This window comes from Schistocerca cancellata, chromosome 7, assembly GCF_023864275.1.
Source record: "Schistocerca cancellata isolate TAMUIC-IGC-003103 chromosome 7, iqSchCanc2.1, whole genome shotgun sequence".
Lineage (NCBI taxonomy): Eukaryota > Metazoa > Arthropoda > Insecta > Orthoptera > Acrididae > Schistocerca > Schistocerca cancellata.
Window position 1 is genome coordinate 278,482,069 of NC_064632.1, and position 106,296 is coordinate 278,588,364.

Here is a 106,296-nt window from a genome sequence, read left to right on the forward strand (position 1 = left end):
GAAGTACATATCTGTTTTCAGCTCACTTCTAAATGGTCTGTTAGCAACGTTACCGTAGCACACACCGGCAGTCACTTTTACGCCACTTAACGCTTGTTCTGCCTCAGAGCTACGCCAACTTCCTTCTACCGCCAATATTACGCACCAAGCTGTACACTGTTCTCATTCTCGGGGATTCCCCCCACACCTAAACATTATTTTACATTACGCCAAGTTCTCTATTTACAATTAAACATACCATAGCATTACAATATTCAATTACAGTCGTTTTCGTATATTGAAGTAATATTATATTTATATTTTTACTACACGTAACAATATTATTTAGTTTAATTCTTTTGTTATTTCACTGTCAGAGTGCAGCACAAGCCAGACACTGTTTCCCGCATAGCGTTCTTTAATTTAGCTGCCACCAGGCGGAAGCACTTCCACTTTGCCTTCGATTCTGGCCCACAGATGGCATAAGTGTCCACTTTCTCTACCGTTGCACCTTGACTATGCCTGGCCTTCACTAAATGGCACGTTGTCACATTACAATGTCTGCCATTTTTTCCTAGGCAGTTTAAACACAGAAATTTGTTTGGGTCAATGAAGACAGCCACAAGACCATGGAATTGCTCTTTGATATCAGTCTTTATTTTTTAAATATATTTGTCACTCACTGACCTTTTTTTCATGATGCTGCTGAGTATGAGCCTTGATCCCACACAGAAACTTCTTGCTGTGGAAATCATGTTTATCATTTTGTTTGTGAATTCTTTTTCACTGCTGTGTCTTAATAAGTTTGTTCAAACACGTCAAAAACATTTTTATAATTCTGTTTTGGTTCAGGATCTGATTCTGTAGACATTTGTTTTGAATTTACCATATTTTTGAAATGCTGCTGAATTTTCGTGTTCTAACTTCAAGTCGCATGTCAATTTTGCAGTTGCAAACAGAACATTTTCAACAGAGAGCCGCCAATTATTAGGAATTCATTTTCATCAAAGGAGGTGCCACATGGAGCTACCAACTGCTCAGACTACCTAGGAGGGCCTCAGAATAGTAACCTAGAAGGGTGACAATGAAACATCAAGACATGCCAATATCATTTATGTAAAATGTAAACTTTCACAGCCAGAATTGTCACAATTAATAAAATATTCTGGGCTATTATGCCATAGTCAAAGGGATTTCACTTTAAAAACCCAACATTTCATCCCCATCTGCGGAAGACATTTTCAAGGGGGATCATAGCTCTGGCGAGTATCATTTATGTTAAACCTCTTGTAAAAAGTCTTTAGTTTTATGTTAGTGACAAATTAGTATCAACTCACAACAGGTCTCTTTATCTGAATCTATAATAAAAGTTAATCTTCACCTAATGTTGTTGAAAATTATTCTGAAGAAAATATTAATACAAGAAAATTACCGATTAATTTCAATTTGATGAAGAAACCCACACCAAAAATTTCGCAGTTTTTCTACCCAGAATCTCCTCATGTTCCATGAACTACAAAGAGATGATAATCCTAGCCAGGTGCCCAGACATTAGGACAATGTTGTGAGAGTCGATCGAGGTTTAACTAATGGAGCATTTAATCATTCAGACAAGAGCTCTCAGCTGAGTAAAGCTTTGGATTCTGCACTGGATCTATAAAAACACAATGAATGCAGAACTCATCAGCACAGGAACATCAGGCACACTGTAAGGTTGACAGACTGGCACCAGAACATCCCAGGACAACCAAAATGGAAATGGACCACAAACAGTGCCTGTGGGAACAGACCACAGGCAGAGTGGGAAGACAGAGGGTATAAATTATGGACAAACTCCATCCAATGATCACACTAATGTAGCACCTAATGAGGGTGACAGGTCACGTAAACACAACATCAGACAAAGAAGATAACATCTGGCAGTACACCCGACAACTCAAGAAAGTCCCATCATATGCAACTGAAACAGGCAATTAAAAAATGAGGATGTAGGTAGAAAGGATGCAATAGGGATACTGCACTGCAAGGTACATGTTTATTTAATGATTTACGGTACATGAAGCTGTTTGAGTCTATTAATATGGATAACAATTTGCATCGTCAACAGATGCTACACAACACTTGACGACTGGATTCAGAAGTAGTTTCTATATAAAACTAATTTTTATTTATATGTTCTTTTCATATTTCCTCATTTGAAGAGTTTACTGAAGAATCAATAACATTAACTGCTGCTCTTTTGTGTACAGTCTTGCTGACTTATCTCATGTGGAACTTCATCTTACGCCTTTTTAAGTTCTCTATCATCTTCATTCTCACTTTCCATGCAAACATTACTCTCTCTCTCTCTCTCTCTCTCACACACACACACACACACACACACACACACACACATTCTCTCTCTCATTCCAAGGAGATTTGTGTTTATAATATCTGCATATTATTCAGCAAATAATATTGTTTATTTAAAATACACCGTTCTTATAATATTAAATTAGATTTCCCATTTCTTGTTCCTCTACTGATTCCCAAGTTCCATTTTCAAAGGAACTCTCCATACTGTTGTGGATCCTCTAACATTTCCAATGGCAACCATGTAAGTACTGGAAAATTCAAACATATATGTTTTACAATCATTTTATAACACTAAATGATTGAATACTTAATACTCATAACATCAAACTGCTAGAAATATAAAGAAAAATGATTCATGTGTTTAACATTATCTGTTTGTTTGTGTATGATAATAACTGCTATATTTTATTAGTAGTAACTGGTGATAGTATTCAGTTACGTAAAATGTACTTCACATACTACATCAATGTGTTTCAAGAGACAATGCCCTCCCAGGTTGTCAACCTGGTATAGTTGCATGTATAATGAAATTCACAAAGACATAAGTGGATATAATTTTAATGTAAGACAGGACCCATAATCTAATATGTTTTATTGCTTGTGAGAGAATTCTCTCTTGAAACATTTTCTATAATGTGTCATACATTTAAAATGAAACAACGGAAATTCCTGGATTGAATAACTACAATACAGAAAGGATAGACTGTTACTCACCACACAGAGGAGGCACTGAGTCTTAGACAGGTACAATGAAAACGACTGTTGAAATATTAGGCTTTTAGGCAAGTCCTTCTTTCGAAATGGAAAACACGCAAACTTAACTTACACACACATGGCCTCTGTCTCCAGGCACCGGAATGTGTGGGTGTGTTTTCTATTTTAAAAGAAGGATTTTGTCCAAAAGCTTAATATTTTAGCAGTCTTTTTCATTGTGTCAATGCCTTCTCTATGTGGCGAGTACGGATATATCCTTTCCGTGCATTTAAAGTTGTTGAATGCTATGAATTGTTATGGGTTACTGTTTAGCCAGTTCTAGTTTTAAATAGTGTACTGCAGATGGCTTGCAACTTGCATTACAATAAAATACATGTGACATGTTCAGCTTCAACTGTAAGCCCTGTCTTTGTCCTTAATGTCTGTTCATTTCATACGTTCCCCATAAAAAAAATTTTGTGTGATTCTTTGGTGTACATCGTAACTCTGATGATTCATCTGGATGCACATAATTAAACTATAGTTGTCTTTATTGGATGAAATAAACTTCAGTCACTGGTAGAATTCATGCAACATCTTATCTCTGGCATGTAATTCATGAAATAAACCTTATGTGCTTCATGTTACAAATTTTTACATGTATACTAATCTGACAGTACACAAAATCGCTTTTTATTCCAAAAGTACCTTTGATGGTACTATACTTCCAAGTCTTGTCTCCTACTACTAATATCCCTCATTTTCTAACTGTTCCACTCTAGAGGGGGTTCTCGACCTCTGCATCCAGTGCTTTGTATCTATGTTCTTAGTCCTGTTACACATCTTATTAATTTTCCCAAGATTCCTTCCATCCCCTGCCTGTAGGTTACACATACACAGTTTCAGTATAAATTTTTATAAAAGATGTCTCATTTCTCATTAACAAGCCAACAATATTGCTAAATAAGGCTGCAGCAGTATGTTTCTCGTTTTATCAGCTGCCTATCCTTCATTTGAAGCAACAGTGTCATCAGTTCTCCATTTATATTTACTTTCTCTGTAAAGACAAAGACAAAGGATAGATTGCACTCACCAAATAGTGGAAATGTTGAGTCAGACAGTCACAACAAAATGACTGCTAAACAAGTTATTTCTTTTTGTTGTGCCTTTCCACTATATGATGAGTAGCAATCAATCCTTTTCACAATACTGTCATTATTCCATCCTGGATTTTCCACTGTTTCATTTTCCTGTAAGAATGTTACCAAGCCCCATGTTTGTATTTTTAAGACACGGCACTAATAAATTCTTGTAATTTTCATTCAGATTTCCTCAGTGGAATATTTTTTGTTTGTCTAATGTCATCCTTCCTTCAAACACTGCACATGAAAGGAGAGACATCTTCTTGGACCGACTGCGGAGTGAAGATACAAGATAACAACTAGATATAAAAACTGCAATGACAGAAGAGATTTTTTAAAAAAAGAAGAAGAAGAATGGTATGACCACATCAACAGGATGCCACCTTTAGCACTTGCTATGGCAAGCGTTATATTTCAACCAAACTGGAAAATGGGATATAGGATGGCCAACGAGGAGAAGGTGACTACTGACTACAGTTTTGTGTAATTCCTTGAAGTGGAAGAAGAAGAAGAAGAAGAAGAAGAAGAAGCATCCGAGTAAATGATTTTCTGACCCTGACAATAAGGAAAAAGGAAGTCACTACTCACTTCAAATACAAACACATTTTTTTACTTATGCGACATCACACATGTAGCATGAAACTGAAAGGAAAATGGGTGGGATACATACAGCCAGTTATACATAATAAACACATATTTTCTATCAATAACATTATTAACTTTATGCCTCTCTCAGTTTTTAACTTTCTGATTTCCTCTCTTAAAAGAGAAATAATCAGTTCTACATTAACATACTGAATACTTTACCTTTGGGGATGCGAGCTGACACAAGAGATGGGATACAACTCATTTAGCTTTGGAGCAGCTATTTTATCGCAGTTGAGCACGTTGATGATTTCAAGTGAGGTTCCCCAAACTGCAATCAAATTGTCTTCAGGAGGCCACCAAGTCAATGACACTCCAATGCCTCTAGTATGTACACACTGCATTGGAGCATTCTGAAAGAAGATTCACATTCATAATGTAGAAGAAGTATCATAATGGCAATTCTAGATTAAACAGATTTATTTAGTCTGTTCCATGAATCAGTGAAATACTTCTATGACAGAGTAGTCACAAAAATACGTTTTGAGATTTGTGTATTGTTCCATGTCTATAAGACAGCTGAAAGATGAATGGTAACCAAATACCATCTTCTGGAATATCTTTAACCCCACCCCTCCTCCACCTCAAAAGATTGAAATTCAAGAAAGCAAAAATGATGCAGCTTTCTCAAAGCATCAATCATTAGATGATATCCATCTCTTAATGAATGGAGTTGAAAGAGGCAGCAGGATTAACATAATTACAGCACTGCCACCACTGTCTATTATACATGGGCAATGGTGAAAAGGATGTCGCATCCTGCAATGATCTTCAGATCCAGAGTCTGATTGCCATGCCAAAGTGTGGCGAGTGAATTTGGATATTTTTAGTGGTGCCTTGATTTTCTAACAATGTTGAACAGGAAAAGTATTATAGACAGTGAACAATTACTTTCATTATAAATTGCTGTAATTAATGAAGAGAACAGCATTACCCAGAACAATGTTGATATGGATTTTGTCAATGAAATGGAGTTAATTAGCAGAATTCAAAATGTAGATGCAGTAAGAAAATGCAAATTTACATTTAAATGTAGATGTTGAAACATGTGAAGCAGGAATACATAATAATAGTGTTGAGGCTGCAGGAAGGACGGATGCACTACTGCAGTTTGTACAATAAATTATTTTCCATGTACGATTACAATCAGCATGAGTAGTAAATGTGTAACTTTTGTCAGAAACAATGGGAACATAATAGTTATCTTGACAACCCTGTTAGCAATGATGATTTGATCATAATTTTGATAAAGTTTCTACCATGTAAAGTAACAAAACAATTAGCATCACAAACATTTGATGATTATGATGAGTTATTAAGAGTTATAGATCATTTGGAAGAGATTGACAACAAAGGAACATCAGTGGGATTGGAGCAAAATTTGACTCATTGTAATAAACATATACAGCATCATGATGCACTGCAGCATGATAATTTTGGATGTCCAACATGGAATCAATAGAATAATAATCAACAGTAGTATATGATGAAATGCAAAGAGATGAATGTTCATGAAACTGTGTATCAATGATGATCAGTTTCGAAATGGTGAGAGGAGGGAAAATGAGTTTGGCTGACGGAATCAATGGGTAGTATTTGATGAAAGATTTTAGGATCATTCGCTACTCCAAGATATGGATGACAGAAACTGATAACATGTGCAATCATTGTTAAACTAAAATTAGTTTCAGATGAGGCTCGCTCTGGAACGTATGGACAGCTTAATGGGACAGATGGGACAATACAAATTATAAAATACAAAAATGAAGATATTAGGACTGACATACTGAGAGAAGATGTGCAAGTTGTTAATGAGGTGTTGAATTCATTGATTGAATTTGGTGTAAACGGCCAGAAAATTACAGCACTTTTAGGTTTAATTGTGACAACGGGGCACAGAGTTCATGCTGTCATTAACTGTAAATTAGGTGTAAGACTTTAGATAGATACTTTGACATGTTGTATTGATTCTTGATTCTTTGGTTGTCGATTGGGTGTTTGGTAATGACTGGCTAGCAGAAATAAGATGTAATATTGACTATGGAAGAGGCTGTTTAAGTACCTGTGACAGGAGTGAAGAATTGGAGGTTAATTTCATCAGGTTCGTCGGAGAAAAGGTAGAAGTGTCTGCTGTGTTAGGAATTAGAATTACTGAGAAGACAGTAGATGATGGAACTGAAGTACCAGTATATAAAAAAGATGATGGGTTTGTAACGGTTCCACCTGCTTTATTTATGTTGTCCTCAGTGTCGATGTACTGCGTTGCTACACTGGCTGAAAGATGGGGTTTGTAATTTGGAAACTGACACGATAAATAATGTAGCCGACAATGCACAGTTGCGTTTCACTATCTTTGACTTTATGATCACAACCTTCCCATAATACACAGTTATATATGGCGAGTGCACTATTATTTAACTGTCGATAAGCCTCATTAATAGTTTGCAGGCGAAACTTCACATACTGCTGCAATAGTTTACTATTGAACATCTACGAGCAGTAAAAACATAACCGCATAATTCACAGTTCTTGAAGAATAAACAGGTATGTATGGAGCAGACACTGTCATTGTTTTTACACACAGTCTAATTGTTTAACACTTATTCCACAGTTAAGTTGAAGCATTGTTGTTGTTCTAACCAGCACAGGTTACTCGTCTGAAACTCGGCTGTGGATTGACTGTCTTGTGTCCAAAATTGGGCTCTTATATATATTTGCAATAATAGGTACTGAAACTACACACTGTTCGAAGTTTAATTTACATAAATTACAATTAAAACTTATTAAATTAACTGAATACATTGAAAAACTGGTTCTTTTTAATAGTTTCTTCTACTATGAGGCTTAAGCCAAATTATATGTTTAAATCATGAAATTAACAAATATAAGTATGCAAACAATACTTTGGACAAACTGTTAATTACTTTGGAAATGATTAAGGACTTGCTTTGCTAACATGTTTTCAAATAGACCTAAACAGATTCTTTAAGATTACTAGTATTTTGTCTTCCAAATGCTTACAATTAGTACAGAATTTATATTTGTTTATACGTCAACAATAGAATTTAAGTTACATAACAATTACTGATTTCGCTCTATAACAAAAGGAATAGTCAAAATAAATTAGAAAATCAATTACATACATAAAACAAAGCATGAAATTAGATCTGGTGTTATATTCTTTAAAACTGAGGGCCAACCTTTCTCTTTTATGAAAATACAGATTATATTCATGTATGCTAATGTTAAATTGTTAAAAAGTAACAAATGAATTTTAAGGAAGCAGATGGCAAAACAAGGGGAATTAAAAGTATCCCAGCTTGCTTCATCACAGGTCCACGGAAAAAATGAGAGGAGATTCAGGATGTCACATGAAAAATTCAAGAGAAAACAGATGATTTGAGTAACTGGCTCTTTTCCTGCAGAGAAGAATTGCGAGAAGTTTTACTTATGCATGCTGAAGACTCTTCAAGTAAACCAAGACTGGTGAAGGAATGTTAATGTCAGATTAAAGTATGTCTGAATGAACCATTTAAAATCAAATCATATTCAGTGCTATTAGCTAGAAGAGAAGCTCCAGAAGAGGAGATTAAATGCATGATAAATTGTGACATAATTGAGAGGTCATACAGCGAATATTGCAATCCGATATTTCCACTAATTAAGAAGGATGGGTTGGTTAGACTTGCTCTGGATTCTTAAACTATTAATTGCATTATTGTACCCCAGCAGGATAGCCTGAGAATATTGAAGAGATTTTTCAGAAGTTTGATAGTACTTGTTACCTTAGTATCCTGGACATGACAAGTAACTCTTGGCAGCTGGAACTGGAGGGGGGAAGCCAAAATTCACTACGCTCTTCTATAATAGACTGTGTTATCACTTCAAAAAGATGTCATTCAGTTTAAATATTTTGCCAGCAGCATTTGTTAGAGCTTTGGATGAGATTCTTGGAAAACACTTTTAGGATGTGACGATGTTTTGACTACATGTCAATCGTGGGAAGAGCACATACACACACTAAGTAAAGTTCTGTATACATTTGAATCAGCTGGAGCCATACTCATTTTGCAAAAGTTGGAGTTCATGCAGAAGAAGATACAAATTTTGCGAAAAGTTATCTCGTTAGCAGGGATTGAAACAGATTTACAGCAATTAGAAGCAGTTCAAAATTTTTAATTGCCAGCTTGTAAGAAGCAACTTCAATCTTTTCTTGGTTTTTGTGGATATTACTACTGATATATGAAAGATCATTGTCTATTATCACCTACATTGGTGGTGTTAATAAAGAAGAATTGAGTTTGGACATGGGGGACCTAGCTAGAAGAAGCATTTGATGAGGTACTGAAACAACTTTCGGAAGTTCCACTATTACACCTATCAGACCTTAATGAACCATTTTATCTAGGGCTGGATGCTACCGAATTTGGATTTGGTGTTCATCCGTATCAAATAGTTAATGAAGAAGGTGAAACGGTATCATACAGCTGCATTCGCAAGTCATGTTTTGATAATGTGGGACAATAAAAATGCAGTGACTGAGCAAGAAGCACTTATGATAATTTGGAGCTTTGAAAGGCTTCGCTATTTTCTGTTTGATTGCCACACCATTGTAAGGACAGACAATAGGGCATTATTTTTCCTTCTTCACAGTAAATTATTGCATAACCATCTTGTCAGATGGGCCTTCGCTCTTTAGGAGTACAGTTTTGAGACATAATACATACCAGGTGAAAGAAATGTGGTATCTGAGGCTTTGTCATGTCTTCCAGAAAATTTGAAACATGTTTGCATTGAGACATCATGTGTAAAATGATATCAAAATTAATTTCATGAGAGGAGTGGGAAATCCAAAATTGGCTGGTGTTTATATAACATAAAAACAGAGCAAGAGGCAGATGAGATATTAAAAATGGTAAAGGCAATGTATTCAGATGAAACAGAGATTAAAATTTGACACTATTACTTAATTCATAACAATATCTCGTACCAAAGAACAGATATGAATTCAGACTCATGGACCTTTGTATATCACAGCAAATGATTGATGTTCTGATGACATATATATACTACAGTTTTGCACATTTTGATCTGAAGGAATGTTTACAGCAACTTCAAAAACAAGTGATTTTCAACAATAAGTCTCAGTTAGTGCGACTGATTATTAAAGAATGTGACTTACGCCAGTGTACCAAAGTGTCTACAATGCAGCATAAAGAATTCAAGCACAATATTCTGCCAAAAAAAGTAGGTGAGATCACTTGTTTACATCTTTTTGGACCTCTTTGCAAGTCTTGTGGGGATTTCATGCAAATCTTGGTAGTTGTGGAATAATTTTCAAAATTTAACAATACACGGAAAGGTTAGATTGCTACTCACTGTAAAGGTGACATGCTGTGCTGCAGACAGGCACAATGAAAAGACTTTAGCTTTCAGCCAATGCCTTTTTCAGAAAAGGAAACACACACATTCATTCACACAAATACGCACACCTCAGGCACACATGACTGCAATCTTCGGTAGCTCTATTAAGTGTGCGTGAGGTGTGCTTGTGTAAATGAATGTGTGTGGGTTTCCTTTTCTGAATAAGGCTTTCGCTAAAATCTAATGTTGAAGTGTCTTTCTGTTGTGCCTGATTGCAACTCATTGTGTTATCTATATAGTGAGTAGCAAGCTATCTTTTCCTTATACTGATTTATTCCAACCTGGTGTTTCCACTGTTTTATTTTCAAGATTTGTTCGCTTCCTTCCACTGTGAAAAGCTAATAGTAACATTAAAGAAAGGAAATCCAGGCTGGAATCTAACAATAGTATAAAAAGGATAGTTGCTACTCTCACCATATAGTGGAGATGCCGAATTGCAGACAGACACAACAAAAAGATTGTCACAAAATGAGCTTCCAGCCAATAAAGCCCTTGGTCAAAATACACACACACACACACACACACACACACACACACACACACACACAATGCAGCTCACAACACACAACCATAGTCTCTGGCAGCTGGAGCCAGACTAAGAAAAACGGTGTATGATAGGAGAGGCAACAGGGCGGGAGAAAGGAAGAGACTAGGACGAGGAGGGGGAGGAATAACAGGGTAAGGGTGCAGGGTGAGGTGGAAAGAGGGTAGGGCAGCTAGGTGCAGTTGGGAGGCTAGACAGTGTGCAGGGGAGAGAGGGTGGGGACAGGGGTTAGCGGAAAAGGAGAAAAGTAAAAGAACTGTGTGTGTTGGTGGAATAGAGGGCTGTGTAGTGCTGGAAAGGGAACAGGGAAGGGGCTATATGGGTATGGACAATGACTAATGAATGTTGGGCCAGGGGGATTACGGGAATGAAATGAAGAACGTCGTGTTGGATGGTGTACTCATCAAGAGGGTGCTCCATTTGTTCTCAACTACAGTTTATCGGTGGCCATCCATGTGGACAGACAACTTGTTGGTTGTTATGCCCACGTAGAATGCAGTGCAGTGGTTGCAGCTTAGCTCGTAGATCACACAACTGGTTTCACAGGTAGCCTTGCCTTTGATGGGATTTGTGGCTTGTGACCAGACTGGAGCAGGTGGTGATGGGAGGATGTATGGGACAGGTCTTGTGCCTAGGTCTATTACAGGAATATGAGCCAAAAGGCAAGGTTTGGGAGCAGGCGTTGTGTAGGAATGGACAAGGATATTGTATAGGTTTGGTGGTTGGCAGAATACCATTGTGTGTTTGGGAGGGAGGAGGGGGGGCAGTTGGAAGGATAGTGGGTAAGATATTTCTCATTTCAGGGCATGATGAGAGGTATTCAAAAGCCTGGTGGAGAATGTAATTCTGTTCTCCAGTCCAGGGTGATACTGAGTCACTAGGGGAATGCTCCTCTGTGGCCAGAGAGTGGGACTTGGGAGGTGGTGGGTGACAGAAAGATAAGGCATGGGAGATCTGTTTTTGTACAAGGTTGGGGGCTAATTACAGTCTATAAAGGCCTCAGTGAGACCCTCAGTGTATTTTGAAAAGGACCCACAGTACAAAAAAGAATATATATATATATATATATATATATATATATATATATATATATATATATATATATATATATATTTTAAAAAAGAAAGATGATGAGACTTACCAAACAAAAGCGCTGGCAGGTCGACAGACACACAAACAAACACAAACATACGCACAAAACTCTAGCTTTCGCAACCAACGGTTGCCTCGTCAGGAAAGAGGCAACCGTTGGTTGCGAAAGCTAGAATTTTGTGCGTATGTTTGTGTTTGTTTGTGTGTCTATCGACCTGCCAGCGCTTTTGTTTGGTAAGTCTCATCATCTTTCTTTTTAAATATATTTTTCCCACGTGGAATGTTTCCCTCCATTATATATATATATATATATATATATATATATATATATATATATATATATATATATATATATATATATATATATATATATGATATATGATATGCTTATAATAGAATAATAGAAGGAAACATTCCACGTAGGAAAAATATACCTAAAAACAAAGATGATGTGACTTACCAAATGAAAGTGCTGGCAGGTCGACAGACACACAAACATACACACAAAATTCAAGCTTTCGCAACAAACTGTTGCCTCATCAGGAAAGAGGGAAGGAGAGGGAAAGACGAAAGGTCGTGTGTCTGTCGACCTGCCAGCACTTTCATTTGGTAAGTCACATCATCTTTGTTTTTGTATATATTTATAATAGAAGGAAACATTCCACGAGGGAAAAATATACCTAAAAACAAAGATGATGTGACTTACCAAATGAAAGTGCTGGCAGGTCGACAGACACACATACGAACACAAACATACACACAAAATTCAAGCTTTCGCAACAAACTGTTGCCTCATCAGGAAAGAGGGAAGGAGAGGGAAAGACGAAAGGATGTGGGTTTTAAGGGAGAGGGTAAGGAGTCATTCCAGTCAGGGAGCGGAAAGACTTACCTTAGGGGGAAAAAAGCATGGGTACACACTCGCACACACACACATATCCATCCACACATATACAGACACAAGCAGACATATTTAAAGACAAAGAGTTTGGGCAGAGATGTCAGTCGAGGCAGAAGTGCAGAGGCAAAGACGTTGTTGAATGACAGGTGAGGTATGAGTGGCGGCAACTTGAAATTAGCGGAGATTGAGGCCTGGTGGATAACGGGAAGAGAGGATATATTGAAGAGCAAGTTCCCATCTCCGGAGTTCGGATAGGTTGGTGTTAGTAGGAAGTATCCAGATAACCCGGACGGTGTAACACTGCGCCAAGATGTGCTGGTCGTGCACCAAGGCATGTTTAGCCACAGGGTGATCCTCATTACCAACAAACACTGTCTGCCTGTGTCCATTCATGCGAATGGACAGTTTGTTGCTGGTCATTCCCACATAGAACGCATCACAGTGTAGGCAGGTCAGTTGGTAGATCACGTGGGTGCTTTCACACGTGGCTCTGCCTTTGATCGTGTACACCTTCCGGGTTACAGGACTGGAATAGGTGGTGGTGGGAGGGTGCATGGGACAGGTTTTACACCGGGGGCAGTTACAAGGGTAGGAGCCAGAGGGTAGAGAAGGTGGTTTGGGGATTTCATAGGGATGAACTAAGAGGTTACGAAGGTTAGGTGGACGGCGGAAAGACACTCTTGGTGGAGTGGGGAGGATTTCATGAAGGATGGATCTCATTTCAGGGCAGGATTTGAGGAAGTCGTATCCCTGCTGGAGAGCCACATTCAGAATCTGATCCAGTCCCGGAAAGTATCCTGTCACAAGTGGGGCACTTTTGTGGTTCTTCTGTGGGAGGTTCTGGGTTTGAGAGGATGAGGAAGTGGCTCTGGTTATTTGCTTCTGTACCAGGTCGGGAGGGTAGTTGCGGGATGCGAAAGCTGTTGTCAGGTTGTTGGTGTAATGCTTCAGGGATTCCGGACTGGAGCAGATTCGTTTGCAACGAAGACCTAGGCTGTAGGGAAGGGACCATTTGATGTGGAATGGGTGGCAGCTGTCGTAATGGAGGTTGGTTGCGAAAGCTAGATTTTGTGTGTATGTTTGTGTTTGTTTGTGTGTCTATCGACCTGCCAGCGCTTTTGTTTGGTAAGTCTCATCATCTTGCTGATGAGACTTACCAAACAAAAGCGCTGGCAGGTCGATAGACACACAAACAAACACAAACATACACACAAAATCTAGCTTTCGCAACCAATAATTGCCTCGTCAGGAAAGAGGGATGGAGAGGGAAAGTTCCAATCCCGGGAGCGGAAAGACTTAACCTTAGGGAGAAAAAAGGACAGGTATACAATCGCGCACACACACACACATATCCATCCGCATATACACAGACACAAGCAGACATTTGTAAAGGCAAAGAGTTTGGGCAGAGATGTCAGTCGGGGCAGAAGTACAGAGGCAAAGATGATGTTGAAAGACAGTTGAGGTATGAGCGGTGGCAATTTGAAATTAGAAATTAGCGGAGATTGAGGCCTGGCGGATAGCGAAAAGAGAGGATATGCTGAAGGGAAAGTTCCCATCTCCGGAGTTCTGACAGGTTGGTGTTAGTGGGAAGTATCCAGATAACCCGGACGGTGTAACACTGTGCCAAGATGTGGTGGCCGTGCACCAAGGCATGTTTAGCCACAGGGTGATCCTCATTACCAACAAACACTGTCTGCCTGTGTCCATTCATGCGAATGGACAGTTTGTTGCTGGTCATTCCCACATAGAACGCTTCACAGTGTAGGCAGGTCAGTTGGTAAATCACATGGGTGCTTTCACATGTGGCTCTGCCTTTGATCGTGTACACCTTCCGGGTTACAGGACTGGAATAGGTGGTGGTGGGAGGGTGCATGGGACAGGTTTTACACCGGGGGCGGTTACAGGGGTAGGAGCCAGAGGGTAGGGAAGGTGGTTTGGGGATTTCATAGGGATGAACTAAGAGGTTACGAAGGTTAGGTGGACGGCGGAAAGACACTCTTGGTGGAGTGGGGAGGATTTCATGAAGGATGGATCTCATTTCAGGGCAGGATTTGAGGAAGTCGTATCCCTGCTGGAGAGACACATTCAGAATCTGATCCAGTCCCGGAAAGTATCCTGTCACAAGTGGGGCACTTTTGGGGTTCTTCTGTGGAAGGTTCCGGGTTTCAGAAGATGAGGAAGTGGCTCTGGTTATTTGCTTCTGTACCAGGTCGGGAGGGTAGTTACGGGATGCAAAAGCTGTTTTCAGGTTGTTGGTGTAATGGTTCAAGGATTCCGGACTGGAGCAGATTCGTTTGCCACGAAGACCTAGGCTGTAGGGAAGGGACCGTTTGATGTGGAATGGGTGGCAGCTGTCATAATGGAGGTACTGTTGCTTGTTGGTGGGTTTGATGTGGACGGACGTGTGAAGCTGGCCATTGGACAGGTGGAGGTCTACGTCAAGGAAAGTGGCATGGGATTTAGAGTAGGACCAGGTGAATCTGATAGAACCAAAGGAGTTAAGGTTGGAGAGAAAATTCTGGAGTTCTTCTTCACTGTGAGTCCAGATCATGAAAATGTCATCAATAAATCTGTACCAAACTTTGGGTTGGCAGGCCTGGGTAACCAAGAAGGCTTCCTCTAAGCGACCCATGAATAGGTTGGCGTACGAGGGGGCCATCCTGGTACCCATGGCTGTTCCCTTTAATTGTTGGTATGTCTGGCCTTCAAAAGTGAAGAAGTTGTGGGTCAGGATGAAGCTGGCTAAGGTAATGAGGAAAGAGGTTTTAGGTAGGGCAGCAGGTGATCGGCGTGAAAGGAAGTGCTCCATCGCAGCGAGGCCTTGGACATGCGGAATATTTGTGTATAAGGAAGTGGCATCAATGGTTACAAGGATGGTTTCCGGGGGTAACAGACTGGGTAGGGATTCCAGGCGTTCAAGAAAGTGGTTGGTGTCTTTGATGAAGGATGGGAGACTGCATGTAATGGGTTGAAGGTGTTGATCTACGTAGGCAGAGATGCGTTCTGTGGGGGCTTGGTAACCAGCTACAATAGGACGGCCGGGATGATTGGGTTTGTGAATTTTGGGAAGAAGGTAGAAGGTAGGGGTGCGGGGTGTTGGTGGGGTCAGGAGGTTGATGGAGTCAGGTGAAAGGTTTTGTAGGGGGCCTAAGGTTCTGAGGATTCCTTGAAGCTCCGCCTGAACATCAGGAATGGGATTACCTTGGCAAACTTTGTAAGTAGTGTTGTCTGAAAGCTGACGCAGTCCCTCAGCCACATACTCCCGACGATCAAGTACCACAGTCGTGGAACCCTTGTCCGCCAGAAGAATGACGATGGATTGGTCAGCCTTAAGATCACGGATAGCCTGGGCTTCAGCAGTGGTGATGTTGGGAGTAGGATTAAGGTTGTTTTTAAGAAGGATTGAGAGGCAAGGCTGGAAGTCAGAAATTCCTGGAAGGTTATGAGAGGGTGATTTTTAGGAAGAGGAGGTGGGTCCCGCTGTGACGGAGGACGGAACTGTTCCAGGCACGGTTCAATTTGGATAGTGTCTTGGGGAGTTGGATCATTAGGAGTAGGATTAGGATTAGGATCATTTTTCTTCGTGGCAAAGTGATGTTTCCAGCAGAGAGTACGGGTGTAGGACAGTAAATCTTTGACAAGGGCTGTTTGGTTAAATCTGGGAGTGGGGCTGAAGGTGAGGCCTTTGGATAGGACAGAGGTTTCGGATTGGGAGAGAGGTTTGGAGGAAAGGTTAACTACTGAATTGGGGTGTTGTGGTTCCAGATTGTGTTGATTGGAATTTTGAGGTTTTGGAGGGAGTGGAGCTGGAAGTGGGAGATTGAGTAGATGGGAGAGACTGGGTTTGTGTGCAATGAGAGGAGGTTGAGGTTTGCTGGAAAGGTTGTGAAGGGTGAGTGAGTTGCCTTTCCGGAGGTGGGAAACCAGGAGATTGGATAGTTTTTTAAGGTGGAGGGTGGCATGCTGTTCTAATTTGCGGTTGGCCTGTAGGAGGATGCTCTGAACAACCGGTGTGGATGTGGGAGAGGAAAGATTGAGGACTTTTATTAAGGATAGGAGTTGATGGGTGTGTTGATTGGCTGAGTGGATGTGTAGGTGAAGGATTAGGTGGGTGAGGGCAATGGATTGTTCGGTTTGGAACTGGTATAGGGACTGATGGAAAGAAGGGTTGCAGCCAGAGATGGGAACTTTAAGTGTGAGGCCTTTGGGGGTGATGCCAAATGTCAGACAAGCCTGAGAAAATAAAATATGGGAGTGTAATCTGGATAGGGCGAAGGCATGTTTGCGGAGGGAATGTAAATAAAACTTAATGGGGTCATTGTGGGGGTGTTGTGAGGGTGACATGGTACTAGAAGGTGGAAAGTGGAACACGAGGCTGAAATGAAAATGAAAATAAATGTAAAAATTATACGGGGAGAGATAAAGGTAAAACTAGAAAGCAAATGGAGATCTGGTGTGAAAAAAGGCGAAAAAGGGTTGGTTAGAGCTGGGCTATGTTGATCCTGTGGTGAACTTGTGTAGGTAGATAATGATGTGCATAAAGGTTAGGTGGTTGTGTTGCCGCCAAAACACGTTAAAGCGTGGAGAAATTCGGGAAAATTTCGAAAGAACTACGTGAGGATGTATTAAAAGGAGTGGTATGGTGGTGGCAGATTCCCATTCCACATGGGAAAAATATATTAAAAACAAAGATTCCATGACTTACCAAACGGGAAAGCGCTGGTAGATAGGCACAATATAAAAACACACAAACACACACACAAAATTTCGAGCTTTCGCAACCCACGGTTGCTTCGTCAGGAAAGAGGGAAGGAGAGGGAAAGATGAAAGGATGTGGGTTTTAAGGGAGAGGGTAAGGAGTCATTCCAATCCCGGGAGCGGAAAGACCCACCTTAGGGGGAAAAAAGGACAGGTATACACTCGCGCGCGCGCACACACACACACACACACACACACACACACACACACACACACACACACACATATCCATCCGCACATACACAAACACAAGCAGACATTGAAAATGTGTATATATTTTTGTGTGTGTGTTTGTGTTTGTTCGTGTGTCTATCGACCTGCCAGCGCTTTTGTTTGGTAAGTCACATCATCTTTGTTTTTCGATATATTTTTCCCACGTGGAATGCGCTGGTAGATAGGCACAATAAAAAAACAGACAAACACACACACAAAATTTCGAGCTTTCACAACCCACGGTTGCTTCATCAGGAAGAGGGAAGGGGAGGGAAAGATGAAAGGATGTGGGTTTTAAGGGAGAGGGTAAGGAGTCATTCCAATCCCGGGAGCGGAAAGACTTACCTTAGTCTGTACATGTGTGTGTGCGTGCGAGTGCACACCTGTCCCTTCCTCCCCCAAGGCAAGTCCTTCCGCTCCCGGGACTGGAACGACTCCCCACCCTCTCCCTCAAAACCCACATCCCCCCGTCCCTCCCCCTCCCTCCCTCCCGATGAAGCAACCATTGGCCGCGAAAGCCCGAATTTCGTGTGCGTGCTTGTGCCCGTCAGCATCTCCATCAACATACCAACGCTTCTGCCTGGTAGGCCACATCATCTTTGTTATATATATATATATATATATATAACAAAGATGATGCGACCCACCACACGAAAGTGCTGGCACGTCGATAGACACACAAACAAACACAAAAACACACACAAAATTCAAGCCCTTGCAACCAACGGCCGCCCCATCAGGAAAGAGGGAAGGAGAGGGAAAGACGAAAGGATGTGGGTTTCAAGGGAGAGGGCAAGGAGCCACCCCAATCCCGGGAGTGGAAAGACCCACCTTAGGGGGAAAAAAGGACAGGCGCGCGCGCACACACACACACACACACACACACACACACACACACACACACACACACACACACACATCCATCCGCACATACACAGACACAAGCAGACATTTGTAAAGGCAAAGAGTTTGGGCAGAGATGCTTCATCAGGAGGGAGGGAGGGAGGGGGAGGGACGGGGGGGATGTGGGTTTTGAGGGAGAGGGTGGGGAGTCGATCTAGTCCCGGGAGCGGAAGAACTTGCCTTGGGGGGAGGAAGGGACAGGTGTGCACTCGCACGCACACACACACACATATCCATCCGCACATGTACAGACTAAGTTAAGTCTTTCTGCTCCTGGGATTGGAATGACTCCTTATCCTCTTCCTTAAAACTCACATCCTTTCGTCTTGACCTCTCCTTCCCTCTTTCCTGATGAAGCAACTGTTGGTTGCTAAAGCTTGAATTTTGTTTGTATGTTTGTGAGTCTATCAACATGCCAGCGCTTTCGTTTGGTAAGTCACATCATCTTTGTTTTTATATATTTTCTCTCTTTGATCTCTTTGTGACTTCGTGCCAATTTCAGTTGGTTTTCACCTTTCACTATCGACATACTCCCTCAGATTTCATCTTGTTTCCCCTTATTTTATTCGTTTCATGACTTTTCTCATGTGTTTGGGTGTTTTTTTTTCCATTTTTTTCGGGTGTCATTCTAAGTTAGTTACGTATTTTTACATTTTTTTCCACCACCATGATGATGAAGATTGGTTTGTAGGGCACTCAACTGCGTGGTCATCAGTGCCCATACGAATTCACAATTTTACACAGTCCAGTTTTTTACTCAGTCCAATCTAGCCTCTGTCACAAATGATGATGATGAAATGATGAGGACAACACAAACACCCTGTCCCCAGGCACAGAAAATCTCCAACCTGGCTGGGAATCGAGCCTGGGACCCCGTTATCCAAAGAGAGCAACACTAGTCACTAGACCACGAGCTGTAGATTTTTCCACCACCATGGATCCTTGCTCCTTCCCTCTGCATCAATACAGAAAAGTTTCCTTTTCCCTAGCCAGAACCCAGTCCCACATACTACTCCTGCATTGTTGCTTCGCTCAGGGAATCCCCTCCAATGGCATTACCATCTAATTACCCAACTCTGGCTGTCACCCTTCCTTCCACAATGACCTGCCTCTGTTCAGATTCTGCCAATCCTTAGCAATCACCAACATAGTCCTGCAAAACCATATCAATCAAACCCAAACCTCCTTGCAATAACCTCCCCTAACACCCACTGAAACATGTGCCTTCCAGAAACAAGAGCAACAAGCACTACACCACCTCAAAAAACTCTCCTCCCTGCTCACTTCCTATTCCCACCTTGGACTACCACTGTCCACCACCTCTACAACAACCTTCAAACCTCCTCCACATCCCCTCACAGCTGACAAACCCTGTCTCGCAGACCTACTACATTTACCCCACCCTCCAAAACGCATTCCCACCACCAGACACAATCCAGAACGTAAACAGACCCAAAACACAGTTGTGAATCTTTCCTCAGAAGGCCTTAGCCCTGCAGGAATATCAGTTCTTTCCAAAGGCCTCACTTTTTGCCCCACTCCCAAATTCAACCATGCATGACTTGTTAGACCTTCTCTTTCTCCCAGTCCCCACAGTGGAAACACATTTTTGCCAACAATCCTACCAATCAGAATCAACCAAAAACCAATGTTGAACCCTACCTGATACACAGTTCACTCCTCCATCCCACCGTGACCCCCCCCCCCCCCCCCCAAATTGCCCTTGAATCACCCCCTGTTAACTTTCCAGAATTTCCTAACCTCACACCTTGCCTTGCCATCATTCCCCATATTCCTCAGAATGCTAACAAGCATTACATCTGGAAAAAGAAACGAAATCCACCAACTAAAAACTGATCCAGAATTCTACCTGCTGAAAAAGGCTCCACCACTGTTGTATTGAACCACAAGAATTACCTGGCAGGGACTCCACCAGCTGTCAGATTTCTCCACCTACAAACTCTGCCACAGTGACCCTGTTCCAGAACTCCAGCAGGATCTCAAATCTCTCCTCAAATCCTTAGACCCATCCCAGAACCTCACCCCCGATTCCATCTCTCTCCTCACCCCTACCACTCCCCGCACTCCTACCTTCTAAATGATTCCTAAAAACCATAAACCCAACCATCCAGGATGCCCCATTGTGGCTGGTTACTGTGGCCCCACAGAGAAACTCTCTGCTTCAGCCTTTTACCCGCAACGTACCCTCCAATATAAAAGACACCAATCATTTCCTCCACAGTTCCTCTTCCTTTACCACACAGTGTGCTACTTGTCACTATTGATTCCACTTCCATTTACACTAACATTCCTACTGCCCATGGCCTTAGTGCTACTGAACACTACATTTTCCAATACCCAATGGATTCCAAACCAACAACCTCTTTACTAGTCACGACTGACTATATCCTCAACCACAACTAGTTCTCCTTTGAAGGCGTTACCTAAAAACAAACCCGGGGTACAGCTATGGGCACCCAATGGCACCATTCTATACTAACCTATTCACGAGCCATCTAGAGGAATCCTTCCTAAACACCCAGAATCCCAAATACCTCCCCTGGTTCACATTCACTACTGACATCTTCACGACCTGAATTGACGGTGAGGACAATTTATTCACATTCCTCCAGAACCTCAACAGCATCTCCCCCATTTCCTTCACCTGGCCTTACTCAACCCAACTAGCCACCTTCCTCGATTTTAACCTCCACCTCAAAGATGGCTACATAAGTATTTCTTTCCATATCAAACCTACCAACCACCAGTAACACCTTCACTTCAACAGCTGCCACCCATTGCGCACCAAGAAGACCCTTCCATACAGCCTAGCCACCCGTGACTGTCACATCTGTAGTGACGAGCAGTCCCTCTTGAAATACACTGAGGGTCTCACTGAGGCCTTCACAGACTAATTTTACCCTCCCAAAACGGATCTCCTGTGCCTTAACTCTCCTGTCACCCACCATCCCCCAAAGGCCCAGCATCTGGTGGTATGACAGGTGGTGCCATGTATCGGAAATGAGTGAAACACCTCTACGTGCAAAGTAGACCTAGTTTATGGTAGAGCACTTGGTATTACTGATTAATTTATATAAGGAAATGGCTTATACTTGAGATCCCACCTGCAAATAGCTGTAAATGTGGAGCATCTCATCAGTCCCACATGATACAAACAGATCGCGATTATGAGGTGAACACATAACACATGTTACAGCACCAACGTGATGCTGAAATGAACTAAGTACTGGATCTGTCAGTGGAATATCAGGATCAGATACTGAAAAGAAAGAGAGATTTTGATAAATGCACAAAAAATAACAAGTTCCTTATGGTGGACATATTTGCAGCAGCTGTATATAAATTACATAGTTCAACAGAAAAACACATTTTGCAAGCTGCATATTCAGTTTTTTTATTTATCTTCTGCACCCAGATGTGTTCCACCTTACTTACAAGGCATCTTTAATGCGTGTCCTGAAATAATACATTATTTCTTCATTTGCAGGTGCAGGTTATCATCTGAACTTATAGATAACAGATTTTAAACAGTTCCTCAAGGTTTTTGATAATAAATGTTAAAGTCTGTTTACCTGCGGTGCAGCTGAAATTTATATTCTGGAACTAACACTTCCAGTCTTAACACTGAGTTCACTCAATCAGTCTACTCAACCCCACCTGATTCCAGGTACAATCAATGTGGAGCACTCTGATAATCACAGTATTACCCCAGCAGATCAGTCTACCACCAGTAGCACCAGTGCAATTGGTCTTTTGGTTTCTGGGATGGTCAGGTTAAAATGCAATGTGATTCAACACAGGAAGATGGATTCCTCTGACCAACTTAAAAAAAAAAAAAAAAAAAAAAAAAAAAAAAAAAAAAATTATTTACAACACTTAACATGCAAACACTTTTGCAACCAAGCAAACTTCATTAATTGGGAGATATCTTACAAGAACAGAAGATTCAAATTTTGGCACTTCAAGAAACTTGAATGATGGACACCACCACCATGGATTTTGACAATTACCGTCTTTTTAAAAGTCAAACTGATAAAAGAATACCTAACAATACATTACATTTGGGAGTTGCTTTTGCAGTCTCCAAAAATATTTTAAATTCAATAATGAAAGCAAAACGCATTAATAGTACGCTAATGACAATTGCTCTTCAATGAGCAAATAAAGCACACACTTCAAGTAATGCCCATATGACAATCACTGAGGATCAATGTAAAGAACCTGAAGTAATTAATGAAGCTTGGGAAACATTAGAAATCTTAATCTTAAAAATTCCCCCATACCATGTTAAAATTTTAATGCTCGATTTGGTAAAGACAAAAAATATAAGAAAGCGGTGGGTGCTGAAATGGACAAATCAAAATGACCAAAGATTTATTGAAAAGTGCAAAAATTTTAACCTTAAATTCATGTCAACACATTCTAAAAAGAATGCTTCTAAAAAAAAAAAAAAAAAAAAAAAAAAAAAACTTGACAGGTACCCAATACATTTATTGGAGAATTTCATATTAATAATGTAGCAATTTCACACCCTAATATAAAGAAATTTTAAATGTCCAAGTTTAAAATAATCCTAGCTCTAACAAGTGAATTTGACAATGTGGATAGTGAAACAGCATTCAAAAATTGGAGTAATAACAACACTGAAATTATGTATACCACCACACTGAAATTACATACACCACCTTTCTAACTGTAAGAAAAGAAACGTCTAAATTAACCAGAAAGACTAAAAGAACCTACAAAAATGCCCATCTTTTAGAAACCGAAAAAGACTTCCAAATGAACAATACAAGAACCTTTTATAAGACATTCAAAACAAAAATAACCATCTAACAACCTGAAAGTCTTTGCTTCAAAAAATGAAAATGGCAGTTTGGCTCTTAACAACCAGGAAAATTGTAAGGTAATTGCTTATAATTTTGAAAAACTATTAAACAGTGTAGAACCAGTGAATAAATTCCAACCACAGCAAACTAACAACACCAACCGTAACTCTAAAGAACCCAATGAAATCGAAATAGCTAAGCAAATTACAAGACTTACCAGTAACAACAATCAAGCATCTGGAGAAGGTGGTATAATTGCAGAACTACTAAAATCAGCTGGCCCTAACACTATAAAAAGATCACCCAACTAATAGGACTTATTTGGCAAACAGAGAAAATACCCGAGGACTGGAAAATTGCCCTAATTCATCCATTGCATAACAAAGGGGATAGAACTGATGTTAATAATTACTGACGAATCTCTCTTCTCCTGGTCACATACAAAATTCTCTCTCAATTTTTACTTGATTGAGCCCAAGAACAGTTAGAAGCTAAAATTGGTGAGTACCAAGCAGACTCAAACCAAACAGATCCTGCCTGGAGCAAATTCTGAATTTAAAACTAATCCTTGGGCACCAAAGGATGTCTAGTAACAACATTGTATGTACATTTGTGGATTTTTAAAAAGTTAATCATGAATCTCTCTTCAAAATTTTGAAGGAAAAGGGACTAGATAATAGCACTCTAACACTGATTAAGGAAATGTTAACTGACACTAGCTCAACAGTTAAATTCATGGGAAAAATTTCTGAACTATTTAATATAAAGACTGGTGTTAGACAGGGAGATGTACTCTCCCCATTAATGTTCAGCTTTGTTTTGAAACAGGTAACTACAGAATGGCGAGAGCAAAAGTAGAGTCAAAACACAGACCAATCAATCAAGTTAAGTAGAAGTAATATTAGAGTAGACTGCCTCACCTTTGCAGATGATGTGGCAAATTTAACTAGGGATATTACCACAGCTCAAAAACAAATTTAAATTCTTAAAGAAGTTGTGGAAAAAGTAGGACTACAAACATCATTCGAAAAAACAAATGTATGACATGCAACAAACAAGTACGAACGTTTTTGGACACAAAACATGGAAAAATATAAGGGGTTTCCCATATCAAATACCTGGGGGAAATCATACAAGAAAACAGTCATGAAAAAGCTGCATTAAGTTTGCTGTCAAAAAATGGCAACTGCATTCAAATTAACACAAAATATTTATAATAGAAAATCACTTTTTAAATTCAGAAAAATTAGGCATTACAGCACTGTAATCAAACTCTAAAGTCTTTATGGAGCAGAAACTTTAATTTTAAACATAAAGAGAGATGCTGAAGAAATTCAAAAGAAAGAAAGAAAGATTATTAGGAAAATATTAGGCCCCAAAATTACTGATGGAGAAACTTATAGGCTAAGAAGTAATAAGGAAATAGGGCTAAGAAGTAATAAGGAAATAGAAGAATACACAGACATATGTGGTGACATGAGACAACGAAGACTTAAATTTTCTTTCTTTCTTTTGCGGGGCCTTTGTCCTGCTTCAACGTGGAGTCAGCCTTCTTACTATTGATTTGGCAATGTTAGTTGCAGAGGGTGGCCGGATGCCCTTCCTGCTGCCACCCCGAATCCCGCGGGACGGAAATAGTGTACCCTAGCTGTCTGCATCTGGTATAAGCCATGGAACAGTGCGAACATTCAAATGTCTGCAAGTCAGAAAGTGGGGACCAGCCCAGTATTCATCTAGCAAGATGTGGAAAATTGCCTAAAAACCACATCCAGGCTGGCATGCATACCGGCCCTTGTCAGTAATCTGCTGGTCAGATTTGATCCGGGGGCGGCACGCCGGCCCGAGTCCAGAAAGCAGCTCATTAGTGCTCTCTGCTACCCTGGCGGGTCGAAGATTTAAATTTTATTGACATATTAAAAGAATGGCAGCCACTACGTTGACAATGGGGATCCCATTGGTAGGGCGTCTGCTTGTAAACAGTCCTCATTATCAAACTGCAAGTTCTATTCAGTTATCAGTTCCAGCAATTTGTATATTTCTGTGATGTGTTCATCTGGTGGTTGGCTGTTATCCTTCAGATTTTGTTCTATGATGTTTATTGTTTCTGCTTACATGTCAAGAGAGAGAGAAGGGCAGCTGTGTCTGGGATTTATGTCTTTTATGACTTGTATTAAATTGAAGGTGTTTCTTATAGTTTCATCTTCTTCTATTTTATAGGTTTCACATAGTAATTTCAGTATAATGTTTCCAGAATGAGATTTTCACTCTGCAGTGGAGTGTGCGCTAACATGAAACTTCCTGGCAGATTAAAACTGTGTGCCCGACCGAGACTCGAACTCGGGACCTTTGCCTTTCGCGGGCAAGTGCTCTACCATCTGAGCTACCGAAGCACGACTCACGCCCGGTACTCACAGCTTTACTTCTGCCAGTACCTCGTCTCCTACCTTCCAAACTTTACAGAAGCTCTCCTGTGAACCTTGCAGAACTAGCACTCCTGAAAGAAAGGATATTGCGGAGACATGGCTTAGCCACAGCCTGGGGGATGTTTCCACAATGAGATTTTCACTCTGCAGCGGAGTGTGCGCTGATATGAAACTTCCTGGCAGATTAAAACTGTGTGCCCGACCGAGACTCGAACTCGGGACCTTTGCCTTTCGCGGGCAAGTGCTCTACCATCTGAGCAGAGTGAAAATCTCATTCTGGAAACATCAGTCTTGGGTAAAATTGGTGTGAGTGCTCAGGTTGTTTATGGTTCACATTTATGTGTTGTATTTGTTTTCTAATGAGCTGTGTCATCTTTTTCTTACATTTTTCTTAAATTTCTTTCATGATAGTGTCTGGGTAACTTTCAACTTTCTTAACCAGATAAGATAAAACAGCTGTATTTTTAACATTATTTGCAAGCCGTACACAAGTTTTATGTAACTTTTGAGATAAAGTCTGTTTATTGAGTACAAAGATTTGACGAACTGTTTTTAATATTAACTACCAGAAAGAAATGACATCATCATACAAATATCAATAAACAGTGGGTACAATAGTAATCTAGCCACAAACTTAAACAAACACAGTCAATAAACATGACACATACTCAGCCAAAAGGAATAGCACAACACAACACCACACAAACAAGTACGCAGCTACAGAACAACAATGGCACGAAGAGTACATGAAAACACGAAAGAAGATTCAAGATGGTACACACCGACCTACAAGCACAAACTCACACATAAAATAACAAACTTATTCAAAAGACAAGATGTAAACAAAACATTCAAAACAGATAGTTCAATCTAAAAGTACATTTCAAAAATACCAAAAGACACAGACATCTACTAGAAAGCAGGAATATACCAACTACAATGCAACCCATGTGATGGAAGATATGTAGGACAAACCAGTAGAACATTTGACACCTGGTACAAAGAACATATCAAATCATGGAAATATGGGACATGAGCTCAACTTTTGTAGAACATTTATAAGAAAATAATCACTGACCAACCACAAGTGAGAAAGGCAAGAAAGTAGTTAAATAAATAATGAAAGAACCACCTAATCCTACAAGAAAATTACCACATGTACAAAACAAAGGCTGAAAGGAAGATGCTACCAAATGACCCACTGAATATGAGTAACTACTCACTGTTTGCACTTACTGATCCTGTAACAGACAGTAATCACAAATCCCATTTCTCTCCCAAAAATATAAATGTATATGAAAAAATACAATAAAAACACAATACAAAAATAATCAAAAAATAAAAAAGCACTCGCTCGCATGCACGGACATGCACACACACAACAACAACAACAACAATAACAATAACAACAACAACAAAACGTACATCATCACACATATATTCACAGAAATAACAGTTGAAAGAAAAACCTGTGAAAGTTGGCTATATTTACAGAAACAAATGACACTATATACAAAGAAAATAGCAGTTAAATTACTATGTTGAAAACAGTGACCAAAAGGAAAACTGCAAACTTTCAACCAGTTTGCCACCTGAGAGAAAGCTGTTTGGCTTAAAAATAATGAATTAGATGCTGATCTATAAGTAATTTTATATCTATTATAAAAACCTTGATGAACAGTTTTAAATCATAGGGTGAAAATGATAACCTGTATGTGTAAATGAAAATAAAAAAAACATGAATTATTTAATGACATCCACTGAAGATGCCTTGTAACTAGGCGAAATGAGTTTACTACTGTAACTTACTTGAGGAAGTGTTAAGAGAATATGAGAATATGAACTGCAAGGACAGCATGTAGCAAAATAAACATGTAACAGTAGGTAATTTAACAAATACAGTAATACAATAAAAAGATAAATGACATTGTCATCTCCTACACAAAGATAGGTATACATGATAATGTGAGGGAACATGATTTTCTTGATTTATATAGTTATAGTTTGGAGATAAATAGTTTTGTTGAGTGAAAGTGAAATCTTCAAACTAATTTTGAATATAAATCACTTTATTAGGTAGAATTATATGCATTTTTGTTTCCCAGATAATTGTTCAGAATATAAAGTTTTAATTATCATCTAAGAATATTTATTAGAGAACAAGTCCTATTTTGTGTATTTTATTATTTGCACGAGGTATTCTGCCTGGTCTCTGTGCCATTACAAGAGAGTTGAAGATGTATTTGGAGGAGTATTGATGGGCAAACTAGTCAAAGCAGCTTACAGTCTTCTGCACCAGCGACGCTGTCAAGGAATACCAATGACCAGAAGTTTATATCAATAATATATACAGGGTGAGTCAGGAGGTGAGAGACGTGCTTTGAGGGGTGATACTAGTGGTGATTCTGAACAAAAACACTCCTAATAAACATATGCCCTTTTCTTAACCATTTCCAAGTAAACATGAAAACAACTAGGAACGGGAAACATGTAGTGTTGTCCTTATGAAGCGAGTCACTACGCAGTTTACTTGGGCATGGTGCAGTTGTTTACCTCAAGTCTCAGTCCAACAGTGCTTGTCATAGTGCACTGAACCACTGTGTTGTTACATGAACAATGAACATAGTTTTGTATAGTGAAAATGCCACTGATCTTCACACATGCAGAGTATGCTGACATGGTGTTTCTCTATGGTTTATCCAGTGGGAATTCTGGAGCTGCTGTGCAAGAATACCAACAACGATTTCCAAATCACAGAGTGCCAGATAGCAGGACGTTTAGCAGGGTGTTTCACGGATTGCGTGAGCGTGATATGCTTCCCAGCGTAAATGTTGTCTCCGAACGTCCCATACAACAAACTCTTAATGAAGTTGAGAACATTCTTCAAGTAGTGGAAGGCAACCCTACTACTAGCTCTAGATGAATTGCTGCCCAACTTGGTATTCCAAAAACACGAGTGATATACACAGTACATGAGCATTGTCTGTATCCCTTTCATCGTAGAGTGTACAACATCTGCATGAAGGAGATGCTTCCACCCGGCAAAAATACTGTCAATGGATCATTGCCAATGAATAATTAATTCCACATATTCTGTTCACTGATGAGTCAACATATACCCGCAACGAAATCAACAACATGGGAAACTCTCATGTATGGGCAAATAAAAATCTGCATGCTACTGTGGAAATGAATTTTCAATGATGTTTCTTAGTCAAAGTGTAGGGCAGTATTATTGATGATTAACTCATCGGTCCAGTTGTTTTAGACAACCATCTTACTGGGACACAGTATCTTGAGTTTCTTCAAAATGTGTTACCAGAATACATGGAGGATATCCCTTTGGAAACACGAGCTCGTATATACTTTCAGCATGACGGAGCTCCTACACATTCCCTACAGCCAGTGGCACAGTATCTCAATACAACGTATCCTGGTCATTTTGTTCAGAATCACCAGTAATATCACCCGTCAAAGCATGTACATTTCCTCCTGACTCATCCTGTATATGTATGTATTGGAAAACAAAATAACAAAACTTGTTATTTGTTACCCAGAATGTCTCCTGTAATGAGGTACTTAACATATAATGTGTGCTGTATTTAAAGGTGCAGTAAAAGCCTTAAAAGATTGGAGTTGCCAAGTCCTGGTTTTTAGTAAAAATTAAGTTTTTCTACAAATAAGAATATTTAACAAGCTGGGAGCTCATAGACTACTCAGAGCTGAAGATCACAATGAGGTAACTTAAAATATAAATCAACCCTAACAATAATTACAGTACAAAGCAGATGGGAATCAAAATAAGTCATAAAGGGTTATGGCAAGTGCTGCAGCAGATGACGACAACTTGCAACACAAGATTTACAAGACAGAAAACAGTTTATGTATTTAGAGAGCTGTTTCTGTCATGGCAGGCAAGGAAATAAGTGTCATCCATGTTACAAGTTGTAAAAATTGAAACTAGTAGAAAGATTAATTAAAAAACTCTATAAAATATTTAAATGTGATACTGTGATATTTACCTCAAGTACAAATTAAAAATAGACCAATTACAAATGGAGAAGGGAATCCTTCGCCAACAGTTACTTTGAACAATGCATGTTTATTTTCTTAAAAAGTATCAGAAAATCATCTGGCTCAGTAAAAGTCTTCAATCATATTTGTTTTCTTCCATCTGACTACAAATATCTAGTAAAACTTATTTTTTGAACAGCATGACAATATATTCAGTATTAAGTATAGCTCTCACATTAGTACCTTGACGGTGGGGCCGGGGAGCATGCATTGGTATTTGGTAATTATTACGAACCATCAACACACCCCAGCTTTGCACAGGGTAGCAGGAAGTATGTACAGCTGGATAACTTTTCTGGCATAGTGGTAATTCTGTTTACAGCCACTGTGTAGAATTATGATTAAAAATAGGAAAACACCATTAGGCAACATAATATCAACATTTTTCATACAACTAAACACAATCAAAGCAGTGCACGTCAAGAAAGTTCTGAGGGGCACGAATGTCATCTGTTCCACACTTAATTGGCATTTGGAGTGACATCTTGTGGCAATGATGGGATCTACGAGCTACTGTGTCACCCAATCCACCCAGACTGCCTGACTTCAGGGCCAGTTTGATGCGAGCTATGGCCACTTGCCTGCCACCAAATCCATCACCAGTTCACTGCAAGCTACACTTTGTGTGTGACCTTTTCCTCAGTTCACCTCACACCCCTTAAACATTAACTCTATACTAAAAAATATGTTCATATTAGCTTAGTATCTAATACATCCTGCACTGCAGGTCATTTAGGAAGTGCCAGCCTTTCCAGTACCAGTAGCTTGCGCCAGCCTATCCCAGTAGCACTAGCCTCTCCCAGTAGTGGTAACTTGTGTCATCCTCACTTGGTAGCAGTAGCTCATGTTGGCCTCCCCGGTAATGGTTGATTTAACCACCCTCCTACAGTTGTCAGTAGCTCATGTCAGCCTCTCCCAGTAGTAGCAGCTTGTGACAGATGCCCCCCCCCCCCCCCTGCCCCATTCTAATCTGGTAATGGTAGCTCGCGCCATATTCCTCCTCGTTGTGATAGCTTGTGTCAGATTGCTCCTGGTATCAGTAGCTTGTGCCACCCTCTCCAGCAGCAGTGGCTTCTGCCAGCCCGCCCCTCCCCCCCCTCGCCGTAGCAGTAGTTCGCACCAGCCCCCCCCCCCCCCCCCCCAGTAGCTTGCACCAGCCTCACCTAGTAGTTGTAGCTCTTGCCAGCTTACTGGTAGTGGTAGTTCGTGCTGGCTTAGTGTTGCAGTAACATGGTCTTATACGATTCCAAGGAGTTCTGCCATTCACCATGAGATGGCAACAACACAATTTTTACAAAAGCTGGAGACTTTAATTCCTCACAATTCAGCCAATTTGCACACAATATTTACAAATTATTCACAAAATCTTTCTTATGAACAGTTTATCTATTAGTGAAAACAGTATCAAAATCCCTAAATTAGTTTCTGAAATTAGCTCCAATACATAGACTTTGATTTGAATACGCATAGATTCTTATACAGTGGCACATTACGCGAAAAAAACTGTTTGTGATCCTGCCAGTGTGAAAATGCACGTTTTTTATTACAAGTACTGTGGCACATATATCATTGTAACAATTTACCTGTTGAGGGTTTTGAAGTAAGTGTGGAACAGCGAAGAACTCCTCCCCCCTCCACTCCAACCACAAATGATGAAGAATCCTGCTTAAAGAAGCTGAAGCACATGATGCCCAACTCCTTGCCTACACCATGTGATCCTAGAGGTGAATGAACTCGTTGAATCCCATGATCCATTGTAATCATAAACCTGTTCATAACATAGCAAATCACATTTTAATCCCTTCATTCAGACACAGGGAAATGTAATGTTATTTATATCCAAAGTATGCTTATTAGACTACCAATCTTGCTGTTATTTCTTGTTTAAAAAAGTAAGACAACAAATATTCATAGCTTTTATACTGAAATTATGTAACAATACCAGGAGTAGTTTCACTGCCCAAATTACTCTGCCACAACAGAAGGCAAAAACTTTTTTCCTTTAATAGAGACTGTACATGCTTCAGCTCAACCCTAACTTACGATCTGATGTTATTTCAATCCTTTCAAACACTGCAGGAATAAAACTGAATATTTTACTTTGATGTGAAAATGCATGCTTAAAAATAATACTTAACTGACATTGCTCCTAAAAGGGTTGAGCCACAGCCATCACAGGTTCTCAACATATTGTTCTTATCTGAATTCCAACATTTCATTAAAAATTAGACACCACAAAATTAAAAAAAAAGAAACTGAGATGGATGTTGAATTATTAGAGTGCGGTAGTACCTTCGTTTATATCAATTTCAGTTATCATCAATTTCAGTTTTCATCAACTCTTTCAGTAAACATTTTTGTGAAAACAAAGGGTACCTCCAAATGCTTCTGTTCAGTGAAGAGTTGTTTCTCACTGTCTGAGCATTAACTTGTGTGTCTATCTAAATAACGTCATTACTTTCCAGTGATTTTGTGGCTTTCTTAACTGTCTGTGAGTGTTAATCTTATATACTGTGAATACAGTGGTATGCTTATTTCAGTTTCTAAATGTGTGTTAAAGTTCAGGGAGACAAAATAAAAACTTGAAGTTTCAACAATATTATTCAGAGGGCAGATTACTACTCACTCTAAAGATGACACGTTGAGATGCAGACATACGTAACAAAAAGACTGTTACACATTTAGCTTCTGGCCAGAGCCTGCTTCAGCAGACAGAAAAGAAAAGAAAAGAACACACACACACACACACACACACACACACACACACACACACACACAAAAAAAAGCAAGTGCACATGACCTCTATCTCAGGCCACTGCGACCAGAGATAGCAATCCCGTGTGTGTGAGATGCACTTTCTTGTTTGATTAGCAATCTATCCTCTTACTAATGTTGTACATATTCGTTCCTGCACTTTCCATTGTTTAAATTTTGAAGTTTGTCATTGGCATTGTAAATCTGTCAGAGCTGACAAAGGACTTGGAAGAGCAGTTGAACAGAAGGGACAGTGTCTTGAAAGGAATGAATAAGATGAATATTAACAAAATCAAGCAAAGCAAGGGCAATGGAATGTCGTCAAATCAAATCAGGTGATGCGAAAGGAATTAGATTAGGAAACAAGACACTAGAAGTAAGATGAGTTTTGCTATTTGGGCCATATAATAACTGATGATTATCAAAGTAGAGAGGATATAAAATACAGACTGGCAATGACAAGACAAGTGATTCCAAAGAAGAGATATTTGTCAACATTGAATATAAATTTAACTGACTGGAAGTCTTTATTGAAGGTATTTGTCTGGAGTGTAGGAAGTGTGTCCATACAATAGTTTGTAGGCGGTGGGCCTAGACTTGGGGGGTATGGTATATCTTTAATATTTTGGAAGACAAATGGCATCTTGTAAGTAGCCATAAACAATTTTCATATCTGTCCATGTAAAAGCTAGTGTAATACTGACTTTTAAATCACTTTATTGAGGGGAAAAGAACCCACCTGAGTACACTATTTTTTTCCTTTCCCAGTGAACTGGAGGTGGAGATTGGGGGGGGGGGGGAGGAGGAGGAGGAAGAGCAGAGAGGGGGCTGTGGCCTCCCTTTACCCTAGCCTTGTATGGAAATGAAATGTTTACTATATGCAGTTCCCACAAGAAGAGAATAGAAGCTTTTGAAATGTGGTGTTATAGAAGAGGGCTGAAGAACAGACTGGGTAACTAATGAGGAGGTACTGAAAAGAATTGGGGAGAAAAGAAATTTATGGCACAATTTGACTAAAAGGAGGGATTTGTTGATAGGACACATTCTGAGACACCAAAGAATCATCAGTATAGTACTGGAGGGGAGTGTGTGTGTGTGGGGGGGGGGGGGGGTGAAAATTGTATTGTAGAGGGGGACGAAGAGAGGAGTACAACAAGAAAGTCAAATGGATGTAGACTGCAGCAGTTACCCAGAGATGAAGGGGCTTGCATGGGACAGAGTAGCATGGAGAGATCCATCAAACCAGTCTTTGGACTGAAGAGCACGACACCAACATCATAGCACATTTAAGATATAATCGCTAGTGCTCAAATCTCATTTTCCTGTCAAGTGTTTCCCTCACTAATATGTTAAACCTGATGAAGTCCCAGTGCTCTATGGACAGCATCTTTGACTAGTAATCAAACATCGTGGGCCCCATGTCTGATCTTAGCCACTGCTAAAATTTTGAATAAAAATCAGCAGCAATGTTGGCTGAAGACTTCTGTTCTAAGAAGTCACCCTCATTCTCCCAATGGGCTTATCAAAGAAGGCAGAGAAGCAGACAGAGTTTCAGAGCAATTTCTTGCCCTTGGGGTGATAAACTGCCTCTAAAAACTAGAAGACTCAGCAATATTCAGTGGCATGGGGATGCAGAAGACAACGGGCACCACTGATTTAGACACATAATGTGTATTCTCAGGATATGTAGACTGTAATTAAAAGTGTCATGAAGATCTTTCCATGGACATAAGATTCTGGATTAGTCCCTCATTTGGGTCTCTGGGAGGGGACAACTAAGTGGGAGGTGACTATGAGCAAAAGATTGAATAACAAATGAATAACAAATCCTACAAGTGGGGGCATGGAATATGAGGAGTCTGATTGTCGTACAGAAGCTAGAAAATTTGAAAAACAAAACAGAAAGGCTCAGTCTAGATATAGAGGGGTCAGTAAAGTTAAATGAAAAGGAGATAAAGACTTCTGGCCAGATAAATATCAACAGTGGCACAAAATGGTGTAACAGGAGAAGATTCATCATGAATAGAAAGTGGTAGGGCAGAGAGTGAGTTATTGTGATCAGTTTAGCGATAGGATTATTTTTAACAGAATTGGCAGCAAATCAAAGTTCAAGTATACATGTTGATGTCACAAGCAGAAGTTGAAGAATGATGGGAGAGAGAGAGAGAGAAAATATGAGGATAATGAATGTGTCACTCAGTGTGTAGAAATGAGATGAAAATCTAATAATCATGGGCGAATGAAATGTAGCAGTGGTAGAAGAAACAGAAGAAAGAATCACTGAAGAATATGGGTTCGGTAATAATAATGAGAGAGGACAGAGGCTAAATGAGGTCTGCAATAAATTTAAGCTGGTAATAAGTAATAATTCAGCTAGTAATAACAAACACTGTTCAAAAATTACAAAATGTGTGCCTATATACTGTACTCTTACCCTGCACCACCAGACAGACAGATGTATCAGTTTGAAGAAATTCAGAATATGGATACTGACTAGTAGCATGTGCACTCAGAGCCATCTGTCATGAAATCTCAAAACTATTTTATCATTAACCTCCTCTCCCACAACAACCTAGCTTAGAAACTGGGTACCACTCTTGTACACAACACACAACTATTCTGAAACCTGCCAACACAATGAAGTAGTCATAATACGACTGTAGTCTGAGGCAACTGAAAGCACACTGCCTGAGACTGTGGCCGTATGTGTGTGTGTGTGTGTGTGTGTGTGTGTGTGTGCAGGGTCTATTTTTGAAGAGGGCCCTACTGGGTGAAAGCATTATTTGTGACAGTCTTTTTGTTGTGCCTATCTGCGACTCAGAATCTCCACTATATGGTGAGTAGCAACTTTCCTGTTCATAATATTGTTACATTCCACCCCAGATTTTCCATAATAAAAAATGAAATTTAGTTAAATATATACAAGAGAAACATGCAGAAATTTTTCTCTTATACAGTATATCTTTTATAACTTTGTGAATCTCAACTTTTAGCCAGCTACTTGCCTTGAATTTGTTGGCACTACTAGATTTCAATGTACCACTTAAGGTATTCTCAAGCCACATTATCCATGGTGTTTTCTTTCATTTCATCCATTATCTCTGTAAACTAATCAGCCCTGACAATAAGCCTGTTTTATTAATTGCTGCTGCAACTGCACTCCTCTCCTCTTTCCATAACCTCTCCATGGCTCGGCTCATCGTTGATCACAGGAATAAATATTCATGTTTCAGTTTTCTTGCATTCCGAGCAGTGTTTGTGGTGTCACTGTCAGACACCACACTTGCTAGGTGGTAGCCTTTAAATTGGCCGCGGTCCGCTAGTATACGACGGACCCGCGTGTCGCCACTGTCAGTGATTGCAGACCGAGCGCTGCCACACGGCAGGTCTAGAGAGACGTCCTAGCACTCGCCCCAGTTGTACAGCCGACGTTGCGAGCAATGGTTCACTGACAAATTACGCTCTCATTTGCCGAGACGATAGTTAGCATAGTCTTCAGCTACGTCATTTGCTACGACCTAGCAAGGCACCAATATCAATTGTTATTAACCTTGTGATGCATGTACCGTCAAGAGAGATGTTCACCAATTGTGGATTAAAGTTAAGTATTCTACCAGTTACCTCCTTTTTTTACTAGACTCAACTCCTATAACTGTTCCAGACCTCACGCCAGCCTGCGTGAGCTTAAACGCGTGCCTTTCGGCTACCAGTCATAGTGGATTGGCTGTCGGGGCAGTCCACTACAGTGTTGATTTTTTCTTATCATCCTTTCAATCTAGTTTCATTTCTTCTTTTCTGGAGAATGGATTCTGAAATATGATTGACAAGTATTCTAGTGTACTTTATTTATTAGCTCTTAGATCAAGTCTAATTTCTTGCATTTATTTGCACAAGTGCATCTTTTATTCACATTTTAGACTGTTCTCTAGCTTCAACTGCTCCTCATTCAATTTATGATCCAAATGTTTTCTACACAATTTTTCTCTCTCACTCTTCTGTGTTCTCTGAATCTCATTTGTTATTCAGTTCTAAGGATACTACTGCAAATACTCTCATTTTGTAGCTCTACTACTTTGGGTAGGGAAAAACTACTCTTAAGTACAACATAATGTAAGTGCTTCAGTTCACATACCCAACAGCCAGCTGTAAGTTACTTCCAGTGGTAGAGACATGCCAAGATAGTAGGCGACCATCTCTGCCTGATGATATTAGTAATGGCTGAGACTTCATATGCTCTGAAAGCCATAGCACTTGACTGACCATATCCTTATGTAAACATGAGCTCATCTCAATTTCACCACCTTCCTTCCATACAACAACATGACCTGCAAAAATAATGCATCAATAGCCCAATGTAATAGCCACTGCCACATCATGGCTTCATATGCTTATTAGATGTGTGGATCTACATATGAATGTTTAATAGCAACCACAAAATACAAGTAATAAGTGCATGACACTTTATTTTGCACATATTAACACAGCATAACATAACTGGGTACACGTACATAAAAACAAAGCATCCGAATAGAACTATAGTCAAAGAGGTTCAGTATAAAGAGGCACTTATTCCATATTGTTAGTCCACACTCATCTTTGATACTTGTACATATTAATTTCTAACACAGGTTTGAGCAACAAGCTGTAAATGGAATAATTTTTTTAAATTTCCAAGTGATAGAACATAAATTTTATGACTTCATAATGAACAGAAACACAGATTAGATTTACTTTCATTCCAATTGATCCATAGTGAGGAGGTCCCCCAGGATGTGGAACATGTCAGAAAAACAACAATACATGACAAATATTTACAACTCAAACAAGTAAGCTAATGTACCATTCCACGCTAATGTACCATTCCACAGGTCTCAAGTGGAATGATCATTTTTTAATGGACACTATATTAAAGAATCATTTTACAAATACTAATGCACTGAATTTAAAATAAAAATAAGTTTTTTATTCATTTATAAGGTAATAAACATATAATACAACTACTCTAATACTTATTTACAATGAACACATTACTGCACTGAAATAGTGCAGAAGTTATATTGTACTTACACACACACACACACACACACACACACACACACACACGCGCGCGCGCGCACGCACACACACAAATCAGTTGGTTCTACTGAGAAATTCATCAATGGAGGAGAAGCAGTTGGCCACCAATAAATCCTTTAGGCTTTTTTTAAACTGAATTTCATTGCTTGTTAAGCTTTTTATGGCTGCTGGCAAGTTATTGAAAATGTGTGTTCCTGAATAATGCACACCTTTTTGTACAAGACTAAGTGACTTTAAATCCTTGTGAAGATTACTCTTGTTTCTAGTACTGATTCCATGAATTGAGCTGTTGGTCTGAAAAGTGATATATTTTTAATGAGAAATTTCATTAAAGAATAAATATATTGGGAAGCAGTAGTTAGTATCCCCAGTTCCCTAAACAGGCTTCTACAGGATGTTCTTGAGTTCACACCATATATAACTCTTACTGCACGTTTTTGTGCCTGGAAAACTTTAGCTTGGCTTGATGAATTACCCCAAAAAATAATCCCATATGACATTATGGAATGAAAGTAAGCATAGTATGCCAGCTTTTTCATTTTTATATCCGCTATGTTTGACACAATTCGCATTGCAAATAAAGATTTGTTAAGACGCTTCAGCAGTTCTGTGGTGTGCTTTTCCCAGTTGAATTTATTATCAAGCTGTAATCTCAAGAATTTAACACTGTCCACTTCTTCTATCTGCTTGTCATCATATGTTAGGCATATACTCGTGGGACACCCCCTACAAGTTCTGAACTGCATGTAGTGTGTTTTTTCAAAGTTTAGTGACAAAGAATTGGCTAGGAACCAGTGATTAATGTCCACAAATATTTTATAGGCTGATCTAAGACTACACTTGATTTGCTATTTATTGCAATGTTTATATCATCGCAAACAAAAAGTCTTTAGATTATGAAGTCGGTAAGACAGAATAAAACACAAATATTTACAATGGAACTAAAATAAATGGCATAAAATCGGTAGGCAGGATTTGACAGCATTTAGTTAGTGACCTTGGACAATTATAAAGCCATTTCTTAACACACAGAGAACTCTTTTAGTAAGAATTTAGGCCCATGTGTCATGAATTTCTTCTCTTTTTCCACTCACAAAAAATTGATGCCTAAAACAGTCATAAATCATAACATTTTGTCCGACGACGAAGTCCCATACTCCGTAACAGAGCGTAGAGGACGATGCGGGAGACCCGCACTGCAGTACTAGGCAAGGTCCTAGTGGAGGTGGTTTGCCATTGCCTTCCTCCAACAACAGTTTGTATATAGTAATATTATTTAAAAAGATAAATAAGTGAACATTTTTGTATATAGTAATATTATTTTTAATAGTTTTCTTGGAAAATATCTTGCATTGGGAAAAACGAATTGTTTAATGTATTATTTACTGAAAAAGGTGTAACTTCAACCATTAGGAAACAGTAAGCATGGAAATGTTGTACACTGTAAAAGAAAAAAAATAGTAAATCTCTCTTCATCCTGAAGTCTGGTTTGAACAGCACAGTGCTTTACTGAGCACGTAAGCATTGGACGTGGTGTGCTCCTGTCTTCCTACAACCTTTGAACTGACTGACTTGTAGGCGATCAACAGTTTATTGTGGACTCTGAACCATGGTGCAACTTGACATTTTCCATATCAATAAATCATTGGCAAGGGTGAGAAAAGCTATAAGTGATGCAGGAAACCCTTGGACCAACTGGGGATTAAACCTGGATCTTGGGATTTGTACTCTGACACTCAGTGACTTATCCACAAAGCTACATCTTACACTTAGTATGGACATTAAATAAAGTAAGGAAAAGACAACCACTCGCCTACAGTAGGCTGATGTGCAAAGCATAGATAACCGAAACAGAAAACCGTATCTACAGTCACTTTTGTGTTCTCGTTCTTTTTCTAGTAACAGTACACATATTAACACACAGCCATGGGTGTGGTGTGTGTGTGTGTGTGTGTGTGTGTGTGTGTGTGTGTGTGTGTGTGTGTGTGTGTGCGTGTGCGTGTGTGTGTGTGTGTGTGTACTAAGATGCTATGATGAGGCTACATATGTCCAGTTTCCTATTGTGTGTGCATGACGAAAGTTGTGCTGGTTGATGTGGGGAAAATTACAGTTGTTGATTGTTATTATTCATGAGTTTGACAGCTAATACAATTTTATGAAAAAAATAATCATGTGGTATTGTTGGCCAGGAGGCCCAAATGTGAAGTTTGGCCGCTGGATTGCAAATCTTATTCCAGGTGACACCACACTGGGAGACTTGTGTGTTAATGATGATAAGGACAACACAACACCCAGTCCACGAATGGAGAAAATCTCCAATACAGCTGAAAATTGAACCCGGGCCTGCTGCACAGTATGCAAACACATTATCAATCAGGTAAGCAGGTGGACAATACAATTTTACAGTTCAGTGCAGTTGATGTGTGACTTATCAGTCAATTTTTCATGCCAGAAGATGATCATTGAGCAAAACTGGCAGCAAATGAAATAAACTGTCCTAAAGCAGCCAAGTGTCATGAGCTTCCTGAAACATATATCTGATGCTGACAATTGCCTGAAGAAATCATTTGAAATTCAGGTCGTCACATTAGCAACAGAGCAGAAACTAGGGAAATACGGCCTAGGTTCTTTCTGATAGTATAAAGAATTGAGTTCCTGAATGTTTAAAGGATGATGAGTTCGCTAGACTCTGCTCTGGCATGAAAGACTGTGTTTCTGTCAGAACTGATGACATAAATGTTCAGACACAAAACTGACTTGTTAAGCAGTTTGAAAGAAAGGTCCATTACTCATTAAATAGCATTTTCAAGAAATTTACACATTCTGTTAACTCAAGCTAAAACTGAGTGTCACTGTTTGTTCCCCAGGTGTTCACTCAGAGTGTATGACATAGTTCACCAAAATATCAAATTGATTTTGCTAGTAGTTTAACACCTGGACTGCCAAGGCCAAAATGAGTAAACTGCTTCTGGAAGCCATGCTAAGTAGTTAAGACAGTATGATTCATCATCTCACTTGCAGTCTACCTGTATACTGACAACACAGCCTGCGAGTTATCTCATACTTGGCGTACAAAGCGGAAAGTTCAGCTCAGATGCCAACTACAAGATAACTCATTGTCAACAATCAGTCACCAGCTTGCATATTTTGATGCATGTTTCACAACACGATCCATGTCTTTGTTGGAACTGCCTCAGTACTTGTTCAGTCTTCATTGTAGATGGTTCACTGATGTTTGTCGTAATCCTGCGTTCAATTTTCCTTGTAAAATGGTTAGTAATAAGAGGAAACTAAGTGATGTAGAACTTGAACAGCTTGCTAACATGAATGAATCGGAATGGGACGAGTTTATGGACGAATCCTCGTATGGTGCCTCTATGAATAATCTTCATGTAGCCATTCACGTGAAGATGCAGATGCACACAACAGTGAACACAATGAAGAAGATGAGCAGGTTGGTCCAATGGTAGGAACTATAAATAACAGTGATGTTGGAGCAACATTCCTCAAGACACACCAGTATTTATATTCAACGAGGGTGTGAGATTGAAACACTTAATAAATTTTAACATCAATGCCCCCCCCCCCCCCCCACCCAAGAGTACCCAATGTCATTATGAGAACAAACAAATCTATATGCAAGTGAGATTGAAACACTTAATAAATTTTAACATCAATGCCCCCCCCCCCCACCCAAGAGTACCCAATGTCATTATGAGAACAAACAAATCTATATGCAAGGCAGGAAGCACAAAAATGTGTTATGAGTAGAAACAGATTTCAGCACTTATTATAGGGTGTAAATGTGGACAAGGAAAAAAAGATTCCTGGACTTCCCAGTTAAAAACACACTTTATCCCCAGGTGAAAACACACTCTTTCCTTGTTAAGTGACAGTCTGTTTTACTTCGTAACTGTAAAACTTATGGTTATGGTTTTATACATGGTTGTAGAATTTCCCAGCACTTTAGAAAACGAAAATCAGGAAAAAAAAAAACACATTTTGGAACGATCTTTGATGTGCAGCAACCTGTACACTGCATATTTCCATATTACAAAAGTATAAATTCAAATTCCACAAACACCGCCTGTTACTTTCCGAAGCATGCCGCTTTTGCAAGCCAGTCATAGCTTATGTCACGTGATCTCGCCAGCCGATGACTGAGGTTATTCAGAGCACAGGACATGTGATGTAGTCAGCCAATAGCAGCATCACTGTTGACTAAAGCGAACACACAAACAGGAAAAGTTAATGGTTTAAATTAATATACTTAGTGTTGCTACAAGAAAAGCAAAGCTTTCACATATAATATGGGTCTCTAACGTTAATAAGCTGCAACGGAAGCTAAGCTTTCACATATGCTAATTCTTTTAGCGCATGTTACACTTTAAGATATATCACACAAATGTGCCAGGAAAATTTTTAATAAAGGCATGTAAATGTCTGATCTTTTGGGCTCAAAATTCATATAAATGGCTCATCATCAAAGAGTTGATTTTTAAATGAGAGTCACATGTTCTGTGATTAAAGAAATTCACTGGACATTCTCGCACATAGTTCAACTTGTGTAATAGGAAATTTACTTTGAAAGTAACACTTTTCAAACCACCATTCGCAATATTTTCCTGTGACTTGTTACGAATAGGTTCATTTCAGCAGTCGCCAGATAACAGGCGCCACCCCGCTTGTGCAGCTACCATGACGTAAGAGGCCCGTATGTTCATACATGTAAAACATTAAAAGACCTTACAGCATATCATAAAAGAAACAAGACATTAGACATACTCCAAGAGCATTGGAATTTCGTGAGCAATACTAAAATGTGCACAGTTAAGGTGCATACTTAAGGTGCACATTCATATGTCCAAGATTACCAATGAAGTATATTAAGCTTTTCAGTGTGTTTTTCGGGATGTAACTTTTCTTGGAATACCAGTACTGTAGTATTTCAAGTTTGGTTCTTTATTATGGAATAATGTCAAATGTGCTAGAAGATGAAAACATTAACCTGTAATGCAGTGAACAGTTGAAACTAGCTAACTGTGTGGAATTAAACACTTCGTTTCAAATACATTGACTGCCTCAGTGGGGAAAAAAAAACAAATTTCTTTAGCAAACTGACAAAAAGAACTTCATTGCTCTGCAAGACGATTAATGCTTGACTGTCAGAAAGGTGGAAATAAAATAAAATCTGGAACTAATAACATATTTTAGCTCTCCGTAATTATATGAATGTGTTTTAATTCATTTGATAGCTCCCGGCCACAGAAACCAGTTTTCATTTGAAGTGAGAGCAGTAAACGAAGAGGAAACAGCAAAATCATTAAATGTAAATCCGAGTCACGTGGAGACTATCCACTTCCCCATTATAACTCAGACTGCTCTGCGCATCAGCCCCGGATCTACAATATTTCCTAACTGTGGCAATACTAGATAGTGGCGTCTCCCCCTCCTCCTCGAGAGTTTGAGATAGAAATTAAAAAAACAAATCGAATTTTCAAAAATATGTTCATTTTATAGTGCACATCTTTCTGAAGAGTCTGATACACAAAACATATTGTTCGAGGAAATGGAAGACATGTTCCTTGGTCTTAAGTGTGCCAAAGTTTAGTACCATGCCTCTTCACACAGAATTCCTCTACTGCATGTCACTGTATTTCGCATTGTGGAATTGAAATGTGTATATTTTGTAATGGATACCATCAAACTATATTCATGACAGTGGAAATTAAACTTTCCTGTAGTGCCTCTCCTCCTGCCAGTTGGCCAGTTTAATAGACATCCTACCCCTCCTTTTTTATAATTATTATTATTAAGAAAAAGATAACCCTCACAATTGGATGGGATTACTTGTAATTGGGAGAACAAGAATCCTTCAGAAAATTTGCACTCTTTGTTGTCTATTAGCTAATAACTTGCTATTTTGTGTGATGTAAAATTAAGTATAGGGTACATAAAATCAGTAACAACAAGAGACAAGCAAGACAGTAAACATTTCTTCAATCCTTAGCTCCTAGCATTTTTTTTTTCTCTCTAATCTTAGTACAGCTTTACATGGTGTGCTTTCCTTTCTGGGAAAGAAGCTATTACCCCATCAAAGTTTGGCATGTTTTGCTACATGAAAAATCGAAATGTCGTTGTCTAACTCTGAAAAAGCTGTTAATACAAGTAGTACCCAAGACTGGTGTGGTTTCTGAATCTCATTATGTCTATTTTGTCACTGTCTGCTAGATAAAACAAAATAGGCCCTTATATTGCATCAATTGTAACACACACTAAATAAACTAGACTGTTTTGGCACAAATGGTCATTTTTATAACTCGACAGAATATAATTCCCGAAGTACCAATATCATATGCCTATTAGGCCTACTACAAGAAAAAAGCTTTATGTTAGGAAATAAGTTTCACATTTCATTCATACGTTCCAGTTTTTCAAGCAAGAGATGGAAAAGTAGTAGTACGAAATTTTTATATAAATTTGGAATCGTCGTATTATTCCAAAATTTGTGTCAGCCTGCAGCATCCACAGAAACCCTAATCTCATGCCATTAGATTCGTATGCACGCTGTGAGAAAAATCTGAATATCTTTTTGTTGAGAAGGCCCAAACTGAAGTAGCCAGCGTCCCATATATCAGGACCAACTGATGGACATCCCAACTGTGGCAGTATGCTGTTTGCGTGTATGACAACAGCTGGAAAGTTTGGCAATGTTTGTGAAATCTCATTTGAGGAAAGTTACAGATAGGTAAATCTTATATATCCTTGTGGCTCTTTGAGACTGTTTCTCACGCTTAGTTTGGAAAGATACTTGCTGGATGCCTGACCAGCATATTATTACAAATCTACCCATGTCATCTACAACATTATTCAATCAAACTTTTTCTCCAATGCAACCACTGCAAAAACTGGCAAAAAACTTAAATCACTAGTGTTGTTTTTTCATGACTCAGTATTTTGACTTGATAGTCATAAAGATACCCAAAAAGGTGCTTGGAAACATTTGTCAAGCATCCCAAAGACTAGAGAGTCTACTTAAGAAACACATGCACAGCCTGAGAAATCAGTAACAGGCCTGACAACCTGGAAAAAGTCTCTCACCCATGGTCGGGCTTAAATGGTTATAGGGCATAACCCATTAGTGGTGATGACCCCCAGTAGTAGGAAAGGACACCATGGACCAATGTAATTACATTGTAACTGACAATTACTTGGGGGGGGGGGAATCATATGTTTTACGATGCACCTACTAGGGAGAAATTATGGATATTTTGTAGGGGACAGAATGCTCTTCAAATAGTGGTTTAAACCGCATATGTATTAGGCACTCCTTCTGGGATACAAGAGTTAAAAAATGACAGTGTTTTAAATCGTCTTTACTGACTACATGAATTTTAAGAAGGGATGCTTTAAAAGAGTTAAAACTGCTTTAACACTTTTCACACATATCCATGTGTGCATCGCCATTAGATGAAACCGAAACTATAACAGAACCTAATTTGTTACAGAGTTAATGACAAATTGTAGATTAATCAACTAACATCGGGCTACAATGACCCAATAACAGTTTCTTTTGTTCAAGAGAAAGAAAGTCTCCAACACTTTACAGTCTTTTGCGGAAATTATAAGATAGCAAATCGCAACTTGAAGCAATTTGTACCAAAAGTACACTTTGGCAGGTCTTCCTCACTTTCAGAATCTATCTGATTTACAAAACAGCAGCACAGAGAGTCAACAGTAAAAATTAAACCTGATTATCTTTTTAACATACTATTACACTATTTCTTCTCTTATGAGGTTCTAAAAGACTGAAAATTGGAGAACAACCCTAGGTTTCATTTTTCATTTACAGTTTACTGAATTTATGCATGCACTTGTTACTGCTTTCCAACAAATTATGTAATTTTAAACTTGATGTTCAAAAATAGTAATCTGCATGAGAAACTTTATGGAGAATTAAAGACTTACTGGGAAAATGAAAATCACCTTGGAAATTCGGCATTCTTAGAGAAAAAGAATGTTCTTTCAAATAGTCGTTAACACACACATGGATTAGGTATCATTTCAGAGATGTCAGTGTATAAAAGTCACATTTTTGGCAGCAAATTTTTTTCAGTCAATTCGTCCTCATCTAGCTCGATAAATATGAATGTGGAAAACATAGATCTTTCAGATTTTTGCATGTGTAGAGATCAAGCCAAGTGGCTTACACTAGGAAAATATTTCACTGTGAGAAAATTTATTCAAGACTGAATGGCACTTGGAGAAAAATCACTGACTCAAATTACATAAGAGGTTGTCTTAGTTGCTGCTCAATTGTCCAGGTTGAGTAGTTGTGGTCTATGAAATATGTTTGTTGCTAAAGTTTCCCCAGAGCAGTGCTAGACATTTTCAGAGGTGCCCCTGGTTTCATTGAATCAATTGGCAAGAGTCAACACCTGGTTCCATTGGGTCAATTGGCAAGAGTCAACGGAACAGGGACATCTCTGAAGGCATCCAATGAAGCTCTGGATGAAACATTAGGAACTAAAAGGCTCATGGACCATGACCATACAACCTGGAAGATTCACAAGCAACAAATTACTCAGAACATGTAGAGTGCACACGACACAGATTGTTAAAACTATCCTCCCAGGTTTTTCAGCTTTATTACAACTATTACTGCATTACAGTACTTCAAACATTGCCTCAATTACTGAAATACTTCAAGATCCCTGTATTATTTTACACAGAGAGCTTTCTTGCGTGAATCTGTAGCTGGTAAATTATTTTTCCTTGGAAATATATTGCTTCATTCTCGAGCACTCATTCCTGTTCAAATCAGTTAAGCTGTCATTCTGCACTCTGGCATCATAATTGCCAATAGTTATACTAAGACTGAGAACAAAGAAAAATAAAACAATAAAAGAAACAATGGTCTTGTAACTGCTATTCTCATGGGAAACAATTTCGAAATGATGATGTGACGTTTTATCGCCCTTCACTTAGGAGGCTGCTACTCACAAAATATTATAACTTGTGAGCTACAAATATTTATATCTTGCTTCTGTCGTTTAGTAAACCTGCACACAAAATTTTAACAAAAATTGAGACTGTCAGGTGGGGAACACCTCAAAATAGATCACTTGATGTGGAAGGGAAGCACTGTTATTTTGGCCACAGGCAGGCCTATTGAGACTGATCAACCACCATTTCATCAATCAGCCAATGTAATTATTTGGATGTGGAATGGAGGGGTGTGGGGTCAAGACACTGCTCTCCAGGCCTGGCCATTATCAGTTCGGCAAACTTGGTGCCACTACTTCTTGTTCAAGTGTCTCTTCAGCTGGCATCATGCAGCTTAGTGCACCCTGTTTCATCCTCCAAACAGGGAAAAATCTCTGGAAGGGGGGAACCGGGGTCCTCTGCACAGTAGGCAGTCATGCAGACCAATCAATTTTGGAAGCAGACACTGGGAATTACCCTATTATTCATCTTGGGGGAAACGGGCCTTACCAGTGGTATCTGATCAGTTCACTGTATGGGTGAGTGCTTACATTAACTCTCTAATACAATCAATTGTAGCAACTGGTGTTATGACTTTTCTAGTGACTGAAATAAATAAACAAATTGCTCCAAATTCTTTGAATCCCTGCAAGACCTTGCATCTGAAGCTCCACAGAACGTTTTACTCTACCTAAATTGTAAACTTCCACCTTATACTACCTTCCAAAGATATGAAATCCAATGACAAAAGGCCATTCTACAGTCAATGATTTCAAAACATCCATAGAACACATCTGGGATTTGATTGATCAATGTATACTATCAACTGACTTTAGTGTCATACAGATATAAAATCCATTAACTGTTTCCAAAATGCGCTCTCAAAATGCGCTCTGCTGTTATGTCCAATATCTGTGAGATACAAAATTCACACATAAAACAAGATAAAGGGTACGCGAAGGAATTTGCCCCCCTTCTTGCAGCGGTGTACCGTAGGTCCCTAGACAAGCGTACCATTCCAAAAGATTGGAAAAGGACACAGATCATCCCTGTTTTCAAGAAGGGATGTCGAACATATGTGCAGAAATATAGACCTATATCTCTAACGTCGATTAGTTGTAGAATTCTGGAACACGTATTATGTTCGAGTATAATGACTTTTCTGGAGACTAGAAATCTACTCTGTAGGAATTAGCATGGGTTTCGAAAAAGATGATCATGTGAAACCCAGTTTGCGTTATTCGTCCACGAGACTCAGAGGGCCATAGACACGGGTTCCCAGATATATGCCGTGTTTCTTGACTTCCGCAAGCCATTTGATACAGTTCCCCACCGTCATTTAATGAACAAAGTAAGAGCATATGGACTATCAGACCAATTGTGTGATTGGATTGAAGAGTTCCTAGATAACAGAATGCAGCATGTCATTCTCAATGGAGAGAAGTCTTCTGAAATAAGAGTGATTTCAGGTGTGCCACAGGGGACTGTCGTAGGACTGTTGCTATTCACAATATACATAAATGACTTTGTGGATAACATTGGAAGTTCACTGAGGCTTTTTGCGGATGATGCTGTAGTATATCAAGAGGTTGTAATAATGGAAAATTGTACTGAAATGCAGGCAGATCTGCAATGAATTGACGCATGGTGCAGGGAATGGCAATTGAATCTCAATGTAGACAAAGGTAATGTGCTGCGAATACATAGAAAGAAAGATCCTTTATCATTTAGCTACAATATTGCAGGTCAGCAACTGGAAGCAGTTAATTCCATAAATTATCTGGGAGTAGGCATTAGAAGTGATCTAGAATGAAATGATCATATAAAATTAATCGTCGGTAAAGCAGATACCAGACTGAGATTCACTGGAAGAATCCTAAGGAAATGCAGTCCAAAAACAAAGGAAGTAGATAACAGTACACTTTTTCGCCCACTGCTTGAATACTGCTCACCATTGTGGGATCCGTAACAGATAGGGTTGATAGAAGAGATAGAGAAGATGCAACGGAGAGCAGCATGCTTTGTTACAGGATCATTTAGTAATCGCGAAAGCATTACGGAGATGACAGATAAACTCCAGTGGAAGACTCTGCAAGAGAGACACTCAGTAGCTCGGGACGGGTTTTTGTTGAAGTTTCGAGAACATACCTTCAGCGAGGAGTCAAGCAGTATATTGCTCCCTCCTATGTATATCTCGCGAAGAGACCATGAGGATAAAATCAGAGAGATTAGAGCCCACATGGAGGCATACCGACAATGTTTCTTTCCATGAACAATACGAGACTGGAATAGAATGGAGAACCGATAGAGGTACTCAAGGTACCCTCCGCCACACACTGTCAGGTGGCTTGCAGAGTATAGATGTAGATGTAGATGAATGGTAACCCCGCACCTGCAACAGTATTTATATGACCGACTTCCAAGACCTATTAATTGAACCTGTCAAGATCTGTGCAATCTCATACATTCTTTGGTTTCTATCATCACAATTTGCCAACAAATGATTACATGCAATACTGTAATAATTTGTGAGGCCATCTTTAATTTTGTTTTAGTAAACACTGTAAAAAGCAGGTGCACAAGCAAGTATTTTGTTACTTTGAATGAAAAACTTTCCGTAAAAATGCAGTTTTAAGAGAAAAATAAGTGGTGCTGTTAAACATCGGATCACGCTCTGCCTTGGATGATGTCACACCCGGACTGTGACAAATCGCGCATCTGTGGTAAAAACAGACAGTGGCCTTGCAAGGACTGTACACCATCCTGGATTGCTTAGAGTTCGTCAGAGTAACTGTTAGTGTACCATTCGCAATATTTACAAATATGCTCGGCAAGTGGCGACTATTATTCCCACTTTTATGGTGAGGATTAATTTTGAACATTTATTTCGAACATTCAATTGAGTATTACTAGTAAGGGCTAAAGACAATCTGGTAGCAATGTACCGTAGAGGTCGCCTCTGAACTGTTAAAAGTGCTGTTTAGAATAGAAAGATTTACTGTTGATTGTACATAGTGAATTTCTAAGTATTGTACGTGAGAGACTTTACTCAATGTATTAACTAGAACTTCATACGCTGATTTAAAATCATAGTCCTGATCCCGCTAAGTAGAAGGATAATAGAAACATTTCTTTCAGTGGGCTGGACCAGAATGTGGCCATTCAGACAGGAAACTAAGGTCAGTAAGTCTCCCTTCACTTTCTGGCTGATCACAAAATTAGTTGCCAGGCTTGCATGAATAAGACAACGAACTTTACAAATAACCAACTATTACCATCATTTGAAGGACTATAACTGCCATCCCACATATGATGCTTATCAGCCAGGAAACGAAAGAAATCAATGAGATTGAACAGTGAAAGTGACTGAACTCGGTAGGCACTACCAGGATACCGATGAGACACAGGCAGAAACCAGTGCGAGAACAGTGCTATAATTTACTCGCAAGTGTGGTGAATAAACAGTGGATGTCAACAATGATAACTTGGATCGTGATGGAAGGAGGAAAGAAGATGACACTGGATTGCGGCTGCCTCCAGTGTTGAGGTCAAAAGGAGACGGTGTATCATCATGGAGCTGAATGGGTCTGTGAGATATCTGCAAGCTGCGGTGACTGCTCACCAGTGCCTAGCCCCCCCCCCCCCCCTCCCACCACTCTCCTGGAGCTACTGCAGTAGGCAATACCTGCAGCCATCTTCACTGCCATAGCTGCTGCTGCCTGCATGATGTTGCAACATGTAGCATCATGGTTGCTGGTGCACCGCTCCAACACCATTCGCAAGGTCAAGCAATTAAGTTAAGTCAAGAGTATTTAAAGTATTTGTTAACTGCTGCTAACAGATTACTAAAAATGGAAACCTATGTAAACATCAAGAAGGACCCAGTCTCCGACCATGAATCTTCAGAATTAGAAAACGGAATTAAATGAGGATGGTTCTGTTGAGCCAATAAATATAAAATTGGAGGTTGATTTATCAAAAGTAGAATCTGATTTGAATTTAAATGAGACTGCTAGGTTAGAACCAGTCTCTGATGAGGAAGTCATTGAGTTTGAAGTCAAAAAGTGAAAACAGAATTAATAACTTTATAAGATAATGAAACTGAGCTCAATATGTCTCAAATTCCGTCAGGTCAAGAAAATGCGAGAAACTCCTTTGAAATCAGTGAAAATGCCAAGTGGCAATGTAGAGGCTCCATATTGGATGCAATTATTGTTTGCTAAACTTCAGTTGCATCTTAAGGAAATGAGGGATAGTACACTAAAGTGTTAAAAGATAGTAATAAAGAATTGGAAAGAAAAACTGATTCTAGTAATAAAGAGTTAAGAGATGAAATGACCTCAAAAATGAATAGTTTAAATTATAAAACTGATGCTATCCACCATGATATACCAGTTAAAGTAGGGCAACAGTTAAATAAAAATGTGTAGTACTGTTAATTGCATAATTGGCAAGGTTCACAAAGATTTCCAAGTGCAGATGAACTTTTGTAAGGGAGGTTGTCAGAAAGAATAGGCAACAAATCTAAACTTTGCCCTAAGAGAATAAATGTGGTAAAGGTTAAAGTAGATACCTGTCAGAAAAATATTGAGGAAGTAAATGAAACTTGTACGGAATTTTGTGAAGAGGTGGACAAAAGATGTTCTGACAAGATGGAAGCAGTAGAATTACAGGTAGAAGAATTGAATACTAACTTTTCTAATCTAGAAAATAGACTGACCTCTAGTAGTTCTAGTAATACTACTGTGCAGCATGTGGCTTCAGTTGACGCCGCTTTTATTGGATGTTGACAATTCTTATACATATGATGCACACAAGCAAATTCATCCACTAGAATTCTGGAATGATTTTAAAGATGTTTTGCCTAATGCATGATCATAAAGGGAGAAAATTTTCTTCATAAGAAGTCACTTGTCAGGAGATGCTTTGTGGTAGTCAGCTGACATTATGATAAAGTGGTAAACTCTGTCTGAATTTAAATCTGCATTTCTTAATGAGTACTGGTCACACAATAAACAAAACTATGTTTTAAGAGAATTTTGGAGTGGTAAAAAGTTTGCCCCAGGACGTGAATCAGTAAAAGATTTCTCTAGGAATGTCTTTCACGACTGTCACATCTGACAGAAAAGATGAAACCGGATATGATTATTATGGGTTTAGAAGGTAAGCAGAAAAGAATCATTTCCGCATCTAGAGATAATGTCGATAAATTCATTGAATATCTAGAGAGATTGGAAAAAGTTGCTACGGTGGAGCAGCAAATGCAGAATAGTAACAGAGCTTCTAACAGTCATGTACAAAACAGAAATCAGGGCAATGGGATCGTAAATGTTAGAAGTATGGAGGTTAGGAATACAAGAATTAACTATCAAAATTGGGGCTGTGGCAGAGGAAGAGGCGGTAGACACTCACCATGCTTTTGTAACAATTATTATGACAAAAGAATAGATGTAAACACGGGGTATTGCGACAAGGAGGAGGACAAAATGCTACCATATCTAATACTGTAGCAAATGAACACAACAGGCTGCGTGTGGGGAAACGAAATCCCGTCTATGAGGAAACTGGCACTCAACCAGAGGTAACCATAATGCAGCCAGTAACAAAAACCCAAGCAACAGTCAAGCCAACACACACAGACAGAACAAAGGGATGGTGAAATAGGAAAAGACAGTACCAGTGATGTGTTAAACCACTCTCATAATGTAATGGATAGTATTGTTGATAATCTAGAGAAATGGGTCAAAAAAGAACAAGAATACACTATAGATAATAGGAAAAAGTACTTAACAGATTTGAATCTGATGTGGACGAAGATGAGATAAAAGCTTACATCTTCGATAAGAGCTAAAGTTGAGGTAGCGGAAGTAGACTCAGTTTTGCAAAGTTTGAAAGAGGAGAAATTGATGAATGGGGGGGGGGGGGGGGGGGGGGGGGGGGGGGGGGGGGTTAGCAATAGCAATGTGGTGAAGGAACCTAATAGCTGTATTAACTTGCCACAAATAGTAGAAGCTGATGAGATTATTATAAGTAGCAATGTTGTGCAGAGACACAGTTGCTCAGAGTTAGAGGATAGTTTGGCTGATAGCCAGCAAAAAGAAGTAGAGAGAGTTGTCAAGTGCTTTGATTTAAAATTAGTGGACAGGTTGGAAAAGGCAGCTAAACATGTAGAAATTGATGAGGTGGAAGAAAATTGAGAAGGATTTACTAGAAGATGTATATGAGAAAGCTGTTCAGAGTAAAATAAATCACCCTATTATCAAAACGAACATATCAGGAGTAACAATACATTGCCTTCTTGACAGTGGCAGTGAAGCAAATGCTTTGTCCCAAGCATTTTGTGATTCTATTCCCAATAAAAGTGAATTAACAGTCATGAAAGTAAGTGGTTTAAAAATAATAGGTGCTACTGGAAAAGTTTCTAGACCAGTTCAGCACGGAGCTTTGATACCCATTGGTATAAGCGCTGTAGTAATACATCATCCTCGCTTAATAGTGCTGGGCTTAAGTGTTGATATGTTGATTGGTACTGATTTCCAGTCAAAATATCAGAGAAAGATTGATTTTGACCAGAACAATTTAGTTTTAACTTTACCTGATTCTCAAGTGATAAAATAACCTTTTATAGGAAGTCATATAGGCAGTAATAATGAAACCTTGGAACTGCCTATTAGAGTGATAAAGAATAATGGATACTTACAGGAAAATAATGAATTGGGATACCCAAGGAGTAAAAAGGAATTAAGTCTATGGAATACTGTAGATCTTCAGAGATTTAAAAATAACAGTAACTAGTTACTGTAGGGAGTCTGCCACTCTTTGGCGGATACATGGTTCAGTGTACCGTGCGGTCCCAGCTGGATGGAACTTTATTTCTGTTTCAAGTTTCATTCCCTTCTTCTGTTCTATCATAGTAAGTAAGAATCATGTATGTCCTCATGTTGTATATATTCTATTAGGTTATAAAGTCTTCTTAGCAAGTAATCTTCCTAGCGTATGACAAAAGTAAATTTGGGTACCTATAAAATGATAAGCATGGCTAAAAATAAATAGATAAAAATAAGATCCATAAAAAGGGTTAGTAAATACATAGCAGAGATACACTATGCATTAGATGATGTTATTATAGCTAGGAATGCTTACAAACAATCCATTAGAATCTGCATAAAGCAATAATTTCGGTGGGAGTAAGGTTGTCTGAGGAGAAGAAAGGGTAGGAATGTAATGCCCCTAGAGGCAAGCAATAGCATTTTAACTTTAATCAAAGGGAGATGTGTGGAAGTGGTGTGAGAATCACACCAAATATATAAATAAATAAGGAGATTAGTGCACTGACAAAAAGACAAAAGGAGAAAGAAGTGACGAAATAAATGTACTTTGAAAATGAGTAAATGGAGAAGTGAAGTAAATAGGCTGAGATATATGATTAAATGGAGAATTGATGAATAATTTCCCTCACGTATCATCAAATGGTGGAAAAATGCTTAATTTTGCTTAAGGCACATAGTAAATTTAATTGGTAAAAATAGACAACAGAATCCTACAAAAACGTTGGGAAATGCAGATCATAAAAATCAATACGTTGAAAATAAAAACAAATTTTAATAATGCATACAACAAGGCAAAGTAAGTGCTGTTAAGCAAATGACTTCTTTAGTAAACTAATCCACATGATAACTGAGCCAAGCAAAAGTAAAACTTGCAAAGGTTATTCGATCTTCTAAGTTAATGGAACATCTCAAATAATAAAATAAACTGCAAATTTGCCAAAAAGTCACTGTTTAAGAACATAAAGGTAACTGGAATACATAAAAGCTATGATTTATAAAAGAAAAGAAAAGCATGAATGTCAAGTTTGTGATTCAGGCTAAATTATGAAGTAAAATGACTTGTTTTCTCAAATATAACTTATTGCTAATTGTCTTTCTGACAACATCTTAATTATTAGCACTCTTGCCAGAATATAGACCGTAAAATGCGCTTTGTCCTCCCTTCGATGTAAGTTGAGAACAGAAGCTTAGGCTATGTTGTCTGTTTCTCAGGGACATGGAGACTGCATGAAAGACTACCTTCAAGCTACAGTGGGAATGGACGCATGGACGACCCAAACTGCAGTGAAACATTCCCTTTCCTTTTACAATAAAATAGAATGAAAAAGTAAATTATAATCCCACATTTATAATCAGTTAGTGAAAAAGTGTAATACAGATGCCCACCTTAGTGCCTACGATTGTGGTGAGTCAAGTGAAAAAAATGCATGCGAGTTTCTTTTCAGGTAAAGACTGAAAAATTTACAAAAACAATAATAATTTTGTAACTATTGAAAAATTTATGTAATGTTTCTATGTAAATTTTGTAAATGATTTTGTGAAAGTCTTTTACATTATATTTTCTATGTGTGTATATAAGCATGATTAATTTTGTATGTGTAGTAATAAGGAAATTTCTAAAAAAATCAATTTTATTTAAAAGAGGTAAACTAAATCATTACATCACTTGTTTTTCTGGATATTTAATTTTATTCAAAAATAGATTGTTACACAAAAATAAATAGGGGGTGATGACACAAAGAAAGTGGTGTATCATGTGTGAGAGACGAGTGAGTGTGCCAGGACTTCCCCAGTTCACTACTAGTAGAGACATGTCACCTTAACGCATCTGCGCCTAGCGCACAAGTATTACGTCACAATTAAGTATGAAATTAAAAGTCAAAATTTACATTTAAAACTTTGTTAAAATATAGTTTAGTGCTCTCTGCCGCCGTTGGATAAGCAGCTGCCAGCAGCAAGTTGTATACTCTTAGTTCACTTATTTGTTACATAGTTTAATTCTTAATTTCTTTGCATGTTGTTGGGTACTTGTATTGTTTAATTCATAAATTTCGGGCGTATTATAGTATTTGAGAGTTGTAGCATCTCACTTTAGTACCTGATTGTAGCGCAGTCGTTAGGCATTTGTACAGGTTAGTTCATACATTCTTTGCGTGTTTCCCTTGCGTTATCTAGGCACGGACTCGTGTTTCAGTAACTGTTGTTCAACACCGATTAGAATGGACAGGGACTGTGATTGCTGTGTTTGGATGAGGGCTGAGTTGGCATTCCTTCGCTCACAGCTGCAGGCGGCGCTGACTTCGGTCGCGCAGCTTGAGGCTATTGCCAATGGGCGCTACTGTGGGGAGCTGGACTTGGGTATCACGGGGATGTCAACTTTGTCCCGTCTGTCCCCAGATCGGTCTGCCGCTGTGGTTGCCACGGTTGCTGCCTGCAGTGGGGCTGAGCCCTCGCCTGTGGTTGATTGGGAGGTCATTCCAAGGCGTGGCAGGCAGCGAAAGACGTCCCCGGAGGCTAGTCAGAAAGCCTCCCCGGTGCGTCTGATAAACAGGTTTCAGGTACTGTCTCTGGCTGAGCCAGATGCAGCTGCCTGCCTTGTTTCAGAGGATGATTGTCAGACTTCAAGGTCCGGGCAATCGCAGAAGGTGGGCTTATTGGTAGTTGGGAGCTCCAATGTTAGGCTCATAGTCCAGTGTGCACTCCGTGTGCATTCCGGGTGGAGTCATTCCTGATGTGGAAAGGATCCTTCCGGATGCCATGAAGAGCACAGGGTGCAGCCAGCTGCAGATGGTGGCACATGTCGGCACTAATGACGTGTGTCGCTTTGGATCTGAGGAAATTCTCTCTGGATTCCAGCGGCTGTCTGATTTGGTGAAGGCTGCCGGTCTTACTTACGAGATGAAGGCAGACCTCACCATCTGCAGCATCGTTGACAGAACCGACTGTGGACCTTTGGTGCAGAGCCGGGTGGAGGGTCTGAATCAGAGGCTCAGACGGTTTTGCGACCGTGTTGGCTGCAGATTTCTTGACTTGCGCCATAGGGTGGTGGGGTTTCGGGTTCCGCTGAATAGGTCAGGAGTTCACTACACTCAGCTGGCGGCTACACGGGTAGCGGAGGCTGTGTGGCATGGACTGGGTGGTTTTTTAGGTTAGAAGGCCTTGGGAAAATACGGGGTAGGCTGCAATCTCAAAGGGTGCATGGCAAATACAGGACGTGCTTGGATCAAGGAACAGTCGGATTTGTAGTTGTAAATTGTTGTAGTTGTGCTGGGAAAGTCCCTGAGCTTCAAGTGCTAATAGAAAGCACAGAAGCTTAAATTGTTATAGGTACAGAAAGCTGGCTAAAGCCTGAAATAAGTCCTGCAGAAATTTTTACGAAGTCTCAGACGGCGTTCCGGAAAGATAGATTAGGCAGAATTGGTGGTGGAGTGTTTGTGTCTGCCAGTAGTGGTTTATCTTGTAGTGAAGTCGAAGTAGATATTCCGTGCGAATTGCTATGGGTGGAGGTTATACTTAACAGCCGAACTAAGTTAATAATTGGCTCCTTCTACCGACCCCCAGCCTCCGATGATATAGCTGCTGAACAGTTCAGAGAAAATTTGAGTCTCGTAACAAATAAATACCCCACTCATACAGTTATACTTGGTGGGGACTTCAACCTTCCCTCAATATGTTGGCAAAAATACTTGTTCAAAACTGGTGGTAGGCAGAAAACATCTTCCGAGATTGTCCTAAATGCTTTCTCCGAAAATTATTTCGAGCAGTTAGTCCACGAACCCACACGAATTGTAAATGGTTGTGAAAACACACTTGACCTCTTAGCCACAAACAATCCAGAGCTAATAGAGAGCATCATGACTGATACAGGGATTAGTGATCACAAGGTCATTGTAGCTAGGCTCAATACCGTTTCTTCCAAATCCACCAGAAACAAACGCAAAATAATTTTATTTAAAAAAGCGGATAAAGTGTCACTAGAAGGCTTCCTAAGAGACAATCTCCATACCTTCCGAACTGATTATGCAAATGTAGACGAGATGTGGCTCCAATTCAAAGATATAGTAGCAACAGCAATTGAGAGATTCATACCTCATAAATTGGTAAGAGATGGAACTGATACCCCATGGTACACAAAACAGATCCAAACACTGTTGCAGAGGCAACAGAAAAAGCATGCGAAGTTCAGAAGAATGCGAAATCCCGAAGACTGGCTAAAATTTACAGACGCATGAAATATGGCACGGACTTCAATGCGAGATGCCTTTAATAGGTTCCACAACGAAACATTGTCTCGAAATTTGGTAGAAAATCCGAAGAAATTCTGGTCGTATGTAAAGTACAAAAGCGGCAAGATGCAGTCAATACCTTCGATGCGCAGTGACGATGGTGTTTTTACTGACGACAGTGCCGCTAAAGCCGTGTTATTGAACGCAGTTTTCCGAAATTCCTTCACCAAGGAAGACGAATGGAATATTCCAGAATTTGAAACACGAACAGCTGCTAGCGTGAGTTTCTTAGAAGTAGATACCTTAGGGGTTGCGAAGCAACTCAAATTGCTCGATACGGCAAGTCTTCAGGTCCAGATTGTATACTGATTCGGTTCCTTTTAGATTGCACTGTTACAATAGCTCCCTACTTAGCAATCATATACAACCGCTCGCTCACTGATAGATCTGAACCTACAGAATGGAAAATAGTGCAGGTCGCACCAGTGTTTAAGAAGGGTAGTAGGAGTAATCCATCAAACTACAGACCTATATCATTGACGTCGGTTTGTAGTAGGGTTTTGGAGCATATACTGTATTCAAACATTATGAATCACCTCGAAGGGAATGATCTATTGATACGTAATCAGCATGGTTTCAGAAAACATCATTCTTGTGCAACGCAGCTAGCTCTTTATTCACACGAAGTAATGGCCGCTATCGACAGGGGATCTCACGTTGATTCCGTATTTCTAGATTTCCGGAAAGCTTTTGACACCGTTCCTCACAAGTGACTTCTAATCAAGCTGGGGGCCTATGGGGTATCTGGTTTCGTGATTTCCTGTCAGGAAGGTCGCAGTTCGTAGTAATAGACGGCAAATCATCGAGTAAAACTGAAGTGATATCAGGTGTTCCCCAGGGAAGCGTCCTGGGGCCTCTGCTGTTCCTGATCTATATAAATGACCTAGGTGACAATCTGAGCAGTTCTCTTAGGTTGTTCGCAGATGATGCTGTAATTTACCGTCTAGTAAGGTCATCCGAAGACCAGTATCAGTTGCAAAGCGGTTTAGAGAAGATTGCTGTATGCTGTGGCAGGTGGCAGTTGATGCTAAATAACGAAAAGTGTGACGTGATCCACATGAGTTCCAAAAGAAATCTGTTGGAATTCGATTACTCGATAAATAGTACAATTCTCAAGGCTGTCAATCCAACTAAGTACCTGGGTGTTAAAATTACGAACAACTTCAGTTGGAAAGACCACAAGATAATATTGTGGGGAAGGCGAGCCAAAGGTTGCGTTTCATTGGCAGGACACTTAGAAGATGCAACAAGTCCACTAAAGAGACAGCTTACACTACACTCGTTCGTCCTTTGTTAGAATATTGCTGCGCGGTGTGGGATCCTTACCAGGTGGGATTGACGAAGGACATCGAAAGGGTGCAAAAAAAGGGCAGCTCGTTTTGTATTATCATGTAATAGGGGAGAGAGTGTGGCAGATAAGATACGCGAGTTGGGATGGAAGTCATTAAAGCAAAGACATTTTTCGTCGCGGCAAGATCTATTTACAAAATTTCAGTCACCAACTTTCTCAACCGAAAGCGAAAATATTTTGTTGAGCCAAACCTACATAAGTAGGAATGATCATCAAAATAAAACAAAAGAAATCAGAGCTCGAACAGAAAGGTTTAGGTGTTCGTTTTTCCCACGCGCTGTTCGGGAGTGGAACGGTAGAGAGATAGTATGATTGTGGTTGGATGAATCCTCTGCCAAGCACTTAAATGTGAATTACAGAGTAATAATGTAGATGTAGACAATAATGTTACAAATATCATGTTTGTATGTACCTAGACTTGATAGTTTCTGTAAAAATGCAATTTTAAGAGAAAAATAAGTGGTGCTAAATAATAAAGTTAGAAAGCCAGAATTTGATCAGAATGTGCCTATGGAGCTCATAAATAAGTGGTGCAAGTTTCAAAGATAAAAAACGAAAATTAACACTGGAATCCATGTTTTTAGGAAAAATGGAAGGCACAAAATATGGAACTTAGAAAGGTAAAAATTTGGTTTATGCTTCAGTTCACCCAAAAAAACCATAACTAAGAGACCATGTTAAGCTAACTCTTATAGTTTTTGAGTAATTAAGTAAAAACCAGATTTGAAACTAAAATATAACCAATTTTTGTAGATTAAATACCTGTAATTTTAATAGTAGAGAATTTTGGTTAAAGCAGATGATAAAACCTACCAAATAATAGAGCTATACCAAATTTTTGAGTTGTTGCATTAATAACAGCCAATACAAGTCTAGTAAAGGTTGGTTCAGAGGTAATGATCTACCGTTAGTCCCATTATAAAAATTCTGGAAGGCAAATTTTTATTCAAGCGAGCTGAAACTTTTTCTGGGCTTTCAAATAACTTACTTGAATAGATGTAAAAATTAAGAAGTTTCTGAATTAATTAATAACTATGATATTATACCTAAAAACAAAGATGATGTGACTTACCAAATGAAAGTGCTGGCAGGTCGACAGACACACAAACGAACACAAACATACACACAAAATTCAAGCTTTCGCAACAAACTGTTGCCTCATCAGGAAAGAGGGAAGGAGAGGGAAAGACGAAAGGATGTGGGTTTTAAGGGAGAGGGTAAGGAGTCATTCCAGTCCCGGGAGCGGAAAGACTTACCTTATGGGGAAAAAAGGACGGGTATACACTCGCACACACACACATATCCATCCACACATATACAGACACAAGCAGACATATTTGGTCTTTAAATATGTCTGCTTGTGTCTGTATATGTGTGGATGGATATGTGTGTGTGTGCGAGTGTATACCCGTCCTTTTTTCCCCATAAGGTAAGTCTTTCCGCTCCCGGGACTGGAATGACTCCTTACCCTCTCCCTTAAAACCCACATCCTTTCGTCTTTCCCTCTCCTTCCCTCTTTCCTGATGAGGCAACAGTTTGTTGCGAAAGCTTGAATTTTGTGTGTATGTTTGTGTTCGTTTGTGTGTCTGTCGACCTGCCAGCACTTTCATTTGGTAAGTCAGATCATCTTTGTTTTTAGGTATATTTTTCCTTCATGGAATGTTTCCTTCTATTATAACTATGATATTAAAAACATTATGTGTCTGAGAAAGTGGTCTTTCTGAGGCTGCTGCTATGTGTTAAAACAGTACACAACAAATGTTCCTTCGCCCATCCGATGCAGCGGCACCTATATAAATACAGCCTGAGAGGCAGTAAGGAGGTTCACTTCACACTTAGCCACTGTAAGATCCACGTCTGTTAAATGTCGGATTGCGCTCTGCCTCGGATGATGTCACAGATGGACTGAGACAATGGATCGCTTAGAATTCGCCAAAGTAACTTTTAGTGTGCCGTCCATGAAATTTACAAATACGTGTGGTAAGTGATGACTATTACTCCCATTTTTATGGCGACCATTAATTTTGAACATTTATTTCGAACCTCCAATTGAGTATTATTAGTCAAGTCGAAAGACAATCTGGTAGGAATTTACCATAGAGGGCACCTCAGAACTTTTAAAAGTGCTGTTTAGAATAGAAATATCTACTGTCGATTGCATATAGTGAATTTCAAAGTGTTGTACGTGGGTCACTAAAACAGAAATGCACACTATTTTTTTTTTAAATCCATCTTATATTCTACTTGTTTGAAAGTTTTACAGTGTGTAGATACATCCTTTAGGAACAATATCTTCATTTTTCCACATAATTTCCATCCCTCTCAACTGCCTTATGCCATCTTGTAACCAGCCTCTGTACACCCGCACAGTAAAATTCTGGACCAACCTGTTGGAGCCACTGTTTGGCAGCGTGCACAAGGGAGTCATCATCTTCAAACCTTGTTCCACGAAGAGAGTCTTTCAGTTTCCCAAAGAGTTACATGGTTAGTTACATGGAGTCAGGTCAGGACTGTAAGGCGGGTGTTTCAGTGTTGTCCATCCGAGTTTTGTAGTCGCTTCCATGGTTTTTTGGCTGACATGTGGCCGTGCATTGTCGTGCAAAAGCAGAACATCCTGCTTTTGCTGATGTGGTCGAACATGACTCAGTCGAGCTTGAAGTTTCTTCAGTGTCGTCACATATGCATCAGAATTTATGGTGGTTCCACTTGGTATGATGTCCACAAGCAAGCGTCCTTCGGAATGAAAAAACACTGCAGCCATAACTTTTCCAGCAGAAGGTGTGGTTTTGAATTTTTTTTTTTTCCGTGGGTGAATTTGCATGCTGCCACTCCACTGATTGCCTCTTCGTTTCTGGTGAAAAATGATGGAGCCATGTTTCATCACCTGTCACAATTCTTCCAAGAAATTCATCTCCACCATTCTCGTACTGTTCCAAAAGTTCGCTGCATACCGTTTTTCTTGTTTCTTTGTGAGCCACTGTCAACACCCTGGGAACCCACTTGCCACAAACCATTTTTAACGCCAAAACTTTCAGTATTCTGCAAACACTTCCTTCCCCTATCCCAATGTAGTGTGGCAATTCGTTCACTGTGATGCATCTGTCAGCAGTCACCAATTCGTTAACTATCTGCACATTGTCCCGAGTGTGTGCAGTACGAGGCCTGCCGCTTCGAGGACAATCCTCAATATTGCTATGCCCGCTTTCATCACGTAACCTGCTTGACCACCGACTAACTGTACTGCGATCGACAGCAGCATCTCCATACACCTTTTTCAACCTCTTGTGGATGTTTCCCTCTGTCTCATTTTCACAGCACAGGAATTCTATGACAGCACGTTGCTTCTGACGAATGTCAAGTGTGGCAGCCATCTTGAAGACATGCTGTGATGGTGCCACTCACGGGAACACGTTGAACTAAGTTTGAAAACAAGCGGGAAGGATGTATCTACACACTGTAAAACTTTCATGCATGCAGAATGAAAACTATATTTTTACAAAAATAGTGTGCATTTCTTTTGGAGTGACCCTCGTACATGAGAGACTTTACTCAAAATATGTATTAACTAGAATAAATGAAAAGCACCAGTTTGCTTTTGTTCTACAATAGACCAAAAGCAAACTGGTGCTTTTCATATATTATAATGTTGTTCTACCAAGAACTGATGAAAAATTCTGTTAACATGATATTAACTAGAAATTTATACTGTCATTTAAAATCATAACCCTGATCCCGCTAAGTAGAAGGAGAATAGAAACATTTCTTTCAGAGGGCTGGACCAGAATGTGGCTGTCCAGACAGGAAACTAAGGTCAGTATGTTTCCCTTCGCTTTCTGGCTGACCACAAAATTAACTGCCAGGCTTGCATGAATAAGACAGTGAACTGTACAAATAACCAGCTATTATCATCAGTTGAAGAACTATACCTGCCACCCCACACAGTCAATACTATTTATAAAATAATTTACAGACGTAAAGCTGACATTTTTTCACATACCACTGAATGTTCCAGCAGCTAGTACAGATGGCACATATGGATGATATGCGAGGGCCGTTGTGCAAGAAGTTGTTTCCAATGTTTTCTGTGGAGCAGCTGTAGGGTCGAAATTCTTTCTGTTAAGTAGCACCGACAAATAAAAAAGTGTTAGGTCTAAATGTATAAACCAGATGGGAAAAAAACATTTCAACAATATGATCATTTATATTTGCAAAAATTACAGTCAACTTCAGAGTGAAATCTTCCATCTACAATTTAATAATAATCCATCACAATGATTGCTGCTTTCTCTTACGGTCACATTTTATTGATGTAGATTTGCAATAATGTGTCTTTCATTATTTTGTCTAAAAATCAGTTTTACATGTTTTTTGAAGCATTACCACCCTTAACCGATCACAACATTAATAATAATCTTCTTATTGTCTAAAAATATGTTTTTGATGCACTCAATATTCCTCACTATCAAAACTTACACCAAACTTAAAGCCTATATTGCTTTGATCTTCTTTCTTCAGCCTCCTCTCCATGACCTCTTGTAGCAGTTCCAAAGTATGAGAAAAAATTTCCAACATTATTTCACCTTGATAGAAATCGTTAACACAGAATAAATCTTTCATTCTGCAGCAGAGTGAGTGCTGTTTCGAAACTTCCTGGCAGATTACGAGTGTGTGGCAGACCAGGACTTGAAGCTGGAACCTTACATTGCCAACTGAGCTCTCCCAGAAAGACACACAATCCACGTCCACAGCTTCAGTTCTGCCATTACGTCTCTCTTACTATCCAAACTCAACAGGAGTGCTGCTGCATACCTTTCCTTCGTACCTCCACTCCGTGAAGAAATGTGGTAGCCCACCAAGTTGTGCAGGATAGATTCCATAAGCAGAGGAGAGATACTGGCAGTACTGACAGTACAAAAGCATGATGCGAGGCACATCAGCACAATCTCTCAGTGGCAGGGTTGAGTTGATATGGTGGGCCGTTGTCAGGAGTATGACCAATGGTTGCTCAAAGAAACATCATTATTAGTCATTAATTTTATTGAAGAATACACTACAACACTCATAGCAATACTCTGCAGTGGCAATAACCCATCGCCTCTTCGTGTGTGTGCTGAAGGCAGCCTGTTTGATGCCAGCGGCTGGGCAGGAATGCTGACACATGGTGGTTGTGGCAGCACGTGTACTGTCTCAACAGGGCTCTGCAGCTCAGTCAGCTGCCGTGATTCTAGCAGAGGAAGGTAGCACAGTCCTCTGGAGTGGTGTCCACCCTTGCAAAAGAAAGCACAGTGTGTCCACAGTGATGGACTTAGTGTCAGCAGAAGGCCTGCAGATGGCGGATGCCACGATTCATGGTGGCTGCTTGTAAGAACGCGTCACCACTGACTTTGCCTTGTAGAAGGTGCTGCCATACTGGAGGCCCTTTGGCTAAAAATAAAGGGTATTTGTTCTGGTTCAGGGCCTACTTGTTTTGTTGAAGCACCATTTCAAACTACATACACTGTAACAACCCACAGCTTGAAGGTGTAGCCTTTTCTGCAGTACCGCTGTTACTGAGTTGCCCCTGACGTAACTTGCTATGTGGAAACTGACCAGTGGCATTGCCGCAGCTGATGTAACAGTACTTTGGTCTGCTATGCACTTGCCTACTCCCATGGCCTTTTCCAACAGTCAGGGCAGCATTGCTACTTTACTCAAAGGGAAACTCCCCATCACACCCCCTCAGATTTAGTGGTAAGATGGCCCAGTGGATAGCCTGTCAAGAACTTAAGACAGGTCAAGTATGAAAACAGGAAGAAGGTGTACTGAACCATGGAAAAAAAGCAGCAGTGAAGGGTCCAAGCTTAATAACTATAATCTGCAATATCGAGTGAAAACAAACAGCCATGGCATTGTGGCTAACTGGTTACAGTGTTGGACTGCAAGCCAGATGAGCCGTGTTCGAAATTCACTCATGTTATTTACTTCGCCCCCCCCCCCCCCCCCTCCCAACATTATGATCTTTGGCTTCCCTCTGACAACCATGCCTCCATCCTTGCTACCCTCGTTTTCCTTTCCCTGTTGCTTCATAATCTGGGTTGTGAGTAACTGAACCCACTTTCCCTTCTTCCCTTTCTTTCCCCTCTCTCCTCCCTGATGAAGGAACATTTGTTCCGAAAGCTAGGAACGTAAATTTTCGGTTCTGTTTTTTGTGTATCTATCGGCTGTACTGAGCTGAGGTAAGTACTGGCCAGCCCCTCTATCTCTTTGTTAGTATTTGTTTCACGTCTTTATATGAGATTTTCCATTAATCATTTTGGTAATTATATTATGAAATTATCTTTGCATGTACCATCCACTTCTTTTTCTTTGATTGCCTGAAGCAACAAATGGGAGTCTAGCGAACACAAACTCAGTATTTAACATGATCTTACCTACTGACACTGTACAGGGAGACTGATCCCCTGTGGTCACACCATGCCTCATGCTTCACAGCACTGGATGCCACAGCTAAGATACTGCCATTGCAGTTCCATGACACTCCTGTGACTTTTACCTGTTTTGGAAGCAACAAGTTAGATATACTATATAAATATATTAGCCATTTCAATAAAGCACACTGGACCCATACCTCTACGTCACATGCTGCACTAGATGGCTGTAGAGTGTACAACTTTTGTGCTTGAGTTATGTCATCTTCATAATTGTTTGCATAGCGTAAATCATCAAATGCACGGCTTCTGTTATTCTTTTCGAGTTCTGTTATGACTGCAGGGCAAACCCTGTTTAAAAATGAAGCAAGTCTAGAGTAGTCCACTTGAGGAGCACAGTAAGTCTGCTCTTTCTCCTCTGTCTGAATCTAAAACAGAAATGATGAACACACAAGATAAGAACATAGGCAACCAAAATACACAAAAGTACTTACTTGTTCACTGACACTGTTTTACTTAGTAGGCAACACTTGTGTAACACAACTGAAGAAAAAGAGTAAAACTTTCATATTCATATAAATCTGGACAAGAATAACTCAAACAGAGTCATGGTAAATAATTAACTTACTTACTATGGTGATAAGTATTAGCAGCACAGCACTATACACACTGCTGGAAAAAGAATGTTGCAACTCTAGGAAGGAGTTGTGTGACTTAAATGGAATTTCGAAGGCATTTACCTACATCTTATTAAAGATGACATCTTTCAAATTTCACATCAGTTGCATAAGAGTGGCGCTAGTAGTACCACTATGAGGATGCAAATTAGGTTTGCTTTAAATATATGCTGTAACAGTAATGAGTGTTAATTGCCTCTGAGACTGGACACAGTGGGTTGATGTTAACAAAGCATGCCTTTAAGGCGACAAAGATGCCATTATCAACACCTCATGAAACTGAAAAAGGTAATGTAATAGGGCTACGAGAAGCTGGAAGTTCCTTATGTGATATTGTAAAAAGACTTGGTAGGAATGTAGCCAGTGTACACAATCACTGGCAATGGTAGCTATGCAAAAGTATGGCAGCAAGACTGGGCTCCAGATGGCCATTTGGCATTACCGAGAGGGAAGACCATCGTGTTCAGCATATGGTTGGTTGGTTGGTTTGTTTAAAAAGAGAGGGGAAGGGACCAAACTGCTAGGTCATCAGTTCCTTGTTCTGAATAAAACAATGCCACAAGGGTGAGAATAAAACAAGAGAGACTGACAACACAAAACGGAGAGAAAGGAAAAACCACAAGAACGACAGAATAGCAACAAACACTTAAATTGACAAAAGGGGGGAAGAAAACCACAGAAACGCAAGAAACAGGTAGAAAAGATTAAAATGACAAAACAGATTACCATGGCTGGCTGACCACGAGAATAAAAAGGAGAAGCCAGCCAATCTGCAACACACTCAAAACTCCACCCTAAAAGCACTACGGTGGAGACACAGAGGGACAAAGGACATGCACTAAAACTTAGATCAAATGATAAAACCCACCCTCATGAATAAAACGTAAAACTAAATAAGCCGATGAGGCATTGTCAGATCAAATTAGCAGCAACGAGTCCGTAACCGAAGATTTCGTCACAGGGCAGTCAAAGTGGGACAGCGCACCAGAATATGGGCCACTGTCAACAGGGCGCCGCATCGACACTCAGGCAGGTCATCAACGTGCAGGAGGTGGCCGTGGGGCACCGAAGCGTGGCCAATGTGGAGCTGGCAGAGAACCACAGAATCCTTGCAAGGGGCCCGCATGGAGGACTGCCACACATTCGTAGTGCCCTTAATGGCATGCAGTCTGTTGTGCATACTGAGACTATGCCATTCCATTGCCCAAAGCCTAAAAACCTGGCAATGTAAAAACGAACATAGGTCAGTTATTGGAATGTCGATCTCCATAAGTGGTTCCCATGAAGCCTGTTTGGCCAGCCTGTCAGCAAGTTTGTTGCCTGGGATTCCGACTTGCCCTGGGTCCACACAAACACCACTGAATGACCGGACCATTCCAGGGCATAGATGGACTCCTGGATGGTTGCTGCCAAAGGATGGCGAGGGTAGCACTAGTCGATAGCTTGTAGGCTGCTTAAGGAGACAGTACACAGAAGAAACGACTCCCTAGGGCATGAACGGATTTGCTCAAGAGCACGAGATATAGCCACCAGCTCTGCAGTGAAAACACTGCAGTCATCGGGCAAGGAATGCTGTTCAATATGTCCTCGATGGACACATGCAAAGCCAACGTGACCATCAGCCATCAAGCCATGGGTGTAAACCACTTCATGGCCCCAGTGCATGTCAAGAATCTAGAGTAAGTGACAGCGGAAAGCTGCGGGGTGAACTGAGTCCTTTGGGCCATGTGAAAGGTCCAGCTGAAACCGCTGCCTAGGTGTACACCATGCAGGTGTACGCGAATGGACCTCGAGTATAGGTGGTAAAGGCAAGGACTTCAGTTCAGATAGTAGGGACTGGATGTGAACTGCAATTGTAAGCCCTGGCCTGGGCCTCCGATGCGGGAGATGAACCGCCGTGGGTGGGAAAAGGAGATGGTAATTCGGATGTGCAGGAGAACTACAAACGTGTGCAATGTAACTGGTGAGCAGTTGTGCACGCCTGACCTGCAATGGAGGGACTCCAGCCTCCGCCAGGACACTGGTCACCGGACTCATCCTAAAAGCTTCCGCTGCTAGTCGAACGTCACAGTGGTGCACTGGATTGAGTACATGCAATACTGAAGGTGCCGCCGAACCATAAACCAAACTCCCATAGTCAAGGCAGGATTGAACAAGAGCTCTGTAAAGCTGCAGCAGAGCAGAGCAATCTGCACCGCAGTTGGTGTAGCTCAGGCAACGGAGGGCATTGAGGTGCTGCCAGCACTTCCACTTAAGCTGACGAAGGTGAGGAAGCCAAGACAATCGGGCATCAAAAACCAGTCCTAAAAATCAATATGTCTCCACTACCGTGAGGGGATCATCAGTGAGGTAAAGTTGTGGTTCCGGATGAACAGTACGATGCCAGCAGAAATGCATAACACATGACTATGCGCCTGAAAACTGGAAGCCATTGGCTAGAGCCCATGACTGTGCCTTGTGGATGGCTGCCTGTAGGTGTCGCTCAGCAACATCAGTACTGGTGGAGCAGCATGAAATGCAGAAGTCGTCTGCACACAGAGAGGGTGAGACAGACGGCCCTAAAGCTGCTGCTAGACCATTAATGGCCACTAAAATTAGAGATACACTCAATACAGAGCCCTATGGGACCCCATTCTCCTGGATATTGGGGAGGGGGGGGACACTATGGGAGGTGCCAACTTGGACACAGAAAGTATGAAGCGACAGTAAATTCTGCGTAAAAATTGGGCGTGGGCCTTGGAGACCCCACTCGTATAATGTGGCAAGGACATGATGTCACCAGGTGGTGTCACACACTTATTGTTAATCAAAAAAGATGGGAACAAGGTGTTGGCATCTCAAAAAGGCTGTTCAGATGGCACAACCGAGGGACACAATATTATCAGTGTTAGAGCGACCCAGGTGGAAACCGCCCTGGCATGGAGCAAGTAGACCACGGGACTCCAGGGCCCGACCCAACCCAACTGCCGGCACACCATACGTTCCAGGAGCTTACAAAGAACCTTTGTGAGGATGATGGGCTGATAGCTATCCACATCAAGTGGGTTTTTGTCGGATTTGAGCACTGGTATGATGGTGCTCTCCCACCAATGCAATGGAAAGATGTCACCACACCAGATCCGGTTGAAACTCACAAGGAGACATCACTTCTAGTCAGATGTGAGATGTTTAATCATATGACTGTGAATCCCATCTGGCCCAGAAGCTCTGTCGGGGCCATGTGCAAGGGCACTGAGGAGCTCCTCCTCTGTAAATGGGGCGTTACAGGGTTCACTGTGGTGTGTAGTGAACAAGAGGACTTTCCCTTCCATCCGCCATTTGAAAGTGTGAAAGGCTGGGTGGGGAGGGGGCGGATTCTCCGACGCAGAGGTGCAAGCGTAGTGCTCAGCAAAGTGCTCGGCTATAGCATTTGCATCGGTAGGTAACACACAATTTATGTTAACACCGGGAACACCTGTTGAGATCTGGCACCCAAAAACTCGTTTGATCTTTGGCCAGACTTGGGAAGGTGAGGTATGGCACCCAATGGTCGAGACGTATCTCTCCCAGCACTCCTGTTTCTGTCATTTGATAAGCTGGCAAATGTGGGCACAGAGCCGTTTGAAGGCTATGTGCTCCAGGGAAGGGTGCCGCTTATGCCGCTGTAGAGCTTGTCGATGCTCCTTAACTGCCTCAGCGACTTCTGGCAACCACCAAAGGACTGTTTTTCGCCGGGGGCACCATAAAGAATGAGGGATCGCATTTTCTGCCGCAGAAATGATCGTTGTAGTTACCTGCTCAACCACCACATCACTGTTACCATGTGGGGGAGATTCAACGGTGACAGCAGAGGTGAAGGCTTCCCAGTCTGCCTTGTTTAAAGCCCATCTGGGCAGATGTCCATGGGCCTGATGCCAGGGCAGTGACAGGAAGATGGGGAAGTGGTCACACCACACAGGTCGTCATGTGCTCTCTAGTGGATACATGGGAAAAGGCCAGGACTGCAAACCGAGAGATCAATGGCCGAATATGTGCCATATGCCACACTGACATGTGTGGGGGCACCTTTATTTCAGAGGCAGAGGTTGAGGTTGAGCTGTGACAGTAAATTTACGACATCTCTGCCTAGGCCCGTAAGCACGGTGCCACCCCACAAGGAGTTACGAGCATTAAAATCTACCAAAAGTAGAAAGGTTTAGAGAGTTGATCAATCGGTGCAGCCAATGCATTCAGGAGTACTGCACCATCTGCAGGAAATATACATTGCACACAGTTATTCCCTCCATTGTCCTTATCCTGACAGCCACATCTTCAAGAGTGGGGTGAAGGGTCACAGGTTCACTGTATACTGAATTCAGGAAATACACACAAACTCCACTTGACACTCAATAGTCACTACGGTTCTTGTAATATGCCCTATAGCTGTGTAGCGCAAAGGTCCACATTTCCAGGAACCAAGTTTTGTGAAGGGCAATGCAGAAAGCAGGTGTAAAGCTTAAGTAGCTTTGGTAGAAAATCCAAAGAAATTCTGGTCGTATGTAAAGTACACAAGCAGCAAGACGCAGTCAATAAATTCGCTGCGCAGTGCCGATGGTACTGTTACCGATGACTGTGCCGCTAAAGCGGAGTTATTGAACGCAGTTTTCCAAAATTCCTTCACCAGGGAAGATGAATGGAATATTCCAGAATTTGAAACACGAACAGCTGCTAGCCTGAGTTTCTTTGAAGAAGATACCTTAGGGGTTGCGAAGCAACTCAAATCGCTTGATACGGCAAGTCTTCAGGTCCAGATTGTATACTGATTAGGTTCCTTTCAGACTACGCTGATACAATAGCTCCCTACTTAGCAATCGTATACAACCGCTCGCTCACTGACAGATCTGTACCTACAGACTGGAAAATAGTGCACGTTGCATCAGTGTTTAAGGAGGATAGTAGGAGTAATCCATTGAACTACAGACCTATATCATTGATGTCGGTTTGCAGTAGGGTTTTGGAGCATATACTGTGTTCAAACATTATGAATCACCTCAAAGGGAATGATCTATTGATACGTAATCAGCATGGTTTAAGAAAACATCGTTTTTGTGCAACGCAGCTAGCTCTTTATTCGCACGGATTAATGGCCGCTATTGATAGGGGATCTCACGTTGATTCCGTATTTCTAGATTTCCGGAAAGCTTTTGACACCATTCCTCACAAGTGACTTCTAATCAAGCTGGGGGCCTATGGGGTATTGTCTCAGTTGTGCGACTGGATTCGTGATTTCCTGTCAGGAAGGTCACAGTTCATAGTAATAGACAGCAAATTATCGGGTAAAACTGAGGTGATATCAGGTGTTCCCCAGGGAAGCGTCCTGGGACCTCTGCTGTTCCTGATCTATATAAATGACCTGGGTGACAATCCGAGCAGTTCTCTTAGGTTGTTCGCAGATGATGCTGTAATTTACCGTCTAGTAAGGTCATCCGAAGACCAGTATCAGTTGCGAAGCGATGTAGAAAAGATTGCTGTATGGTGTGGCAGGTGGCAGTTGACGCTAAATAACGAAAAGTGTGAGGTGATCCACATGAGTTCCAAAAGAAATCCGTTGGAATTTGATTATTTGATAAATAGTACAATTCTCAAGGCTGTCAATTCAACTAAGTACCTGGATGTTAAAATTATGAACAACTTCAGTTGGAAAGACTGCATAGATAATATTGTGGGGAAGGCGAGCCAAAGGTTGCTTTTCATTGGCAGGACACTTAGAAGATGCAAGAAGTCCACTAAAGAGACAGCTTACACTACACTCGTTCGTCCTCAGTTAGAATAATGCTGCGCGGTGTGGGATCCTTACCAGGTGGGATTGACGGAGGACATCGAAAGGGTGCAAAAAAGGGCAACTCGTTTTGTATTATGACATAATAGGGGAGAGAGTGTAGCAGATATGATACGCGAGTTGGGATGGAAGTCATTAAAGCAAAGACGTTTTTTGTCGCGGCGAGATCTATTTACGAAATTTCAGTCACCAACTTTCTCTTCCGAATGCGCAAATATTTTGTTGAGCTCAACCTACATAGGTAGGAATAATCATCAAAATAAAAGAAGAGAAATCAGAGCTCGAACAGAACGGTTTAGGTGTTCGTTTTTCCCGCGTGCTGTTCGGGAGTGGAACGGTAGGGAGATAGTATGATTGTAGTTCTATGAACCCTCTGCCAAGCACTTAAATGTGAATTGCAGAGTAATCATGTAGATGTAGATGAAGCATTGCTGTAGCTCAGCCAGGTGGTGAAAAAACCATCGCAATTCCACTGGAGAATGACGTTATCGTGAGGCTGGGAAGGCATGAAGTGTGTAAGGAGGCAGGTTATGCCTCAGGGTAACCTGCTGCCACTGATTGAGTATTTGTAGCCTTTTCTATGGTGGATGAGGCATCAGTGAAATACAGGTCCGCAGGGGACACTAAGACCTCCACCGCATCCTCAGATGTAGAATTGATAGGGAGTGGTTGCGGTAGGGTCGCCAGAGGGTCCTGTTTCTTAGCAGACTTCTTCTTAGTTTGCTTGCTGTCTCGCTTCTCTTTAAGGGCTTGCTGGGAAGATTTCTCTGAAGCAGCTTCAGGCATGGAGGAAGACTGTGAAGCTCATCGTCCAGCAGCTTTTGGCTCCTTGAGCCACTGGTGAGTGTCTGCTGTGGCATTAGTGGAGACCTTGGGAGAGAGACCCCGAGGGGTCCCCTCATCCACACGAGAGGAGCCGGAGGAGGCTTTTGCTTCTCCAGCAGGGGGGAGAGGGACGATGTCCCCTGCGTCTGGGGGTCCTTGCTCCTGAAATAGGTGCTTTGAGAGCACTGGAGGAAGATTTGCCCCTACCACCAAGGGGGGCAGTGTATTCTGGTGGCCCGGAGGGCTCACTGTTGCACAGAGTGAGGAACCACTGGCACTTGGGTCGGCAATGGCGACGTAGCTGCAGCATATGTTGACGTCAACCAAATGGGGTGTAATCTTTCAAATTTACTTTTAGCCTCTGTGTAAGTCAACTGGTCCAGGGTCTTGTACTCCACGATTCTCCGCCCCTTTTGGAGTACTGGGCAGTCTGGCAAGCAGGGGGAGTGGTGCTCCCCACAGTTGATGCAAGTGGAAGGTGGTGCAGATGGAGTATCTGGGTGCAGTGGACATCCACAGTCTCGACATGTGGCGCTGGAAGTGCAGCAGGAAGACATGTGCCCGACCTTCCAGCAATTAAAGCACCGCATAGGGGGAGGGATGTATGGTTTAACATCACAGCGGTAAACCATTACCTTGACCTTTTCAGGCAATGAATCACCCTCAAAGGTGAATATGACAGCACTGGTAGCAACCCTGTTGCCTTTGGGTGACCTGTAAACGCGCTGGATGAAATGAACACCTGGCCATTCTAAATTGGTGCGGAGCTCCTCGTCAGACTGCAAGAGGAGATCAGATGAAAAATGATCCCCTGAAGCATGTTAAGGTTTTATGGGGAGTGACGGAAACAGGAATATCACCCAGCTTGTCACAGGTGAGTAACGCTTGGGATTGGGCTGGGGATGCTGTCTGAATCAAGACTGCACTATTTTGCATCTTGGACAGCACTGTCACTTCTCCAAACTTATCCTCAAGGTGTTCAACAAAAAACTGAGGCTTCGTAGGTAGAAAGGAGTCCCCATCAGTTCTGCTACAGAACTGAGGTGAATATGGCTCTCTCCATTCTGGAGCCCTATATTCCTTCCATAGTGTAGCGAAGGAGGGAAACAATTTAGGGTCATACCTGTCGGCATTGTATTCGATCTTGCCTTTCTTAGGGACTGCTGGTGCCGTACGGTCACCAGCAAGAGATGACTTAGTCCGCTTCATTGTGGGTCATCCGCCCTGATGCCACCCACTCCGATCAGGAGCTCTCCCCACAGGCACTACCCAGTCACAGTACAGACCAATTGGCATGATGGCTCCTGCTGGGAGCCCTGATGCCCAAGGAAGACAGGCATCTACTCCTTGGCATAATGTGGGGAGTTTACAGCTCAGGCATCAGCAGTGCAATCCCTGTGTTGTCAGGGGATACCACCAAATGGATACACGACAGCCCCACCACAACGGACTGGCAACCATATTGGATGCAGAGAAATCCAATATTGTCATGGGTGCAAAAGAGGACAGCAGGGAATGTAAGAAGATAACATACCCCAGAAAGTGTCCTCACCCAAATAGTTGAATCGCAGGTGGAGACGCAAAGCCATGAGAAGAGATTCAGGAGGTCAAATACAAGGGCACTACGGATAACTCGTGCACCACATAAGACGTCCTTCCCCAGATGGCCCACACTTCTGTAGAATTTTGAAAGTGGCAGATCAAACCACACAATGGGACCTGAACTCACAGGGCTGAAAAGTGTGAGACTCCTTTTAGTTGCCTCTTACGACAGGCAGGAATACCTTAGGCCTATTCTAACCCCCCGGAGCCACAGGGGGTGTTCGGCATATGGCTCTGGCGCATTGTACAGCATCTGCAGCAGCAATTTGAGCAGCAGTTGGCACCACAGCGACACAACGAACTGTTACAAATCAGTTACTTCAAGGTCAGTTCTGAGCCAGACGCCCTGTAGTGTGAATTCCACTGATCTCAAACCACTGCTGTTTGCGACGTCAGTGGTGTCAAGTGAGAACTCATTTGAGGGCAGGGTGCAGGTCTGTTGTGTTTTCTGATGAAAGCCGGTTCTGCCTTGCTGCCTGCCTGTTGGTTAGAAAGAGGCCCTCCAACCAGCCCCTGTCGGTATGCTACACATACTGGACCTGCATATGGATTTACCGTCTGGGGTGCGACTTCATACAACAGCAGGAGCACTCTTGTGGTTATCTCATGCACCCTGAATGCAAACTTGTAAGTCAATCCATGATTCGACCTACTCTGCTGCAATTCACGAAGAGCATTCATTACAGTGGGTATTTTCCAACAAGATAACACTCATCCATGTACCAGTGTTGTAACCCAGCATGCCTACCGAGTGCCAACACATTGCCTTGGCCTGCTTTATCACCAGATATTTCTCCAATTGAGCACATGCTGGGACATCATAGGACAACAACTCCAGTGTTGTCCACAACTAGCACTAGCCATCCCTGTATTGATCGACCAAGTGCAACAAACATACAACATCATCCCACAAACTAACATCTGGCACCTGTTCAACACAATGTACGCACATTTGCGTGCTTGCATTCAACAATCTGGCAGATACAACAGTTATTAATGCACCAGCATTTCACGTATGCAATGGCTTATCTTGCACTTACCTTTGATCTTGCACTGTTATCTCTTAAATGTGTTACCTAGCAAAATGTATTCTAAAAATGTCATTACTCTACATCAATTCTCTTTGTTTTGGTGTTGTGATTTTCTTCCATCAGTGTATTTCAGTCTGAAGAAACAAAGGATAAGAGGATATCTCCACCGAATAATCTAAACTCTGGAAAAAAGTTCTGGTTAAGCTCAGGAACTGTCCATAATTGAAACATATTTTACGAAGCTGCAGAAAGAGCAGACAGATGTTGTCTTCAATCAGTATGAAATGGCAACAGAAAATTCAGATGTATCACAGTATTCATTCACAAATCAAAGTCTCCATAAGTATGACCAGGTTGACAAGAGAACAGTCAACAGCACAAATTAGACTTCGCAGCATTGTTCTCACAACTAATTGCAGTCCTCTTATTTGGACCCAATGGAATAACTCTGCAATGATTTTAGATATGGATATTTTACTTTTGTTATGGTGTGAAGAATTGAACAGGCCATCCTAATAGGTTGGATGTGCACTACACACAGGGTGGTTCTTTAGGCAGCAGAGTATGAATGTGCTTTTTAGGATAGAGAAATCCGTAGATAGAGAAACCACTCCACAGACCTAATGATCCATTACGTGCCATATTCAGAGAGAACGGTAGATCAGCCACACTGAACACAGAAGAGAACATTTAACCCTATAGATCATAAAAAGAAAATCTTAATATGGTATTAGATGATCACAGGAGTGTCTATGGTAGTGTCATAAATCAGTCTCACTGTGCAGGTCACCTGGCTATGGTATCACAGTTCTTTTGTAAATTTTGTTTATACTTTTTCACTTTAATTTTCTCATGCAATGTTCAAGTGCAATTTGTTGTTGCCTACATGGCAAATATGATCATCACTTCAGCAAAGGCTGCTTGTTCCTGTGAAATGTGATCTGAGGCAACATGCTCACTATTCTCGTCAGTTCCCCACTGTTCTTTCCTCATTAGCTACCTGTGGTGTTAATGCCTCTACAAATCAGCATCAAATCGACTATTGTAAGTGACATCAAAGCACTCCTTTACAGTCACCGAGCTACCTAGGCAGGGATGCTGAAGATGCAACAGCCATCAGGAAGAGAACAGTATTTTTAAGTTGATGCATTTTTAGGTGCCAAATTCAAGGGAGAACTCACAGCATATTTGCACGTTTATGTTCAGTTTTTGGCTGTGCATGCCCAGTCACTAACCTTAGTGGACAAAATGCTGACTACTCACCCGCCTGCAGAAGCAGGCAGTAGTGTTCCACTTAAAACTTTGCAAGATCGAATAAATGCCCTCATCCTTAGGAATCTGGAACTAAAGGAACAGCTGCAGAGATGCCTTTTGATTGACAAATAGATGTAAGCTATGTCCCCACAAAATGTGTGCAATACTTGCTGAATGTGTTCTTGGCCCGATGGGTTTCAGTTGATTATTCTGCATCCAGAGTTGGCTGGAGACCTATGAACTTATGTAGGCTTTATTGAATCACTACAGAATGCTAGTAGCTTTGATTGTTGGTCAAGGGGTTATTTAACCAAACTTTGAAGACTCACCACTGTGTTAGAAAATGTTGTTGTTGTTGTCTTCAGTCCTGAGACTGGTTTGATGCAGCTCTCCATGCTACTCTATCCTGTGCAAGCTTCTTCATCTCCCAGTACCTACTGCAACCTACATCCTTCTGAATCTGCTTAGTGTATTATCTCTTGGTCTCCCTCTACGATTTTTACCCTCCACGCTGTCCTCCAACGCTAAATTTGTGATCCCTTGATGCCTCAGAACATGTCCTACCAACCGGTCCCTTCTTCTTGTCAAGTTGTGCCACAAGCTCCTCTTCTCCCCAATTCTATTCAATACCCCCTCATTAGTTATGTGATCTACCCATCTCATCTTCAGCATTCTTCTGTAGCACCACATTTCGAAAGCTTCTACTCTCTTTTTGTCCAAACTATTTATCGTCTATGTTTCACTTCCATACATGGCTACACGCCATACAAATACTTTCAGAAACGACTTCCTGACACTCAAATCTATACTCGATGTTAACAAATTCCTCTTGTTCAGAAACGCTTTCCTTGCCATTGCCAGTCCTCTCTACTTCGACCATCATCAGTTACTTTGCTCCCCAAATAGCAAAACTCCTTTACTACTTTAAGTGTCTCATTTCGTAATCTAATTCCCTCACCATCACCCGACTTAATTCGACTACATTCCATTATCCTCGTTTTGCTTTTGTTGATGTTCATCTTATATCCTCCTTTCAAGACACTGTCCATTCCGTTCAACTGCTCTTCCAAGTCCTTTGCTGTCTCTGACAGAATTACAATGTCATCGGCGAACCTCAAAGTTTTTATTTCTTCTCCATGGACTTTAATACCTACTCCGAATTTTTCTTTTGTTTCCTTTACTGCTTGCTCAATATACAGATTGAATAACATCGGGGATAGGCCACAACCCTGTCTCATTCCCTTCCCAACCACTGCTTTCCTTTCATGCCCCTCGACTCTTATAACTGCCATCTGGTTTCTGTACAAATTGTAAATAGCCTTTCGCTCCCCGTATTTTACCCCTGCCACCTTTAGAATTTGAAAGAGAGTATTCCAGTCAACATTGTCAAAAGCTTTCTCTAAGTCTACAAATGCTAGAAATGTAGGTTTGCCTTTCCTTCATCTATTTTCTAAGATAAGTCGTAGGGTCAGTATTGCCTCACGTGTTCCAACATTTCTGCAGAATCCAAACTGATCCTCGCCTACCAGTTTTTCCATTCGTCTGTAAAGAATTCGCATTAGTATTTTGCAGCTGTGACTTATTAAACTGATAGTTCGGTAATTTTCACATCTGTCAACATCTGTTTTCTTTGGGATGGGAATTATTATATTCTTCTTGAAGTCTGAGGGTATTTCACCTGTCTCATACATCTTGCTCACCAGATGGTAGAGTTTTGTCAGGACTGGCTCTCCCAAGGTTGTCAGTAGTTCCAATGGAATGTTGTCTACTCCGGGGGCCTTGTTTCGACTCAGGTCTTTCAGTGCTCTGTCAAACTCTTCACGCAGTTTCATATCTCCCATTTCATCTTCATCTACATCCTCTTCCATTTCCATAATATTGTCTTCAAGTACATCGCCCTTGTATAGACCCTCTATATACTCCTTCCACCTTTCTGCTTTCCCTTCTTTGCTTATAACTGGGTTCCCATCTGAGCTCTTGATATTCATACAAGTGGTTCTCTTATATCCAAAGGTCTCTTTAATTTTCCTGTAGGCAGTATCTATCTTACCCCTAGTGAGATAAGCCTCTACATCCTTACATTTGTCCTCAAGCCATCCCTGCTTAGCCATTTTGCACTTCCTGTCGATCTCATTTTTGAGATGTTTGTATTCCTTTTTGCCTGCTTCATTTACCGCGTTTTTATATTTTCTCCTTTCATCAATTAAATTCAATATTTCTTATGTTACCCAAGGATTTCTACTAGCCCTCGTCTTTTTACCTACTTGATCCTCTGCTGCCTTCACTACTTCATTCCTGAGAGCTACCCATTCTTCTTCTACCGTATTTCTTTCCCCCATTCCTGTCAATTGTTCCCTTATGCTCTCCCTGAAACTCTGTACAACCTCTGGTTTAGTCAGTTTATCCAGGTCCCATCTCCTTAAATTCCCACCTTTTTGCAGTTTCTTCAGTATTAATCTACAGTTCATAACCAATAGATTGTGGTCAGAGTCCACATCTGCCCCTGGAAATGTCTTACAATTTAAAATCCGGCTCCTAAATCTCCAGGATTCTTCCATGTATACAACCTTCTTTTATGATTCTTGAACCAAGTGTTAGCTATGATTAAGTTATGCTCTGTGCAAAATTCTACCAGACGGCTTCCTCTTTCATTTCTCTCCCCCAATCCATATTCACCCACTATGTTTCCTTCTCTTCCTTTTCCTACTCTCGAATTCCAGTCAGCCATGACTATTAAATTTTCGTCTCCCTTCTCTACCTGAATAATTTCTTTTATCTCATCATACATTTCATCAATTTCTTCATCATCTGCAGAGCTAGTTGGCATATAAACTTGTACTACTGTAGTAGGCATGGGCTTTGTGACTATCTTGGCCAAAATAATGCGTTCACTATGCTGTTGGTAGTAGCTTACCCGCACTCCTATTTTTTTATTCATTATTGAACCTACTCCTGCATTACCCCTATTTGATTTTGTATTTGTAACCCTGTATTCACCTGACCAAAAGACTTGTTCCTCCTGCCACCGAACTTCACTAATTTCCACTATATCTAACTTCAACCTATCCATTTCCCTTTTTAAATTTTCTAACCTACCTGCCCGATTAAGGGATCTGACATTCCACGCTCCGATCCATAGAATGCCAGTTTTCTTTCTCCTGATAACGACGTCCTCCTGAGTAGTCCCCGCACGGAGATCCAAATGGGGGACTATTTTATCTCCGGAATATTGTACCCAAGCAGACGCCATCATCATTTAATCATACAGTAGAGCTGCATGTCCTCGGGAAAAATTACGGCTGTAGTTTCCCCTTGCTTTCAGCCGTTCACAGTACCAGCACAGCAAGGCCGTTTTGGTTAGTGTTGCAAGGCCAGATCAGTCAATCATCCAGACTGTTGCCCCTGCAACTACTGAAAAGGCTGCTGCCCCTCTTCAGGAACCACACGTTTGTATGGCCTCTCAACAGATACCCCTCCGTTGTGGTTGCACCTGCGGTACGGCCATCTGTATTGCTGAGGCACGCAAGCCTCCCCACCAATGGCAAGGTCTATGGTTCATGGGGGTAGGTGTTAGAAAATATGGAAAACAATACGTGAAGAATCTGAAAATGTTGTTTCACAGAGAAGTGTATGCGATCTTATCACCTATCAAAAACAAACCGAGAGATAATTAATGTACTTATCAAAGTTGGACAAAAACCTGTTGTTCTTCATGTTAGAGGAATTTGCATGGTTGTTTGAGGGAAGGCAGTATTTGTTGACTGCAGGTTTAACGCTGCACAAAAATCCAACTGGGGATGCACAGCTGATAGCACAGAAGCCTTACCAAATTCCCTATCACTTGCAGTTCACAATAGAAGAAAGCCTTCAACAGCAATTAGACCCAGAAACATCCAGCCTTCTTCTGGCCTGTGTGATGTGGGTCTCATCATAGTAACTAAAAAAAGGTATAAATGGGGAAGAAAATTATCACCTCTGTGTCTATATGTGAGCAGTAAATTGAGCTATCACACTTGACATTTATCCACTCCTCTATGTCAATGAAACACTCAATGCAATTATGAATTGGTCACAAAGCCTTTGACTAAATTGTTGAAAAAGAGAGTACTTTTCCATTAAATTACTAAATGTGACATGGCAATAGAGAAAATTAAAGATGTTTTGACAAAATCCCATCTACCATCCTATTGGGACTCTGAAAAAGTTGTTACACGATGCCAGCAGTTAGTTTTGGCTTTGTTCTCAGTCAGAACAAGAGGGTGCTGAGAAACCAATTTTTTGTGGATCCCGACAGATTCACAGAGTAGAAATTAACCACACTACTTCCAAAAACGAGCTGCTGGCTCTAGTACTCAGTGTAAATCATTTCAAATGGTACCTTCATGGTAGATGTTCTACAGTAACCCTGACCATTCTGCACTACTATGACTTATAAATTTAAAGGACCCAAGTACACAGTTGATGTAATGGACCATAAGACTTATTGAGTACGATTACGAAATTCAAGATAAGTCTGGCAAACTTCACCAAAATGCTGATGTACTAAGTAGGAAAGTCCATGTACTGAAAGTGGACGAAATTCAGTTAGAAGAATCGGAAGAGTCACAGGGAAAAGATGAAGAATGCCAGCAACTTTATGCTCTACCAGAACTGGTTTCAGAAGATGGTGATATCCAATATAAAACCCTGCAAGGAAACTTATTGATAACATTTAATAGATTTCAGTCACATGTAATTGCCCACTGTCACGACAGTGTTCCAGCTTGACATGGTGGGAAGTGAGCAATAAATGTCTATGTGAGACCATTAAATATTGGTTGAAAGGTCAGTGGAATAACACTGAATATCATATCCTTGACTGTATTCCTTGTGCACAACATGTACAATAGTCTAAGACTAAAATTCTACTCCAAACACTACTTGAAGTCCTCAGCCCCTTTGAAATGTAGCTTTGGACACCCTAGGACCATACCCACAGACACAATACAAAAATAAATACATATTATCAGTGATTGATCACTTTTCACGTTACCTAGCCTTTGCCTCAATTGCTGACGTGACAGCAGAAACTGCAACAAAGGATTTAGTTACACATTTCATTCTACCTAATGGAAGTCCTGATATAATACAGATCAAGGGACAAATTTCATGGCTTCATTATTTGTTCAAGTTTGCAAGCTTTTGAGAATTGGTTTGGCTGTTGGAGCAACAGCATTACATAGACTTGTTACTAAAGTCAATGCAGCTGGACAATCTCCAAGCACACAAGGCAACTTTGCTCGAAGCCTCAGCACCATCCCCCCCGCCCCGCCCCCCTCCCCCTCACACTTGATGTCCCCATTTGTCCTCCGTTGTTTCCACTTTTCAATGACACTACGGAGAACTGGGACACCTATCTGCATTGACTGAAGCAACATTTCACAGTTTCAAGTTATGAATAATTGGATTGCAGTGATCGTTATTTCTGTCTCAGGTGTCGCCAGACATGTTTCTTCTGATTCACAATTGGCACCATTGTCTAAGCCCACTGTGCTCTCCTTTCAGGAGAAATGCACTCTGTTGACTAATTATTATTCATAATATATCATTTGCTTGCCTCCACGCTCGAGTTTCACCAATACCATAAACATGCTTCTGAATCAGTGACTTCCAAGATCTCAGCCACAAAAGATATTTCACTTGCACCTGTCAAGGCTTTTAACGGGGACTCCTTGATTCGTGATGAGGTTCAGTTGGTACCCAATACCAAGGTGTGCAAAGCAGCACCGAAACTGGATAACTCATCATTGGAGGGCATCTTGCACGTCATACACTTGTTCAAAATTATGCAGGCAGCTAACGAATTACTTTTAGCGAGACCACAAGTTACGGGGTTAGTGCATCACCAAGTGTTCTGAACCCACTTCACAGGCATAGGGTGACCCCCAGGTTGCAGCGACACTGTGATTCATTGGTGTCCAACATATCTAAGCTGTATGAGCCTCCAGTAGCTCCTCGCTGAGGTCACGGGAACCGTTCCATTCACGCCATAATGTTTTTCGCTCACTAGCATACTATCTTGACTGCTGTGTGTCCTGCATGCATTGTGGCAAAGAGGGTCACCTCAACTTATGTGTCGAATCTGTGCAACCTACTCCCATCCCTACCCCCAATAGTGCACCAGGAAACTGTATATGTGCTGCAGTCACGAGTCCCCTCCAGGTGACCCCTCCATGCAGAAATTGTTTCTGATGCTTCGCATTTCTCACCAAGACATCTGTTTCCAGGTGGACACAGGGGCCACTGTTTCTTTGATAAATCAGGTGATGTATGCAGAACTGGGCATGTCCAGGTTGTCACCGCCCTCGCAGCATTTGGTGAACTATGGGGAACATTCTATTTCACTTTGAGGGGAGTTTTCAATCACTGTGGCCTACAAAAGTGTCACATGGGTCATCACATTACTCTGTCGACTGTCCATCTACTACTGACTTTTTTGACCTCAATGCCCTTTACACCATTCGGATTTTCTATTTTCACTGAAGTAAAGGTTGTATCAGCCGCAATTCCTTTGCAGGAACTGTATGATATCTGCCTGTGTTTGCATCTATATTTGAGCCAGATTTGGGCTGTGCCCCAGATTTTCAGGTGAATACCATCCTTTGGCCAGACGCCACACCTTATTTTTACTGTGCCAGACCAATTCCAGTTGCCTCACATGCTGATGTGAAGCAGGAACTAAATTGTCTCCAGGTTGCTGGGGTTATCGAGCCAGTGAAATCTAGAACATGGGCCACTCCACCAGTCATCATCAGAAAGTTCAGTGGTTCTCTCCAACTGTGTAGAGATTTCATGGCTACAATCAACGCTCAATCACAGGTGGAAACTTATCCTATCCCGTGGCCCGAAGACAACCTCACCATACTAACTGGAGTGGAATACAACTACAAAATTGGCCTCACTGCTCCAGTTACCCTGAGATGAGGTACACAGTACATCATTGTAATTAATACATTTTTTAGATTGTGCAAGTACGTGCGCCTCCCATTTGGCATTGCCTCAGTCCCTGCAATTTTCCAAAGGTTACTTGAACAGCTCTCGCAGCAAATTCTGGCTTGTTTGAATTATTAGGATGACGTGACTGTCACGAGACCCTCCTGTGAAGAGCATTTGCAAAAAAGGATGCCCTTCAACTGGACTCCTGCCTGTGACTGGGCTTTTACCCAGTTGAAAACTATGCTGAAATCTGCCCCTTGCCTCACGTCATTCTCTCCCAGTTGCCCATTGGTTGTGGCAACTGATATGTCTGCCTATGGCATTGGGGCTGTTTTGGTGCACAGGAATGGGGATGACTCTGAACAGCCTATAGGAGTAGATGTCAACCCGAATCAACTATTCATGTGGCCCATGGTTCTCACCCATTATTTTATAGTAATATGCATCTAGTAACCAAGAACTGAAACCAAAAATGCCAAATAAGGTTAAGACTGTAGTTTCCCTGCTCAGTAACAAACAAAAATATTTATATGTGCTTAATTTTAACTGACATTAGTGAATTCAGTGGTAAGCTAAGTACAGATGGCTGCTTACCTCAGGGGCAGAGGAGTAAAAAGTGTGGCCATTGTGGGGCTAACGGATAAGCAATGGGGAATGTTTTATTGTTTGTCTTCCAGCACTGACAACACGGGTGTTCGCTACTTGTACCGATCAGGTGCTGTGGTATAAATTTTGTCATGGAAGTAAGATGTATTCGTAAATTTGCATTAGCTACCGAGATGGGCATCCTCACATGCGGTACACATTTATAGCAAGGTACATATGAAATTAAATTAAGCTTGATGTTGTGTTGTTGTTGTTGTTGTTGTTGTTGTGGTCTTCAGTCCTGAGACTGGTTTGATTGGCTCTCCATGCTACTCTATCCTGTGCAAGCTCCTTCATCTCCCAGTACCTACTGCAACCTACATACTTCTGAATCTGTTTAGTGTATTCATCTCTTGGTCTCCCTCTACGATTTTTACCCTCCACGCTGCCCTCCAATACTAAATTGGTGATCCCTTGATGCCTCAGAACATGTCCCACCAACCGATCCCTTCTTCTAGTCAAGTTGTGCCACAAACTCCTCCTCTCCCCAATTATATTCAATACCTCATTGATGTAGTACAATACAACAAATAGAAGGAAATAGGCATCCAAAACAATTAAGAAACATTTGTAACCATGAAACATCCTAGCTGATTACGACTGTGTGCTAGACTGAGAATCAAACCTGAAATACAGGTTACCTGGTGTAAGTAAAGTTATCAGGCTGGCTGATGTGTTGTGCTCAGGTAGATTACTTACCTGCATAAGGTGTGGGTGCCAAGTACGAGTCCTCCTAATCTGGACACAGTGTAAACTGCTACTAAAACTCAAATCAGCGCACACTGCTACAGAGTGAAAACTCAGTCTCAATTTGTGATTGTCTCTCATATTGCATAATGTGTTTAAATGTAAGTATAATTACTTTATTAATTAACCATCTGCTCATGCAGACAAAAACCATCTGCTCATGCAGACAACACGACAACATATCGTCAGGCAATTACAGTGTCACAACTTTTGGGTCACTGAGGCTGGCAGTGGTATGAAACAGAACAGTCAATGCAAAATGTGAATCTGTATGGTGCCGACTTCTAATCATCAGTATTGGAATGGCCAGCGGCCAATTCTCGTGCCCTTACTGTATAGCCAGGCTACTGATGGGTCACAAAAGATTAATTTTCGTACAAAGTAGTGAAGGGTACAATAATCAGTCGCAAATATTATTTGATATTCAGATTTCGGTCACTGTGTAGCCATTTTCATTGCAGTAAATGTATGTTAAAACATCAAAATCACTTGTATATGCACATAGTCCCAACAGGGCTTTCACATTAAACTTCTAACACAAATAGTCACTTCACGGCAACCGCTTGCCGTCACTCTTGGTATGTGCAAGTGGAAGACCTTGAGGTTGTGACACCACTGAGTCCATTCATCTACATCTTTCACCATTTCAATATGTTTTTCCATGTTTTCTTCTCTAAAATCCACTAAGTCCAATTTCTGCAATCACTCTTCCACCCACCTTGTTTACTCTCTTAACGCTCAACCAGTTTTGTCAGCATCAAACTGTCATTTTGTCACTAAAGAACACTCATTTCAGCAGTGCCTGCACATTGCAACGTAGTAGCTGTAATATTTGGAGGGAAAATGTTTGTTTTAAAACGCTCTCTTCTTTTTGGTACTTGCTTAGTGAAAACTCAGTCTCAATTTGTGATTGTCTCTCATATTGCATAATGTGTTTAAATGTAAGTATAATTACTTTATTAATTAACCATCTGCTCATGCAGACAAAAACCATGGCTAATGGTGAAGTTATTCACTGTTGCTTCCACCACAGTACGACTCGTGAGCCACCACATGCGTCAGCACGAAAAAAAAAAAAAATTAATTAAAGCAAGAACATCGTTCATAGGGATTTCCAGTGTGTGGTTGGATTTCCAAATATTTACTTCGTCTCTGTCCAGGAGCCAACAAATACATCCATCACATTTAGCCCTAAATGAAAGAAATCACAAGTTTATTAAAATTGCTGGTGGGAATTTGCGGTGAAATGATGTTCACTTTTCATTTTTCATAGTCTGAATTTATTCCAGAAAAACAAGCGAAATATCTTTCACAGTATCCGCAACAATATATTATTAAATTAATATTTGTCTGTGCGAGAATCTAAAAGTTCAAGTGTTCGCTTAACCTTTAGGAAATACACGAAATTATTGGAAGTGCTTCAAGACACATCTAAGCTGAAGTTTCTGTAATCGCGAGCTAATGACGTCAGCGCACACTCCGCTGCAGAGTGAAAATCTCATTCTGGAAACATCCCCCAGGCTGTAGCTAAGCCATGCCTCCGCAGTATCCTTTCTTTCAGGAGTGCTAGTTCTGCAAGTTTCGCAGGAGAGCTTCTGTAAAGTTTGGAAGGTAGGAGACGAGATACTGGCAGAAGTAAATCTGTAAGGACCGGGCGTGAGTCGTGCTTCGGTAGCTCAGATGGCAGAGCACTTGCCCGCGAAAGGCAAAGGTCCCGAGTTCGAGTCTCGGTCGGGCACACAGTTTTAATCTGCCAGGAAGTTTCAATGACGTTTTTAATTGCAGATCACCATCAATGTTAACTGCTGAACAACGTTTTTAATTGCAGATGACCATCAATGTTAACCGCTGAACAGTTAATAGATGTTTAGATAATGTCGCCTTAAGCAAAATTATTCTAGACCAAACGCTGAACATTATTTCAAACTCTTTGCGATCGAGACTCGTGAAATATTTATAGTCGCAACCAATCCTTCACGTGTCGTAAATTTATTCAACATCCACACAAGCTGAAATTATTTCAGAATTCCTAACAATCGTCTATGCGAAACTTTTGGAAGTCCCAGCCGAATACTTAGAAATATCTCGGTTACACACACACACACACACACACACACACAAACACACACAAACAAACAAAAGGTGACTGCAGCCGCACATACGACCTGTTTCTACACGAGCACCGTTTCAACTGCGTGCCGAAATCCAATCGTGTGAAAATGGCCACCGATACTTCATAGCCTCGCACTGAATGCCCGTGTCAGAATATTTCGGACTTTGGAAACGTATACGAACTGTAAATTTGATGCTATATAAGTCATATTACACGTGAATCTGGACGCAAAATTCATAAGCTTTTCAATGCTGCTCGTGGTTTTCGTGTAACCTTAATGGTTTTCTGACAAGTAGCGTTTTTGCTCATATGGGCGCCGTTTTGTGTTGTTATATCACTAACAAACATTAAACAATTAAACTAATTATAGTCGTACATCTCTCATTAACTCTATTTACTAATGCTATCGCTACTTTCTGTTACACGTTTTAATTGGAACAAAATTCACTTTTACGTGTACGGTATTTACAATCCCCCCCCCCCCCCCCCCTGTGGTTAGAAATATGAAAAACTCGCAGGAAACTGAATGGACGATTTCGATAGTGCTCACTGAGTCCTATCGATCGACACTACGTTTGTCTAAATGGCTTAAGGCGTTAGTGAGTTATTAATCTGCATAGAGCTTTTAACATCAGAAACATTTAACATTTAATAACTTGTAGCATCTTCACTCACGCACTCGTCTAAGTTTTGTCATTACAACCATGTATCTGGTTTCTCTGTCACTGATTTGGTTCAGTTTTTATTTAATTTCCCTTATTGCATATTTTCTTTATTCAGTTGGTTCAGCCATGGTGGCTACCCTCAAACGGTTGGTTTTTTTCCACCCCGTGTTTAGATCGTCAAGCTTGCTACCTGCAGTTAAGTTTTCTCATACTCTGAGCTCCGCCAATCACTGCGCGTCGAAGGTGCCACTACCTACTGACACGCCGCAAAGCTCGTCCGGCCCAGCATGGCCCACAACTGTCAAACCCTGCTCTTCTTGCCATCGATATACCTGCCGACTCAGCTGCCAGTGTTAAAGACAAGATGCACGTGCATCGCGTTTTTAATTGGCATTTTCAGGATGTACAGTGTGAGCACAAAAGCTGTGGCGGGAGATTAGTGGTAGTTTCCCGTCGCAGAGCACGTGGCTGGCAGTTGCTACTGGGCTGAGGCGAGCGGAGAGCGTTTTACGCGGCCTTGGAAAAACCCGAGCGCTTGGCAGGGGAGCGTATGGCCATGTTTTCGCGCTTGGAGGAATTTATATTCCAGAGAAAAATTGATAAAAACAAAACTAAGAGTGACAAGGAGATGCGAGTTGGCACGCTGACAGAAAAATATGTTACGCTAAATTATCTAGACGCGCCACAAAAATATATAGTAGTTTAAAAGTTATTGTTGTTTTAAAAATTGTAAATTTATGAACGTTCAAAAGCTAATATCTCGGCAATGCTTTGGCCGATTAATATAAACAAAGTGTCTACGGATGCGGCTAGTAGAGCTGCATCGAGCAATCATTTGCATGAGAGGTCGGAATATGGGATTCGACTGAGAGAAACTGTGTTTCTGGTAATAAATTTAAAGAGACGAAATTAGTGGCAGCATTCTAAAGTTTAAAGAGATAGATGAGTAATTAAGTATGTATTTTTATTTGTGTTTAGTATCAATAATCCGGGAAAAGCAAAATCACGCCACAAGAACATTATTTGTGAAAAAATAGTGGCAGATACAAAAAATTGCACATGAATTTGTTGTCGCCGGGAAAATTTCCTTATTTTGCAATTTATCATGCGTGTTTTTGTGTTTAGTTTTAGAATATTCGTAATTGTTTTGTCAAATATTGTTTTGAGTTAGTCGTTCTGAGGGTGTATAAGGCGGCCATCTTTGAGGGTGTGATTTTTTTTATCTCTTGCGAACAGAAACCAAACTGTCGCCATGTTTTTTTTAATTGTGTGTCTATGTTACTTGTCTGATTCCTGTGTATTATATAAACATTGCCAACCCCTTTTACTTTCTGTTTTAACTTTCCGCATTTTTACGCCATTTTACACTTTAAGTCCTCATTTTATCGCCTGTTTTTTTCTTGCTTCTTTCTTCTTCCTTTTTTTTTAAAAAAAAGTCTGTAGGCTGTAGAGCAGCGTACTAAGCTGCTGCCAGCCCGCCCCCTTCGGGGGGAATAAAAAAAGAGTTTGAGCGACACTATGAGCCTACGTGTCGTCCATGTTGGGGTAGTAGTGGGATGTAGCGACGTTCGAAAACCGTAATGTTGAGCGCAATATAGTGGTTTAGGGCACCAGGCAATAGTGTATTTTACGAACTGTGAACAGACTGTTAAAGTGCAGCGATCGCAACATATGAATTTTATAGTGAAGTGTTGTAGCATTAGTTATTAACGACCACCCTTGCGTAAAAAAGCCCTCTGACTGTGTTTCAAGTGTTTACTCAATATATTGAAGACTATTTGTCGAAAAATAGAAATAAACTACTTGTTCAAATTATAAATCAACGTGAGTGGCTCAATATTTTTTTTCACCGTTATACCTGCCTAAATTTTTTTTTAATATTTTTATTTCATTTTGAAAACTGTGTTTATGACAGGTGTGAGCTGGCACGCTATGACTAAAAACGTAGCCAAACATTGAGACCAGCCATATCTCTGGGCCGCTCAATTAAGCTGAATGTTGAGTGTAACAAATATATAGATTTTCGTGTCATAGCACGTGGGGGATCGAGCCAACTATTCAAACTACAGTGCACATTCGTAACAGTCTCAGCATGATCACTACATATTGTGATAAGACACCATGTCTTGCTGTAATATGATGTTTTTTAAAGAAGAAAAGTCTTATTTTACCCTTGGACATACATCTTAATTTATTGTACATGTATTACATATTCGTTGAACATTTTGCCTTCATACTACAATCTTTCCTGCAGTCATTACCCTGCCTTTGAATTAGTATATTTAAAATTTAACTTTTGAATGCATTAATACTTAAACAGCAGCTTAGTGTGCTGCTGTTGGCAATGACTGTTGAATGCTGGGAATTACATGACATTGGTGCTAGCCAGTCGGATGATAGTATATGGAATCCAAAGACATTCACTTTTTGTTTTGATGGAATTCTTTACATGTCAATCTCTTCATATTAACCCAAATGGTTTTGTAATTTAGTGGACAAGGCTCCATACAAGAACCTGTCAAACAAAGTGTGGACAGCATTCTTTATTTACTTCATAGTCAACACAGAAGGCTATTTCCCCATTATATATGGTTGGGTTTTCAAAGCGTATTGATATCTTGCAACGATTTTCTTGCGTCTCGTTGATTATAACGTATAATGCTGCTTGTCACAAACGTTTCCATTTTTTTTTCTTTTTCTTTCTCCAAATGTCTGTCCAGTTTCGATGAATTACTTAAGTACTGCAACAAAGCTACATTTTATTGATGGAAAACAGACAGGATTATTCTCGTGATCCGGTGCGGTTAGGTTTCCAGAGATGATTTCCACACAAACAGTCCGTCTGGCCATTATACATTAAAGACGTCATTATTCATAGCAAATTTAACGCATCTGATACTGAAACATTGAGTGCAGTCTGTTACGGACATGGAATTAATGTGTATGACACCTGAGACTACATATATAACATTAACAAACTCTTCAAACGAACAGTTGACAAGAGGTTTTCCCACTGGTGGAGCAATTTCATGAGCATCTACTACTTGCATCAAAGACATACATATTACAATCAACACCTAGGCAAATTCTCAATTTAAACCCCCGACCAGTACTTGTCCTTCGTCGTGGAACTGAAACTCCTGATCAACTTTATCAAAATAATCATGTTTTGGTTGTGGAGATAAATTAATTGGTCGTCGTGAATTCCCAGCATTCAATGGTCATTGCCAACATCATCACACTACGTCGCCTCTGCAACAACTAAAATTTTACCCACTCAGATGTCTTCTATACACTACACAGTGCCATGGCAAGGTAATAGACAGCTGTTATCTCATTTTGGAAGGCAGTACCAATGAGACATGAAGCCAAGGAGTGTGTGCGGCATCTGTTTTGCGGCTATAACAGAGCCAGACAAATAAAGTTAACCTGTGACTTAGTATTCTTTTGTCCTGTCGTCAAGGATTATTTATGTATTACAGAAACTCATTTGCATAACTGAAAATATCTTACATTACTCTAAAACACTCCAAACCACTGTCCCCATGACTGAGATGTTACTTAATCTCGTGTCTTAACTCGTGAGCTCCATTTTGTTGACTATCTGTTTACTGTGAACCCCTGGCTTCCCATCTAAGTGGCAAATGGGAACCCAAAACAGTGCATAGTGTTCATTGTTTTCAAAAAATAACCAGAATTGAATTTTTAATTTGTGGTAAGTTCCTATGGGGCCAAACAGCTGAGGCTATTGGTCCCTAGGCCTACACACTACTTAATCTAACTTATGCTAAGGACACCAAACACCCATGCTCGAGGGAGGACTCGAACCTTCAAGGGGGGAAGCCACGTGAACTGTTACAAGGCGTCTCAGACTGCATGGCTACCCCGTGCGCCCCCCAAATTGAACATGTAGCCACATCCTCCAAGACCTTTCCTAAAGAGGTGTCTTGATTTAGTGTGCCATTTTTCAATGACACACTCTGAAAGTGCCTTCTTTCTCTCTCCACTACTGTTCTGTGATCGTAATCTAGTTCCTCACATGTCATGTTATGTTTCCCTTTGCCATCCATTTTTCATGTGTTACATTATGAGCAGGTTTGGGAAGTTTTCTGTAGCCACTAGGCAATCTCGGTTATAACAGCAGAGGTATTCTGTTGTGACTGCATATTTCATTCAAACAATGCATTACCCAAACCCCCAAATTCATACGAGTCAGCATGCCACATGCGGTTTATAGTCTGGTTCTGTCGTGTCTTACATTCCCTGTATGGACTGTCCTCTTGCTGACAATGTAGACATGTGCACTACCCCCCATTTTCTCATGCATATCGTCTCAGCTGAGCTGACTAAGAACGAAAACAGTGTTCACTACCCCGATTCTGCATCCTGTCTCTTCATTACTGGCCATACCCCTGTTAAGAGTGACTGGGATTTTTACATAAATGAGAATAAGGAAATACTTTTGGGTAGCACTATAGCTGGTCTTTCCCAAACCTCATCCTTCCGGTACTCACACTGAATAAAGTTTGCCTCACTGCAAAACTTGTAAATGTTTTCCTTTTGTTCACCCTTTGCCTATATGGGCTTCCTCCCTTCTCCTTCGATGGGAAGGTATAGAAAAACATCCGCAGCACAGCCATGGGCACTTGCACGGCACACTCCTATGCCAACTTGTTTATGGACCACCTAGAGGGGACCCTTCTACAGTCACAAAATGCCAAGCCCCTAGCCTGGTTGAGGTTCACTGATGATATGATCTGGACTCAGGGCCAAGGCACCCTACCTTCCTTCTTTAACAACCTCAACACCTCCTCTACCATCCACTTCACCTGGTCCTCAACCCAGCATGCCACCTTCCTGGACATTGACCTCTTGATCTCTGATGACTCCATCCACACCTCTGTCCACATTAAACCCACCAACCACCAGCAGTACCTAGATTTCGATAGATGTAATCCCTTCCAAATCAAAATATCCCTCCCATATAGCTTGACCACCTGGGACGGCATATCTGCAGTGACAAGAATTCCCTAGCCCAGTATGTCGAGGGGGTTAACAAGGGCCTTCACAGACAGGCACTACCGCAGACGTAGCCCACAAATATATCTCCTGTGTCATTTCTCCACTCCCCCCCCCCCCCCCCTCCAACCTTCCAGAACCTCTAAGAACGAGCTACTATGAAAGAGTGTCCCCTTCGTCATCAAATATCACCCAGGATTGGAGCATCTGAACCACATCCTTCATCAGGGCTTTAGTTACCTATCATCATGCTTTGAAATGTGGCAAATCCTACCTAAGATCCTTGCCATGCCTCCTAAAGTTGTGTCCATTGCCCACCCAACTTCCATAACATCCTAGTCCATCCCTATGCCACTCCCAATCCAAACCCCTAGCCACGGGGATCCTATCCGTGTGGAAGACACTGGTGCAAAACCTGCCCAATACACACACTCAGTATTTCGTATTCCAGTCCTGTCACAGGTTTAGCCTACTGCATCAGAGGCCAGGCCACCTGTGAAGGCAACCGTGTCATATACCACATCTGCTGCAATCATTGCACAGAATTTTATAATGGTATGGCCACCGACCAGCTTTCCACCAGGATATATGGCCACAATGAAACTGTGGTCAAGGGCAAAGTAGACCAACATGTGGCACAACATGCAGCTGAACATAACACACTTGATTTTAATGGCTGCTTTACAACCTGGACCACACAGACCCTCACCTCCACCATACGCTTTTCTAAACAGTGCAAATGGAAGTTATCCTTACAACACATTCTCTGCTCCCAAAATTATCCCAGCCTCAACCTAAGGTAACTTACTGTCCCATACCCTCCACCCAATTGTTTCCACCTCCTCTGTCCTCTCACCCCTTCATGTGTCACCCTCTGCCAACGCACCCACCCATCTTTCGCCTTCCCTGCACCTCTCCTTTTTCCCTTCCCAACCTCACCATAGCCTATGGACACTGGGACTGGTGGCAGTCCTGTCATGCCTCCTTCTAGTCCCTGCACGCTCTGCCAGACAGTGATCTTCTCTTCCCCCATCTGTACCCTGCTACCTCTTCCCCTTCCCTGTCCCCTCCAGACTGCTGCTTTCATTCAACATGACAGTTGCACTCCATTCTGAGCTGCCAGGGATGGCAGACATGTTTGTGAGATATGCATGCTTGCGTGAATGAATGTGCACGTGTGTTTCCTTTTCTGAAGAAGGCTATGGCCGAAAGCTAAATGTGCAACAGTAGTTTCATTGCACCTATCTACATGTCATCTTTATGGTGAGTAACACTCTACCTTTTTCTTATATTGTCAATCTTCCCTTAGTATTTAAGACAACTTCAGGTGACTAACACCTGTTTGTTTTTACATCTTTTTCTAATATCTCCATTATTTTTGTACTACCCTATTTTTCTTTGTAGTAGAATTGAAGAGTCATTCCTTTGGACTCCACACTATTATTTCAACTGAATAATAGCACAAATATTTTAGCATGCACCCTCTAATGAACAAGTTTCTAACACTGCTGTACAAGCAATGCAATTGTACTTATGTGTATTAATTATACAACTTTATTGGATTTTCTGTGTGCCTGACGAACACATGAACACCACTTGTAGTTAAGGCTACACCCTGTTGCTATGTGCAACTTTTATAATTTCTTGGAGAAACAATGACCCATGCTGTGTGTTATGCATACTTTGAATTTTGTTTATCGAACTTAATTTATCTTCATGGCAAGATTTGGAGAACCTCTCTTAACAGAAGTCAGTAGACAGGGTAGAGCATATTAAGTGTTGGGGTGTACATATAGATGAGAATCTTAATTGGAAAATTCATATTTTGGACCTTCTAAAGCAACTAGGTTCAGCAACTTTTGCAATCAGAATAATTGCCAATTCTGAGGATATAGAAATTAGTAAGCTAACATACTTTGCATAAGTTCACTCTCTGATGTCAAACGGAATAATATTTTGGGGTAACTCAACATTTAGACAAAAAGTATTCACTGCTCAAAAGAAAGTAGTTAGAATAATGTGTGGGGTTCATAGTCACACACCTTGTAGGCGTCTTTTTAAAAGATTGGAAATTCTTACAACAGCTTCACAGTACATTTATTCACTAAAGAAATTTGTTCTCAACAACATGGACCAGTTTAAAAACAAGTGACATTCATGATTATAATACCAGTAAAAAGAAAGACTTACACTATCCTTTACTCAACCTATCTTTGGCACAGAAAGGGGTAAAATATGCTGCTATAAAAATTTTCAACAAATTACCAGATGAAATAAAATGTCTGACTGACAGCAGTAATAGCTGCAAAAATAAATTGAAATCATATCTCCCTGACAACTCCTTCTATATCTATTGGTATATCAAATTCAGATTTTATTTCTACTTTTTTACTTTCATAATATTCTCATGCAGGACCATCATTTATGCAAAGGTTCTCTCTGTCTGTTGAACGTGAACTGCTGACACACTCACTGTTCACTTGTGCTCAGTAGCCAACAGGGGGGGAGGAATCGTGTTGACTGCTGGGCTCCACAGACAGGTGTTGGCACCCAGCACAAGCTTTTTGTGGCACTGGCTTTCAGTGAGCCTTGGCATGAATTCATTTCTATTCTCCTTATTTCTCAGGCTTTGATCTGAGACAGAAATTAACTTCTTCTCATGATCGCTATGACTGGCTGACAGCCTCAAGGCCTAACCAGAGGATGCTCATATGTACTTTGTCCACTGAATATAAGGAGTCAACTTTTAACTACCTTGGTTATTGAAAAGAACTCCTTTTAGATGACAATGTCCTTGCCTGCCCTGTCCAGCACCACCTCTGCATTTGCATGTAACTTATTAATGGTAATAAAGACTGTTTGCTACTAAAAGTGAATAACAGAACTTTGTGAATTCCAGTGGAATATGTACTGCAAGGATAAGCTAGACATCAATGATGGTGGCATATTTACTGCCATAGCAAAATCAGTCATATCTAGTGAAGTTTGGACAGTTTCTGCAGGTAGAATTATTTGGTGCTTACCTTCTGCCAAAGATGGATCAAATAAGGTCACTGGTTATTTTTATAGCTCATCTGCCTCAGGCACTGTGGTGGAAGAAGCCTTTAGGAAAAACTCTGTGAATGCCACGCATAAAATCTGTTATCAGGCTAAGATAACAGGGGCAATTTCATTTTATTAGCTACACACTGGGAGACCTGGATTGTTTAAAGAGGTTTCAGAGACAAAAATCATGTGGTACTGTACAGAACATCTTATCTCAAAATTACCTTGAGCATTTACGTAGAAAACTATTCATGACTGTGATATGTTATATATACAAATGATTGAACTTTTTGTTACAGTTAATCAGAGGAGGGAATCAGTGACCACAGGACTGCTATAGCATCAATGACAAATTAAAAGAAATCTTAATAAAAAACGGAACACATTTCTGCTTGGAAGGTGCAATAAGAAACAGATTGCAATTTACCTGCAAAGGCAACATCAATACCCCTTATGGAGATAAAATACAAAGCAGCCACTGATAAAACAGAGTAACGAACATTACAATATAGACATGTATCTATGTAGAAAAGTTGTATGAGATGGGTTAAAACTACCCTTGTTCAGAAGTCATGTCAGAAAGTTGTTATGAAAGCAGAGAGCTTCCTCATAGTTTCAGAAGTAGTAGACGAATTATTGATAATCAAGAGTGAAATTTGCATAAGGAGAGCTACATGAATATTATTAAAGGACTTTAATGGTAAAATTCTGTGCAATGATTTCATTAAAAAATCCTAGTTTTGATTTTGTGTGAAATTAATAAATGGCTCAAAGTTACTTACACAGACACTCAGTGATCACAGTGGCACCAGAATAGAGGATGACATAGAAGTCCAAAATACTGAACACCATTTTCAAAAGCTGTTTAACTGAGAATGATCATACTACAGATTCCTCTTTCATTCACCACACAGATGCTAAAATTACATACTGAGAAGAGAAATCACAGAATGTGTAGTGCAGAATTATGAAACGATGTGTGTACAGAGTGCGTAGTGACTGAGTGTGAGAAATGAATGAACAGCATAGCACTCGCCTTTTACATTAGTAAATAACTTATTTATAGAATGGTATTGTACAATAGGGATAAACCAAATGATGCAACTCTGTTCCAAAAAGAGTGGCCTTCTATTTGGAGAGGGGATGGTTCTACTCTTCATCCAACCATCGTGGTTATGTTTTCTGTGGTTTCCACAAACTACTACAGGCGAATGGTGGAATGGTCCCTACTATAAGGCCAAAGAGGTCCCACCCTTGTCCTGTTACACCTGAAAGTAGTAAATGTCTGTATATGTGAATTATACTATTTCTGAATGTCAAATATTCTTGTAAAGGAGTTCTACAGATGACCAAACTACTACTATTGCTACTATTAGAATAGTGGAAAATAGCTAAAATTGTTCATTAGAGGAAAGATGACTAGACATCATGGGCACCTATACATTTCTTGACAGATTGTTGTAAATAGCTAGTTACCCTTCTAGAAAAATTTTATCATAAATCCAAGCTATTGAAAAATGTGCAGATTATTTCTGTTTTCAAGAAACATTGCTGATAACAATCTGCTGTAGAATTACGGAACACATTTGATCCTTGCTTACAATATCTATTATTAGAACAAAAGTCTTCTCTGTAGGAACCAACATGGATTTTACACATAAAAGTCTTCTGAAACTTGGCTTTTTCTGTTCCTAAGATTCAGAAGGCATCAAATCATCAGACAAGAAAGTAGTTTTTGGTATACTCCAAGGCTGCGTCAGATAGTCATTACTATTCACGTAATAAATAAATTATCTTATGGATAAGACTGGAAGCTCAGAGTAGCTGTCTGTGGATGACTGTGCTGTCTGAAAAGAAGAATGAGGTATGTACTGCCAGAGTGACGTCACAATTCTAGAAAACCAAAGTGAAATATAGGAAGACCTGCAGAGGATCAACACCTGCTGGCAGTGTTGGTCACAGAGTGAATTTTCCAAAGGTGAAGGATTTGTGTCATTTCTGCCAGCATGAGTGACTTGCTCCCACTGGGCAGGAAGCACATTAAGTTCCAATAAGTAGCATGAGCCAATAGCCTGTTTATTACATACCTGGATACAAAAATCTTCAGAAATTAGGGCCTACCAATTTATTTGTGGATCATGGGAATTAGAAATGCAGAGAAGAATACTATCTAAAACCTGTTGCTATGTTTTCAATGCATTTGGATAAAATAATAACAAATAATCGTCCATTCGACATGGAAATTGGGGGGGGGGGGGGGGGGGGGGGCGCAATTTCTAAGTTCTCACCTTCCTAAAATGACTGCTACACATCTGATCTTCATTCGGGCATAAAAGGGTAAAGCTATATTCATCCTGAATGTTGATTTAAACACCACTGTGCTTTACTAAGCATGATCCTATTGATAGCGGATTTCTTTGCCCTCTTCAGGCCTTGAAACTGGTTTATCCAGCGAGTTACGCTAGGATCTACCATTTAATATGAACTCGATATTATGGTGTAATTTAGCATTTTTCACATGAAACATACCATGGCCAAAAGATAATTCCATGTCAATTCAAAGCGACTCTCAATATGTCACACTCAGATTTATTTTCAAATTTGGTTCACTCGGCGACCTTTCTGCAAAGTTTTGAAATTGTGTGAAATTTACATGCATCTATTTCAACATAAATGACTATAATTCTCATTCTAATCCAGATACAAAAATAAAACTTATATATTTAAAAGCCTAATGAGCAGAGCTTTACACTGATATGTAACATGGCAAATTTCTAAGAAGTTTCACATTCAAAATCACTGACCTAAACCCTTAACCTTGAATACCTTAAGACAACCCACCTCCAATAGTTTTGGAAAACAAAACATTGTATTGCTCCAATGTTACTATACACATGATAAACATCAAGATCGCACACCAAAGGCATCAAGCCCAAAAATTTATTTCTCTACATCACAACACTAACAAAATGCAATAAGCAGCCATGTATCCTTTTTTAATTGAAAACAGCAGCTAGCAGCAATCACTATTATTCTGACTAACTGGTGAACATTTCTTGCTGCGAACACCCAACTAGAGACACTTCTATTTCAACCACTCATCATTAGCTTGTTTCGCGAGTGCAGGTTGTTTAATCAACTGCTGTGTACATGTGCCATGAAGTAGTATGTAGTAGTAGTTAGTAAAATATGGATTTCCTGTCAAAACTGTACTGCTGAAATCCATTTTTAAAGAAAAATATCATGCTAGCGTATAAAATAATTTGAAGAATGTTCAGGAGTGGATGGTAAAGAAATGCTGTAGCGTATTGCTAGGTGGAAAAATTTGCAGCACGTATAGAAAGCAAACATCATAAAACCCTCCAACCCCTGCAGGTGTTGCCTCAGCTGTGTTAGGTACTTCCAGAGAAGATGTAAGTGAAGATGAAACATTATCAGATCTGACACTGGATTCTTTAAATAATAGTCTTCAGTATTTAGGTGAATCTCCAGCATGAGAAAATATGTGCACAGCATGGATCATAGTTATGTGGCACTGCTGGAATAAGAAGTGTGTGATAAAAAGCAATCACAGCCCAGCAGCTTAGAGATAAGTTTCACAATTCAGACTGTATGTGTGGCAAAATGCAAATTTTGACAATACTTTTAAAGAGCTGGAGTATAACAAAATTCAGATTATATGGTATAAAGAGCAAAATAGCTAGTAGCACACAGTATTTTGGTGACACCAAATCCAAAGCCACATAAAACATTGTGTGAGAAAACTGTTCAATGCGTAAGTGATTTTTACTGTGAAATCAATGTAAGCTATGTGATGCTACGATGAAGATTGTCTTTATGAAAGGAAATGGAATTAAAGTGCATAAGGAGAAGTGGCTAGTGTTACACATCTTAAGGACTTGTACACATATTTCGAAGATACATACCCAGATATAAATACTGAACTGTCAAAATTTTGAAGCTGCGGTCGAAATACTATGTTCTTGCCAATGCCACTGGGACCCATGCTGTCTGACGATTGACTGATTTTTTTATTGGTCCAGTTTTATCATGCAACACAAATTGTACAACTGATATTGGACAGGTCAAAGAAGAATTGCAATAATATGTAGTATTAGCAAATAGTATGCAAATTAAAATGAGGCACCTATTCTTATAATTTAATTTTTAAGTAACGTTACATATTCAGAAATTCTTTTACACAGCAGAAACAATGCTTTATTAGTAACACCTTTAGTTTAATTTTAAATTTTGGCTACATAGCATTGTTTTTTATTTTCTATGGTATCTTATTGTGTAGGCTAATATTATTCCAATGTTAATAATGCTCCTGCACTAGGCTGCATTTTTGCTAGATTTTTGGCATATTTGATTTTCCTCTGGTACAATAGTTGTATGCAATTTTGTTCTGCAGTAGTTTGCCTGTTTTCAAGAGGTAGTCTCTAGTGAACAAGATAATTTCATCAATGAATAAGCTTTCATCATTCAGAACACTAAGCTCAATAAAGTGAGATTTACTGGACTCCACCTTTTTTATGGCCACAAATTGTTCTTAGAGCTCTGTTTTTATGTTCTAAAAATCTTTACGCTGTGAGTTGAGTGTCCCCAAAAAATGATCCCATGTTGAAACAGTGTGAGAAACTGTGCATAATATGCCTGCAGTACTGTTGTTTTGCTTGCTGTAGACGTTAATATTCTTACACCATAGCACAGGGATGAAAGTTATTTATGTAGATGTCCCACTTAAGTCCTGCTGAACCCCAAGACCCAAAAATTTTGTGACATATATTATAGGGGATCAGTTTTTGACTGTGCTTGAATACACGTTTTGATTACATGGAGGAAATAAGTGAAAATTGACAAACAACCTTTTTCAATATTTACAATGACTTTGTTTTTTGTGAATCACTCAGAAAGTCTTTTCATAGAACTTCCCGCTGTTGACTACAATGTCTCCTGGGCTGGATCCAGTAAGCAATATGCTGGTGTCATTGGAAACAGGATACTTTTTTGGGGACTCATATATTCCACAGAGTCATTCATAAATCAGGAAGAGTAGTGTGTGTCTCACATCAGAATTTTACATTATCGATTACAGTGTGTAAATGGAGAGAAGTAAGTGTGAAGAACGCGCATGACTGTCATACACTGATTAGCATTTGTTACAGGCAATCCTGCATTTACAGCATGTTTCTTACGTGTTGTCCAAGTGTTGCAAGAATGGCAGATTATCTGTTTGGTACAAACTGCACTGATGAAGCTATGTACAAGTGTTAGATAACTACAGGCAGAGTAGTTATAAAGACTGTAAGAAAATCGACATATGATTTCATTGAGGTGTTTGCAGCAAGTTTACAATTGCTACTACCGCACCCATTTATGACACGGTGACAGTCACAGTTCTTTAGAATCACCACACAGAAACTCAAGTAGATGAATATCTTCTTCTTTGTGATTCGTTACAAGTCATCTATATGTAGCTTACTACAGAGATAAGAATACTAATGAAATATACCATGTGACATATGTGGAAAAATATGACTGCCTTCAGCATGGTACATTGTGTGTGTATTCTGTCCAGTAAAGGTTCATCAATTGCTCAAAATGTCACTTTCCATCTCCGAAATACATTTATTACTTTTTGGATGCACGTGCTGCCCTATACAAAACCATAAAGAATCTCATGCATCTGTCCTACCCAGAGGAAGTTGAATGGAATATTTTTTTTTTTTTTTTTTTTTTGCTACAGCATCTGGTAAAGGACCTTGTGATGAGGTTACAGGGGCTGTAAAGATATTAGCCACACAACAGCCTCAAGCAACCTCATAAAAACCATATTTTGACATCACAGCTTCTTGTTTCAATGGTGCAATGAAAAAAAGTTCATCCATGTGTCTTCCACTATGTATCAGCTTCTAATCATAATTAAGACAATGCCAAGCTGAAGCAATGTTTTAAAAATATATGGTCGATTCTAAGTCACCATTGTACAATATATATTAACAAAGGTATAGTGAAAAGAATCACATATTCTGCTTCTTTAGAGAACACAGAAGAGTCGGTGGCTGCTGTGGTGAAAGAAATGCAGTTAACAGATCTGTTGCTTTTATGTATGACAGTCACTGGTCGACTGCATATGTCTTACAAACTTACGAAGAACCAGCTTCTTGCAGCCAAATGGACCATCTCTATCTTGTGTCTCCTGCCAAACAAGACACTTGTGTTATCATAACATGTGACATTCTTAGAAGACTGGATCCAGTGACACCAACTGGAAGGACAAACACTCTACCTGCATGAAATGTGGTGAACATTACAAATTTGACTGAAGACTTGTGAGACAAGATTTAACCAAGTTTTATTGCCTTTTCACTGAAGCCACACTGTACATCGTTCATAATACCGCTAAAATAATATAAACCATATTTCTATAGAGAGGTACTTATGAATTGTACTTTTTACTAATTTGTGTTTCATTTTTATGTGCTGCCTTCTGCATTCTGATAGTGTACTGTTGCTCATAAAATAAATTTTTGCTAATATGTCTTTGCTGTGCCATCTTGAAATTTAACATGTTTATAGTAGCATACTGAAACAATACAATTTATTTTTTTATAAAAAATGTTAATTATGGGGTGTTTGGAGGTAACATGCTCAAAGGTTACAGTCAATGACATTCAATGTGAAAATTATGGTCCATGACATTCAATGTGAAAATTATTTGAAACCTGCCATGTTGCATATCAACATGAAGCTCTACTCATTAGCTTTCCAATAATACAAGTTTCACTGCTACATCTGGATTAGAACCAGAATGACCAGTCATTTATGCTGAGACAGAAACAGGTAAATCTCACACAAATTCCAAATTTTGCAGACCTGTAACTTTCTTCTCAAGTGTCACATGCCTCTGCAAACTGGCAGTTTTCCATCTCCTATCTGGATCAATGTATGCGCCAAAAACTGAGAAGGTCAGGTTGAAAATGTTGCTTTTCTGTGTTGGACTGACATGAAATTATTCTGAGTGAAAGAAGCAATTAATTACCAAAAACAGACGAACCGGGGATGAGCCCCAGACCTTTGGATTAATTTTGGTGCTCACTCACTGCACCACACAATTTGCACGGATCTCAACATAGTATATTCCGTAATTTCACAACCAACAGTATTCTTAGACAAAATGCTACTGTGTCTGACACAAAAGGTATATCACAACACAAAGTGTGAAAGTGTCTAGTGAACTATTTGAGCCACAGGTAAATTCTTTGAAGTCTTGACATAAACCATGTACATGACATCTGGTATGTTTTCTTCTGTAAGTTTCTGTTGCAGATATTATTCATGTGTTTTGTTTACATCACATTATTTAGTTCTTGTGGATGGTGGCACACATCATGTTGTTTGGTATGCCTGCACACGACGACTCAAAATGTCACGACCAATGTCCACCACAGGACTGAATGCTACCTGGTGGTGTTATGGGCATGAGAGACAGTACAGTCCATATAAACGTGGAGCAGAGATGACGGGAAATCATTCTCATGATGATACAGGCTCGAAGAGGAAAAATCCACAGACAGACACAACTTTAATAACTAAAGAGGAGATTGACACTGGCTGGTGCCTGGGGACGAGCCTCTCTGAAATGGCAAAGCTGTCTGGCTGCTCACATCCTACTGTCGTGAATACCTATGAAAAGCAGTCGAAGCAAGCTGAACCGCAAGTAGGGGCCAATGTGTTGGATGTTCACACCTCATCTAAGAACATGGAGGTCAGAGGCTCGCCTCTCAGTTAAGCAGGATTGGCAGCAATCTGTGGCAGGTCTGATGGTAGAGGACAATGCTGGAGAACACACAAGTATTTTGCAACACACCGTTCGGAGTAGTGGTTAATAATGCAAGGGGATAACTACAATACTTTGTCACAGTACAATACCATAATGCTTTTGGAAGAAAATCAAGTGCCAAGATCTACAGTGCATGATAGTAATGTCTCGATATTCTCCTAATAACAACATCTTACTCACCATGTGGGGAATGATGACTCAGTTTTTCAGGTGGACTAAGAAGAGGACATGAAGATGGAGAATAGTGGCATGTTTATGGGAATGGAATCAACTTTCTGAATGGGTCAGAGCTAAGTGCGAGGGGCATAGCAACAAGCTCACAGTTCTGGAGTCACTGGCAGGTGTCCTTGATATGTGTAGCAAATGAAGAGGAAAACTGTGTTTCTATCAAATAACATTGTACACTGAGGACTAACAAAATGAGCCAGTGCATTTGTTAATACGCTGACCTCATCTTCGAGAGGATGGAGTTCACTGTGTCTGGCCATGCTGATTAAGGTTTTCCTAAATCATTTCAAGTGACTGCCAGGGTGATTCCTTCATCAAGGCCAAGATCGACCACCTGTCCTATCCTCATAGAGCATATTTATATATTCTGTGGGTATGTATATTTTCAGTGTATTATGATGACAAATCCAGCACCATTATACAAGATGATCCCTAGATGAATAAATAAATAAAAAATTTTCAACCAAACCCTCGTGTATAACAGTGCAATATACTCACTGTACAAGCAATTATAACACCTCTCAAAGGTTCCCTTTTTTTAAACTCAGATGACCACAAAAAAGAAAACAACATAACAGCTAATAAATGCACAACAGGGCAATGAGAAGGTCACATATTCTCTATCACTGAAAGGGGGGAAAAAGTACAATAAACCAGTATTATTCTACAATCATATGTTAGGGTTCAACATTGTAGTGTGCAATTTTTGAAAGTTCACTAAATCTGCATAAAGTGAGCATTATACAAAACTTTTCATGTTGTAAGTAGGTCTACACCATTCAGACCATTAGAATTACTACAGCAATCATATGCATCTCATTGAAATAGCGTTACTCTACAGTTTGGAACTGGGAAAAGTGTAACTATACTACATGGAGTTATGTTTCGGTGGGAATTACCAAATGCTCTGTTGGAATGTACCATAGTCTCTGCACAAGGATCGTAATGACATGTTATCAATGGTACCACGGTATTTTTTTATGCGATATGTGAGTTAAGAATGAGGCCTTTAAGCGTACAATAATACATCCTAAGAATGACAACGTCGCCTTATGTAACGCTCCTTTCCGTTTAATGTTATTTTTCTACATTCTGTTATTATTCTATTTCGATAATAAAATAATTTGTTTCATTAACCCTAAATCACATTGAATTACCTCCGCATGTCTCGAAGTCACCGCTTGGGCCTCTTTGTCAACACTCTGACAATCATTTGTTTGGGTCTCTCCATCACAGACAGCTCTGAAATACATAAAATATTGTACATAGTAGGAAGCTACGTGTAAGAAATTCTAAATCACAATTGAAATGAGATCAACGTCCGGAACACAATACCGCAGGGCTACATTTCGCTTCTGGTTACCTTTCTGATTTCCAAGCAGACGAGAAACCTACAGATTCGGAAGAATGTTCGCTGAACATAACAAGTTATTAGTTTTAGATTCCGCGTTGTCAACACTCCTTCTCTTCGCACCTTCCGTACTTTATACTCTACCCTTGTTTATTTACTTTCGGTTACCTTAGCAACACAACTTGTCGCAACTTGGATTCAGTGCTGCCAAAGCAACGGAATATTGACCACATAAATATAAGTCACTGTGCTGTACGCTAATGTTATTATTTTAGCTGTATAAGCTACACGTTTCCATATTACTATTAGTAATCTGTTACTCTAAGAATCACTTTAGATACATGAATAAACACACGTTTTTATCGAGGACTGGGCCGGGTGTGCTTTAGTGAAGAAAGTAACCGGGCATTTGTTATGACTTAGGAAGACGACAAGAAACCTAAATTACGATGCCCATATTAAGCATGAGCTTCCATTCGCCGGAATATGGGACCAGTGTCTTAACAAAGACTATTATTTAAAAAACCTCATTCAGTTGTATCTAACGTGCAGTGATCTTACGTTTGTACATGATTGACTGAAATATTTATGTAGAACAATTTATTTATTTATTCATAAAAAATCTTCCAGACTCTGTGACATAGAACAAACACCAAACAAAACAGTAACACATCACAGCAAAAGTACTGTATTATTTCAGCGGATACATAATTTTTAACTTTATCCCCAAAAGAGCTTGCACTTCTTGCAGTTGAAGCAGTGCCTTGTTTCAAGTCTCTTGTATCTTAGAT

General features: G+C 40.3%; 1 protein-coding gene across 1 annotated transcript; it reads right to left on the bottom strand.

Moving 5' to 3' along the window:
- Positions 1 to 2,315: 2,315 nt before the first annotated feature.
- LOC126092321 (cytoplasmic dynein 2 intermediate chain 2-like) lies at positions 2,316 to 105,878 on the bottom strand. Its single transcript, XM_049907853.1, has 10 exons — positions 105,518 to 105,878; positions 105,312 to 105,396; positions 65,886 to 66,113; positions 65,689 to 65,810; positions 63,276 to 63,391; positions 36,883 to 37,075; positions 31,580 to 31,764; positions 21,775 to 21,929; positions 4,977 to 5,167; positions 2,316 to 2,582 (listed from the first exon to the last, which is right to left on the bottom strand). The coding sequence occupies exons 1-10, from the start codon at positions 105,574 to 105,576 to the stop codon at positions 2,498 to 2,500; spliced, it is 1,419 nt and encodes a 472-aa protein (XP_049763810.1). The 5' UTR covers positions 105,577 to 105,878; the 3' UTR covers positions 2,316 to 2,497.
- Positions 105,879 to 106,296: the final 418 nt, after the last annotated feature.

What these genes read in the sequence shown, in the direction of transcription:
- LOC126092321 (XM_049907853.1), bottom strand. Translation starts at nt 105,576, where the DNA reads ATGTTCAGCGAACATTCTTCCGAATCTGTAGGTTTCTCGTCTGCTTGG. An exon ending in TCCCTGTACAGTGTCAGTAG is followed by an intron (nt 63,392 to 65,688) that starts GTAAGATCATGT and finishes GCTACTTAACAG; the next exon opens with AAAGAATTTCGACCCTACAG. An exon ending in AACTTACAGCTGGCTGTTGG is followed by an intron (nt 31,765 to 36,882) that starts GTATGTGAACTG and finishes TGTTATGAACAG; the next exon opens with GTTTATGATTACAATGGATC.